This window comes from Giraffa tippelskirchi, chromosome 7, assembly GCF_054371585.1.
Source record: "Giraffa tippelskirchi isolate mGirTip1 chromosome 7, T2T-mGirTip1v1.2.pri, whole genome shotgun sequence".
NCBI classification, from domain to species: domain Eukaryota; kingdom Metazoa; phylum Chordata; class Mammalia; order Artiodactyla; family Giraffidae; genus Giraffa; species Giraffa tippelskirchi.
Window position 1 is genome coordinate 142,276,445 of NC_137281.1, and position 140,894 is coordinate 142,417,338.

General features: G+C 40.7%; 3 protein-coding genes, 2 long non-coding RNA genes and 1 pseudogene across 30 annotated transcripts; 1 reads left to right on the top strand and 5 right to left on the bottom strand.

Annotated features, from left to right (window-relative positions):
* Positions 1-6,272: 6,272 nt before the first annotated feature.
* Positions 6,273-8,790, bottom strand: LOC145513227 (disintegrin and metalloproteinase domain-containing protein 20-like). Its single transcript, XM_081508859.1, has 2 exons — positions 8,149-8,790; positions 6,273-6,507 (listed from the first exon to the last, which is right to left on the bottom strand). The coding sequence occupies exons 1-2, from the start codon at positions 8,663-8,665 to the stop codon at positions 6,449-6,451; spliced, it is 576 nt and encodes a 191-aa protein (XP_081364985.1). The 5' UTR covers positions 8,666-8,790; the 3' UTR covers positions 6,273-6,448.
* A 6,325-nt stretch (positions 8,791-15,115) lies between these two features.
* LOC145513228 (mediator of RNA polymerase II transcription subunit 6) lies at positions 15,116-106,008 on the bottom strand. Of its 24 annotated transcripts, XR_014059217.1 has the most exons (12): positions 105,981-106,008; positions 98,872-99,031; positions 97,706-97,797; positions 95,647-95,729; positions 95,241-95,349; positions 93,387-93,502; positions 85,826-85,853; positions 85,245-85,371; positions 84,635-84,710; positions 83,431-83,586; positions 82,899-82,998; positions 62,371-64,709 (listed from the first exon to the last, which is right to left on the bottom strand). XR_014059217.1 is itself a non-coding variant. In XM_081508868.1 (10 exons), exons 1-10 carry the CDS (start codon positions 106,000-106,002, stop codon positions 15,544-15,546), a joined length of 903 nt encoding a protein of 300 aa, XP_081364994.1. In that variant the 5' UTR covers positions 106,003-106,008; the 3' UTR covers positions 15,116-15,543. The 24 variants fall into 24 exon arrangements, 17 of the variants coding, with proteins under 17 accessions (XP_081364994.1, XP_081364998.1, XP_081364997.1 ...); XR_014059223.1 differs by lacking the exon at positions 85,826-85,853 and having other exon boundaries at positions 93,369-93,502; XM_081508868.1 differs by lacking the exons at positions 62,371-64,709; positions 82,899-82,998; positions 83,431-83,586; positions 84,635-84,710 and adding exons at positions 15,116-15,653; positions 35,829-35,884.
* On the bottom strand, positions 20,098-30,490 carry LOC145512455 (disintegrin and metalloproteinase domain-containing protein 21-like; annotated as a pseudogene). Its single transcript, XR_014058509.1, has 3 exons — positions 30,383-30,490; positions 26,853-27,578; positions 20,098-20,885 (listed from the first exon to the last, which is right to left on the bottom strand). The product of XR_014058509.1 is annotated as a disintegrin and metalloproteinase domain-containing protein 21-like (transcript).
* On the top strand, positions 33,284-45,497 carry LOC145513229 (disintegrin and metalloproteinase domain-containing protein 21-like). Of its 2 annotated transcripts, XM_081508880.1 has the most exons (3): positions 33,284-33,422; positions 35,099-35,157; positions 42,982-45,497. In XM_081508880.1, exon 3 carries the CDS (start codon positions 43,113-43,115, stop codon positions 45,267-45,269), a length of 2,157 nt encoding a protein of 718 aa, XP_081365006.1. In that variant the 5' UTR covers positions 33,284-33,422; positions 35,099-35,157; positions 42,982-43,112; the 3' UTR covers positions 45,270-45,497. The 2 variants fall into 2 exon arrangements, with proteins under 2 accessions (XP_081365006.1, XP_081365005.1); XM_081508879.1 differs by lacking the exon at positions 35,099-35,157.
* Positions 40,817-47,208, bottom strand: LOC145513230 (uncharacterized). The gene is made up of 3 exons (XR_014059224.1): positions 47,007-47,208; positions 44,911-45,019; positions 40,817-43,301 (listed from the first exon to the last, which is right to left on the bottom strand). It is a non-coding gene; the product is annotated as an uncharacterized LOC145513230 (long non-coding RNA).
* On the bottom strand, positions 67,642-74,187 carry LOC145513231 (uncharacterized). The gene is made up of 2 exons (XR_014059225.1): positions 71,137-74,187; positions 67,642-69,287 (listed from the first exon to the last, which is right to left on the bottom strand). It is a non-coding gene; the product is annotated as an uncharacterized LOC145513231 (long non-coding RNA).
* Positions 106,009-140,894: the final 34,886 nt, after the last annotated feature.

Here is a 140,894-nt window from a genome sequence, read left to right on the forward strand (position 1 = left end):
CCAGAAACTATAAAACTCTTAGAGGAAAGCATAGGCAGAACACTCAATGATGTAAATCAAAGCAAGATCTTCTATAACCCACCTCATAGAGTAATGGTAATAAAAACAAAAATAAAGAAGCGGGACCTAATTAAACTTAAAAGCTTTTGCACAGCAAAGGAAACTACAAACAAGATGAAAAGACAACCCTCAGAATGGGAGAAAATAATAGCAAATGAAACAACTGACAAAGAATTAATTTCTAAAATATAGAAGCAGATCATACAGCTTGACACCAGAAAAACAGATAGCCCAGTCAAAAGTGAGAAAAAGACCTAAAAAGACATTTCTCCAGAGAAGACATACAGATGGCTAACAAACACATGAAAAGATGCTCAACATCATTCATTATTAGAGAAATGCCAATCAAAACTACAGCGAGATTCCACCTCACACCAGTCAGAATGGCCATCATCAAAAAGTCTATTAAAAAAAAAAAAGTCTACAAACAATAAATGCCAGAGAGGGTGTGGAGAAAAGGGAACTCTCTTGCATTGCTGGTGGGAATGTAAACTGATACAGCCACTGTGGAGATTCCTTTAAAAGCTAGGAATAAAACCACCATATGACCCAGCAATCCCACTCCTAGACATATACCCTGAAGAAACCAAAATTGAAAAAGACCCATGTACTCCAATGTTCATCACAGTACTATTGACAACAGCTAGAACATGGAAGCAACCTAGATGTCCATTGACAGATAATGGATAAAGAATCTGTGATAAATACATTCAATGTAATACTACTTAGCCATAAGAGGAAGGCATTTGAGTCAGTTCAAATGAGGTGGATGAACCTATAGCCTATTATACAGAGTTAAGTAAGTCAGAAAGAGAAATGTAAATATCGTATACTGATACATACATATATACATATATATATATATATATATATATAATCTAAAAAGATGACACTGATGAATTTATTTTCAGGGCAGCAATGGAGAAATAGACATAGAGAACAGACCAATGGACACGGCGGGAGGGGAAGAGGGAGAGGACGAGAGGTATGGAAAGACTTAACATGGACATTTACAATACCATATGTAAAACAGAGAGCCAGTGGGAATTCACTGTATGACGCAGGGAACTCAAACAGGGGCTCTGTGACAATCTAGAAGGGTAGGATGGGGAGGCAGATGGGAGGGAGGTTCGGGAGGTAGGGGACATTGGTGTATCTATGGCTGGTTCTTGTTGATGCATGACAGAAATCCACAAAACTGTGTAAAACAATTATCCTTCAATTTAAAAAGTTAAATTAAAAAAACAGAACCGGTCAAAAACTCCTATTTTTTTTTTTTTTGGTGTGGAGGTAAGTCCTCCTCCTGTTCTCATTTTTTTGCTTGTTTCTTTTTTTGGTGTGTTTGTTTATAATTTGGAGTTGGGGGGCTGTAAATCTCTTGAAGGTCAACCTTTTGTCACATGGAGTTCAGTATTTTTCTTTTGCTTTCTGAAGATCTTTGGACAAGCAGAAAATTAGGCATCTTTCCTAAGGTAGATCAGTTCAGTTCAGTTGCTCAGTCGTGTCCGATTCTTTGTGACCCCATGAACCGCAGCACGCCAGGCCTCCCTGTCCATCACCAACTCCCAGAGTCCACCCAAACCCATGTCCATCAAGCCAATGATGCCATCCCACCATCTCATCCTCTGTCGTCCCCTTCTCCTCCTGCCCTCAATCTTTCCCAGCATCAGGATCTTTTCAAATGAGTCAGCTCTTCACATGAGGTGGCCAAAGTATTGGAGTTTCAGCTTCAACATCAGTCCTTCCAATGAACACCCAGGACTGATCTCCTTTAGGATGGACTGGTTGGATCTCCTTGCAGTCCAAGGGACTCTCAAGAATCTTCTCCAACAGTTCAAAAGCATCAATTTTTTGGCGCTCAGCTTTCTTTATAGTCCAACTCTCACATCCGTACATGACCACTGGAAAAACCATAGCCTTGACTAGACGGACCTTTGTTGGCAAAGTAATATCTCTGTTTTTTAATGTGCTGTCTAGGTTGGTCATAACTTTCCCTCCAAGGAGTAAACGTCTGTTAATTTCATGGCTGGAGTCACCATCTGCAGTGATTTTGGAGCCCAGATGTGCCTCCTTTTACTTCAGACTCTTTTTCCAGAGAAATTCCTATTTTATTCAAACTGTTGGTCAGATTTACTCTAGATATATGATCTGCCAGAAAGACCCTTAGTCTGTTAATTTCTTCTCAAAGTAGTATAGTCTCATTGAGTAAGATCTGGAATTGTAGTGGCCCTCTCTGGCTTCTTGGGGATGTCAGAGTTGTGAGTGTGGCCCCTTAAGAAGAAAGGGCATTAGAATAGCCATCACACCATGGGCAGTCTACCTCAGTTTGAGGTAGGAGATCGATGGGCCCCTGGTATGGATAGCTGCTGCTGCTGCTGCTGCTAAGTCGCTTCAGTCGTGTCTGACTCTGTGCGACCCCATAGATGGCAGCTCACCAGGCTCCGCCGTCCCTAGGATTCTCCAGGCAAGAATACTGGAGTGGGTTGCCATTTCCTTCTCCAGTGCATGAAAGGGAAAAGTGAAAGTGAAGTCTCTCAGTCGTGTCCGACTCAGCGACCCCATGGACTGTAGCCTACCAGGCTCCTCCGTCCATGGGATTTTCCAGGCAAGATTACTGGAGTGGGGTGCCATTGCCTTCTCCGATGGATAGCTGGTATTTGTCAAATGGAGAAAAACCGAAGCTTTGTTTTCCCCCAGCCAACCCAAGGACAAAGCTAGTGGCAGAAGCTGAGTTCTGCTGAAGTAAAGAGAAAGGGGGACCACTCTTGAAGTCAAGGAAAACCTCCCTGTCTGCACATGTGCAGGAAGGCTCCTTAGGGGTCAAAAAGGGTGGAGGCATCACCCCCTAATAAGTGTGGACATACCCCCACAGGCCTCAGGAGTGGGATCCATCTTTGCAAAAACCTGCACAGGCATGCCGGGGAGGGTCTTAGGGCAGGTCAGGTGTGAAAAAAGATAACTGCCCAAAGGTAAACAAGGACCCAGAAGGATGTCCCACTTAAGTGATTTAAATCACCTCTTACTGCAGGCTTCCTCCTTAGAACAACCTCACGCTTTCTCTCTTTTCTCTCCCGGTGTATATTTCTGCTTTGTTTCTGTCTTAAATAAACAAACTGTTTCTCTGTGTGCTCTCCCACTTATGCTGTGTTTCTAAGAATAAACTTTGTGCCTGTTTTTGTGTTCTTGAAACATTCTTGCTTTCAAATGGGGGCTAGAGCCAGGGGGTCATTTCTTACAGCCTCTAGTCACTGGTGTTCTAGTGGTGAGGATTTCTGGTTTTTCACTCAGGCTACCTAGGTTCAGTTCCTGGGCAGGGAACTAAGATCTCTTAAGACCACTCCTTGCTATCTCTCCAAAATCAAGCTGGTGAAAAGAAGCCAAGAAAAGAAAGATTTTGAGTTGATTCTAATATTCTGTGGCCTCTATTATATAACTTTCACCTTGCTGCTGCTTCTGCTTTTTCTGTAGAAAAAGACCTTGTCTTTCTATGTCTTCGTATGTTTGTGTGTCTCACAACCCCACTCTTTTCTCAGCTTTCTCCTATCCTTACCTCTGTTTTCCTTTCTGCCCCCTTGATTCTCTTCTTTATTTTGTGGCGTTCCCTCTTACTTTTGTTCTGTAACTCCACCCTTTCTTGATATGCCACAGCCCTAGCAATAGGAAAAAAAAAATCTTCTAGTGCTCTGTCCAAGTGTTTCTGCCCTTGTTTGCCTGGGAATAATCCAACTGTGTTAACTTGGCTGTAATGATTTGATCTGACATGTCTGACACCAATTAGAAACTGCTTTTAAGGAATACTCATGTTGGGCCTTAACATAGGACAGCCACCATTTAAAAGTATGGCCTAAACCTAAAATATCTAATGCTGTTCAGAAACATAAAATAGAGTGGAGATCACACCCGTCCTCAATGTAAAACACTTTTGGTCTACATTTTTTAAGATAGCATGGTAACCAAAGAAAAAACCATATACCATCGAGTGTATGGTACTACAAATTAAACACCTTGAGAGAAGCAAAATGTCTTTCACCAGTACAAAAACTCACTAAGGTTATGAGTAGATATCAGAAAAACAGAAATAAAGAGAGGAAAAAACTGACAAGGAGCACAGCTATCACGTTTTGGCAAATGGACTGCTAATTAGAAACAAAATCACAGCACCACCCCCAGCCCACCTGTTTTCATCAAGTGTCTTTGGATCAACAAGAAATTACCATGTTAGTAAATCGTTATCCAACTCAATTTTAATAGATACTTGTGCAAAGAGCAAATGCAAACACATGTTTGACAAGGGTATAGTAAACTGATTCTCAGATCTGTCATGGATGAAAATCCAGATTTCTCTACCAGATGAACCCCATGGACGAGAAGTGCTGCCTAAGAAAACTCTGTAAAAGTTGGGCAAATTATGATTAAACAACAATGTCCTATGTATAGCATACAGAACTATATTCAGTATCCTATGACAAGTCCTAATGGAAAAAATATTTTAAAAGAATATATATATAAATAACTGAATCACTTTGCTGTGTAGCAGTAATTAACACAGCATTGTAAATCAGCTATACTTCAATTAAATGGAAAGAAGTGGATAAATGAAAATGTCACAGGGTGGCTATCCCATTGATTCTCTACTGCTACATCCATCCTTCCTCTTCCCTTAGGTAGCTACATCATCTGGATGCCATATTTTCAGAAAGGAATTTGATACAAGATCTGAGATATATAAATAGCATGAATGTAACACATCTCACTTATGAGACCTGCTTCTAACAGTCTCTTATGAAGCAATTGGTTCCTATTTCCTTTTATGTAAATTTTTGTTTCTGTATATGCATCAGGCACTCAGTTCTACCTGTACTTTTTAGACAAGTCATGCTTAGCCAAATCCTATGATTTAATGTGAAATGCTATGACATTAATAACTAGAGGCTGCAAGAAGTAATATAGCAGTGATCAATGGCTTCTTGGTTGATGGTTTTACAAAAAGAGATATCAAATGCCAAAGTCATTATACTTGAAACACCTCTGTTTTAGCACAACCCAAGAGAACAATGCGGAGAAGGCAATGGCAACCCACTCCAGTACTCTTGCCTGGAAAATCCCATGGACGGAGGAGCCTGGTGGGCTGCAGTCCATGGGGTCGCTAGGAGTTGGACATGACTGAGCGACTTCCCTTTCACTTTTCACTTTCATGCACTGGAGAAGGAAATGGCAACCCACTCCAGTGTTCTTGCCTGGAGAATCCCAGGGACGGAGGAGCCTGGTGGGCTGCTGTCTATGGGGTCGCACAGAGTCGAACACGACTGAAGCGACTTAGCAGCAGCACCAGCAGCAAGAGAACAATGAAAATGATAGTGTCAGCATTTTTAAAGTGCCTAACATATTCCAGGCCCCACTTAGGTCCTTTCTTTGGACCATCACAAAACTCCAGAAAAGTACATTTCATCTCTCAGTGTAAAATGTCAGATATAACCTTGATCCTCTGAAAGTCTATGACTTTGGGCAAGATCACATATTTAGGGCTTCCATGGTGGCTCAGTAGTAAAGAATCTGCATGTCAATGCAGGAGACCCGGGTTCCATCCCTAATCTAGGAGGATTCCACATGACATGGAGCATCTAAGCCCTTGCACTTAAACTTTTGAGCCTGTGCTCTAATAGAGCCCTGAAACTGCTGCTGCTGACCCCACGCACTCTGTGCTCCCCAAGAGAAGCCACTGGAATGAGAAGTCTGTGCACCACAACTAGAGTGTAGCCCCCACTCTCTGCACCTAGAGAAAAGCCCGTGAAGCAACGAAGACCCAGCACAGACAAATATAAATAAATAAAATTATCTACTTAGCAGGCTGTTGAACTGCTGTTGATATTCATATGCCAATGACACAGAATTTTTGATCTTCCCACTGCATCAGTCAGTGTGTCTTTTATTGCTATCATTTATGTTTGGCTTGTTTAAACTATCAAAAACACGAACCAGTAACAAAAATTTGTACGTAATCAACCAAGGAAAAGTCTAATAGACTACTAAACAAGTGCATACCAGTTCAAACAAGATGTGCTACAGGCACATCCATGAAACATTAGTAACCACAACATAAATAAATACAGGACCTCTTGTTGGTGAATCTAACAGTTCCCACTATCATTGACAGGGGTAGTAAGACTATGACCAGATATAAAATATTAAATGCATGTAACCACACAGACCCCTTTTAAATGGCCAAGTCATTTTATTTTAAAATAATAACTTCAGAAGAGTTACAGGATTATGTGACTATCAGAGTGATTATCAAGCATTTCTTCCAGTAAGTGCCAATGTGATTTTCTCCATTTTGTGTGCTCTAGCTTGTATTTACTTGGGTTCAAGGGATTATTTTTCCAACAGTTTATTCTTCAGTTTCTCCTTTCGAAATATTTTTTACATAGTAGAGGGCACCTATAACTGCTGTAAGCAAAAAAAGAAACATGCGTAAAAGCAGTAGAACTACTATTAAGTTTAGAGTCTGTAGTTCTAAGGCTTGAATACCTATTTCTGTGTCAGGTGGAGGACCGCTATCTACACTGCCACCCGGTCCTCTCTCAGTACAAGTTGGTGGTTTCCAACCACGCTGACAGTGACAATTTTTCTTGCTGTTGCACACCCCTCTGTAATTGCATTTCTTGACATCACAGTCAAAACCCAGGTCTTGAAAAAAAGTACAGTTTTGGTCCTTACAGTATGCTCCTGGGCCACATGTTGCACCATCCACTACAAGCCCCATTTGTGGCACGTCTGTCCCAAAGTGGGCATCATATCCAAAGCAGGTTTGTGGTGTAACATCATGTACTATTATTTGATGAAACGTAGTGTGCTCCCCACCACCAGGAATTTCCTTCACATTACCACAGTGCAGCATTCCACACAGAACGTCATCTTGTTCACATTTGACAGGTCTTCCTCCTCCTCGAGTCACCCTCACACCACAGTTTCCAAATCGGTCACCCCTGATATTCAGTACGCCATAGCATGATGGCGCAGCATCTTTTATGTTATAGCCAAAGAGGGCTTGACACTGTAAATCACGGTCACTACAGTTTCCCCTCACACAAACAGCTGATGGTGAACACGGGGTTCCATCCTGGATATAAGTGTCAGCTGGACAATCATGTGTCTTCCCGTTACAGTATTCTGGGAGATCACAAATACCAAGAGTATCTCTGCACGTATATCCAGGTTGAGCATGTTTACACTTCATGCAGCAACCTCCATGATCACAATCACTGCCAAGGCTGAGGATACAGCTGGTTTCACAACATGAAACCTTACTACAGTCTTTTAAGGTGCCACAGTCACATTCTTCAAAATTATCTATTATCTTGTTACCACACCGTCTAGCTACGTAAGGAACATTATTATATGCTATATTTGGTGAGCTCAAACAAGGATACCACACATGCAACCGTTGATGAATAGCCTCAAAAGTACAATTGCTCATCATATCTAGAAGACCAGGGTTAGGAGCCATGACACACTGATATCTTCGAAAACACCGACAACCTGGAACATCGTGAAATGCACCCATAACATGACCTATCGCATGTGCTCCAACAGTTGCAGCTAAAAATATGTGATATCTTACAACATATACATATGATGCACCCCAATTGGGGTTGCATATTCCATTATGGCTGCTATAATAGGAGGTCCCAGCAATTTTATGTCCTGTTAAAAGCAACAAAGTATCATGTGGTACATTTGCATAAAAATTCTGAGATTTCCATAAACCAAACTGAGCCGTTGCTTCTCCAGCGCTTCTAAACCTTTGGAGATTCATCTGATCTCTCTGACTCCATATGCACAAAGCACATATGAAAACCTGAAGTTGGCCCTGGTAATAAATGGTGTGCAATATGTTGTTTATAATCACTACATTCTCTATTATACGTGTCTGATTAGTGTTCTGAACAACTAATGAGTTAGAAACCGTGTAGTGAAGTTTTAAGTATTTCCTGTGTGGCCACCACAAATACACAGGGGCTGCTCTAGGCATTTCAGGAATCATTGCCTCCTCATACTCTTGATCTGTATCTTTCTCTTCAATCTCACATTTCTCGTCCTCTGCTGCTGTTTTCTGTGTCACAAGCTGAGAAATCAGATGCTCAAATTTAGAAGAAGCCTCCAGTGGTTTGATTTCGAAAGTGAAGTCATCCAGCTGCAGCATGCCACGCAGACCCCCATAGCAGGTGTCCAGTGTGCCCATGGACCCAGGAACCCCTTCCAGGTAGCCGAAGTAGTAACAGTCTCGGGGGATATAAGGGTAGTTCTCCTGCATGGCACCTTGGTCATTATCGGTGATAACAGGAAAATGTCTGGGCAGCAAGTTCTTCTTGACTCTCAAGTGAACCACATGTCTTTGGCCGCTGAAGCGAATCTTGTAGGAGAGCTGGCCTTGTCTCTCAATTCCACTCACTCTGTGGGACACCTTCCTGGGAATCACAATTTCAGAGGAAGTGAAGCGCCATCCTGGTGGGTCATGGGAACAGCAGGTTGGAAACAGGAATAGCCAGAGCAGAGGCAGCCAGAGATCACCTCTCAGGTGGGCCTGGGTCCAGGCACGCCCCATGAGTGAGCAAGTCTGTGACCAAAGAAAATGCACTCCGGTGGGAGGCAGGCAAGACTATCCCTGCAGCAGCCACTTTTAGACAGCAGGGTAGTCCTGAGGAGAGCAGAGAGGGACTGGAGGCTGGGCAACCCCAGAGAGGTGGGGGAGGGAGGGGAAACTCTTACATAACAATGTGTCCTCATGAAGGGGAGGGGCTGTGCTGAGTGGTCCTAGGGATCCTAACACAGGGGTGTTAGGGAAAACAAAACATGGCAGAAACTAGGAAAACCAGAGTGCATATCTGGGCTGAGTGGTACCATGGCCCTCTGGAAAAGTCACGGGGGAAGAATCAGGGGGTTTGGTGCCATTTTGAGACAGTGATTGACTTTTTGCCCTCAAATCAAAATGAGACAAGGCTTCAATCTGGAATGAAAATACAAAATGGAGGAGAGAGTGGAAGCTTCTTTTAGTCAGACTTTCGAGGAGAGAATCAAATTCTTTCATGCTTTACAAACATGGAATGTGTTGGGGGTGATGAGTGGAGCAAAGCAATAGTGTCAGGAGTACATATGTTAGGGTGGATAATAATAGTTCCTTATAAAGTTAAAATTACGCCTGCCCTGTGTCTTGGTGATTCTAGCCATAGGAAGTTATCACAATGATTCTACATACATATTCATCACAGCATTATGCTTGAATTTATTCCACAGACTGGAAACAAGCAAACAGTATTGAACAGATGAATGACAGACAAACTGGCATATTCGTTCAGTGGGAAAATCCTCAGTAAATCTGAACAAGTTTCTGATGTGTGTACGATCATGGATGCATCTCAGAGATAACATGATAATAGAAAGAAATCAGACCAAAGAAGCTTTACATAGGACTTCCTTTGTATGACGTTTTGGAATAGTCCAAAATAATGTACGGGGGATAGAATTTTAATCAGTGCTTTCCTGATGTGAGGGAATGGCGGGATGGAGGGAACTTTCTGGAGTGATGGGAAACTTCTGAATCTTGACTGGGGTGTGTTCAAGATGAACGTTTCCCTCCAGAGTCCACATGCTGAAATCCTACCCCCTGCCCCAGGTGATGGTATTAGCAGTTGGAGTCTTTGGGAGGTGAATGGTGCTTTTACAAAGAGGCCCCCAGAGAGACCCTTCAACCCTTCTGCCCTGTGTGGTTACAGTGAGAAGGTGTCATCTATGGATCAGGAAAGGGTTCTCCAGACACTAAATTTGCTGGCGTCTTGATCTTGGTCTCACTAGCCTTCAGAACTATGAGAAATATTTTTATTTATTAACCACCCAGCCTAAGGTATTTTATTATAGTATTCTCAACATACTAAGACAGGATGGTCCTTACAAGTCAAACCTCAACAAGCTGCATCATTAAATCTGAGTATTTTATTGTATATGCTGAGTATACCTCAAAAAGTTGATTTACTTAAAAAGTTCTGACTTGAGCTTTTTTTAGTTCCTTACAGAATAATGAATCATTATCTGATCATCACTGTCTCATACATCTTTTTGCTTTCAAAAATCATTTCTGCATTGAATTGCCTGTAAATGAACTCAACTCAAAATAAGGAAATTACCATGAGCAATTTATCTCGCCTGATTCCTCTTTTTGTGGATCATATCTTTAAGTTGGAACCAGTAATAAAGACATTAGCATTTAGAAAAGAAGAATGTCCTATTGCATAAATGTGTTGTATGTAACACTGAAGGATTTTTTAAAAATTAGTGCACTCAGGAATATTCAAAAAGATACAAGTATGCTTGAACTCAGCTTGAAGTCAATTCACCATGAAAAGAAAAGGTAATTTCCTATTTTTTAACTGAACTGTAATTGATTTATTATATTGTTTTCAGGTGTACAACATAGTGATTCAATATTTTTGTGGATTATGTTCTTTGGAAGTTGTTATCCTGTAAATATACGATGCCAGATGCCACTCCCTTCTGCCTCCAAAGTTTCCACAGAAAAGTCAGCTGATGGCCTTTTGAATCAGTGTTTTCCTTTTCTTCTTCTGTATACCCAGGCGTGGAGTTGCTGGATCGTGTGGTGAGTTTACTTTTAGTTTTTTGATAATCCTCCATACTGTTTTCCATAGTGTACCAATTTACATTCCTAACGACAGTGCACAAAGGTTCCCTTTTCTCTATATCCTCACTAACACTTGTTGTTCCTTGTCTTTTTGCTGATAGCTCTTCTGAGAGGTTCATGAAGTCATATCTCATTGTAGTTTTGATTTAAATTTCCTTAATGATTAGTGATGTTCAACAGCTTTTCATATGCATATTGGCCATTTGTGTGTCTTTCTTGGAGAAATGTCTCTTCAGGTCTTCTGCCCATTTTCTAATTGGGTCATTTGGTTTTCTATTTGATATTGAGTTGTTATATATTTTGCATAGTAATCCCTTATCCATCATTGCATCTCCAAATAATTTTTCCCATTCAGCAGATTGTCTTTTAGTTTTGTGAATAGTTTACTGTGCTCTGCAAAAGCTTTTAAGTTTAATTAGGCCCAATTGATATATTTGTGCTTTTGTTTCTTTTGCCTTAGGAGACAGATCCAAAAGAACACTGCTGTGATATTTTTCAAGGAGTGTTATGCCCATGTTCTTTTCTAAGTGTTTTATGGTTTCTGGTCTTACGTGTAGGTCTTTAATCCATTTTGAGTTTATTTTTGTATATGGGGTGAGGAAATGCTCTTGTTGGTGTACAGACAGTAAAGTCGCTCGTGTCTGACTCTTTGCGACCCTGTGGACTATATAGTCCATGGAATTCTCCAGGCAAGAATACTGGAGTGGGTAGCTTTTCTCTTCTCCAGGGGATCTTCCCAACCCAGGGATCGAACCCAGGTCTCCCGCATTGCAGGTGGATTCTTTATCAACTGAGCTGTCAGGGAAGCCCATTGCCAAAGCCCTTGACAAAAGTTTTGCTCTACATTACTCCTGGAGGCCTCAATCCTCAGGAAAGGGAGAAAGACCCAATCAATCCCTCAAAGGGAGAGGGCGAGGGCGGGATGATATGGGAGAATGGCATGGAAGCATGTAAATTATCATATGTGAAACGAATCGCCAGTCCAGGTTCAATGCATGATACAGGGTGCTCGGGGCTGGTGCACCAGGAAGACCTGGAGGGGTGGGATGGGGAGGGAGGTGGAAGGGGGGTTCTGGAGGGGGAAAGCATGTATACCCATGGTGGATTCATGTCAATGTATGGCAAAACAAACACAATATTGTGAAGTTCAAAAATTAATTAATTAAAAAAAAAAAACTAATCCAGGAAACTTCACAAGTTTCGGTAACCCTGTTACCTATTGCCCTCCTTAGCAGTAGAATAACTCCAAAGGATCCCCTTGGATTGAGTCCATACAGATTCTTTCTAACATCAGACCTCCTTATGGACAGGGAAGCCCTAGGGCTACAGTATTACATAACCAAACTCTCAGTGTTCTAACAGGCCATTAGAGAATTTCGCCCAGAGACCAACCCTCCTAGCCCTCATTCAGCCATACTATACCAACTTGGGGATAGGGTCCTTAACGGAACTTGGAAGGACAGGTCTCCCAAGTCCCAGCTGGTTCCTATTTGAAAGGGACTTCTTCCAGTCTTCCTTTCCTCACCTACAGCCATCAAGATTTTAGGAATCTCCAGCTGGATTCACCACTTCAGGGGGGAGCCTTGGAAACTGCCCTCTGAAGACTCAGGCGCTCCAACATCCTACACCTGTGAACCACTTGGAAGACCTTAAATTTCTCTTCAAAAGGACCAAAGATAAGTAACAATCTAACTCGTTAAATAAATACATGATCAACTGCCCATGTTGTGCTCCTGATATCTTGATTGTCCTTTCTTTCTTCTGGGCTTGTTCCCTTCTGTGGATAATCCTATCTCACACCTGTGGTACCTAACCTTGGTTGTCCGGTCTTTCTGAGGCCTACACCAGGCATCATTCTTGACTAAATGCCACTCAGACTTGCTCTTGGGCTCCAAAATCACTGAGGACGGTGAGTGCAGCCATGAAATTAAAAGACGCTTGCTCACTGGAAGAAAAGCTATGATAAACCCAGACAGCATATTAAAAAGTAGAGACATCACTTTGCCAACAAAAGTTTGTATAGTCAAAGCTATGGTTATTCCAGTCGTCACATACAGATGTGAGAGTTGAAACATAAAGAAGGCTGAGTGCCAAACAACTGATGCTTCTGAACTGTGGTGCTGGAGAAGACTCTTGAGAGTCCCTTGATCAAACCAGTCAGTTCTAAAGGAAATCATCCCTGAACATTCATTGGAAGGATGCTGAAGCTGAAGCTCCAGTACTTTGGCCACCTGACATGAAGAGCCTACTCATTGGAAAAGACCCTGATACTGGGGAAGATTGAGGGTAGGAGGAGAAAGGGGCGACAGAGGATGAGATGGCTGGATGGCACCATTGACTCAATAGACGTGAGATGAGTTTGAGCAAACTCTGGGAGATAGTGAAGGACAGGGAAGCCTGGTGTGCTGCAGTCCATGGGGTCCCAAAGAGTTGGACACTACTGAGTGACTAAACAACAACAAACTCACTCTCACTCTCACCTTACCCTTCCTCTGTTCCATCATACAATCTAAACCCTCCCAACATTCCTTAGACCCAGAGGAGTATTTATAGACCCTAGCTACTGCCCACAACCTATCCTTCTACTGGCTATGCATCTCTGGAACTAGCCTTCAGACAATATTACTCTTGCCAATAGAAACTCAGTCCAATGTCTCAGCTTACCCAGATGCATAATTTGATCCTAGGACCACAAGCTTTAAGTTAGATCATGTAGAGTCTATCTTTCTTCAAGTCCTATGAGAATACCTAAGTTTCATTCCTGTCATTCTATCAACCCCACAACCCAAAAGCATCCTAATGAACCTAACTGAGGCTCTCATATACCCCCTCTCCTTTCAGGGCCACCACCCATGGGGGTATTCTGTCGGTAACATACTTTCATGCAACCATACTTTCATCTTGACTTTTCCCCCAGTGAGTGAACAACATTGGAACACAACCAACCAAACTATCCAAGCAGCAGTTAAACACAAAGAAACTAGCCCTCCGAAATATCTCAGCTTTTCGGTTTTCAAAATACAGGTGCCAAAGAAACCCCTCTTTAATCATAGATACCAACAGTACTTTCATTTCTACAGGATGGGTCTCACTAAACATCTCTGGTCACCCCTCACTTCTTGCACAATTACTGGTCTGTGGACCAAAAAAAACCCCACTTTTTAAAATTCTATGCTGTTTCCAGCATCCACAGGGGCAAACTGGGACCCTCTGATCCATGTGGAGGTTGGCTGGGAGTCCCAGTAGCCAGTAGCACCAAACCCCAATTACACTCCACTCCGACTCATATGGAGCCAGCTTACCCCCATCTCAAGGCCTCTTTTTCATGTGTGTGAGCTCAGCATACAGGCACCTGCCCCCACAATGGAAAGGAAAATGTTCCCTGGGTTACATGCATGAAAATCTTTCCCTGAAAATGTCTAATTATCTGAAGGCCTGTTAAGCCAGTTTTTTTTTTTTCCAGAGCACACTGCTTTATTTCTGATTTCCGCTTTGATCTCCTTTCAAGAGGTGCTGAAGGTTAGCAACTTCAGTGGCTATGATTTAATTTTTTTAGAGGCAGACAGCACATGCCAGATTCCAGTTGGCAGGGCCCCTTCATGGCCAAAAATCTGACCATGGTTGGGGGCATTTTATGACCATTTTGTCCTATGGTGCTAGGAATGCTCATTTGCTGATTTGGCAAAGATTCAGCTGATAGGCAACTCAGTGTGCTGATACTGGATTAGGCCATGAAAGTAGCAAAAGTTCTGGACCATATCTGTCTTACTAGTCATCTATTATGGTCCAGGAAAATATTCCCTCTGTTGCTTCTTCCCATGTCTACAATCACATTATTACAATCAGTGATCTCATATTTGTTGTTTAATCCCTGTGTTGTGCCCAACTCTTTTGTGACCCTATAGACTGTAGCCCACCAGAGGCTCCTCTGTCTATGGCATTTCCCAGGTAGGAATACTGGAATGGACTGACATTTCCTCCTCGAGGAACTTCTCAACCAGGAATTGAACCCTTGTCTCTTGCATTGGCAGGCAGATTCTTTACCACTGAGCCACCAGGGAAGCTATTGATTTCATATGGAACTATATATATATATATGTATCTCATCATTTTATCAGAGGCTCAGTCACACACTTGGTAATGTAAACAACAATTTTGTAAAACAGGCAATAAAAAGGAATGAGCTATTTAAGAATTTTATTAGGTATAGTCCAGTATACCCTTGATCATCTGACTCAGTCTGTTAAGGAACTATAGCCTGATGTTAATCTCCTGGTTGTAAATCATGGAACATCTGCTTTTGCCCAAAGGTTGATGATGAAGTTAGACTTTAGGAAACAAAAAACAAAAAACCACGACTTAGAGTATCCCTTTAATAATTCAGTTAAATCTTGTTAACAGTATAACATAACAGCAAAGGATTACCTGGGAAGTGAGTCTTAGTAAGCACAGACCTTAATTAATAAAACTAGAATTTAATATTTAGTGAAACATAATTTTTTTCTAAAATTATACCTTTTGATTAAACATAGCTGACTAGTTTGTTCTTAAAATAAGTTTGGTCCACTGACCATATAGGCTTTTTTTGTATTGACTCTGGCATAATTTTTCATGAGTCTCAGACTAAATTCCCAAAGGCCTCTCAACGCCAAGAAGGTCATGCCAAAGGCCTGCCATCAGATTTTTCTCTTTTATAGGTCCCCCAAATATTTTGAGATATTTGTATTTTTTAGGAGACAGTCTTTTTATTTATTTGATAAGGTTGTTCAGAACCCAAGTGTCTCCAGTTTCTAGAGGGACAAGGCAGAGAGTAAAGGAAAATGTTTTAATTTTACCCACAGCTGTAAAATGCCAAATTGTTTTAAACCATAAGTAACTTGAGGATAGAGCTTCTTTATATCTGAAAAAAAAAAAACAACAACAAAGATTAGAAGCCAGTAATATGTCAGACAAAAAGTCATGAAAGTTGCAACCATATTTAGCAGTTCATTTAATCCCCTGTAATTAATCTTTGTTCTGTTGCCCTTGTCTGACAATTGAGGATGATAGTTTGAGGAAGTTTGTAAAGTTTTTGTTAAGGCTTGTATGATTTGTCCAGAGAAGTAGGTGCCTTGCTCACTGGAGATTATAGAAAGCATATCCCAAGTGGAAGACACATTTTTAACCATTCTTTCTGCATCGTGAGGGCATTAACCCTGTGCAGTCAAATAAAAAAAACAATGAGTTTCATCAGGGAAAAGCCAAGCTACTGTCTTAGATTTCCCATAGCCCTAATTGTTTGATTTACCCATTTTAAATTTCCTGACTTAGGAGTAGACTGTTGCCATGTTTTAAAGACATCAATACAGCAAAAGTCTTAATTTCTGTAGAAGAAGAATGAACTTTATCCACATGTGCCATAGTCTTCATAGACCATTGAGAAATAATGCTTATTTACTTTACCAAAGTAACAAAAGATTTTAAAAACAAATATAAATCACTTAAAGGTAAGGAAATTCACATGGTCTGTTATCAAAAGCCACATTCCAAGAAAACTTTGTTCTCTTAAGAGAGAAAAAAACAAATTCCAGTCTGATACCAGGTTATATTCCCTGTGATACAGTAGTTATTCACTTAGTCAAAGTAACGAAAGATTTCAAAGGCAGTCAACATCTTAAGAAAACTTTACCATGCACCCTACTTTTCTTAAGCAACCATGAACTGTTCTTTATATTAGCACTCTGTAGGTTGGTAAACATAAATCACCCAGAGCTCTTCATTTTATTTTCATTTTCTTTCCTTAAAAGTTTCTTCACATAAAGTGACTTTCCCTGTTGACAAATTTGCAATAGATGTAACAAGAATGTAATACCTATTGTTGATGATTCTTAAGACTTGTCCATATTAATTAGACTAACAAACATTAATACCAGGTATTAATTTAATATTGATATTTCCCACTTCATGTGAACCTAAAATTCATTTAGTTTAATTTCTTTGTATTTAGAATTGTTTGATTTGCAAGCACTTTTCTTTAGGCCCATTAAATTAGAACTCATTTACAAAATAACCTCAGCAATAGGATTCAAAGACAAAGACACACACTGAGACACATTATTACTCCACACAGAGAGAGATCTCAGAGTTTTCCACCTGAGATTTAAAATGTCTCTTTGCCCTTGTATTTTCTTCCTTGGCTTGAAGTTCTACTAATTTGTCCAAGGCTGAAGTCTCACGCAGTGTGGGCCGTGTATCTCAAGGATGTGATAACAGTTAACTTCAGGTTTTTTCCTAGGCATGTTTCTCAAGGTCAGAAGTCTGAAAGAAGTATTTTAACAAGCTAGTTTTCTCTAATTGCACATGCAAAAAGAACCAGTTTTGTAATTTCAAAAAGGTTTCATTTTGACCAATTTTCTCCAGAGTCTGAAGAATATTATGACCAGTCTTTTTCTTTCTGCGTCATAGCCTCATAGCCAAATTTAAATCATAAAGTGCTCAAATTGGTTCGGATGACCGGTGCAGACTGACTGATAAGATGTTGTCCCCAGACGGACAACCCCTCTGGGGAGGTGGGGTCTTAGTTTGATAAGAAGAATCTGAAGGAGTAAGAAAACTTGCAGGAGTTGGGGAAGCTTGGTTTCCCTCCCTTCCTCACCACATGCCCTGAGAGGTAGGAGAAGTTAGAAAGAGATTTTTTTTAGAATGTTCAGAGAGTTTTTTCAGGCTTCTGATTACAGACATAGTTGGGGGTGGGGAGATAAGGCAGTAACAGAAAGAGACATACAACATGAGTCTTTCAGATTTGGATTCTGACTTCCCTCCATAAAGGAGTTTAGTGTGCCATTAAGAGGCCATTTTTCTTTGGCCCCTCAATTCGTATTGGGGCTAGGAAAAGAAAATGAGCCTTTTCTTTTTGAGGTTTTCAGCATCAAATTTTTTTCCAGTTCCCTAGAAAGTAGCTGAGAGGTGAGTCTGAGGGTCTCCCAAAACATACCAAAACCCATTCTTAGCCTATATGCCATAGAATGGGGGTGCTGAGAGTCACCAGCCATAGAAAAGAATCCCTTTTGTCTCAGGCAGCCCTCTCTGAAACTGAGACACCATGTGACTAACGGCACAAATGGCCGATTATCCCAACAATCGTGTCAGACAGTGAGAGGTAGCTCCTGAGCATGCAGCTAAGACACAACTGTGAGACAAGATACCATGCAACTCAGGCAGGAAAAGATAAGAGAGAAAGAGGTTACTGGAACCAACTTGTTGACTCACCCTTTGGCAATTCTCTGAAACATGGAGGCACTTTTTAGAATGACTCAGAGGCAACTCCCAGACTCCATTGTATCAATCCAGACCAAGGGAGGAAAAGTGAAAGTAACAGGGAAGACAGGCTGAGGAATCTGCTTTGTGGCTCTGCCAGGAAGGCAGCAGTCAGGGGTGAGTGGGCTCAGTGTTTCCCTTGAACCCATATGTGCCTGACATTGCACAGAAACTGTCTTGGTGGGGGCAGATGTCCTAGTAGCCTTGTCCATTCTATGACCCCCTTATCCTGTCATGGGAGTATTCAAGTGGCAGATGCACTAATGGCTTTTAAGTGCCTGATCTGTGCTTGCAATTTTAATTGGCCTGGTCCTCAGCCTAAGGGAGAATGGGGAAAGGAGGAAAGGAGGGCCCTCACCCTTTTGGGTGGCAGTTACTGGGGCATAGTGGACTTTGGGGCCTTTGGAACATGCCAGAGAGTACCCCTGGCCAGAGTTCCTCAATTGCTTCCACAGACACTGGCCTGTTCACAAGGGGTTTGAAGAAAAAGAAATGAGAGAAGAAAGGAGAGTAGGGGAAATCCCCCCTGAGAATCCCCATATGGGCCATTCAATGTTGTGGTCTGTGCCTGGGTTGGAAAAGAATTTCCAAATACAGAGTATTTCAGAAAGGAATGAATCCATTAAGAAAAAGAGCAGAGAAAATGAGGGAGCTGCAAGCACACCGGGTGACCTCCTGACGGACCAGGGAAAGTTAACGCTTTTTGTGGGTTAGTAGCCAATTGTTATAGTCTCAAGACAGAGACAGTCCCTGCCAGAAGCGTGGCATTAGATAATTGCTTAGGATGGGTATTTTTGTCTTTTATAGGGTCAGGGAGCTGGCCGGTTGACATCAGGGGAGCTCTCGCAAAGTTTGCTATGTGGCTCAGTCACGTCCTGATGACCATGGTGCAGGGCCCTACACCTGTGGAACCTAGAGGGTTCCACATACAGCAATAATTAACACAGCATGAAAAAGTTATACTTCAATAAAAATAAAAAAAGGAAAAAAATCTGGACAAATGAAAATGTCACAGGGTGGCTATCTTGTCGATTCTCTACTGCTACATCCATCCTCTTCCCTTAGGTAGTTACCCTCATCTGAACTTTATATTTATAGAAATGGATTTGCCCTGAGGACTAAGACATTTAAATACCATGAATATAACATATATCACTTATGAGACCTGCTTCTAACAATCTCTTATGAAGCAATTGCTTCCTGTCTCATTTTGTGTAAATTTTGTATCTGTACATACATTAGGCACTCAGTTACACCTGTACTTTATAAACAGGTTGTGCTTAGGCAATTCCTATGATTTTAAGTATGAGATGCTATGACATTAATAACTAGGGACCACAAGTAGTGATAGAGCAGTGATCAATGGCTCCTTGTGTGTTGGTTTTAAATTAAAGATTATTAAATTAATTAAAAATTAAATATTTTAATTAAAAATTAAAGACAGCAAATGCCAAAGTCATTATACTTTGAATACTTCTGTTTTAGCACAACCCAAGAGAACAATGAGAATGATAGACTCAGCATTTATTAAGTGCGTAACATATTCCAGGCCTCTCTTAGGTCCCTTGTTTGGACCATCGCAAGACTCCAGAAAAGTACATTTCATCTTTCAGTGTAAAATGTCAGATATAACCTTGATCCTCTGAATGCCTATGACTTTGGGCAAGATCATACTTAGCAGGGTGTTGAACTGCTGTTGATATTCACGTGCCTGTAACACGGAATTTTTGATCTTCCTACAGCATCAGTTAAGGTATCTTTTATGCTATCTTCAAGTTAGGTTTATTTAATGCTAGCAAAAACATGAACCGGTAACAAAAAGCTAGTACATAATCAACTAAGCAAAATCCTAATAAACTACTGAACAAGTGTATACCAGTTCAAACAAGATGTGCTACAGGCACATCCATGAAACATTAGTAACCACAACATAAATAAGTACAGGTCCTCTTCTTGGTTGAGATCTAACAGTTCCCATTATCACTGACAGAAGTAGGAAGACTAAGACCAGATATAAAATATTAAATGCATTTAACCACACAGATCCCTTTTAAATTGCCAAGTCGTTTTATTTGAAGATAACAACTTGGGAATTATCAGTGTGATTATTGATCATTTCTCCCAGTAAGTGCCAACGTGATTTTCTCCATTTTGTGAACTCCAGTTTTATTCACTTGGGTTCAAGGGATTATTTCTCCAACAGTTTATTGATCTCCCTCTTCAAGTATATCTTTTACATAGTAAGTGGCACCTATAAATGCTGAAAGGAAAAGAAGGCAAAGGCGAAGGAGCAGTAGAGCTAATGCTCTGTTTAGACTCAGCCTTAGACTGGCTTGAATACCTATTTCTGTGTCAGGTGGAGGACCGCTATCTACACTGCCACCCAGTCCTCTGTCGGTACAAGTTGGTGGTTTCCAACCACGCTGACAGTGACAATTTTTCTTGCTGTTGCACACCCCTCTGTAATTGCATTTCTTGACATCACAGTCAAAACCCAGGTCTTGAAAAAAAGTACAGTTTTGGTCCTTACAGTATGCTCCTGGGCCACATGTTGCACCATCCACTACAAGCCCCATTTGTGGCACGTCTGTCCCAAAGTGGGCATCATATCCAAAGCAGGTTTGTGGTGTAACATCATGTACTATTATTTGATGAAACGTAGTGTGCTCCCCACCACCAGGAATTTCCTTCACATTACCACAGTGCAGCATTCCACACAGAACGTCATCTTGTTCACATTTGACAGGTTTTCCTCCTCCTCGAGTCACCCTCACACCACAGTTTCCAAATCGGTCACCCCTGATATTCAGTACGCCATAGCATGATGGCGCAGCATCTTTTATGTTATAGCCAAAGAGGGCTTGACACTGTAAATCACGGTCACTACAGTTTCCCCTCACACAAACAGCTGATGGTGAACACGGGGTTCCATCCTGGATATAAGTGTCAGCTGGACAATCATGTGTCTTCCCGTTACAGTATTCTGGGAGATCACAAATACCAAGAGTATCTCTGCACGTATATCCAGGTTGAGCATATTTACAGTGTCTGCAGCAACCTCCATAGTCACAATCACTGCCAAGGCTGAGCAAACAATTGGAATTGCAACATGGATCCTGAGTACAGTCTTTTAAGGTGCCACAGTCACATTCTTCCTGGGGATCTTTCTTCTTGTCACCACATCGTCTTGCTTCATAAGGAAAATTAGTATACGGTACATTTGGTATACTCAAACAGGGATCCCACCCATGGAGCCGTCTGTGAATTCTTTCAAAAGTACAATTGCTCATCATATCTAGAAGACCAGGGTTAGGACTCATGAGACAGTGTCGTCTCCGAAAACATCGACAACCTGGAACATCATGTTTTGAACCCATAACATGACCTATCGCATGTGCTCCAATAGCTGCAGTTAAAAATAAGTGATATCTTAGAGCATATACATATGATGCTCCCCAATTGGGATTGCATACTCCATCATAACTGCTAGCATAGGTGCTCCCAGCGATCTTATGTCCTGTTACAAGCAATGAAGAATCATGACGAATTTCATGAAACCATCCCCAAAGTTTCCATAAACCAAAATTACTTACTGCTTCTGTCGCAGTTGTCCACTGATACAAATCCATCTTATCCCGGCCATCCCATATACATAAAACACGTATCAAAACCTGAAGTTGAGCCTGGTAAAAAATGCTATGTATTATGCTATTCAAAATCACTACATTCTCTATTATACGTGTCTGATTAGTGTTCTGAACAACTAATGAGTTAGAAACCGTGTAGTGAAGTTTTAAGTATTTCCTGTGTGGCCACCACAAATACACAGGGGCGGCTCTAGGCATTTCAGAAATCATTGCCTCCTCATACTCTTGATCTGTATCTTTCTCTTCAATCTCACATTTCTCGTCCTCTGCTGCTGTTTTCTGTGTCACAAGCTGAGAAATCAGATGCTCAAATTTAGAAGAAGCCTCCAGTGGTTTGATTTCGAAAGTGAAGTCATCCAGCTGCAGCATGCCACGCAGACCCCCATAGCAGGTGTCCAGTGTGCCCATGGACCCAGGAACCCCTTCCAGGTAGCCGAAGTAGTAACAGTCTCGGGGGATATAAGGGTAGTTCTCCTGCATGGCACCTTGGTCATTATCGGTGATAACAGGAAAATGTCTGGGCAGCAAGTTCTTCTTGACTCTCAAGTGAACCACATGTCTTTGGCCGCTGAAGCGAATCTTGTAGGAGAGCTGGCCTTGTCTCTCAATTCCACTCACTCTGTGGGACACCTTCCTGGGAATCACAATTTCAGAGGAAGTGAAGCGCCATCCTGGTGGGTCATGGGAACAGCAGGTTGGAAACAGGAATAGCCAGAGCAGAGGCAGCCAGAGATCACCTCTCAGGTGGGCCTGGGTCCAGGCACGCCCCATGAGTGAGCAAGTCTGTGACCAAAGAAAATGCACTCCGGTGGGAGGCAGGCAAGACTATCCCTGCAGCAGCCACTTTTAGACAGCAGGGTAGTCCTGAGGAGAGCAGAGAGGGACTGGAGGCTGGGCAACCCCAGAGAGGTGGGGGAGGGAGGGGAAACTCTTACATAACAATGTGTCCTCATGAAGGGGAGGGGCTGTGCTGAGTGGTCCTAGGGATCCTAACACAGGGGTGTTAGGGAAAACAAAACATGGCAGAAACTAGGAAAACCAGAGTGCATATCTGGGCTGAGTGGTACCATGGCCCTCTGGAAAAGTCACGGGGGAAGAATCAGGGGGTTTGGTGCCATTTTGAGACAGTGATTGACTTTTTGCCCTCAAATCAAAATGAGACAAGGCTTCAATCTGGAATGAAAATACAAAATGGAGGAGAGAGTGGAAGCTTCTTTTAGTCAGACTTTCGAGGAGAGAATCAAATTCTTTCATGCTTTACAAACATGGAATGTGTTGGGGGTGATGAGTGGAGCAAAGCAATAGTGTCAGGAGTACATATGTTAGGGTGGATAATAATAGTTCCTTATAAAGTTAAAATTACGCCTGCCCTGTGTCTTGGTGATTCTAGCCATAGGAAGTTATCACAATGATTCTACATACATATTCATCACAGCATTATGCTTGAATTTATTCCACAGACTGGAAACAAGCAAACAGTATTGAACAGATGAATGACAGACAAACTGGCATATTCGTTCAGTGGGAAAATCCTCAGTAAATCTGAACAAGTTTCTGATGTGTGTACGATCATGGATGCATCTCAGAGATAACATGATAATAGAAAGAAATCAGACCAAAGAAGCTTTACATAGGACTTCCTTTGTATGACGTTTTGGAATAGTCCAAAATAATGTACGGGGGATAGAATTTTAATCAGTGCTTTCCTGATGTGAGGGAATGGAGGGATGGAGGGAACTTTCTGGAGTGATGGGAAACTTCTGAATCTTGACTGGGGTGTGTTCAAGATGAACGTTTCCCACCAGAGTCCACATGCTGAAATCCTACCCCCTGCCCCAGGTGATGGTATTAGCAGTTGGAGTCTTTGGGAGGTGAACGGTGCTTTTACAAAGAGGCCCCAGAGAGATCCTTCAACCCTTCTGCCCTGTGTGGTTACAGTGAGAAGGTGTCATCTATGAACCAGGAAGGCTTCTCACCAGACTGAATGTACTGATACTTTGTTTTTGACTTACTGGCCTCCAGAGCTGAGAAATAAAGTTCTGTCTTATGTATAAGTCACTTAGTCTAAGTGACTTGACAGAGTATAGCATTAAAAAGTCCATCCCTGTTATCAAATAGCAGAGAACATGGCTGGAGTGTGTTTGTGGGATTTGTGGAATGTAGCACTTCCAATCGTAAGTTGGATATTTAGTTGGGGATATACCTCAGCAAAGTGTTGGAAAAATAGCTGAGTTATTTCCTTTTGCTATAAGCTTCTAGTAAAATGTAGGAAGAAAAAAGTGATTTAAAGATGAAATTGTTCATCAAAGAGCAGTGGAACTTAAAAGATCTGGAAAATTTCCAGGCCATTCATATAGAAAATATTGAGAAATCATGGTCTGAAAAGAACACTATGAATGTGGCCAGAATCCACTTGGTTAATTAGTCTTCTCCAAAACAGTACAAGAGCTATATACAAGACAATAGGAGAATGACCTTCTTGCCCCACAGGGTGATCCAGGGATCATAAGGTCAGTTTCAAAGGAGGGGTCTCCAGTACCTGCAGGATCTTGTCATGCCCTGTCAGAGTTGCCTCACTCCTGGGCTCCTCCACCATCCCAGCAGGAGAGACAACAGTAGCCACTCTTCTGTAAGGTACAGGCAGCTGGCTTTGGCAGTGTCCACACTGGGCAGTCTCCATCGATGTGCAAATTCCACCCAGATTTTGAAGGATGGAGATTATTGGAGCCAAGGACCCATGACCTTTGAGAAGCAGGGCTCCATAGAGAACACACAATAGGGCACTGCCCAGCAGAGCCATGAGAGCAGGCCACTTCCAAAACCCCAGACTAGTAGAACCATTGCACATTATTTCAGCCACGGGCATTCGACTGTAGTCCATGAGAAGTACAGTGTGGGTTACGCTCTGCAAAGTGATGGGTTAGGCCTCCAGGAGTCCTGGGTGTCCAACCCAGAACTGCCACCCCAGTGTGTCTGGAAGGCAAGAACCTCCACTCCAGTGGTCAGGGAGTGGGACAAAATCCCCAGTGTGCCTGGAGGGAGGAAAGAACATGGAACCATAGAGGATTAATTATTCTCTTGCTTTAAGATTTTAGACATATGTGGAAACTGTCACTCCTTTCTTCCCTCCTATTTCTCCCTTTTGGAATGGGAGTGTCTAACTTATGCCTGTCCCACCATTGTATTTTTGAAGCATGTAACTTTGATGACCTTTTACAAAAATTATTCAGGAAGTTCCCTGGTAGCCTAGTGGGTAGGATTCTAGGCTTTCACTGCTGTGACCCTGAGCAGGGAACTGAGATCCTGCAAGCCACGCAGAGTGGCCAAGAAAAAAATTATTCAGAAATATTCATATATAATTGAAAGATAAAGATTGAGCCTTTGACAGAAGGTGGTTTGAATTTATCTGGGCCATTATGTGACTGATGTCATCTTTTAATCATCTTTTCTTCCTATTTGTTCCAGTCAGGATCTCCCAGTGTCTAGTGTAGCATCTCACTTATTTTTGAGTGATATAAAGTTCTGGAGACTTAGAAGTCTGAGATAAGGATGCCATCATGTTTCGGGTTCTGGCGTGAGATGTCTTCAGGGTTGCAGGCTGCCGAATCCTCCTTGTATCTCTGCATGGCTTAAAGAGACGTGTGTGTGTGTGTCCCATAATTTATTGCACCTTCAAGATCCTACAATGTAGACTCCTCTCCCAGGGAAGCATCTTTCAGAGAGAGAACCATTATCCATATGACTTGTTCATTTCCATAAACAGCTGGAATCTTTCTCTTGGATTTCTCACTCTTGGCTTCCCATGTGTACATGTGATAAAACACGGTACATGGTGTTGTGATATGAAGGCTAGACATCGAGCGCAGTATAGCATGTTGAGGCTGCTGTTGTTAAAACACTGCAGGAAGCATGCTGCGGGAAAAGGCCACAAGGTCATAACATGACGCATCCCCATCAGATTTCCAAACTGGCAATGGACTCAGGCACATACTCACTACAGCCATGGGAAGTCACCCACAAGTTTTTTAAAATATTTTCTTTTCCACTTCCCAGGTAATCAAGGGAGAAAAAAGAGAAGTTACTATGTTATCAGAAAGTGGAAGGTATTCTGTTGAATAATATAAAGCATTTACAGTTTGGCACTGTGTCACCTTATACATGACAGGATGTTGTAATGAGACATATTGAATATTCCAATAAAACTGTTGTGATTATAGTCTCCTTCTTCTAATAGACCCCCACATTTTTTTTCAAATAAAAACTAACAGTATTTGAATATTGATATCTTTATTCCCATTTTTCCAAAAGAGAAAAAATAGAACACGAATAATCTTCCTACTGGTCAGAAAAAGTTTATAACCAAAAACAAAAACAAAAGAAAACAATAAATCTTTATTCACCAAGAGCTGTTGACTGCTAAAATCAGTTAAATTGGATATGTCAGTGGGATTTTACTAATAAGGTAATTCCTAAACTCTACAGTTAGAGAATATTAAAAACATACAAAAGTGCTGTTTTTATACACAGCGTAACTGAAATATAGTTTAACCAATGGTTTACAAGGTAGTCAAATACTACAACAGCAAATCATGGAAGGAGACGTGTATTTTCTACATGTCTGAAAAGCTTTCAGCTGGGACCAATCTTGTGTTTATCTTTGAAGGATGACTGCTGTAAAATGACCATACTCATTAGCTTGCCCTCTAAAAAGCAATAAGCTTAATTTATAGAATGAACAAATACACAAAAAAGCAATAAGCTTAATTTATAGAATGAACAAATACACAAATTTTCTGTTGTTCTTAAAGTATAATACAGTTTCTTCATTTAAGTGGAGGGTATAGGAAGTGAAAACCAATTGTGTGAATCTACCTCTTACTTCAGGGATGAGGGCACTGAGGCCCAGAGAAGGGCAGTAACTTGGCCAAGGTCAACTCAGCAAGGTCTCTGATTCCCAGTGCAGAGAGACCTGGGGCTCTGGGATGGTCCTTTCCCCTGAGTCATAACATTGTAACAGATTTGCTCTGGATGAGCATGTAGAAGTTTGGAACTTTTGGATCCTATCTATACCTCAGCTACAGTTTCTCTTCTCTTCCAGGAGATAAGGGTCACTTGTGTTGAATGGTTTCCCAGGGAGTTGATCTCTGTACAGCAACTCTGAGATGCACTCTTTGCACCTTCACCAAAAATCTCCCTGCACTGTTCATCATGGCTATTACAGCTCTTTTAATAGAAGTAGGCTATCACTACAGGGAATCCTGTCCTGCACATGGACATCTTCTAGGCACTGATGAGATCTCCCATTGCACCACTCCGGAAGGTCACATTCATTGATCTGAGGTCTACAGAGTTCCCCTGATGGCATGAACTTGCAGTCTTTGCAACAAAGCCCGAAAGCACAAGCAGCCCCAGGTCTTAGAGTGCAGTTCAACAGACAACAGGGATCTTGTTCACACTGCTTTATAGATCCACAGTCACACTTCTCTTCTTCAATCACACCGTTCCCACAGCGCTTCAGCATGAAGACTGCCCCTGGAATTGGAGGATTGTGCAGACATGATCCCTGGTTTAAAGTGGTCTTTGTAAATTCTGCATGGCTACAATTCGTGAATCTCTTTGCTGGCAACCTGACAGCATTCATGATGCAAGCACTTTGCCCACACAGAGAATTCTTCATCATGCTGCATACCCAGAGTATGACCTAACTCATGAGCTACGGTGAGGGCAAAAACAGACCAGGGGTCTCCTTTGAAATTATTAACTCCACAATTGAGAAAAGGACAACATATTCCTGCCACATATGCGAGGACACTTAAAAGTGAACCTTGAATGAAAATATGTACAGCATCATACTGTAGCTGGGAAAGACTGATTTGTTTTCTCTGTCTTTATTAGTAATTTGTGTCTTCTCTCTCTGTTTTTAGTGTGGAAAGTTTATAAGTTTTACTGATATTTTCAAGAACCAGCTTTGGTTTCATTGATTTTTCTCTATTAATTTTCAATTTCATTATTTTCTGCTTTGTTTAATTTCTTCTCTTCTGCTCACTTTGGGTTAAATTAGGTAGCAGATTAATACAGACCTTCTTTCTAATATATGCAGTGTTATAAATTTTCATAAATACTAAATACTGCTTTCACTGCACCCCATTAATTTTGAAAAGCTGTGGGATTTCCATCTTTGAAATTTGTCATGTTTCAGAATGTGTTCTACTTGGTAAATGTTACATATGAGTTTCGGAAGAATGTGTTCTGCTGTTGAATGAAATATTTTATAAATGTCAGTTATATCCAGTTGATTGATGGAGTTGAGTTTATCTATATCCTTCTTTACTAATTTTCTGCTTGCTGGGTCTGTTGTTGTTCACTCGCTCAGTCTTGTCTGACTCTTTGTGACCCCATGGACTGCAGCACACCAGGCCTCCCTGTCCCTCACTATCTCCCAAAGTTTGCCCAAGTTCATGTTCATTGCATTGGTGATACCATCCAGCCATCTCATCCTCTGACCCCCTCTTCTTCTACCCTTGATCTTTCCTAGCATCAGGGACCTTTTCAGTGGATCATCTGTTCACATCAGATGACCAAAATACTGGAGCTGCAGCTTCAGCATCAGTCCTTCCTGGTTTGATTTCTTTGCTGTCCAAGGGACTTTCAGGAGTCTTCTCCAGCATCACAGTTCAAAGCCATCAATTTTTTGGTGTTCTGCCTTCTTTATGGTCCAGCTCTCACAACCATACGTGACCACTGGCAAGACCAGAGCCTTGACTATACGGGCCTTTGTCAGAAGAGTGATGTCTCTGCTTTTCAACACACTGTCTAGGTTTGTCATCACTTTTCTGCCAAGAAGCAATTGTCTTCTGATTTCACGGATGCAGTCACTGTCCGCAGTGATTTTGGAGCCCAAGAAGAGGAAATCTGCCACTACTTCCACCTTTTCCCCTTTGATCTGCCATGCAGTAATGGGGCCAGATGCCATGATCTTCATGTTTTTTAATATTTAGTCTTAAGCCGGCTCTTTGATTCTCCTGCTTCACCCTCATCAAGAGGCTCTTTTGCTGGGTTTACCAATCACTAATAGAGAGTTGTTGACATCTCCAAATATAATAATGCATTTGTCAGTTTCTTCTTGCAGGTTTATCATTTCTTTTATCTAAGTATTTTGCTGCCCTGTTATTAGGAATATACACATTAAGGATTGTCGTGCCTTTTGGAGAACTGACCACTTTATCATTATTTTTTTTTCCACTTTATCATTATTTAGTGCTCCTTTGTATACCTGATCATTTTCCTTGCTTTGAATTCTGCTTTGTTTGAAATTAATATAGCTATTATAGCATAGTTTTGATTAGGGTTAGCATAGTATCATTATTCATCCTTTTACTCTTTATCAATGTCTTAAAGTATGTTTCTTGTAGACAACATACAGCTGGGTCTTGTATTTTATATACTCTGATAGCTTCTTTCTTTTAAAATGTATATTCACATTTTGACATATTTGGTTAATATCTACCATATTTATGTTTTCTGTTTATTGCTCTTGTTCTGTTTTTTGTCTTCTATTCTTTCCCTTTTTTTGCCTTTTGTGGTTTTAATTCTGAAAAATTTTCTCATTCAAATGAAACCTACAAAACTTAGTTCCCTTGAGCCACTTTCCATCCCCTTTACAGTATAATTGTGTTAAATATTTCTTCTCTATATATTGAAAACTACATTAGACAATATTATATTTGCCTTAGCTACTAAATATAATATATAAGATTCAAGAGGAAAAAGAAAGTCCATTGTATTTACCCATATTTTAACTCTTTCATCATCCTTCTTCCTTCCTGATATTAAAAGACTCCTTGCTTTATAATTTCTGTTCTATTTCAAGAATTTTCTTTAGCCATTATTTCAAGCAGGTCTGCTAGTGACAAATTCTCTTAATTTTCCTTCATTTGAGTATGTCTTGGTTTCCTCAGCATTCGTGATGAGTATTTTCACTGGATATAAAATTCTGTATTAATATTTTGATTCTTGTGAAATATTTTGCTATTTCCTTCTGGCCTATGTGGTTTCTAACAAGAAATCTGCTATTTTTCAAATTGTTTCCCCCTTAGAGGTAAGATTAGGCAATATAAAGTTTCTCTCAAAGTACTTTCAAGATTTTTTCTTTGTCTTTTAGTTTTTACAATATGATTATGATGTGTCCCGGGATGGATTTCCTTGGGTATATCCTGTTTGTGATTCTGAGCTTCTTAAATTTGTAGGCTATGACTTTTGGCAACTTTTAGAAATCTTCAGTCATTATTTGACTACTTGGAATCCCTGCCCTATTCTTCTCTCCTTCTGTAACTGGGATAACATGAATGTTATATCTTTTGTTATAGTCCTAGAGGTTACACATTTTTTTCCACTTTATTTTTTCTCTCTGCTTTTCGGATTTAGTAGTAATTCTTTCTCTGTGTTCAGTTTCACTACTTATTTCCTCTGTTAACTCTATTTTATTGTCCAGCCCATCCATTGACTTTCTGCCTTCAGATTTTGTATTTTTCAGCTATAAATTTCCATTATTTTCTTTTAAAAAATATCCTACACTTCTTTGATAGGACTTTATTTTCCTGAAACTCTCTACTTTTTCCAGTTGTTTTGATCATCCTTGTCATTGTTCATTGGAGCATTTTTATGTTGGCTACTTCAAAATTCTTACCAGATAATACCAACATCTGCATCGTCTCAAGAGTTGGCATCTGTTGATCGTCTTTTCTCCTTCAAGTTGAAACTTGTCTACTTCTTTATATGACAGGTGAATTTTCATTGTATTCTGAACATTTTGGCTGTTCTATTTTGAGGCTTTAGATCTTATATAAATACCAGGACCCCTCTGACAGTGCACTAGCAGAGGAAGAGAAGTATTTCATTGTTATTGCTATGATGATACATGCTCAGGTCTCCACTCTTATTTCTGTTAATGTGCTGAGGAGAAGGGGAACCTCATATTGTTCAAGTATGGAGCACATTAATTTCCCCTCTTGGTCTCTGCTGACAGCACCCTGACTGGGAAATTTAAGAATTCCTCATTACCACTGCCCAAGTGGCCTCCAAAAGCACTGTAATATGGGAGCCTCATTACTACATGGTGAGAATGAAAGTCCCAGAAGTCTATTTGACCTTCCCAATGAGGAGGTGGCTGAGGCACATCATGAGCTGGGTGAGATGGGATGTCTAATCTCCTCATCTGGCCTTTGCTTATGAGGATTCATGTGGGACTACACCTTTTCCCATGACATTTGGCTGGAGTAGGATGGTTGTTTTCTATTAATAAAAGGTTTCTGTCTTCCCAGGCTGTTCATTTCTTGTTCCTTTGGCTAGAGAGAACAAACTTTCCTTGGGACTTTTGTTTGTTTGTATCTATTGCATTTTAGTGTTACAGCTTTTTCCATACTACAATGAGGGTAAAAGAAAATACAAAGAAATCATCACCATGCTGTTCCTTAGGTTCCAGTGTCACTAGCCAGTCTATAATTTTTGCTCCAGCTTTCTGAACCTTCTTATGCTCATTTTATATGTAAAGTACAGTACTTTAACCAGTACTGAGCATAAGCAATAGGGAGACAAGTGTTTATTCTACCTTTTCTGGAACCAGAAGTCCTTAATACTATTTTAAAAAGCATTACTCCCTGTTAAAGCAAGCAAGACCAAGTCAAAACTACTTTGGGAGATCTGAATTCTTTCTCACCTCTAAATCTCCCAGGATATTTTCTATCTGAAGCAGGTGCTCTAGTCTTCTTTCTTGAGTTGAATTTTCTTGCTCTGCTTACAGGTCTTACTTGTTTGTTACTAAAACTTTTCCATGATCGACTGTCTATAGTTTCCTACTTTCCTATCTCTTGGTTATATTTTCTTCATTGTTAATTACCTCATGCATAGGAGCAGACTTAATCCACTGAGTTCAGCTGTAGACAAACTCTTTTTTTAATATGGATATCTCCAGTTCCACGTGGTTGAATGAAACCGTTTATGAAAAGAAACATCTCAAACAGATTTCTGAGGAAACCAGCATGGATAGAGAAAGAACTTTTCCTGAGAGTAAACAGAGGGGACTGTCACTAAAAATGCTTCTAATTGATAATTATTTCATAGAGCTCTGAATCCGGTTAAATTAGGAAGTGACGAGACTCATTTAGCCAATAATTCTCTTAAAATAGGATCTACCCAGATTTAGTATTTTATTGAATCAGTTTTTTCCAATGCAATATTTATAGAGTTGAAATTATTTTAGAGATTATCTATTTTGCCAAATATTATACTCTAAATTATCTACCAAATCATTTGAGCATTTTTTTTGTCAAAATATTACTGTTTAATAGGAGATGCAACTTTTAAGAAACAAAATAGCAAAGTTATAAATTATATAATACAAAAATGTGTTGAATATGGTAATTATAAGGAGAATTATAGAATATCAATGTTGTCTATATTATTTAGAAAATATGTAATATCTTGACCTACAATGTTAGTATAATTGAACCCAATAGCGAAAAGTGATTAGACAATCTGGCCAATACAATAGCATGGGTAAAACGATGAAGCAGAAATGAATCTACACAAATTGGAGGTGAAGAGGCTATCTGCTGGAGTCCAGCTCCAGCAGCCAGGGAATCGCCCTGAAGGGATGAACGGTGTCGGTGGAGAATGATGCAGCCTCTCACTCAAAGTACTGGACTGCATGTTTATTTTAAGCATCAGGTTTTCTTTTATACTTTTACAAAAGCATTAGGTCAGAGGTTTGACATCTTCAGTTTCCCCTCACCCAGATTTACTGTCTCCATAAATCATTGTTGTCCTTCAGAGTTCCCTCTTAAGTGTCCTTGTGATTACACTGTAACTCATGTTTGTCTCTGTGCTGCATATCGCATTCCTCAGTTTATTTCTTATCTTTCTAATCCTGCTATCCCCTAGTAACTTAAGCTCATTCCCTCCTAAAAAGGCTTCTAGCTATTAGTATCTCTAAAATTCCTAGTCTCTATAAGCTATAGTAAAATATGCCAACACTACAACATACCTTAAACTTTTAGCTTCTAACTATTCTTAATTATCCCTAAACCCTAAACTCAGCAAACTACTTTTGCCATAAACATTTCCCTCACAAGCAGGTCTCAATAACAATCTTTCCCGTGGCCTCAAGCTGCAGCCTATGTGCTCATCCTGGAACATTCTTTGTAAAGGTCCTTGAACAAATGTAACTTTATGGATTATTTCCTGGGCAACTGCAGAAGGCTTTGTGCTTTCTCATGCAAGAACAATAAGCACCTTAACATGCTTTCCAGCCAACTCAACCGAAGGAAGGAAAGGACAAGTCAGAATCACAAGACCTAACTCCTTCATCCCGGGACTGTGCCTGTGGGATGAGGAGAGGGGGTTGGGGCCATGCCTCCATTTTGTCAGTAATGCCTAATGCGGCTCCCAACAGCTATCTAATTCCAATTATAGTGAAGTCAGACACAAATTTGTATAGAAATGGTGGAGCCAGAGCAAGACATCCTTGACAGCCAGTTGTTTCTGGAGAAGTGAAAGATCCTTGTTGCTAAGCAGCTAAATCTAGAACTTTGTCACCTGAGAGACAAGAGGGGCAAAGCTATGTTACCCTTTGTTATGTGAGGTCTCAACTACCTATCTTGGTTCACTGATAAGTATAGTACAAATTATCTCCAAGGAAAAAAGCATGGAAGCTACTGTTACTTCTGTTGGTAAGTCATTTATCAAGTTTGCCTCTATGCATAATTTGGTAATCAGAATAGTATGTCGAATAATGTAAAGATTCTTAACTTTGGATGTTTTTCCTTTTTAAAGATGCGAGAGACTTTAGCATGAGGAGGTGGTTGCTGCTAGGGTTTGCCTAAGACTGAGGGGGTTGCTGTGATGTGGGGCTTTCAGTTTATAAACAGGATAGTACTGGGGAAAGCAAGATAAGTTGATTACCCAAACTGCTAGTAAAGAACAGGAAAATAGGAAAAAGTAGAGTTGAGAATAGGAAAAATTTATAGACTTAGTGTTTTAGTAGATAGGAGATATGATCTGGAATAGAAGATAAGGGCTACTACCTGAATCTCAGGCAGGATCACTCTTCCATTATGACTGGAATATGGAGTAGGGTAGAGAAGTGAAAGAAATGAGCACGCATTCATATAGGTTTGTAACAGTGAAAATCCTAAAAATCATTTTGTCTTTGAATTTGGCATCAGTATGAATATTTTTTTTCACTCTGTTCTGGAGTAAGAAATTCATTTTGTATTGTGACCCAGTGGCCACACACACACAAATACCCACAAAATGTGTGCATCATTTGTGTATGAGTTGCTAAGGAACTTCTAGGGATGTTCTCTGATACTTTAATCCAATTTTCTAAAAGATAAAAACTGCATGTCAAGAACCATTTAATTGACTTCATGACTCTAATGAATCAGTGACAGGCTGCATTCAAGCACAACAGAGTAAGAGAGGTGATGGGTAGGTAAAGGTTTTCAGAAATTTGAAATAGCTGTGGGAAAAAATAAAAAGTTGATAAAAATATATGGAGGAGGGCTATTGTCTACTCCAAGTTTCCAATAATTATAAAGAATACGGATTTTAATGGCACCAATTCACAGTATTAAACATTTAGAGTGATGTTCTTTTAGGAGTTTGGGTCTCTGGGGTCCTAGAAATAATGAGGACAAGGATTATGACAAAGATACTTTGAAGCATTTTCCTATTCCCTGCTCTCAAGATGAGAACAATATGACATAGGTTGTTTGTTTGGCCTCAGGGCAGCTCAATATAAAAAAAAAGAACAATAAAAAATGAGTGGAAGATCCAAATAAATACTTCTCTAAAGAAGACATACAAATGGCTAAAAAGTATATGAAAAGATGCTAAAAGTGAAAGTCACTCAGTCATGTCTGACTCTTTGCGACCCCATGGACGGAATTCTCCAGGCCAGAATACTGGAGTGGGTGGCTTTTCCCTTCTCTGGCAAATCTTTCCAACCCAGGGATCGAACCCAGGTCTCCCACACTTCAGGAGGATTCTTTACCAGCTGAGCCACAAAGGAAGCCCTGAAAAGATGCCAACCATCAATAATTATTAGAGAAATTAAACTCAAAACTACAAGGAGGTTTAATTTCACACTGGTCACAATGGTCATCATCAAAAAAATCTACAAACCGTAAATGCTGGAGACAGTGTAGAGAAAAGGGAATCCTCCTACATTGTTGGTAGAAATGTAAATTGGTACAGACACTATGGAGAACAGTACAGAGGTTCCTTAAAAACCTAAAAATAGAGCTACTGAATGATCCAGCAATCCCATTCCTGGGCATATATTTTTGGGGAAAAAAAAAAACCCTGATTTGAGAAGACACATGTACTTCAATGTTCATTGCAGCACTGTTTACAACAGCCAGGACATGGGAGCAGCCCAAGTGTTCATCGAGAGAGAAACGGGTAAGGAAGACGTAGTGTATGTATATATATACAATGGGACGTTACCTGGCCATAAAAAAGAATGAAGCAATGCCATTTGCAGCAACATAGATGGACCTAGAGATTATCATACTAAGTGAAGTAAGTCAGATAGAGAAAGACAAAAATCATATAATATCACTTATACGTGGAATCTAAAAAGTGGTTAAAATGAACTTATTTACAAAATAGAAATAGACTCACAGACTTTGAAAATGAACTTGTAGTTATCAAAGAGAAAACATGGCAGGGGTGTAAATTAGGAGTTTGGGATTAATATATTTATACACTATTATATATAAGGGCTTCCCTCATAGCTCAGTTGGTAAAGAATCCATCTGCAATGAAGGAGACCCCAATTTGATTCCTGGGTCGGAAAGATCCACTGGAGAATGGATAGGCTACCCACTCCAGTATTTTTGGGCTTCCTTTGTGGCTCAGCTGGTAAAGAATCCACCTGCAATGCGGGAGACCTAGGTTTGATCCCTGGGTTGGGAAGATCCCCTGGAGAAGGGAAAGGTTACCCGCTCCAGTATTCTGGCCTGGAGAATTCCATGGACTGTATAGTCCATGGAGTCCCAAAGAGTCGGACACAACTGAGCAACCTTCACTTTCACTTACTGTATATAAAATAGACAACTAAAAGGACCTACTGTATGGTACAGGAACTCTACTCAATCTTCTGTAATAACCTATATGGGAAAAGAATCTGAAAAAGAATGGATACATGTATATATATAAATGAATCACTTTGCTGTACATCTATAACTAACACAGTCTTGTATATCAACTATACCCTATTATAAAATAAAAATTAAATTAAGCAAAACCAAAAAGACAACCTCCTGAATAGGTGACAATATTTGCAAATGATATGACCAATAAGGGATTAATATCCAAAGTATATAAACAACTCATACAACTCAACATCAAAGAAATAAACAACCTAATTTAAAAATGGGCAGAGAACTAAACAGATATATTTCCAAAGAGGAAAGGCAGATGGCCACAGGCACATGAAAAGATGCTCAACATTGCTAACATTAGAGAAATGCAAATCAAAACCACAGTGACATCACTTCACATTAGTTTGAATGGCTATCATCAACAAAAAGACATAACTAATGTTGGTGAGCATGTGGATAAAAGGGAACCCTCATACACTGTTGGTAGGAATGTAAATTGGTGCAACCACAATGAAAACAGTATGAAGGTTTCTCAAAAACTAAAAAATAGAACTTCCGTATGACCCAGGAATGTACTCCTGGGTGTATACCTTAAAAAACCACAAGCATTAATTCGAAAAGATACATGCACTCTATTGTTAATAGTAGCACATGGAAACAACAGAAGTGTCTATTGACAGATGAATGGATAAAGATGTGCTATATGCATACAATGTAATATCACTCAAGTATAAAAAAGAATGAAATTTTGCCATTTGCAGCAACATGCATGGATTTTAAGGGCTTTATGCTATGTGAAGTCAATCAGAAAGAGAAAGATATATATTGCATGATATCACTTATAAGTGGAATCTAAGAAAACAGCAAACTAGTTACTATAAAATCAACAGACTCACAGATATAGAGAACAAATGGGTGGTTGTGAGTGTTGGATGGGAAGGAGGGATTTATAGGGATGGGGATGTGTGAAGTACAAACTATTCTGTGTAAGACAGGTTCAAGGATGCCTTGTACAACCCGGGGAATATAGCCAATATTTTGCAATAACATTAAATGAAAAGTAACCTTTTAAAATTATATAAAAAATATTAATTCAGTGACGCTTGATTCAAACATATTTGCTCAAACTCTTAAAATTTAACAAAACAGATAATTCAATGTCTAAAATAAATAAATAGCAGAGTGATAAAAAAGAACACATAAGTGATCTGGAAGATAGAAAAATGGAAATCACCCAATCAGAACAGCAGACAGAAAGAAAACAAAACAAAAGAAAAGCAATCTATGACATCATTGTTTGAAGCATCACTACCAACAAAGCTAGTGGAGATGATGGAATTACAGCTGATCTATTTCAAATCCTAAAAGATGGTGTTGTGAAAGTGCTGCACTCAGTTCAGTTCAGTTCAGTCACTCAATCGTGTCCGACTCTTTGCAACCCCATGAATCTCAGCACGCCAGGCCTCCCTGTCCATCACCAACTCCCAGAGTTTACCCAAACCCATGTCCATCGAGTTGGTGATGCCATCCAACCATCTCATCTTCTGTCATCCCCTTCTCCTCCTGCCCACAATCCTTCCCAGCATTAGGGTCTTTTCCAATGAGTCAGTTCTTCGCAAGAGGTGGCCAAAGTATTGGAATTTCAGCTTCAACATCAGTCCTTCCAATGAATACCCAGGATTGATCTCCTTTAGGATGGACTGGTTGGATCTCCTTGCAGTCCAAGGGACTCTCAAGAGTCTTCTCCAACACCACAGTTCAAAAGCATTGATTCTTCGGCACTCAGCTTTCTCAGTATGCCAGCAAATTTGGAAAACTCAGCAGTGGCCACAGGACTAGAAAAGGTCAGTTTGCATTCCAATCCCAAAGAAGGGCAATGTCAAAGAATGTTCAAACCACTGCACAATTGCACTCATCCCACATGCAAGCAAAATAATGCTCAAAATTCTCCAAGTCAGGCTTCAACAGTACATGAACCAAGAACTTCCAGATGTTCAAGCTGGATTTAGAAAAGGCAGAGGAACCAGAGATCAAATCGCCAACATCCACTGGATCATCAAAAAAGAAGAGAATTCCAGAAAAACATCTATTTCTGCTACATTGACTATGCTAAAGCCTTTGACTGTGTGGATCACAACAAACTGTGGAAAATTCTTAAAGAGCACCGGACCACTGGACCTGCCTGCTGCAAAACCTGTATGTAGGTCAAGAAGCAACAGTTAGAACTGGACATGGAACAATAGACTGCTTCCAAACTGGGAAAAGAATATCTCAATTTGTATATTGCCACCTTGCTTATTTAACTTACATGCAGAGTACATCATGCAAAATGCCAGGCTGGATGAAGCACAAGCTGGAATCAAGATTGCTGGGAGAAATATCAATAACCTCAGATATGCAGATGACACCACCCTTATGGCAGAAAGTGAAGAAGAACTAAAGAGCCTCTTGATGCAAGTGAAAGACAAGAGTGAAAAAGCTGGCTTCAAACTCAACATTCAAAAAACTAAGATCATGGCATCCAGTCCCATCACTTGATGGCAAACATATGGGAAACAATGGAAACAGTGACAGACTTTATTTTTTTGGGCTCCAAGATCACTGGGGACGGTGACTGCAGTCATGAAACTAAAAGACACTTGCTCCTTGGAAGAAAAGCTATGACCAACCTAGTTCAGTTCAGTTCAGTCACTCAGTCATGTCCAACTCTTTGAGACCCCATGGACTGCAGTGTGCCAGGTCTCCCTGTCCATCACCAACTCCCAGAGTTTACTCAAACTCATGTCCATTGAGTCAGTGATGCCATCCAACCATCTCACCTTCTGTCATCCCCTTTTCCTCCCGCCATCAATCTTTCCCAGCATCAAGGTCTTCTCCAATGAGTCAGTTCTTCACATCAGATGGCCAAAGTATTGGAGTTTCAGCTTCAATATCAGTCCTTCCAATGAATATTCAGGACTGATTTCTTTTAGGATGGACTGGTTGGATCTCCTTGCAGTCCAAGAGACTCTCAAGAGTCTCCTCCAACACCGCAGTTCAAAAGCATCAATTCTTTGGTGCTCAGTTTTCTTTATAGTCCAACTCTCACATCCATACATGACTTCTGGAAAAACCATAGCTTTGACTAGATGGACCTCATCAACAGGTTCTTTAGTTCCTCTTTGCTGTCTGCCATTAGAGTGGTATCATCTGCGTATCTGAGGTTGGTGATATTTCCCCTGGCAATCTTGATTCCAGCTTGTGATTCATTCAGCCTGGCATTTTGCATGATGTACTCTGCTGTATCTAAGTTAAATAAGCAGGGTGACAATATACAGCCTTGCAAAGTATAGAGAAATACAAATGAAAACCACAATGAAGTATCACCTCACACTGGTCAGAATGGTTATTATCAAAAAGTCTACAGATAAAAAAATGCTGGAGAGGCTGTGAAGAAAACGGAACACTCCTATACTGTTGGTGGGAATGTAAAGTGATTCAGCCACTATGGAAGACAGTATGGCTTTTCTTCAAAAAAACTAAAAATAGAACTACCATGTTATCCTGCAATCCCACTCCTAAGTATATATTCTGAAACACCAATTCAAAAAGGTACATGCACACCAATGTTCATAGCAGCAGTATTTACCATAGATAAGACATGGAAACAACCTGAGGACCCATCAACAGATGTCTGGCTTAAGAGGATGTCATATATATATACGTGTGTGTGTGTGTGTGTGTGCGTGCATGCATGTATACCCACACACAATGGAACACCAATCAAGTATAAAAAGAATGAAATATTGCCATTTGCAGCAACACAGATAAACCTAGAGAATATTATATTTAGTGAAGTAAGGCAGGCAGACAAGTATTGTATGATATTATTTGTAAGTGGAATCTAAAAAACAGTATAAATGAATCTATGTACAAAATGGAAACAGACTTACAACCAAAGGGGAATGAAAGTGGAGAAGGATAAATCAGGAATATGGGCTTAATAGATACAAACTACTATACATAAAATAGATAAGCAACAATGATCTAGTGTATAGTACAGGGAACTATATTCAATATCCACTAGTAAACTACAATGGAAAATAAGAAAATAATCTTAAATATTTATCTATTTGTATAAATCATTTTGCTGTACACCTGAAACTAACACAATGTTGTAAATCAACTCTACTTCAATTTAAAAAGCTTGACTTAAATAACAAATACAAAAACAAAAAACCACATTGAAAAACCCTCCTGGTTTTCAGATGGGTTGTCTATACGCTTGCTAGCATTAGTTATAATGAAGGTAGGGTTTTTGATGGAGAATAATTCTATCAGTCAGGTGTCAAAGTCTTTGAAGTTTGTGCAAGAATGATAGGGACTGGTTGATGGAAGAATGAGAAAGAAAGGTTAAAACTTACTGTAGTCGGAAGCAGTTGGATAAATGGTTTGGATTTGACTTGGTGGGCTGTGGGCAACAAGAACCCAGCCTACGGACCATAAAGACATATGACTTCTATGATATGGATTTCTCTAGAGTGAGCTTTAGGGCAAGCAGTAAATTGTGAGGAAGCTCAAGTTTAAGAGGTAAGTATATGTAGGGAGCTTTGTGAAGAGGTGAGGATTGATTTTGGTTGTCTCTCTCTGTCTGTCTGCCTGTCTCTTTCAATAAATGAAAACTGCAGAAGTAATAGGGGAAGTTGTATGTAGGGATGATATAGAGGAATTTGAATTAAAGTAAAAGAAGTATTGACTAGGAAAATCCAGGAGATGATTGGTACTGGGTCAGGCATCTTCATTTTCATACCGCCTATAAAAGGCTTCTTAGATTAGCTTGGCTTAGTTGCTCTTCGTAAGAAAATGAACCTACTTTGGCAGTACATTTATCACAGTCATGGATGAAATCAGATTTTTGAACCTGAAGCATCTACAAGAGGAGAGGCCACTTTAAGAAAAAGAATAGAAAATTACAATAAGGATAAAAATGAACATTTATTTAGCATGGGAAGAAATCACAATGAACAATAACTTTCAAATTTTGAAAATACCATGCTGCTGCTGCTGCTAAGTCACTTCAGTCGTGTCCGACTCTGTGCGACCCCATAGACGGCAGCCCACCAGTCTCCGCCATCCCTGGGATTCTCCAGGCAAGAATACTGGAGTGGGTTGCCATTTCCTTCTCCAGTGCATGGAAGGGAAAAGTGAAAGTGAAGTCGCTCAGTCGTGTCTGACTCTCAGCGACCCCCTGGACTGTAGCCTACCAGGCTCCTCCATCCATGGGATTTTCCAGGCAAGAGTACTGGAGTGGGGTGCCATTGCCTTCTCCGGAAAATACCATAAACACCACAAAAAAATTCAAAAACCCAATACTTGTATTTACTTCCTGACACACTTCTTTGTTTCCCTACAGTTTTATAATCACTTCCTCTTTAGCTGCCTCCCTCATGAGAATTATTTTGTTATATTTTCTCTGGAGAGAACAAAAAGTAATTGCCTGCCCCTAGTGTATTCAACCAAAATTTATTTTTTATTATTGATATTTAGAAAAATTCAGCTTTACAACTTGTTACTGGTAAAACAATAAAAATTACCTTATTGAATTTCAGGAAACATTTATCCAGTCTCTAATATATGAACCATTTTATTTCAGGGCACTTCAAATTTTCTTGTGTAGTAACTAATTTTGAACACACTTATATGGATGACTCTCATAAACTGCATTACTAAGCACCTCCTAGGGGTTTATGGAGGTCTATACAATGAGGGTCCCTGAATCATTAACTTTATTACTCAGATTAATCTGATTCAGATCTTATTATAATAATCTGATTACTTGTCTTTTTTCCACAGGCTCAGTGCTTCTTAGCCTCTTTTTTGTCACTTAACTGAGACTATGATGATCTCTATGGACACTCTCCTCAGCCATAGAAAAGGACACATAATATATAAAATATTGAATACAATGTTATAGATCCTTCTAAAGCTTATTCTTGCTCCTGCCACATATTTCTGCACTAAATTGATAATCTGCTTAATGCACTGTATTTTTATTTTATTTCCCTAGTATCTAGCACAATGTCCTACATTTTGTATGCTCCAGACATAAATTAAAGAAATTAATGAATGTTGCCAGGCAGACTGAATGCCAGGTAATACAGAAAGTCTTCACTTTCAAAAACTGTTGGTAAATACATTTTAGCAGACATTGGGAATTTTCCCCTGCAATTCTAAAATACCAGGCACTCTGATGCCTTTTCCCCAAGAAGATAGAATTCTTTTTCTCAAACTTTTAAATTTCATGAATTCTTATTATCCCTTCTGAAGTCATTTCCTCTTGTCTTTCATATTCTCCTACAGATAACTGGGGAGAACAACCTTGTTTTCTTCATTCCTTTAGAAGATGTCAGTATTTATGATTTTTTTCTCTTATAAAAATTATATTCAAATATGAATACATTTTAAGTGGCATTCATCTATAACCCAAGTACTTGACCAACCCTCCCCTTCACCACCCACCTTTTCTATTTTTCACTGTATGGAGGACTATACTAGGTATTATAGACCCTATAATATAGGGGATATTAAAATGAGTTAAAATCATAAACCTTGCACTCAATGACTCAATGAATGAAGGAGAATATCACAAGGATACAAGCAAATAACGAGGTAAATAGTCTAAAGTAAATCATAAGACTGATGCAAATTGACATAAGGATTGTGATGGTCTCTGACCTCTCCAGTTTTGACAGGAGAAAGTAACAAGAGTTATACAAGGGCAACAGGCACAAGCCAACACATTTTTGGACAAATTGAGATACAGTGTCACTGTACTCTGAGGTTTCTTTAGTTTTGGTTTAACTTTATATTGAGGAGATTTTTATACCACCTATATGTGTTTGAGATCATTGTATAATGAAAACCTAAGTGCCTAGCATCCAGTTCCAACAACTATCCGCTATCGACAGGGCCAATATTGTTTTATCTTTATCCCCTCTAACTTTACATCCCCAGTTATTGAAAGCACATCCAAAGCTTTTTGCTGCATTAATCACTCTTGACCCATTCAAATTCTTTCTCCTATTTTCCTTACCCAATCCCACCACCATTCCCCACTCTTCTTTTTATTTTCACTTTTCAGCACTGCCTGCTCTGATAGTCACACTCTGACAGGACACAGATCCTTAAAGTTCAACTCAGAGGGAAGAGCCAGGTCAGCAGTGCCTGATAAGTTCTTCTCTGGACAGATGGCTCCATAGTGGCTGCTCCATCATGGTGACTGGTGAGGCCAGAGTGTCCGTGCGAGTTGTTGGACTGCTCTGGCTTGAGGTGTCTCTGTTCTCTTCCGGTCTCTCCCAGGAAAGGCGGTCTCAAAGCCTCAACTCCCTAGATGTGGTGATTCCCTTGAAGGTTACCAACGGGGGCAGAGGTCCAAATGCTCCAGGTTGGCTCTCCTACAGCCTGCAGTTTGGGGGTCAGAGACATGTTGTCTACATAAGAGCTAAGAAGATCTTGGTTTCCAAACCCCTCCCAGTGTTCACCTACACGGACCAGCACGCCCTTCAGGAGGATCAGCCTTTTGTTCCTAATGACTGCTATTATCATGGTTACGTGGAGGGGGTCCTCGAGTCCCTTGTTGCCCTCAGTACTTGTGCTGGGGGCTTTCAAGGAATGTTACGGATAAATGACTTCACCTATGAAATCAAGCCCATCAGGCACTCTACTACATTTGAACACCTGGTTTATAAGATAAACACTAACGAGACACAGTTCTCACCTATGAGATGTGGCTTAACAAATAAAGCAGCACACCAGCAGCTGGAATTTGAAGAGCCTGAGAAATTAACTCTGAAACAAAATTCTGCTTATAACCGGTGGGCCCATTTGTGGTATCTGGAGCTGGTTGTGGTGGTAGATCACAATTTCTTCATTTATTCTCAAAGTAATTTCTCAAAGGTGCAGGAGAATGTATTTGTTGTTGTCAACATAGTGGATTCCATTTATCAGCAGTTGGGTACTTATGTGATTTTGATGGGGATTGAGATTTGGAATCATGGAAATGTTTTTCCACTGATAAGCATAGAACAGGTTCTGGAGGACTTCTCTCAGTGGAAACAAATCAGTCTTTCCCAGCTACAGTATGATGCTGCACATATTTTCATTGAAAATTCACTTATAAGTGTCCTTGGTATAGCCTATGTGGCAGGAATATGTCACCCTCCTCTCAACTGTGGAGTTAATAATTTCAAAGGAGACCCCTGGTCTGTTTTTGCCCTCACCGTAGCTCATGAGTTAGGTCATACTCTGGGTATGCAGCATGATGAAGAATTCTGTGTGTGTGGACAAAGTGCTTGCATCATGAATGCTATCAGGTTGCCAGCAGAGAGATTCACGAATTGTAGCTATGCAGAATTTACAAAGACCACTTTAAACCAGGGATCATGTCTGCACAATCCTCCAATTCCAGGGGCAGTCTTCATGCTGAAGCGCTGTGGGAACGGTGTGATTGAAGGAGAAGAGAAGTGTGACTGTGGATCTATAAAGCAGTGTGAACAAGATCCCTGTTGTCTGTTGAACTGCACTCTAAGACCTGGGGCTGCTTGTGCTTTCGGGCTTTGTTGCAAAGACTGCAAGTTCATGCCATCAGGGGAACTCTGTAGACCTCAGATCAATGAATGTGACCTTCCGGAGTGGTGCAATGGGACATCTCATCAGTGCCCAGAAGATGTCCATGTGCAGGACGGGATTCCTTGTAGTGACAGTGCCTTTTGCTATCAAAAGAGCTGTAATAGCCATGATGAACAGTGCAGGGAGATTTTTGGTGAAGGTGCAAAGAGTGCATCTCAGAGATGTTATAAAGAAATCAACTCCCAGGGAAACCGTTTTGGCCACTGTGGTGTAAATGGCACAACATACCTAAAATGCCCTATTTCAGATAGCTTTTGTGGGAGAGTTCATTGTGAGAATGTGGGAAACATCCCCCACCTGAGAGATCACTCAAATTTGCAACACACTCACATCAATGGTGTCACCTGCTGGAGTATAGACTATCACTTAGAGATGAGTATACCTGATGTTGGTGAAGTGAAAGATGGTACCATGTGTGGTCCAGGAAAGATCTGCATACACAAGAAGTGTGTCAGCCTATCTCTTCTGTCACAGGTTTGCTTCCCTGAGACCTGTAACATGAAGGGGATATGCAATAACAAGCATCACTGCCACTGCGGCTATGGGTGGTCCCCGCCCTACTGCCTACACAGAGGCACTGGAGGTAGTGTTGACAGTGGCCCAGCATCTGCCAGAAGAGTTTTCTTGCCAATAGTTGTGCCTTTTGGTTTGTTTGTTTTGCTTTTACCTTTAATTGCTGTATTTATGTATCTTAAAAAACGTTTTAGATCCAAGAAGACTAAGACTCACTCTCCCAATTAAGAATATGACTGTAACCTAACAGCCTATACATTAAGTTTTAGTCTATCGGCAGTAGAAATATTCCAACATGCCTGAAACTGAACGTATTTCTGACAGTTTGCAGAAAAATGCGGACACCTTGCCTTCTGTTAGTATCAGAGATGTTGCCATCAAGCAAAGGTAATTCCTAACATTTTCCTATCCACTGTTCATGGTTGTAAGCGGCAAATAAAATTCATTTCCCTGCAAGTGAGTCCTCTTTGTGTTTCTTGAGCACAGATATGACTCAGGAAAGGCAGGAGATAGACATCTGGGGACACAGGGATGAGTCTCGCCTCTTTTCATTTCTTCCCAAAGTAACTTCTCAAAGGTACACAGGATGTATTTGCTGTTGTCAGCCTAGTGGATTCCATTTATCAGCAGTTGGGTACTGATGTGATTTTGATTGGGACTGAGATTTGGAGTCATGGAAATGTTTTCCCATTGAAATGCACAGAACAAGCAAAGACTGCAATGCAATTCACGCCATCAGTGGAACTTTGTAGATATAAGGTCAATAAGAGTGATCCTCCAGAGTGCAGCAATGGGACACCTCATCAGTGCCCAGAAGATGTACATGTGCAGGACAGGTTTTCCCTGTAGTGACAGTGCCTACTGTTACCAAAAGTGAAATAATAAAGTCACAAAATTAATTAATTTTCTAACACTGTGATCCAAAATCTGAAAAGAAGGGTAACAATAATGCTTTCCCACCCAACCTCTAGGGGTTATTATGTAAACAAAAGAGAGAAAGGAATGGTTTCTTATTAAAGTATAAATAAACTGTTTTTAACAAAAATTCCTGACACTGTTCCTTCTGCTTTCTAGCCAAGCTTATCTGCTCTAACACTTTGCCTTAATTTGGCAGTTTGCGTATCCTCTTAGAGGATTTTCTTTGAATACCAGAATATAATCTTCATGAGGGCAGAGTTGTTTGAACTGTTTTCTCCTCACTGTTTTGTCCCAATACCTAGAACAGTGCCAGATACAAAATAAATGTTTAAATGGACTATTAATTGCATAAAATTAATTAGGAAATGCAAAAAAAATACTTTGGTCCTCTTTTAAAAACTACCATAGCTCTTCTTCAAAATTGAACTTTGAATATTTAAAATGTGTATTTATAATGCTCTTTTTGTACTTGTCCTTCACCATCTTTTAGTCCTCAGTTTATGATCTCCTCAGTCTATTCTCAGTATAGCTGAAAGTCTTGTCTCTTGAAACACATTTCTGTATCAGATACCCTCTGTATATGGTCCAGACAACTTCCAAATGCCTCTCTTTGTCAACTGAATTAACCTTTTTGATATCATTTTCCACTATCCTTTGCACATTCTGCATCATCCAGCTATTTCCTGTTTTAAATATACTTAGCTGTGTCATACCTCTGCACAACTGTACATCAATTCCCATTCCCCAAATTCTGTTTACCACCCTCTCCAACCCCCTTGCCTTGGAAAACTCCCATTTTCCTCTCAACAGAAGTTAAACAAAACATCTTTGGAAAAGCACTTCCTTGTGAAATGCTTGTTGTCACTTTGTGCTCATCCCTTTGAGGCATTCCAGGAACAGATGAGGAATAGACGGTAACAATGGATCACCCAGAAACAGAAAGAAGAAACCGATGTTTAGTGGAGCCACAGAAACAGGGAAGCAAGAATCAAGGAGACAAGCTGATCAAATTTAGTTTTAGAACATAAATCAGAGATTTACTCACACGTTTTCAGTATACATGATCATATGGAGACAAAAGGCAGCTGCTCCAATTTATTGTTTCTCTTCTGAAATTATTTTGTGTATGTTGTTGTTGTTCAGTTGCTAGGTCATATCTAACTCTTGCAACCCCAAGGAGCCCATTAGGCTCCTCGTCTATGGGATTTTCCAGGCAAAAATACTGGAGTGGGTTGCCATTTCCTTCTCCAGGGGATCTTCCCAACCAGTGATGGAACACGTGTCTCCTACATTGGCAAGTGGATTCTTTATCATTGAACCACAAGGTAAGCTCCTGTTTTTGTATAAAAATATTAAATTTGGTTACAGTCAAATTTATCAGTCTAATATTATTTTACATTCACTGCGTTTTACATTTTTCACTTGCGATAACTTTGAGATAATCCTTTTCATTTTCTGGGATTATGCTGACTTCAGTTTTCATGCTCAAATTTGGACTTTATTTTGCTATAAGAAATGAAATCTTCAATTATTTACTAAGAAAAAAACCCCTCAAATTGTCAGAGAGCAAATAGAATCATCAAGAAGTAAAATTCCTTAAATATATTAAAAAATTAAACACATATCCATTGTAGCAATGGACATGCAAAATATAATTTGCAAAATTGAGAGTTTCTTTCTATAGATCAGAATTGAAAAGTAGAAACAGTGAGAAAAAACAGAATGCTCAAATATTTTTTCCTTTAAACTCCTTTATGACTTAGCACGGCTAGATTAGGGAATTAGAAAACAAAACATATCCTTACCTAGGAGTGCCACCAGGGTTAGCAGAATCACAATGTGTTTCATTCCTTTTCTTATACAGAAATACAGGAGAATGTAAAAAATTAATATTTCTAAAATCTAAAAAGGGAAAAGATAGGAAGAGTAAAGTGTGAATTATTCTACACAAAGTCTTCAGAATGTCACACTTTTCTTTTTGATTTTGCAACGATTATCGTATGAGGGTTGAAGGTAACTAGAGTTCCCAAGAACAATTCTAAATATAAGAGAACAACATAAGGAGCCTCAGCCATCCAGACTCAGAGTTCTAACATCACCTGCAGGGTAATGACACCCAGCTCTAGATCTCCAGTTCTCCCTGCAACTCCACTCTCATTTACCCAGTTGTCTACCAGACATTCCCACATGCATGTTCAAAAGCCACATCATATGAATATGGGCAACACTTAACTCTTTTTGAGGGGGAGGGGCTGTACCATGCGGCACGTGGGATCTTGGTTCCCTGACCCAGGGATGGAACCCGTGTACCCTTCACTGGAAGTATGGAGTCTTAACCACTGGACTGCCAGAGAAGTCCCAACACTTAACTCCTTTTTCTCCCCCTCTCCTTCAACAAGGTTTAATTGTTATCGCTCATTCCAGTGATAACAAAAATAAAGAATCAATGGTACAACAACAACGACAAAAAAAGAAATGAAACAGAAACCCAACCATATGTTTTTTTCAAATGGCTATCCAGTTGTTCCAATGTTTTACTAACAAATTAAGAGTCCAAGGTAAGGAGCAATGGCTGCGCTTTGCTGGAGCAGCCGTGAAGAGATACCCCACATCCAAGGTAAGAGAAACCCAAGTAAGACAGTGAGAGAGGGCATCAGAGGGCAGACAGACTGAAACCACAATCACAGACAACTAGCCAATCTGAGCACACAGACCACAGCCTTGTCTAACTCAGTGAAACTAAGCCATGCCGTGTGGGGCCACCCAAGATGGACGGGTCATGGTGGAGAGGTCTGACAGAATGTGGTCCACTGGATAAGGGAATGGCAAACCACTTCAGTATTCTTGCCTTGAGAACCCCATGAGCAGTATGAAAAGGCAAAAAGATACGACACTGAAAGATGAACTCCCCAGGTCGGAAGGTGCCCAATATGCTACTGGAGATCAGTGGAGAGATAACTCCAGAAAGAATGAAGGGATGGAGCCAAAGCAAAAACAATACCCAGTTGTGGATGGGACTGGTGATAGAAGCAAGGTTAGATGCTGTAAAGAGCAATATTGCATAGGAACCTGGAATGTTAGGTCCAAGAACCAAGGCAAATTGAAAGTGGTCAAACAGATGACAAGAGTGAACATCGACATTCTAGGAATCAGCAAACTAAGATGGACTGGAATGGGTGAATTTAACTCAAATGACCATTATATCTACTACTGTGGACAGGAATCCCTTAGGAGAAACGGAGTAGCCATCATAGTCAACAGAAGAGTCCAAAATGCAGTACTTGGATGCAACTTCAAAAACGACAGAATGATCTCTGTTCATTTCCAAGGCAAACCATTCAATATCAAGGTAATCCAAGTCTATAACCTGACCAGTAACGCTGAAGAAGCTGAAGTTGAACAGTTCTATGAAGACCTACAAGACCTTCTAGAACTAACACCCAAAAATGATGTCCTTTTCATTATAGGGGACTGGAATGCAAAAGTAGGAAGTCAAGAAACACCTGGAGTAACAGGCAAATTTGGTCTTGGAGTACAGAATGAAGCAGAGCAAAGGATAATAGAGTTCTGCCAAGAGAATGCACTGGTCATAGCAAACACCCTCTTCCAACAAAACAAGAGAAGACTACACATGGACATCACCAGATGGTCGACACCAAAATCAGATTGATTATATTCTTTGCAGCCAAAGATGGAGAAGCTCTATACAGTCAGCAAAAACAAGACCGGAAGCTGACTGTGGCTCATATCATGAACTCCTTATTGCCAAAGTCAGACTGAAATTGAAGAAAGTGGAGAAAACCACTAGACCATTCAGGTATGACCTAAATCAAATACCTTATGACTATACAGCAGAAGTGAGAAATAGATTTAAGGGACTAGATCTGATAGACAGAGTGCCTGATGAACTATGGATGGGGGTTTGTGACATTGTACAGGAGACAGGAATCAAGACCATCCCCAAGAAAAAGAAATGCAAAAAAGCAAAATGGCTGTCTGAGGAGGCCTTACAAATAGCTGGGGAAAAAGGGAAGCAAAAAGCAAAGAAGAAAAGGAAAGATATACCCATTTGAATGCAGAGTTCCAAAGAATAGCAAGGAGAGATAAGAAAGCCTTCCTCAGCAATCAGTGCAAAGAAATAGAGGAAAACAATAGAATGGAAAAGACTAGAGATCTCTTCAAGAAAATTAGAGATACCAAAGGAATATTTCGTGCAAAGATGGGCTCAATAAAGGACAAAAATGGTATGGACCTAACAGAAGCAGAAGATATTAAGAAGAGGTGGCAAGAATACACAGAAGAACTGTACAAAAAAGATCTTCATGACCCAGATAATGACGATGGTGTGATCACTCACCTAGAGCCAGACATCCTGGAGTGTGAAGTCAAGTGGGCCTTAGGAAGCATCACTATGAACAAAGCTAGTGGAGGTGATGGAATTCCCGTTGAGCTATTTCAAATCCTGAAAGATGATGCTGTGAAAGTGCTGCACTCAATATGCCAGCAAATTTGGAAAACTCAGCAGTGGCCACAGGACTGGAAAAGGTCAGTTTTCATTCCAATCCCAAAGAAAGGCAATGCCAAAGAATGCTCAAACTACCGCACAGTTGCAGTCATCTCACACGCTAGTAAAGTAATGCTCAAAATTCTCCAAGCCAGACTTCAACAATACGTGAACCGTGAACTTCCAGATGTTCAAGCTGGTTTTAGAAAAGGCAGAGGAACCAGAGATCAAATTGCCAACATCCGCTGCATTATCAAAAAAGCAAGAGAGTTCCAGAAAAAAAATTATTTTTGCTTTATTGACTATGCCAAAGCCTTTGACTATGTGGATCACAATAAACTGTGGAAAAATTCTGAAAGAGATGGGACTACCAGACCACCTGACCTGCCTCTTGAGAAATCTATATTCAGGTCAGGAAGCAACAGTTAGAACTGGACATGGTATAACAGACTGGTTCCAAATTGGAAAAGGAGTACATCAAGGCTGTATATTGTCACCCTGCTATTTAACTTATATGCAGAGTACATCATGAGAAACACTGGGCTGGAAGAAGCACAAGCTGGAATCAAGATTGCCGGGAGAAATATCAATAACCTCAGATATGCAGATGACACCACCCTTATGGCAGAAAGTGAAAAAGAACTAAAGAGCCTCTTGATGAAAGTGAAAGAGGAGAGTGAAAAAGTTGGCTTAAAGCTCAACAATTCAGAAAACTAAGATCATGGCATCTGGTCCCATCACTTCACGGCAAATAGATGGGGAAACAGTGGAAACAGTGGCTGACTTTATTTTTCTGGGCTCCAAAATCACTGCAGATGGTGACTGCAGCCATGAAATTAAAAGATGCTTACTCCTTGGGAGGCAAGTTATGACCAATCTAGACAGCATATTAAACAGCAGAGACATTACTTTGCCAATAAAGGTCCGTCTAGTCAAGGCTATGGTTTTTCCAGTGGTCATGTATGGATGTGAGAGTTGGACTACAAAGAAAGCTGAGTGCCGAAGAATTGATGCTTTTGAACTATGGTGTTGGAGAAGACTCTTGAGAGTCCCTTGGACTGCAAGGAGATTCAACCAGTCCATCCTAAAGGAGATCAGTCTTGGGTTTTCATTGGAAGGACTGACGTTGAAGCTGAAACTCCAATACTTTGGCCACCTTATGCGAAGAGCTGACTCATTTGAAGAGACCCTGATGCTGGGAAAGATTGAGGGCAGGAGGAGAAGGGGACGACAGGGAATGAGATGGTTGGATGGCATCACTGACTCGATGGACATGGGTTTAGGTGGACTCTGGGAGTTGGTGATGGACAGGGAGGCCTGGGGTGCTGCAGTTCATGGGTCGCAAAGAGTCGGACATGACTGAGTGACTGAACTGAACTGATTATATTTTAATTTGTTAGAGTCATATTATTTTCCTTGCAAATTTTTTTCAGAAGTTGTAATGTTTGTAATATTTCTAATTTTAGGGAAAGCTGCATTGTTATTTTATGTTGGCTGAGTTAATTAGGGCTGAATCTGTCAATTATATCAAGATTAGTGGTTAAAATTAACCTCCTCATAATGAACAAAGAGTCTTAATTGGGGTTCCCTAAAAAGTATGCACTGAGATCAGAGTTTAGGTTGAGTTAATTTACATGGGAGGCACAAAATTGAGTATATTATGAGCAAATTTCCACTGTGGGCTACTGGAGCCATTCCCTGTAAACTCTCTAAGTCATGTGAAACCCACCTTAGAATATTCCTCCATGGTGTAGGAGAAAGCTGTCAGAAAAAGAAGTGAGATACAGCATTTGAAAGAGGAAACTGCCACAGGATGGAAAATTGTTACAACAGGAAACTGCCTCCTGCACAGTGAACTTAGGTGGAACAGGGAGGTGTAGGGTGGGCCATCATCTACTGTACCCAGGTTCCCTAGAAAATAGATGCTGAGTCAAGGATAACGTGCATTTGATCTTCTGTGGTATGATGACAATTCCTATACAGACTAGTGGCTTCTGACTTTACAGCAGTGTATTTGGCCCATCCATGGAGCAGGCTAGAAGCAAAAAGGAGTTAATACATCTGGAAGCAACTCTTAATCAATGAGAAAGGTTTTGCAGATAAATCTCACAGTTTCCCCAGTCCTCATGGAACAATTCTGAGGTGACTGACAGTGTCTCTCACAGAGTCCACAGTAGAACTGTGTCCTAGTTGGTCATGTGGTCACTCACTAATGTATGCTTGATTTACTTTTATCCCTTCCCTGTCTCAGTTGTAAAGTTGGGCATGGTGTGAAAGTCCCAAGACCTCTATAACAATGTTTACAGAGAATCTCAGCCTACAGACTGTGCTGAACATAATACCCAAGATTTGTCACACATCTGCAGAATTATAAAGATTTAGATCTCTGGTATGTTTCCTATGTAAAAATTAAAGGTCCTCTTAGGAGAGAAGTGTTACCTTAAGATTTTGGATGAGAATATTTGAGCGGATGCATTTGAAAACTTGAATTGTGAGATTTTCTTGAACACTCTGGGCCAGCAGAACTCATTCCTTAATGCTTGCTATAAGAGAGCAGCCTCTCATCGCCTGGAGACCAGGCTTCACCAAAGATTATGCTTACACTCCTGAAGACAGATCTTAATTTCCCCTCATAGCATCTAGACCAATAACTAGGGTCAGTCCTCAAAATGGTCCAAGTGGGGCTGTACAGTTCTTAATATGAGAGGAACTGGATCATTGTTCAAAAGAACTATGGGAAGTGGCTAATATATGATCTTAGGAGTCAGGTAGAGTGTCTGAAGAACTATAGACAGAGGTTCATAACATTGTACAAGAGGTGGTGATCAAAACTATTCCCAAGAAAAAGAAATGCAAAAGGGCAAAATGGTTATCTAAGAAGGCTTTGATGGAGAAAGATGGAGCTCCATCAAATCGATGGAGCAAGATGGTGGAGTAGAAGGATGTGTACTCATCTTCTCCTGTGAGAACTTCAAAATTGCAACTTGCTGATGAACAACCATTGACAGGAAAATGTTGGATCCCACGAAAAAAAGATACCCCACATCCAAGGGCAAAGGAGAAGCCCCAGCAAGATAGTAGGAGGGGCAAAATCACGTCTAGAATAAAACCCCACACTCACCAGAGATGCTTGGAGGGCTGAAACAAAATCTTGTGCACACTACACCCAGAGACCCCACAGAGACTGACCCAGACCAGCCTTGGCATGTTTGAGTATCTCCTGTGGAGGCATGGGTCAGCAGTGGCCTGCCGCAGGGGCAGGCGCTCTTGGTGCAGCAGACCTTGGTCACACAGCCTGTGGCATAAGCCCTCTTGGAGGAAGTCACCATTAGCCCCACCATAGAGCCACCAACCAGACAACTCACAAACTGCAGAACAATTATACCAAATAAATTCTCACACTGTTAAGAAAGTTCTAGGAACCACAACAGATTTCCCAACCTGGGCATCTGGCAAATGGACTGAGGGAATTTGATTTTGGAGGCCAGTGGGATTTGATTACAGAACTTACACAGGACCGGGGAAACAGACTCTTGGAGGGCACAAACAAAACCTTGTGCACACCAGGACCCAGGAGAAAATAGCAGTGACCCCACAAGAGCCTGACCCAGACTTGACTGTGAGTCTCCAGGAGACTCTGGCAGAGGCATGGGTCAACAGTGGCCTGCTGCAGGGTCAGGGGCACTGAATACAACAGTGCATGCACAAGACATTTTGAAAGAGGTAGCCATTATCTTCATTCATTTCAGTTCAGTCGCCCAGTCATGTCCAACTCTTTGCAACCCCATGGACTGCACCACACCGGGCTTCCCTGTCCATCACCAACTCCCGGAGCTCACTCAAATTCATGTCCATCGAGTTGGTGATGCCATCCAACCATCTCATCCTCTGTCGTCCCCTTCTCCTCATGTCTTCATTCTTTCCCAGCATCAGGGTCTTTTTAAATGAGTCAGTTCTTCACATCACGTGCCCAAAGTATTGGAGCTTCAGCATCAGTCCTTCCAACGAATATTCAGGACTGATTTCCTTTAGGACGGACTGGTTTGATCTCCTTGCAGTCCAAGGAACTCACAAGAGTCTTCTCCAACACCACAGTTCAAAAGCATCAGTTCTTCAGCGCTCAGCTTCCTTTATAGTCCAACTCTCACATCCATACATGACTACTGGAAAAACCATAGCTTTGACTAGACGGACTTTTGTTGGCAAAGTAATGTCTCTGCTTTTTAATGTGCTGTCTAGGTTGGTCATAGCTTTTCTTCCAAGGAGTAGGTGTCTTTCAATTTCATGGCTGCGGTCACCATCTGCAGTTATTTTGGAGCCCAGTGATTTTGATCCTGGGATCAGGTTCCCAGGAAAGCATCAGGTTCCCAGGAAAGAAACTAGCCTGTGAAAGTCTTTTCAACTGTAAAATCAGGATAAGGTTACAACTATCTTGATGTCTGAACAAGATACCAGATGGAACAGTAAGATTCCCAGCCCTACTGTAAGACATGAAGGTCCTCACACAGCATATGCTCACTGGCTCCTGGAAGACTTCATGTGCATAATATAAAGGTAAGTTGCCGAAGACTTACAGGAGAACTTCTGGGAAGTTTCCACTGTGCCCTGAATTCTAAACCTCAGGAATGGTGTGATCCATCAAGCTTTTCATTATGCTTGGCACCATATGTTTAATAATGTGTCCAAAGATAAAAGCAGACATGATTATAATAGTAACTATATTTAACCATATTTCCAGCTGTGGACAGTACATCTGTGATTTGAGAGTCCTTCAGTCCAATGACGTTCTGTCCATTGACCTCACAGGTGTTGTGTTCTGTGAGAAGACCATTTCTAGCTGCAGAACTATCTTTCATAATGGACGTGATTTTTCCATTTTTTAAAGACAAAGCCGACGTGTCCAGTACTATCCTTATTCAAGGTAATTGTCCTTCAAAGGGCCTGCCACAAATGGTCAGGCCTAAACTTGGTCCTCCCTGGTGGGTCTGTGGTTTGGGAAACAGGTGCTGCAGATCAAGGGGAACTGTGCGGGCTGGAGCTCAGATCAGGCACTCAGGGTGCTCAAACAGGCTTTTGGGGAGAAGATCACCATGACCATTCGTGACAGGCCCAGTATTCTTGCCTGGAAAATCCCATGGACAGAGGAGCCTGGCAGGCTACAGTCCATTGGGTCGCAAAGAGTTGGACATGACTAAAGTGACTTATCAGCAAAGGTGAAGTACAATGAGTAACCCATGAAGATGTGTACTACACTCCAAAAGAACTATTTGAGTTTTCTAATTTCTAGAAGCAGACATCAAGTGAACACGTGTGAGAACGAACACTGAGTATGTAGGCTAACAGTATAGGGATCATAAGTTTGACTGGTCTGAATTTATTGATATGGGCTCACTAAGCTGAGATTCTGCATTTAATGTTGCAAGTTGGGGTGTCAAAAAGGGCTCTGACAATTTGTTGGTTGGTTCTCTGAAACATGAACCAACAGAAGGCCTACTGTGAGCCAACTGGAAATGCCCAACCTCTTTTGGTTTAAGCATAGAAGAAGGGATTCAGAGGCTTAGGGAGACTGAAATGTTAAAAGTGAAGTCATTTAAGACCTGCTCACCCACACTGGGAGGGTCCAGAGGACATGCTGCTGCTGCTGCTAAGTCGCTTCAGTCGTGTCCGACTCTGTGCGACCCCATAAACAGCAGCCCACCAGGCTCCGCCATCCCTGGGATTCTCCAGGCAAGAACACTGGAGTGGGTTGCCATTTCCTTCTCCAATGCATGAAAGGGAAAAGTGAAAGTGAAGCCGCTCAGTCATGTCCAACTCTTAGCGACCCCATGGCCTGCAGCCTACCAGGACATACCTTTCACTTAATATTTTGAGAAATAAATTTGTGAGAGGAGCCCAACATCCTTGAAGGGCTCAATGATGGCTCTTTTGTGGAGGACAGATCTTTGAGTGGAAACCACAGCCACTCAATTGGGAAACTTAACGCAATAGGAATATGTGGATCCTAGGGTGGCAGGGGCCAAGTGAGGGCACTCAACCACAAAAGCCAAGGGAGGCATGGTTACCATAATGAACAGTAGAGTCAAAGTAGCAATCAGATAGTCAGGCTCATGTAAACCTATGGTCTTGGTGAGTTAATCATGATGTTCCTACAAGTGAAACAGAAATTCTCTCTTGAGCTAAATAAGCAGAAAAGTTCAAAGTCAAGTGAACAAAAGTCACTTGACTCAAATCAGGAAATGAGTCACAGCCACTAAATCAATTCCCAGAGTTGAGCCAGTTTATAGACCCAAGACCCCTTGAATGAATGGGAGGTTAGGTCCCCTTGAGGAAGGACCCTGGTAGACTAATGAAGATTTATACAGTAAACTTTTCTCCCAGCCTTCCCCAGAGGGACCTGTGGCCTTTTAAGAGGGTAACTGGACATTGAGGGGAAAGAAATAATCATATTTTCTGGAGACTACCAGACAGTGGCTCTGAACTGATTCCAGAAGACTCAAAACATCACTGCGGCCCTCCAGTTAGAGCAGGTGCTTACAGAGGTCAGGTAGTCAAGGGAGCTTTAGCTCAGGCCCACCTCACAGTAGGTCCAGGGCCTCTCTGTACTCACCCTGTGGTTACTTCCCTAGTTGTAGAATGTGTAATTGAAACAGACATTTTTAGCAGCTGCAATCCTCACATTGGTTCCCCACTTGTCCAGTGAGGGCTATTATAGTAGAAAAGGCCAAGTGGAAGCCATTCGTACTGTCTCTACTTAGGAAAATAATAAACCAAAACTAATACCACATCCCTGGAAGAACTGCAGATACTGCTGCCACCATCAAGGACTTGAAGGACGCAGTCCTTCACACCACATTCTCATTCAACTCTAGCTGACCTATGCAGAAGACAGTTGGATCTTGGAGAATGACAGTGGATTACTTCATTGTAAGCTTAAAGAAGTGGTGACTCCAATTGCAGCTGCTGTACCAGATATGATTTTGTTGCTTGAGCAAATTCACACATCCCCTGGTACCTGGTTTGTAGCTACTGATGTGGCAAATGCCTTTTTCTCCATTGATGTCCACGAGGCCCACCAGAAGCAGTTTGCTTTCAACTGGCAAGGCCAGCAATACACATACACTGTTCTCCTTCAGAGACCTATCAACCACCAAGCCCTATGTCATAATTTAGTTTGCAGGGATCTCAATCACCTTTCCCTTCCACAAGATATCATACCGGCCCATTATGTTGATGATACTATGTTGATTACATCTAGTGAGTGAGTTATAGTAACTACCCCAGGCTCATTGGCAAGACATTTGTATATCATTTAAATCTGACCAAAATTCATTCCTAACTTAGTGAGATTTTTAGGGAACCTGTGGTCTGGAGCATGTCAGGATATCACTTCTAAGATAAAAAGTAAGTGGTATCTGGCTCTTCTACAACCAAGAAAGAAGCTCAGTCCCCAGTGGGACTCTTTGGATTTGGGAGGCAACATATTTCTCATTTGGTGTGTTGTTCCAAACCATTTACCAAGTGACCTGAAAAGGTGCTACTTTTGAGGAGGCCCAGAAGAAGAGAAAGTTCTGCCCCAGGTCCAGCCTGCTGTGCAAACTGCTCGGCCACTTGGGCTATATGATCCAGCACGTACAGTGGTGCTTCAGAGTCTCTGCGGCAGGTAGGGACACTGTTTGGAGACTTTGTCAGGCTCCTATAGGTGAATCGCACTGTGGTCCTTTAAGATTTTGGAGCAAGGCTATGCCATCACTTTTGGATAACTACTCTCTTTGAGAAACAGCTCTTGGTATATTATAGGGCCATAGTAGATAATGAATGCTTGATGATGGGCTTACCAAGTTGCCCATCGTGAATTGGGAATTATCTGAGCCACCACACCATAAAGTGGGCCTGCATAGTAACATTCCATCATCAAATGAAAGTGATATATACAAGTCAGGCCTGAGCAGGGGAGCCTCATGGGGAGTTCCCTGTAATCAGATGAAAGGGGAATAGAAGATCCAGGCCTGGTTTACAGATGGCTCTGCATGATATGCATGGCCACCTGTACATGAAGAGCTGCAACACTATGACCTTTTGCTGGGACATTCCTGAAGCACAGTGAAGAAGGAAAATTCTCCCAGTGCACAGAACTTTGGGGAGTGCACTTCATTGTGCACATTGCTTGCAAGGAGAAATGGCCAGATCTGCGATTATGTACCAATTCATGAGCTGTGGCCAGTGGTTTAGGGACATGCGAGGAACATGATGTGAAAATTGGTGACAAAGAAATATGGGAAAGAGGTATGCAGACTGACTTCTCTGGTCAAAAAACATGAAGGAATTTGTGTCACACGTGAATGCTCACCAAAGGGTTACCTCAGCAGAGGATTCTAATAACCAAGTGGATAGGATGACTCATTCTGTGCATACCAATCAGCCTGTTTTCCTAGCTACCTATCATCACCCAATGGGCTCATTAACACAGTAGCCATGGTGGCAGGGTAGAGTTGACTGTTATACATGGGCTCAGCAACAGTGACTTCCACTCACCAAGAATGACCAGGCTATAGCCACCACTAACTGCCCAATCTTCAGTGGCAGAGACCAACACTGAGCCTCCAATATAGCAATATTTCCTGAGGTGATCAGACAGCTTCCTAGTGCGTGCATCAGAAGGTGGTTCATTACACTGGACTGCTTCCAATATACAAGGTGAAGCATTTTATTCCTACAGGAGTAGACACTCTGGATGTAATCTGCCCCCCACCCCCACCCCACACCCAGTACTTCTGCCAAAGATACCATCCATGGACTTAAAGAATGCCTTATCCATCAGCATGGTATTCCACACAGCATTACTTTTGATCAAAGAATGTACTTCACAGAAAAAGAAATGTGGCAATGGGTCCATACTTACAGAATTCACTGGTCTTACCATGTTCCCCACTATCCTGAAGCAGCTGTCTTGACAGAACAGCCTTTTGAAGACTCAGTTATAGTGCTAGCTAGGTGGTCATACCTTGCAGGACTGAAGCAAGGGCCTTCAGAAGGCTGCTTATGCCCAGAATCAATGTTGAATATATGGTGCTATTTCTCCAAACCCAGGATTCAAGGGTCCAGGAATCAACGTGGAAATGGAATTGATCACACTCATTATTAACCTTAGTGATCTATTAGCAAAATTTTTGCTTCCTATTCTCATGATTTTACACTTTGCTAGCTGAGAATTCTTAGTCCTAGAGGGAGAAATGCTTCCACCAGGAGACACAACAGTGATTCTATTAACAGAAAGTTAAGACTGACACCTGGACAATTTGGTTTCCCATGCCTCTGAATCAATGAATGGAACTATGGTGATGACTGGGGTGATGAGGGGAAATTGGACTACTATTCCACAGTAAAGGTAAAGCAGAGAAGGTCTGGAACACAGGAAATATCTTAGGGTATCTCTCAGTATTACCATGCTGTGTGATTAAGGTCAATGGCAGGTTGGACTGGCTCAGACCCTTCAGGAATAAAGGTTTGGATTACCCCCATCAGATAAAGAACCATGATTAGATGAAGTACTTGCTGAAGACAAAGGAACAAAATGGGTAGTAAAAGAAGGTCATAAATACCAGCTACAACCATATGAGCAGTTATAGAAACAAGGATTGGAATATGTTATGAGTATGTCCTCCTTATTTTGGTATATTTTTATATTAATATTTCTTGTCTTGTTATTTTCTCTTATTCTACCATGTAGCATAAGGCATATTGAATTTATATCATAATATCTCATGATTAATTTCCCATTATAGTATTAAAGTTACCAGATTTCAAGAATAAATATCACCCAAGGACTTTACTTCCTCTTTTGAAGAAAGGGTAAATATATAAATCTTTATAGCCTCTTGGTTCTGTCTCCCTGGGGAACTCTAACACAGGAACCACCCCAGGATGGACTGTACACACTAAACCAGAGACCTTTACAAAGGTCTGGGAACCAGGGGCTGGAAGTAGCAGTGGCACCAGTTACCATCACTCCCTATGACTCATTGATGTGTTTTGTACTTCCTGTCCCCTGCAACTCTGGGCTCCGCAGAGTCACCAAATGGGTCATATTTTTGCCTTGGGACAAAGCTAAAGTCCCAGTGGAAATAAAAGCTGCCACCTGGGCATTTGGGGATCCTTGTGTCCCTCTAGTAGCAAGAAGAGGTCACAGTCTTGACGAGCATAGCTGAGCCTTATCATAGGAGGTAGGGCAGGTGTGTGGAACCCAGGTGATCTCAGGTGTCTCTTCCTATCCTCTAGTTCTATTGTGACTATGAATGGATAGATTCAGCAATCCCAGCCTGAGAAAGGCAACGTGATCAGACATTCGGGGGCTTTAAAGATAAGGACCTGGGTAATAACACAGGGTGAATATCCAACCCAAACCATCAGAATGGTATCTAGAGATGAGGGAAACTAGAATGCATAGTGGAGAGAGACAGTAAGAATCAACTTCAGCTCCAAAACCAAACACAGTAGTAGGGTCCATGCTTCATCCCACTAACTTCCCTCTTCTGTGGTTCCCCACAGGCAGAGGTGCCTGCCAGAATCCCGGAGAAGCTGTTCTAAAGGACAGAAAGCAAAGCTGATCAGAGCAATGTAAAGGTGACTGTGGGATTTCCAAATCAGCCATCTGCATCCTCCTTCCAGGAAAGTCTTGCTGACCAGCTGCTGGAATGATCAGCATAGAGCCTCCAGATATTAGCTCTTTGGGGTCAGCCTCAGTTGCTGAGAGGCGCATGGTCAAGCTCTTACCCTTCTTGGGGCACCCACATCCAGTGAATGGCCAAGGGGAAAGTATGAAGACCAGGCCATTTTAGCCCAATTCAAGACTAGTCTGTTAGGTAATATTCATTCCAGAGCTTGCTGCCAGGTTGGCCAAGGCTGAAACGGCAGTATTATTTCTCATCTGTACAGCTGACTTCCTCCACCCTTTCTCTCTAAACTCTAATTCAGTGTCTGCTGCTGGAGAATTCAAACTATCACAATGAAGTAACTACTGAAAGCACCTTGCAGCCACAGGGCCAAGGGAACAAAAGAAAGAAGTTGGTTCTTTCAGGTACTGGTGATTTTAGGAGGTCCTTTGCAGAGCAGGGGCCAAGACTTCTAAAGAGGGCAAGTGACCAGCTGCTGCTGGTGCTCCAGAAACTCACAGGAGAACCACACTGCTAACCCCAGAGCTACAACTGTGATCTCTCAAAGTATCAGTGGTCAACTGGTGCTTGTACTTTTAATGAAGAATGAGGGTGGTTCTAACAGAGTCAACAAAACTGGAATCCAAAACCAAGCTTGGCTACCAAAATGACAGAGTAACTTTTGGCAAACAAGAAGGTAAAATCCCTTCTCTCTTCATCCATCATTCCAGGCTACTTTTACTGGCCCCTCTTTGGCACAGCTCCCCAGAAAAGAGCTGGCAAAACAGACATAGGGTATATAGCGGCACATCTTGGACATGACATTTTAAGAGTACAAAGGTGGGAGGATGTTTACAACTGATAGACATTAGCTTAAAAATGTGACTTTGCTGTGCCTTTGCTCAGGAAACATAAAGAGATGACTTCCAGAGGGAAAAAATGAACTTTTAATATTGCTTAACACACTGAAGAGTAAGTTAAGAACATGATAGGAATCCTTCAGTGAAATATTAATGCTTATGATCCTGCCATGAGAGATGCTTAAATTTTTCTTGAAGCAGTCAGACATGCCCTAATGCTCCTCTACTATTTAAAAGAAAAACTAGGGATTTTTTTTTTTTTGTAAATGAAGCAGGAGCCTTAGTCACCTTCTTTCTCCTCCATTCCTTCTTCCTCCGTCCCCTCTCCCTCCATCCCTTCTTCTTCTGTCCCCTCTCCCTCCATCCCTTCTTCCTTCATCATTTCCGGCTCCTTTTCCTTTTTACGGTTCTTACAAAGCACAAGGAGGCAATATACAAATAAACAAATCAAAGGAATAAGCCACAGTAACATTTGAGTTTCCTTCCCCATTTTTGTCTCTTCTGTCTCTTCTGCCTCATCTGCCCCATCTCCTTGGGGATTAACAGGTGGGCCACTACTATTACTACCTCCATTGCCTTTATTCTTGCAGTAGGGAGGTGCCCATCCAGGGTTGCAGTGGCACTGTTGCTTATTATTGCAGATCCCTTTCATGTGGCAGGTCTCAGGCTGACAGGCTTGTGGCATAGGAACCATACTGACACACTTGCTGTGAATACACATCTTTTTTTGACCACACATTGTGCCATCTTTCACCTGACCGATATCAGGTATGGACATTCCTATATGATAATCAGTGCCCCAGCAAGTGGTGTCATTGACGTGAAACTGATGCACTGTGGAATGTTCGATCAGGTTAGGAATTACTCCCACATTTTCACACTGAACTCTTCCACACAGGATATCAGGGACTGCACATTTTATGTACTCTATGTCACTGATACCACAGTGACCAAATCGATTTCCTTGGGTGTTGATTTCTTTGTAGCAACTCTGAGATGCACCTCTTGCATCTTTGCCAAAAATCTCTCTGCACTGTTCATCATGGTTAGTACAGTTCTTTTTATAGCAGTAGGCACTGTCACTACAGGGAATCCCATCCTGCACATATACGTCTTCTGGGCACTGATGCGATGTCCCATTGCACCACTCTGGAAGGTCACATTTATTGATCTGTTTTCTGCACAAAGTCCCTGCTGACCTGAACTTGCAGTTTTTGCAGCAAGACCCAAAAGCACAAGCAGCTCCAGGCTTCAGAGTGCAATCCGGCAGACAGCAGGGATCATGTATACACTGCCCTATGGTGCCACAGTCACACTCCTCTCCTTCTTCGACCACTAGGTTCCCACAATACTTTATCCTAAAGATATTCTGGGGATTTGGAGGAGAGTAAAGACATAATCCATTACTGATCAAATTGTCCCAATACTCGCCATAACTGCAGTTGCTGAATTTATCCGTTACCGATCTGGCAGGATACATTATGCAAAACTGAAGTTCACACACACAAAATTTAGTATCATGCAGCATACCTAAATTATGACCAAGTTCATGGGTAACAATAAGTGCAAGATTATACAGACTCTCATCTTCGAAAACATCAACTCCACTATTAAGAGGATGCTGGCATACTCCAGCAACATAGGCAACTCCAAGCTTCACGCCAAATGATTTCTTTATGAAAAGATGGGCTGTATCATGTGGCAGTCGGTTATCGAGGTTAAAAAACTTCCATACAGAAAAATCCTCCAAAATTTTATCTATGTTATCAGTGGCAATTTGGTTTCCTTTAGTCCAGATTTCAAGCCCAGTTAAAGTTACATCAAGTTCCAAAGGGCGATACAGGCTATTTATTATGTTGACAATATTGGCTATATCATTTTGTACTACTGACACATTGCTTCCCGAGTGAACGAATCGAAGATTGTCCACAACCACTACCAGCTCAAGAAACCGCAAGTGGGTCCACCAGCCTGTGTAAGAACTCTGCATCAGAGTGAAATTATGCAACTCCTGCAACTTCAATTGGCGTGCTATTTCCTTTTCTGTTAACCCACATCTCATAGGTGGGAACTGAGTGTCATCGATGTCTATTCTATACACCCAGTGTTCAAATGTGGCAGAAAACCTAATTGGTTCAATTTCATAAGCAAGATCATTTATCTGTAGTATTCCTCGAAAACCTCCAGAACAGGTACTGAGGGCAACCAGTGACTTGGGAACACCCTCCACATAACCATGATAGTAGCAGTCATCAGGAACAAAAGGCTGATCCTGGTGGAGCGAACGCTGGTCTGTGTAGGTGAACACTGGGAGGGGTCTGGAAACCAAGAACTTCTTGACCCTCATGTGGGCAATATGTCTTTGGCCCCCAAATCGCAGGCTATAGGAGAGCCAGCCTGGAACCTTTGCATTTCTGCCCCAGCCAGTCACCTTCAAGGGGATCACCAACTCTGGGGAAAAGAAGCGCTGGGAGGGCCTGGCCTGAGAGTGACCAGAAATGAACAGACATACCCCAAACCAGAGAAGCAGGGGAGTGACTCTGAAGTGTACCAGGGCCTCACCCACTGTCATTATGGAGCCACCTGCTCAGGGCAGAAGAGGGCAGGGCATCAGGCACTATTGGTCTGGCTCCTCCCTCTGAGCTGTTGAGGGTGCAGGGATGACCTTTATGGATCTGTGTCCTGGAAGAACTGGACCATCAAAGCTGCAATGCTGAAGTGAAAATAGAAAGAAGATCTAGGATAGGATGGTTGGGGCAGAGAGGGTAGGGGAGAGAGGGAGAGAAAGAAAGTGATTTCAATTGGATCAAGGCTTGAATCAATGAAATTCTGGAGATTGTCTCATATATATGTAAGGGCAAGGGATAAGGGAAGAGCAGGTTTACAGGGAAAGAAATGAAGGAAATTCATCATAGATGGGTAATTGTTGAATCCTGTTTTAATATAAGGACTCATTAATATACTATTCTCTAAGCATGTACACTGGCATGACATTTTTCATATTAAAAAGATTGACATCTGACTCCCAATTTCTCTTCCACCCAAAAGTCTACTGGTACTATGCTAGCTTCAGTAAGCATGTGGACAGCCCATCCAAAACTCATCATTTTTTGATTTCTTTATTCAGCCAGTTTGCTCCATCTCCCCTTCTCCTCTACAGACATCTTATCTAGCTCCTATTCTGTTTGAGGTTAGTAATCAAAGTAAGCCTCACTTAAGGGACTCATTAGTTTCGGGAGCCCCCCCACCCCCAATCAATACAAACATGTATTTTATAACACACGCTCATCTGCAGAAAACCCCTGGACATTCCAAGGTAGGCAGCTATATTGACAGAGTAATAGGAATGAGGCTGTTATTTGGGGACAAAGTCAACAACCCAGTCGGAGAAGGCAAGGGCACCCCACTCCAGTACTCTTGCCTGGAAAATCCCATGGACAGAGGAGCCTGGTAGGCTGCAGTCCATGGGGTTGCTAAGAGTTGGACACAACTGAGTGACTTCACTTTTACTTTTCACTTTCATGCACTGGAGGAGGAAATGGCAACCCACTCCAGTGTTCTTGCCTGGAGAATCCCAGGGACGGGGGAGCCTGGTGGGCTGCCGTCTATGGGGTCGCACAGAGTCAGACACGACTGAAGCAACTTAGCAGCAGCAGCAACAACCCAGTTGCTTCTAATCACAGCATGGAAGCAGCAGCCTTCTCTGCACCTAGCCCAGCTGCATCATGTTCTCAATCATAAGAGACTCACCTTGGCTGTGTGTAGACAGATTCCATTCTATATTTTACATGAACGGCGAGTTAGCTGAATTCTCTAGAGAACGTTAGATTGAAGAATTTAAATCTAGAGTCAGTTCACTAAAATATTCAGAGATCACAATTTGAATGGACTTACTTCATACCTGTTGAAAACAAATTTTAACTCAAGTAAAAGCTAATTTTGTTCATTTGTTGACTCCAGTTAAAAGTATTAATAATTTGCTTAACATTTGAAAACAAAAGATTAAAAAAATTGGAGACACATCTGAACATACACTGGTGGCCTGAATATTCTAAACACGGACACAAATGGGGTTGATAGTAGAGAGCATAAGAATACTCTCGGCATTACAATGTTAAGAACACCTGGATACTCCTAGATACTTTGCCAGAACTAATGGATAGCTACTGGAAGCCAAGAATACTAAATGAAACTTCTAAGGGAAAGCATCTCTGATATAGGTCAAATCCTAATGACCAGATTTCCTTTCAATGTCTCCCTTCATGATATCCTTGGTATCTGCTACAGATTTGGGGATATTAAGATGGAATTGTGTGAAGTAAAAGAGGACTATTAAAAACAAAGCATTATAAAGAGGAAAAAACTTATATCAAGTTATTTCATCAGAAATAGGATGTGGTAACAAGAAAAAATTTCATTGCCAAGGATCTTTAAGTCATACCAGTCTTTGTCACTATTGTACCATTAATTATGTTGAACTGGTGTCACTCCAAAGCCCTTCCTCTCTAACATTACCTGCACTTCAAGTAGTGTCAGAAATCCTCCTCGGCATCAGTAATTAACTCTTTCTTCTATTCCCAGCAGCTACTTCAAACTCCTCAAAACCTCTATCTTACCTTGCCTCCACTCACTCTTAGTCACAGCTAATTCAGGGTTTCTTACACTTAGGTCACAAACCATTCAGGGTCATGAGAAGAATGTAGTGAGCTACAACTAAATAAAACAACAGAAAATATCAGAGAGCATCACACAAATCATTTATCACCTCCTATATATTACCTGTCACCACAAAAGCTATCAGCAGAACTCTGCTGACAGATCTTACACTGATTATCAACTATTTTCTGAGTCCTAAAGCTAAAGTTTATACTTTGTCTATGGAGCTAGCGATGGGAATCTGCACATTATATTTCCCCATTTCTAGCTGGATTCCTGAAAAGTGCTGTCAAGAAAAGCCTGAGAGGGAGAATAAAAAGCAAAAGGGAAGGACAAGGGGCTCCTCCTGTTTGCCTGCTGTTACTGTCAGTGACCTTCCCCCCACGCCCAGCATGGTATCTTGCTCTGGTGGTGAGAGTCAGTTACCACATTCCCAGAACCAGCTCCATCAATCCCCACCAAAGGCAACTAGTGGACAGTGCCCCCTCCCCAGAGGGCTCAGAACCAGATGTACAGAGCCATCTTCCAGTACCGTGGGCAACCCACACCAGCCAGCCAGTATCTCTTTCTCAGATGTTTCAGGCTATACCACAAAGCTCCCTGATACTGGCTTGATATGCTCCATGAGAGGAGTAACCCTCTGTCTCTGAGATCTGTGTCAGAGTTCTGGAGGACCTTCTTCCAAGTCCCTAAGGAACCAGTACCAGCTCAACATTACCTAATAGGAAGTACAGCTATCAACTCCACACTACTTCTTTTCTGAGTTCCTGAATTACCAGCAGCACCTGGGCTGGTAATGCTCTATCTTCTATTGTCCAGGTCCAGACCTATGAGGCCCACTGTGAGAGCTTCTAGGTTATGAAAACCCCAATCTCTTCCCTTTGTTCCCACAATCTTAGGGGTGCAACTCTCTCTGCTAATTCATACTTCTGTGTACCTCCGTGTTCCCTTTTTACCTTTTCAGCCCTCTAATACCTTTTCAAGAATTCCCTATAGTAATTACTCTTGGTGGATTTTTCTTTTCTGGACTAGATCTTGACAGATACAGGACTTGGTACCAAGAGTGCTGCCAAGAGAGACAGATAAAATGGGTCTCTGGGATTCGCTTAGGTATGTCCATGGCCTTAACACACTGCTGAACTCCTGCTGAATGGGGGATGGGCTCATAATAACATCACAATTAGTTAAATTTCTACTCAGTGTTGATTGTGATGAAGTGCCCTATTGAAGCAAGTGTGTGGGGGACCAAGGGGGGGCTGTGATGATGCCTAGAAGTATGTCAAAGACTGAGGGGTAGAATGGGTGTACTAAATTCTAATGGAGATTTTGCACAATGAAGCTCAAGGCTCTAAGTTCTCAGCTCAGATTGCTGATAATAGTAGAGTTAAAAAAAAAAAAAAATCTCTCCTTTAGCCACAGAACCAACTTCAAAGAAAGCCAAAATTTAACTGTGGAGTTTCAGAATCACAGCGTTAAGTTGAATATCGATATTTGCAAAGACTGTAGTGGGAAATCTAATTGAGACAGAAAAAAAAAAACTTTGACCTTGATAATGGGAGTTCCAGGTGGACTGGATTGGTTCTGAGTACCTAGATCCTCCCAAGTACCCCTGACGCTCCTCTACCAGGGAAGGTGCCTAGAATCCTCCTATCTGAGAAGCCTAGCCACCTCTAGCTAGAGACCCTATAATTACCTCAGCTGGGGAAATTATCCTGCTAGGGCATGTCTAGTATCCTCAAAACATACTCCTACTGCCCTTTATTGGCTCTAAATGCAAATCAGAATCTAATTCAATATGCTCCAGAGGAAAAGGTTCTTTCCTCTGAATTGAGAGGAAAGAACTTCTACTCTAAAATAATGACAATAGTTTACTAATTTATATTGGCAAAAGAAAGGAAACAAACCATACTAATAGCAGAAAAGATGAAGTCATTACAGAGATAAATGTATATTTAATATGATAAAATTCAGCAGGAGTTTGTATCTACTTAACAAATAGCTTTGAAGTATATAAAGTGAACACCAACAGAACAGAAAGGAGAAATAGAAAAATTCAAAATCTACTTGTAGGTATTAACATACTTTCCTTCAGCAACAAATACATCAGACCAAAAAAAAAAAAAAGAGTTAAGTAGAAGATTTAAGCAAACTTAATCAAACTAACCTAATTGAAACAGGCTTCCCAGGTGGCCCTAGTGTTAAGAACCCACTTGCCAATGTAGAAGACATAAGAGACGTGGTTCAATCCCTGGGTCGGGAAGATCCCCTGGAGGAGGGCATGGCCACCCATTCCAGTGTTCTTGCCTGGAGAATCCCATGAACAGAGAAGACTGGCAGGCTACAGTCCATAGGGCTGCAAAGAGTCAGACATGACTGAAGCAACTTAGCATGCACGCACGCACATGATATTTACCAAAATAGACAATATCTAAGTCATAAAGGAAGTCTTAACAAATGCTAAAAATAAAAACTGCATAATGTTTCTTACTTGCAGAATTAAAATTGTATAAAGAAGAAAAAAAAACTAGAAAATAGTCATTTGCTTCAAAGTTAAAGAACAGCCATGATCCAAACATGATTTAAATGTATAACTGAAAATATTTTGGTCTGAATGAAAATATAACTCCTCATGTGAAGAGTTGACTCATTGGAAAAGACCCTGATGCTGGGAAGGATTGGGGGCAGGAGGAGAAGGGGATGACAGAGGATGAGATGGCTGGATGGTGTCACTAACTCAATGGACATGGGTTTGGGTAAACTCCGAGAGTTGGTGGTGGACAGGGAGGCCTGGCGTGCTGCGATTCATGGGGTCGCAAAGAGTCGGACACAACTGAGCAACTGAACTGAACTGAACTGATGGACACCTTATCTTTGACAAAGGAGGCAAGAATATACAATGGAGAAAGACAATGTCTTTAACAAGTGGTGCTGGGAAAACTGGTCAACCACTTGTAAAAGAATGAAACTAGAACACTTTCTAACACCATACACAAAAATAAACTCAACATGGATTAAAGATCTAAACATAAGACCAGAAACTATAAAACTCCTAGAGGAAAACATAGGCAAAACACTTTCCAAAATAAACCACAGCAGGATCCTCTATCACCCACCTCCCAGAATATTGGAAATAAAAGCAAAAATAAACAAATGGGACCTAATTAAACTTAAAAGCTTTTGCACAACAAAGGAAACTATAAGCAAGGTGAAAAGACAGCCTTCAGAATGGGAGAAAATAATAGCAAACGAAGCAATGGACAAACAATTAATCTCAAAAATATACAAGCAACTCCTGCAGCTCAATTTCAAAAAAATAAACAACTCAATCAAAAAGTGGGCTAAAGAACTAAACAGACATTTCTCCAAAGAAGACATACAGATGGCTAACAAACACATGAAAAGATGCTCAACATCACTCATTATCAGAGAAATGCAAATCAAAACCACAATGAGGTACCATTTCACGCCGTCAGAATGGCTGCTATCCAAAAGTCTACAAGCAATAAATGCTGGAGAGGGTGTGGAGAAAAGGGAACCCTCTTACACTGTTGGTGGGAATGCAAACTAGTACAGCCACTATGGAGAACAGTGTGGAGATTCCTCAAAAAACTGGAAATAGAACTGCCATATGACCCAGCAATCCCACTGCTGGGCATACACACTGAGGAAACCAGAATTGAAAGAGACATGTGTACTCCAATGTTCATCGCAGCACCGTTTATAATAGCCAGGACATCAAGCAGCCTAGATGTCCATCAGCAGACAAATGGATAAGGAAGCTGTGGTACATATACACAATGGAATATTACTCAGCCATTAAAAACAATACATTCGAATCAGTTCTAATGAGGTGGATGAAACTGGAGCCTATTATACAGAGTGAAGTAAGCCAGAAAGAAAAACACCAATACAGTATACTAACACATATATATGGTATTTAGTTAATCAGTAAAGATAACCCTGTATGTGAGACATCAAAAGAGACACAGATAAATAGAACAGTATTATGGACTCTATGGGAGAGGGCGAGGGCGGGATGATATGGGAGAATGGCACTGAAGCATGTAAATTATCATATGTGAAACGAATCGCCAGTCCAGGTTCGATGCATGATACAGGGTGCTCGGGGCTGTTGCACCGGGATGACCCAGAGGGATGGGATGGGGAGGGAGGTGGGAGGGGGGTTCTGGAAGGGGAAAACATGTACACCCATGGTGGATTCATGTCAGTGTATGGCAAAACAAATACAATATTGTAAAGTTAAAAAATATATAAATAAACTAATTAAAAAAAAGAAAAAAGAAACAGCAGCCAAATAAAACTAGAAATGAAAGAGGAGATGTTATAACTGATACCACCAAAATACAAAAGATTGTAAGACAACAATACAAACAATCATATGCTAACAAAATGGACAACGTAGGAAAAAATGGATAAATTCCTAGAAACATACAATCTACCATCTACTCTGGCTACCTGATGTGAAGAGCTAACTCACTGGAAAAGACTCTGATGATGGGAAAGATTGAGGGCAAGAGGACAAGGGGGCAATAAAGGATGAGATGGTTGGATGGCATCACCAACTCAACAGACAGGAGCCTGAGCAAACTCCAGGAGACAGCGAAAGACAGGGAAGCCTGGCGTGCTGCAGTACATGGGGTCACAAAGAGTCAGACATGACTTAGCAACTGAACAACAACCATCTACTAAAACTGAATCATGAAAAAACAGAAAAGTTGGACAGGCCAATTATTAGTAAGGAGTGTGTGTTAGTCACTCAGTCATGTCTGGCTTTGCAACCATATGGACTGTATAGCTTGCCAGGTTCTTCTGTCCATGGAATTCTCCAGGCAAGAATACTGGAGTGGGTTGCCATTCTTTTCTCCAGGGGATCTTCCCAACCCAGGGATCAAACCCGGTTCTACTGCATTGCAGGCATATTGAGTCACTAGGAAAGCCCTACTAGTAAGGAGACTGAATTAGTAATCCAAACTGAGTGAAAGTTGCTCAGTCATGTCCAACTCTCTGGGACTCCATGGACTATACAGTCCATGGGATTCTCCAGGCCAAATACTGGAGTGGGTAGCCTATCCCTTCTCCAGGGATCTTCCCAATCCAGGAATCAAACTGAGGTCTCCTGCATTGCACGCGGATTCTTTACCAGCTGAGCTACCAGGAGTAATCCAAGTAGTAATCCAAAACCTCTCAACAAAGAAAAGTCTAGAACCAGATGTCTTCACTGCTGAGTTTTACCAAACATTTAAAGAAGAATTAACACCAATTATTCTCAAACTTTTCCAAAAAATACAAGAGGAAGGAACATTTCCAAACTCATTTTACAAAGCCATCATTACCAATACCAAAAATAGACAAGGACACTGTAAGAAAACTACAAGCCAATTATTTCTAATGAATATCAATGCAAAACTACTCAATAAAACAGCAAATCAAATTCAACAATATATTAAAAAGGTCATACAATATGATCAAGTGGGATTTATTCCAGGATAAGTCAGATAAAGAGAGAGACAAATATTGTGTGATCTCACTTATATGCAGAATCTAAAACCAAACCCAGTGATACAGAGGACAGATTGTATTTGTCAGAGGCAAGGGTGGGGGGGTTGGGTACAATGGGTGAAGGGGTAAAAGATACAAACTTCCATCTATTTATAAGATAAAATAATCCTGGAGATATAACATACAGCATGGATACTATAGTTTACAATACTGTATTGTATTTGAAAGTTGTTAAGAGAATAGATCTTAAAAGTGCTCATCATAAGAAAAAACATTTGTCATTATGTGTGGTAAAGGATCTTAACTAAACTTCTTGTGGTAATCATAACTTTCTTGTGGTAATCACAAACTTTCAAGAAAAATGAACAGGAGAAAATATGACCCAACTAGTTCTTTGCAGCCAGCATTACCCTGATGTGAAAATCAGTTTACAACATTAATACAAAAATTCAGACCAATGTCCCTCGCAAACACAGATGGCAAAATCCTAAACAAAATGTTAACAACTGAATTCAACAATGTATAAAAAGGATAACATAACATGACCAAATGAAATTTATCCTATGGACACAAGGTTGGTCTGAAAAATTAATCAGTGTATATTACCATATTAACAAACTAAAAATGAATAATCATAATGAAATAGGAAGACAAGAGTATATAGCCGTCCTGGAAAAGGACCGAGGAAATAGCCTGGAGCAAACAAGACTAAAACAAGCCCACTAAAACAAAGTGCCTGAGGGCTTAGGTCTTTGCGACAACAACTAGAGATCTACAAAAGTACAAGATTATTTCTGTTCCATTGATGTATGTACAGTTTCCAAAGGACAAAAGCTGGACTGTAAATCCACCACACAGTAGAATCACAGAACTCCCAGTTCCTGAAAGATAAAGGCCTGACACACAATCCTAAGTTGTATTTGCAGGAAGCGGACCCTGACCAGATGAAAATTGCTGACTGCAAGCATGTAGACCTCAGACCAATTGAAACCAGTATGTTGATGAAGCTCAAAATTTCACTTTGATGCCAACCAATCTGAGAAATGATGTCAAGCTAATCAGGCATCCTGTGGTCCCCTCCTTCACATTGCCTTTAAAATCCTATTCCTGAATGTCCTTGGGGAACTGGGACTCTTTCACCATCTCCCTTGGGCACATGTTATCTTTCCAATAAAAACTGCTGCTTGCCTAAGAATCTTTTGGGAACAAGATTTATTTCTGTGCTATTTCTGTCCAAGAATCTAGAGCAAGGACAGTAACAATATGATCACATCAATAGATCAGAAAAATCATTTGACCAAACCCAACATCCAATCCTATTAACTCCCAGATAACTGACAATAGAGGGAACTTTTCAACATGATAAAGGGGATCTGTGGAAAAATCTACTGCTAATGGTAGCTTCCAATGGTAAAAGATTGAATATCTTCCCTCTAAGATCAGAAACAAGACAAGAACGTCTATTCTCACTACCTCTATTCAACATTGTACTAGAGGTTCTGAGCAGTGCAATCAGGCAAGAAAGAGAAATAAAAGGATTCCAGATTAGAAAGGAAGATTAAATTTGTCTTTATTTATAGATGACATTTATAGAGGTCTATATAGAAATCTGAGGGAATCTACAAAAAAACCTACTAGAACTACTGAGTTTAGCAAGCTCAAAGGATGAAAGATGCATATGCAGCAGTCAATTCTGTTTTTATTCACTAGCAATAAACAATTGGAAATTAAAATTTTTAAGGGATATTATTACAGAGCAAAACAGTTAAGTACTTAGCAATAATTCTGACAAAAGTTGTGAAAGACATGTAACTTAAAACTATAAATATGGAGAGAAATTAACACCAACCTAAATAAGTGGAGAGATCTTATTCATCAATCAAATAATTAACATTAGTTGTCAATTTTCCCCAAAAGATCAATTACAAGGTTTCTCTTGTAAAATTTGACAAACTGATTCTAAAATTCACATAGAAATGTAAAAGATCTAGAATACTCAATCCACTTTGAAAAAGAAGAAACAATTGGAGGACTACCACTTTCTGATTTCAAGACATATAAAGTTACAGTACTTAAAACAGTGGGGTATTTGTGTAACAATCAGCTCAGTTCAGTCGCTCAGTAATGTCCAACTCTTTGCGACCCCATGGACAGCAGCATGCCAGGCCTCCCTGTTCATCACCAACTCCCAGAGTCTACCCAAACTCATGTCCATTGAGTGAGTGATGCCATCCAACTATCTCATCCTCTGTCATCCCCTTCTCCTCCTACCCTCAATCTTTTCCAGCACCAGGGTCTTTTCCAATGAGTCAGCTCTTTGCATTAGGTGGCCAAAGTACTGGAGTTTCAGCTTCAACATCAGTTCTTCCAATATATATTCAGGACTGATCTCCTCTAGGATGGACTAGATGGATCTCCTTGCAGTCCAAGGGACTCTCAAGAGTCTTCTCCAACACCATAGTTCAAAAGCATCAATTCTTCGGTGCTCAGCTTTCTTTATAGTCCAACTCTCACATCCATACATGACTACTGGACTACTTGACTAGACGGACCTTTGTTGGCAAAGTAATGCCTCTGCTTTTTAATATGCTGTCTAGGTTGGTCATAACTTTCCTTCCAAGGAGTAAGCGTCTTTTAATTTCATGGCTGCAGTCAGCATCTGCAGTGATTTTGGAGCCCAAAAATTAAAGTCAGCCACTGTTTCCACTGTTTCCCCATCTATTTCCCATGAAGCGATGGGGCCGGATGCCATGATCTTAGTTTTCTGAATGTTGAGCTTTAAGCCAACTTTTTCACTCTCCTCTTTCACTTTCATCAAGAGGCTCTTTAGTTCTTCTTCACTTTCTGCCATAAGGGTGGTGTCATCTGCATATCTGAGGTTATTGATATTTCTCCCGGCAATCTTGATTCCAGCTTGTGCTTCCTCCAGCCCACAGTTTCTCATGATGTACTGTGCATATAAGTTAAACAGCAGGGTGACAATCAATATACAGCCTTGACGTACTCCTTTTCCTATTTGGAACCAGTCTGTTGTTCCATGTCCAGTTCTAACTGTTGCTTCCTGACCTGCATACAGATTTCTCAAGAGGCAGGTCAGGTAGTCTGGTATTCCCATCTCTAAGAATTTTCCACAGTTTATTGTGATGCACACAGTCAAAGGCTTTGGCATAGGCAATAAATCAGAAATAGATGTTTTTCTGGAACTCTCTTGCTTTTTCGATGATCCAACAGATGTTGGCAATTTGATCTCTGGTTCCTCTGCCTTTTCTAAATCCAGCTTGAACACCTGGAAGTTCACAGTTCACATACTGCTGAAGCCTGGCTTGGAGAATTTTGAGTATTATTTTGCTAGCGTGTGAAATGACTGCAACTGTGCAGTAGTTTGAGCATTCTTTTGCATTGCCTTTCTTTGGGATTGGAATGAAAACTGACCTTTTCCAGTCCTGTGACCACTACTGAGTTTTCCAAATTTGCTGGCATATTGAGTGCAGCATTATAACAGCATCATCTTTTAGGATTTGAAATAGCTCAACTGGAATTCCATCACTCACCTCCACTAGCTTTGTTCATAGTGATGCTTCTTAAGGCCCACTTGACTTCACACTCCAGGATGTCTGGCTCTAGGTGAGTGATCACACCATCGTCATTATCTGGGTGGTGAAGATCTTTTTTGTACAGTTCTTCTGTGTATTCTTGCCACCTCTTCTTAATATCTTCTGCTTCTGTTAGGTCCATACCATTTCTGTCCTTTATTGAGCCCATCTTTGCATGAAGTGTTCCTTTGGTATCTCTAATTTTCTTAAAGAGATCTCTAGTCTTTCCCATTCTATTGTTTTCCTCTATTTCTTTGCACTGATTGCTGAGGAAGGCTTTCTTATCTCTCCTTGCTATTCTTTGGAACTCTGCATTTAAATGGGTCTATCTTTCCTTTTCTTCTTTGCTTTTGGCTTCTTTTCTCAGCTATTTGTAAGGCCTCCTCAGACAGCCATTTTGCTTTTTTGCATTTCTTTTTCTTGGGGATGGTCTTGATTCCTGTCTCCTGTACAATGTCACAAATCTCCATCCATAGTTCACCAGGCACTCTATCAGATCTAGTCCCTTAAATCTATTTCTCACTTCCACTGTATAGTCATAAGGGATTTGATTTAGGTCATACCTGAATGGTCTAGTGGTCTTCCCCACTTTCTTCAATTTCAGTCTGACTTTGGCAATAAGGAGCTCATGATCTGAGCCACAGTCAGCTCCCGGTCTTGTTTTTGCTGACTGTATAAAGCTTCTCCATCTTTGGCTGCAAAGAATATAATCAATCTGGTTTCAGTGTTGACCATCTGGTGATGTCCATGTGTAGAGTCTTCTCTTGTGTTGTTGGAAGAAGGTGTATGCTATGACCAGTGTGTTCTCTTGGCAAAACTCTATTAGCCTTTGCCCCACTTCATTCTGTACTCCAAGGCCAAAGTTGCCCATTACTCCAGGTGTTTCTTGACTTCCTACTTTTGCATTCCAGTCCCCTATAATGAAAAGGACATCTTTTTTGGGTGTTAGTTCTAAAACTATTAACAATAGACAGATCAAAAGACCAGAACAGGACTAGAAATAGACCCACACAAATATGGCAACAGATTTTTGACAAAGGTAAATCATTGGAGAAAGGGTAGCCTTTTTATATACAGTGCTGGAACAACTGAATGGAAAACAAAAGAACTTAATTTCATATCTTGCATCACATACTAAAAATAGTGTAAAATAGACCACAGACCAACATGAAAAGCCTAAAACTATAAAACTTCTGTAAGCAAACACAGGAGAAATATTTTAAACTGAGAGCTGAAAGTTAAGCAAAAGTTTCTTAGATGTGGCAGTGAATACAAAATCCATGTAAGAACAAAGTGATAAGTTGAACTTCATCAAACCTACAAACTTCTCTTTAAAATATTTTATGAAGAGAATTAAGAGACAAGCCACAGACTGGGGTAAAAGATTTTTAAAATGCATATTTGCTAAAGGACTATTCAAAATATATTTTTTAAAAAACCTCAAAACTCAGTAAGAAACAAATCCTCAAGAAATAGGCAAGAGATCTGAACATATGCTTTACCAAAGAAGATACATGGAAGGCTAATAAGCACAGAAAAAGATGCTCAACATCACTAGTAATAGGAATATGCAAAATTAGCTACAACATATATCACTACACACTTACTAGAATGGCTAAAATTTAAAAGACTGACCATACCAACTGATGGTAAAGATGCAGAGGGATTAGAATTCTTATATATATACTGGTGATGGAAATGTAGAATGGTACAACCACTTTGGAAAACAGTCGTACAGTTTCTTAATTTAGCTAGTTATGTTACCAAAATCACAAGTCTGTGTGCCCAACACACAGTGAGGCCCATCAATACTAAACATTAGAGTTTGGAACAGAGAAAGGTTCATTACAGATTCATACAAAGAGATGGGTGGCTCATGCACTAAGAACCTCAAAGTTACTGAAAGCTTCCAGTAAGTCCATTTAAAAGCCAAAGGTGAGGGATGGGTGTGGTTAGTTATTGCAGACTTCTCAGTGTCAGATGCTTTGTTCTTGAGGTCCAGTCATGGTCAGGTAATGATGTTCCTGTAACTCTCTACCAGATGAATGTTATTCTCTGTCCTGACCAGGAAGGGCAAAGTCTCAAGGCACAACTTTCACCCTCCAAGGTCCCAGTCCTGGCTAAGAGGAGGCAGATCTCAGTTGGCAGCTCCTTCAGGGCTAGGTACCCACATCCTGCCCAGCTGTCATGCCCTGCCCACTGGCCCTCAGTCTCCTCAGACCACCCAAATGGGGAGCCCAGGTCTCACAGACTATGACCAGACAGATGGCCACTGCTATTAGGTCACAGAGACAGGGATGGGGGAAGAGGTTCACTGCTGCCTCAAGGCCTGGACCAAGGCTAGGGGAGGGCCTTAGTGAGGGCTCTGGAGCCCTGCAGGACGTAGGGCCCAGTCTGTTCCCTGCTGGCCCAAGGCTTGGGTGAGCTGGAGGGCCTCCAGGAGAAGGCCTGGTTCTGCCTCTTACCTCACTCTCCACCTGATGACCACCATACCACCCACCCTTGACTGAATCACTTTCCCCAGTGGTCCCTCACTGAGACACCAGTGGGCAGGGCCCACTGAGAACCCCGAGCAACGGCTGAGGAAGACCTGTTGCCTTAGTTACAGGGTGCAGAGTAGTGATGCACACCAATGGCTGCCTGCTAGGAGCTGTGCTCATTCTGCCCTGTTGCAGTTATACAATGTATGTGTAGTTTGCTATAGAATAAATAAACTGCAATAAAGCTGTTTTATTAAAATAAAATTTAAAGGGGTGAAAAATTATACTGTATTAAATTAGCACTCTCTGTCTCACACACACCCTATTTACTCTTTACTGCAGGAGTTAGGCAAAAATGCAGTTAACACCCTCTTAGTCTTCCTCAGGAAAACAGACTTACGGTATATCCCTTTTAGGAACAGCCAGCAGCTGGCTTTAGTAAAATTTTGTAAGCCCATGGTGGGAACAAGTTACTGAAAATTTAGTTTTGCCTATTTGTTAGGACCAATACCAAGAAGTGAAACAGGGTTGATGTCTCAATCTCCATAGCCTCTTCCAGAATGCTGACCTTCTAAGCTTCTCTCTTCTGAATTAAATTCCCATCGCCCCAGTGTACCCTTTTGCTGCTGTCTCTTCCCTACACCGCCTCACTCCTCCCCTCTAAAGGGCTTCAGTTGCCCGCTCAGTTCCCTCTTGTTGTCACTCTACTTTTTTTTCCTGTACATCTCCCTCTGGCCAGCTTCCAGACCCTGGAACCCCAGCCCCAGTTCCTTGTAACTGACCAGCACTGAGGAACTGCCCCTTTTCTCAGGGGCAGGGCAGCGGCCGCCCAACCCAGAAAGCTGAGGTCCCGCCTTGGAAGAAGGTTTGCTTCGGAAGCAAGCTTCGGAAGACTCAAGTCTTCACCCACCTTCCCAAGACCGCAGAGAGCTGCCCAGTAGCTCTCCAAAAGGCCGCATAGTGGAGAGCTGTGTGGCCGGGCGCCTGCGACTGCGCCCTCCTGTGGCTCAGGCTGCAGGTGCTCCTGACCTGCCCACAGGCTCCGCGCAAACCCGGCCCAACTGGCACCGGGGCTCGCCCAAAGTGGGGCTTGCCCAACATCCCCAGCGCATGTGGAGCCTTCAAGAGTGGCTCAGGGTCTGGTCTCCAGCTGCACGCGGGTCATTCGTCCACAGCCTAAGAAGCTCTTGGTTTCCAGACACCTACAGGGAGCAGGATGGATTCCAAGAGAATTAGCCCTTTATCCGGGTAACTGCTACTATCATGGTTACGTGAAAGGGCTCCCAATTCTCTGGTTGTCCAGCACCGGGGAGCCTTTCGAGGGATGCCACAGATAAATGACCTCACTTATGAAATTGAGCCCTGAAGCACTCTACCACATTTGAACACCAGTTGTGTTAGATAAGATAGTAACAAGGGTCAGTTTTCATGAAATGCAGCTTGGAGGAAGAAATAACTATGTCAGAAGCTGGAGTTTAAGGTAGAGAGTTTAAAACTGCCACAATGCCACAAAACTGCCATTCCCTTGGCTGGTGGACTCACTGGCCCTTTGTGGAGTGTGCTTATGGTGGTGGAAAATTACAGTTTCAATTATTCAAATGCCTCCAAGGCCACAGAAGATATATTAAGTGTGCTTAATGTAACAGATCCAATCTGTCTACGGCTATGTCTTCACCTTTCTGTAACTGGGACTGAGATTTAGAACCACGGGAATCTAATTAATGTTGACCAAGACATGAGTCAACTTCTCAACAGCTTCAAGTCAACGGAAGTGTTCATCTCTATACGTCTGCCACATGTTTCTGGGCATCTGTTTGTGTGCAAGGAGCTTTCTAATATATTTAAGTTGGCTTGAATCTCAGGGATATGCTACCATCATTTTGGGCTAGCAGTTTATAAATGCCTCAAAGGTAAATCAATTGCTTTCCTTTTGCAGTGGTCATTGCTCAATAACTAGGTCATAATCTTGGTATGTTTCATACATAGGAATTCTGTTTACTTGAGAAAAAACATTGCATCATGAATGCCTATAATACAAATACCAGTGCTTCTGGCAACTGCTGCTATGGAAGTTACTTTAACCTCATTAATCACAAGGGACTCTGTGTGATGAATACACCAGCTTCTCAAAACATTACTCATCGGAATTATGTCATAACAAGGAAGTGGAAGTTGAAAAAGTATGCTGTGACTGTGGATCAGAATGTCAGTGCAGAAAGGATCCTTGTCTATCTCTTATAAATTGAAACCTTGGGCAGGCTGCTTTTGGATCTTGCAATGTAAAATGTAAGTTTGCTTCTCTTGGAATGCTCTGTAGAGCACAAGAATGTAACCTTCCTGAGTGGTACAATGGAAGTTCAAGGTGACGCCCTGACAATTTCTATGTGCAGGATGGGATGGCTTGTGGTGACAGCGTCTACTGTTATCACAAAATGTGTAACAACCACAATAAACAAGGTCAGTACATTTTTGACCAAATAGCAAGGAGTGCCCCTGAGCTGATACGAAACAATTAATGTACAAGGAGATAGTTGAGGCCAATATGGTGTGGAAATTCAACATACAAAAGATGTCTTCCTTCAAATGTTTTGTGTGACAGGGTAAAGCGTGAATACATAAACAATTCCCAATCTAAAGTAACACAATGCCATAATTCAGATAACACTGTTAAAGGTATCAAGTATTGGGAAGCCAGCTACCACTTCAGGAAGGATACAGTTGATACTGGAGAAGTAAAAGATGGCACCCTGTGTGCTCTAGGCAAGGTATGTGTAAGAAGGAGCTGTGTCAGTTATTTGACTCTCAACTCTGTAAATTAGAGAAATGCCATTAAGAGAGGAGTATGCAATGATGAAAAACACTGCAACTATTGATTGGAGTATGCTCCCCCCCTATTGTGACTTTACAGGCTATGGAGAATATAAAATAATGAAGCTTGTAGATATGACAGAAGAGTACATTTTCATAACTGCAATGTAGAGAAAAACCTCAAACAAGACACAAAAAAGCATTAATAAAGGAGAAGACTGACAAACTAAGCTACGTTAAAATTAAGAACACTTGATAATTTTTAGGTCACCATTAAAAGGTAAGAAGGCAAGCCAGAGTGGACTTACACTCTGGCTTTAAAGACACATTTAAAAACAATACATGTAAGGACTCTTATCAGTGCATACAAAGGACTCTTCTGACTCTGGGAGACAGACAGACAAAACATACTTCACAAAAATGGACACACTTCACAAAAAAGAATATTCAAATAGTCGATTAGTCACAGGAAAGTATGCTTAATTAACATCACTAAATCACCAGGAAATACAAATTTCAGCCTCAACAAGATGCATGGGATGGGTGGTAGCAGTGCTGTTCGTTTACCTAGTCATGTTTGACTCTTTGTGACCCCATGGACTGCTGCAGTCTAGGCCTCCCTGTTCCTCACCATCTCCCGAAGTTGGCTCTTCACATCAAGTGGCCAAAGTATTAGAGCTTCACCTTCAGCATCAGTTCTTCCATTGAATATTCAGGCTTGATTTCCTTTAAGATTGCCTGGTTTGATCTCCTTGCTGTCCAAGGGACTTTCAAAAGAGTCTTCTCCAGCACCACAGTTCAAAAGCATCAATTCTTTGGCGCTTAGCCTTCTTTATGATCCAACTCTCACATACGTACACAACTACAGGAAAAACCATAGTTTTGACTATATGGACCTGTGTCAGCAAAGTGATGTCTCTGCTTTCTAATATGTTGTCTAGGTTTCTCATAGCTTTCCTTCCCAGGAGCAGTGTCTTTTAATTTCATGGTTGCAGTCACCATCTGCAGTGAGTTTTGGGGTAGCTTTTAATATATACAGAATAAACAGACAGATACGTGTGCGGATGTATGTGTATTCATTCATGTCACACACACACACACATTTCTTTTTTTTGGCCATGCCATGCAGCATGCAGGATCTTACTTCCAGAACCAGGGATCGAACCCATGCCCCCTGTAATGGTAGCACGGAGTCTTAACCACCAGGGCACCAGAGAAGTCCCAGTATATATCTATTTCTTAACTCTATCAGCTAAAAAAGCCCAGAAGCCATGGCACCCCAGTAGCAAATGAACACACCTAGCACACAGATCTTGATTTCCAAATATACTCTCTACCAAAAAGAAGGAGGGATCCTTAGAGAAACAGCTGACTCTACGGTTTTTGAGATGAACCTGGGGTATCTTATTGTGCCAAAACATAAAATACTCAAGGAATGACAGGATTATGTCAAAAGGACCACAGGAATCAGTTTGAAGTGGCTTCCATTAGCCCAATCTGGGACAATTTGAGCATCAGTATAAATGAATGATGGTGAATACAACACAATACATTGAACAAATAAGATTCCAGGCATCTATAGTGATATAAACAAATAAGTACCGGGGGAGTAGGGCCAGGTGCAGCTCTTATTTGTAACAGAAAGCCAAGTAATAAACACAGAAAGAAGAAATTAGAAAATCACCATTTGGCAACCCTAGTAGTAATAAATGATTCAGGTAAGAATGATCAATGAAAGCTGCCGGAGGATAAAAGTTTTGAGGAATAACATGGTATTTACAGAGCCTCAAACTACTCCCCCACCCCTTACCCCCACCTCATGATACTTAAAATTACAAAAAGAAAAATTCTAACTTCACAGTGGAGTACCTGACAAACACCACCATAACCAAGTACTCCAAGTTAACATCACCAGCAATGGAACAAATAGACAGCTCATGCCTCCATAAGCATCTTTTCCATGGTATTCCTAACAAAAGTACATGAGGTAAATTTAATTATGAAAACCTATCAAACAAACTCAAACTAAAGAGACATTCAACAAAATAACTGGCCCAAACTCTTTAAATATCAAGTCATGAAAAACAAGGAAGATTAAAGAACTGTTCCAGATTAAAGCAGACTAAAGAGACAGGACAACTAAATCTAATGTACAATTCAGGATATTCTTTTGCTGACATTCTTGGCACCACTAGCAAGACCTGAAAAAGACCTACAGATTAGATAATGGTATCATACTGGTTTAATGTTGATAATTGTGCCAAGACTATGTAAGAGAATGTCCTTGATCTTAGGAAATGTACACTAAAATTCTCAGGGGAAATGGGTATCATGACTGCAGCTGTCTCTCAATTCAAAATAAAAGGTGTGTATATGTATTATACATATGCATCACACTCACAGGGCTTCCCTGGTGGCTCAGTGGTAAAGAATCCACCTGCCAATGCAGCAGATGCAGGTTTCACCCCTGGGTCTGGAAGATCCTCCCGACAAGGAAACAGCAACTGAATCCAGTATTCTTGCCTGGAAAATCCCATGGATGGAGGAGGCTGGTGGGCTACAGACCATGGGATTGCAGAAGAGTTGGTCATGACTGAGCAACTAAACAATAATAATACACATTTGCACATATACAAAGAGAGAGAGAGAAACAGCAAATGACAGCAGAAGTTAGAGACAGGGAGAGAGAGACAAAGAGTAAAGAATAAACAAACACGGAAAATGTTAATATATGGGGAATTTGGGTAAAAGGTATATATGGAGGAATTATTTGTACTAGCCTGACAACTTTTCTATAAGCCTGAAATTATGTCAAAATTAAAAAACTTACACAATACAGAAAATCAGATATTTCATAAAAGCAAAAATCAAAGATAAGAAATTATTCAACCACTTAAAATAATGAAACACCATTTTTTTGCTACTTTACACTAAAAATGTACACTACAATACATAGTGTCAGCGAGATTCTGGAGAAGTTGGTATTTTCATATTTTGCTGTTACAGTAATAACAGCAAAACTTTTGAGAAAAACAACCTGGCAATATGGACTAACAGAAAAAAAAAAAAAAAAGTACAGATTCTAGTGATTCTACTGCTGGAAGTCTATACTAAGGAAATAAATACTAAATGTAATCACTGCGTGCGTGCATGCTAAGTTGTTTCAGTCGTGTCCAACTCTGTGACACCACATGAACTGCAGCCTGCCAGGCCCCTCTGTCCCTGGGATTCTCCAGGCAAGAATAGCGGAGTGGGTTGCTGTGTCCTCCTCCAGGAGACTTTCCCGACCTAAGGATAGAACCCATGTCTCTTGCGTCTAACCTGCATTGACAGATGGGTTCATTACCACTAACGCCACCTGGAAAGCCCCGAAATCACTACAGTCTTATTTAAATAATGCAAACTGGGAAAAACTTAAGTACAACACAGGGAGAGTTTAAGAAAACAGGTACAATCATTCACAGGAATTATTCAGTGAATAAACTATAAATAGTCTATAAAAACTAAGTAAGCATGGCATAGTGTATACAACAGACAAAACATGATAAAGTAAAACAGTATGAACAGAAAATTTACAAACTATGGTTTTAAAAATATCTACACACAGGGACTTTCCTGGTGGTCCAGTGGTTAAGACTCCATGCTTCCATGCCACGCAGTGAAGCCAAAAAAAAAAAGCATCTACACATAGAAAAAGAAGACAAGGAAAATTCATAACATCGCTACGGTATTTGTAGGACAGTGGTATCGGTGAATAAGGTTGTTTTCCCTTTATCTTTCACATTGTTAGTAACCTTACTATTTTAATACTGAGGAATATGCAACTAAGAATAGAAAATCAGCTTAGTTGCTAGTTTAACAAAAGTCCTTTGTGTTCGCAAAATGTACCTGGAAATATTTCAGAGAGAAAATAGGGGGGGGAAAGTCAAGATAAAGTAATTTATACAAATACCTTTATTTTGTTTTTAAACATATATAGCAGTAAACATGTGAGACAGGAAGCTGCTTAAGTCCAGAAGGGAAAAGGTTACAAAAGGTACACTAAAAATATTTAGTTTGAAAGCATGAGCATCCTTATATCCTTTCTTAAAGAATAAGCACATTCTATACAAATGATTATGACAAAGAATTTTAAAGTTCAAGAGCCTGTCACAGTAATGAGGTAAAATGTGGACAAGAGGAGTCTTGCCAGCTTCTCTCTTCTCCAATACTCACTGAAGTCTCATTCGTTTTTCAGGTGGGCCTTTAGTGCCCACTGTCTGTTGCACATTCTTTGTGGTCTCCTTCTCCTCAGATTTTACAGTCTCTGGTAGAGGTTCTGCCTCTTTCTTTGTCTGATCCACTAGACATCAAAAGCAGATATTTTTTGGAGGGGGTGGTGGGTGGAGGGATGAGACCAATTTAGACAATGGTTAATGTGAATGGTTCAGACTCTCAATTCATTTAAACTACTTATCCCAAGTTCTAGATTTAGCTGTTTCATCAGGCAGATGTTTAAGAACCGATTCATTTTACAAACCCAAAGCCTGGTAATACAAGCAAATTATGATACAACCTCAAATCACCTCAGCTTTTCCACTCATCCTCAATACCTATTCATCCCACTCCAATTCATCTTTTAAATACTACTATAATAACCACAAAAGCACCATCTTTTGGCAATTCAGCAAATCAAAACAAAGGTTAGGAGTAACAAATTACCATTAGAGAGTCTAAAAGGACAAAATGACAATTCATCTCACATGTTATAGTTGTTATTATTTCAAGTTTAATAAGAATTATCAGATGAACCATACCTGGGACAGGCTTTTCTCCAGACTTCTGCTGCAATTTTAAGAAAGTGTAGGGGAGGGAGGTGGAGGAAAAGGAGAAAGAAAACAGGGTAGGTTAGCAAAGCTTTCTTCTTCTTGACTTCATAATTTCCATTAAAATTATACCTGCATGCAAATTATATTATAAATGACTTCAGAAGAAGAACTACTATCCATATACCATAAAAAGTAAACTTATCATTTTCTACTTCTTATCCCCCAGTTCCGAAAAGACACAAATGTAAAACTAGAACAAAAGAATCAAACATTTAAAAAAAAGAAAAACCTTGAACATCAACAAAGTCCTTTGTGTCTGCACTGAGGCTACAATATTTTAAAAAAGTAGCTAAGGAGAATCCAATGATAGGGAATAATGGAGCTTTTCAAAACTCTATAGACTTACTTGCTTAGGGGAAACAAGCTGTAAGTAAGCAGAATGAAATCTGGATGACTGATTTTTAAAGTTGGCAGGTATGGGAAATAAAGAATTAGAGGTATTTTTCTCTGAATATAAGACTTCTGTTGAGTGAGTGCACTATTAGAAATCAAACTGCAGGAAAAAATGATGGGGACACTAGGAGTCAAGAACAAGGTCAGATCCTTCATTCAGCACGGCAATTCTTTTACTTGAGTGGTCCCTGTCATCTCTGGGATTTCACTACCCAAGTTAAATGCTTTAAAACACTTTCTTCCTCCCCTGCTCCTTCTTCCTCCTCAAGGCTCACAACCTACCCTTCACCATCAGCCAAGGAAGGTGTCAACATCCCAAACTCTCTCCCTTCTATCTACCTTCAAACTTATTACACTTTTACATGCAGACATACATACATGAAAAGTACTTCTCTATACTTCCCTGTCATCTCAGAATAAAAGTGTTCTAATAGAACACTTAATGCCTCTATTTGTTTTTGGAATTTCCTTCTGAATTTACATGCCCTCCCTAAGCTTTCTTTTCTATTCCTACGACTAAAGGCTTCAAAATTTTCTGTTATCATGTGCTCCAGAGTCATGCTACCCACTGCCTACCAACCCACTCCAACTACAAGTTCTGGGAACCACTACACTTAATAAGACCAAAACTGAGCTCCCCATTATTACCCAGTGTATAGAAAAGGTTAACACAGAAGGCCTGAGGCTACGATCCTTAGAAGGGCCAGCTTGCAAGGTTGGCCTTTGACTGGTATCTGGAAACTTGGATTTCAGGAGGGTTCCCACCATTTTCTAACTGATAATGGCAGTTCATTATGCCTAGACTGTTTGTATTACAATGCTGTTTTTGCTTCCTTCAAAGAGTGTGGTGGAATTTTGGTATGTGCTAGGTGCGTGGGTGCTAAGTTCCTTCAGTTGTGTCCAACTCTGTGCGACCCTATGAACTATAGCCCGCCAGGCTCCTCTGCCCATGGGATCCTCCAGGTATGAATACTGGAGTGGGTTGCCACTTCCTCTTACACTGTTGGTGGGAATGCAAACTAGTCATGTCCGACTCTTTGCGACCCCATGGACTATAAAGTCCATGGAATTCTCCAGGCCAGCATACTGGAGTGGGTGGGTAGCCTTTCCCTTCTCCAGGGGATCTTCCCAACCCAGGGATTGAACCCGCATCTCATGTCTCATGCATTCGCAGGCAGGTTCTTTACCACTAGTGTCACCCGAGAAGCCCCTATGTGTTAGGTAAAGGGCACCTGAAAAACCTCCCAAAACCTGGGCACCAAGTCTCTATAACAGACTTCCTAGGGTATAAATATCACCAACATGTTGATGCATTTTCACTGTTGAAACAAGAGTATATGCCATATGACTCTTGGGTTATGGGTTTAAAATAGTGACTGAACACTGGACTATAGAGTTAACAATAAACTCCTTTGTGGAGCATATAAAGTTCTTCTAAATATGACTTTAATCCAATTTTTAAGTCTCATATTTCACCACTCTTCCCTTCATAAAACATGTAAAAGTAATCAGAGTATTTTCTGGTTCTTTTTTTTTTTTACAAGTACATTGCAGTATAACTGATTTGCAAAAATATGGCACATATTTGATATTCACAACTTGGTGAATCTGGACATATACATACACCTGTGATACCATCATTCACCACAATCAAGGTAATAAACATATCCATCACCTCCAAAAGATTCCTTTTGCTCCTTTAGTTTGGAGTTCTGTGTGTATGTGTGTGTGCATGCTAAGAACACTCAACATGAGATCCACCCTCTAAGCAAGTTTTTCAATGCACAACACCATATTGTTAACTATAATCTCTACAACTCATTCATCTTTATAGAGCTGTAACTACATCCTTTTCACAACTCCTTATTTTCCTCTTCCTTCATCCTCTGGTAACCACTATAATGTTTTCTGCACCTGTAAGTCTGACTATTGAATATTTTGGATACCTCATGTAAGTGAAATCACACAGTATTCATCCTTTGGTGACTGACTTATCTCACTTAGCACAATATATCCCAGGTTCATCCATGATACCACAAATAGTACAATTTCCTTCTTTTTCTAAGACTGAATAATATTTAACTGTATGTCTATCCCACAGTTTCTTTATCCATTCATCTGTTGATAGACATTATGGCTGCTTCCAGATTTTGGCTATTATGAATAATGCTAAAATATTCACAATAATTATAAATGTGGGAGTACAGATAACTCAGATTTCAAACTACACTACAAAACCACAGAACCAAAACAGTATGGTACTGAAATAAAAACAGACACAGAGCAATGGAACAAAATAGACAGCCCAGAAATAAACCCATGTTTATATGGTCAATTTACACCACACAACAAAAATTAACTCAAAATGGACTGAAGACTTGAATGTAAGACCTGAAATCATAAAACTCCAGAAGCACAGACAGTAAGTTCCCTGACATCAGTCTTGCTGATGACTTTTTGGGTTTGACACCAAAAGCAAATGCACCAAAAGCAAACATAAACAAGTGGGACTATATACATCAAACCAAAGAGCTTCTGCACAGCAAAGTAAATCATTAACAAAATGAAAAGTCAGTCTACAAAATGGAAGGAAATATTTGCAAATCTCATATCTGATAAGAAGTTAATATCCAAAGTATATAAAGAACTCATACAAGTCAACAGCATAAAACAAACAATTCAGTTAAAAGCTGGGCAGAGGACCTGAATAGATATTTTTCCAAAAAAGACACACAGATGGCCAACAGATACATGAAAGGTACTCAATATCACTAATCATCCAACACAGCACTGTAAAGCAATTACAGTCCAGTTAAAAAAAAAAAAAAAAAAGACAATTGGTGAGAATGTTAAAAAATAAAAAAAAGGAGGGGAGGAACACTTGTGCACTATTGGTGGAAATCTAGTGTAGCCACTATAGAAAACTATATGGAGGTTCCCCTAAGAATTAATAACAGAACTATCATATGACCCAGCAATCCCATTTTTGGGTATATATTCAAAGGGAATGAAAACAGGATCTTGAACAGATACCTGCATTCCCATGTTCACTGAAGCATTATTCACAAAAGTTAAGATGTAGAAAACAACCTATAAATCTGTCAACAGAAAGGATAAAGATGTGACGTGTGTGTGTGTGTGAGAGAGACTTACGTGATACACATGCACACTGGAATATTATTTAGCTGTGAGAAAGGATATCCTCCCATTTTGTGAAAAAATGGATGAACTGAAAGAGCATTATACTAAGTGTTGAATAAGTCAGAGAAAGCCAAATATGATATCACTTATATGTGGAATCTAAAATATTCAAACTCATAGAGAACAGAGTGGTTCCCGCCAGTGGTTGAGAGAGTAAGGGAAATGGGGAGATGCTGGTCAAAGGTAAAAGATGAAATAAGTTCTGGGAATCTAATGTGCAACTTGGTGATTACTGCTAATATTACTGTAGTATACATTTGAAAGTTGCTAAGAGTAAGGAGATCAAACCAGTCAATCCTAAAGGAAATCAACTCTAAACATTCATTAGAAGGACGATGCTGAAGCTGAAGCTCCGATACTTTGGCCACCTGATGTGAAGAGCTGACTCATTGGAAAAGACCCTGATGCAGCGAAAGACTGAAGGCAGGAGAAGGGGACAACAGAGGATGGGATGGTTGGATGGCATCACTGATTCAATGGACATGAGTTTGAACAAACTCCAGAAGACAGTGAAAGACAGGGAAGCCTGGAGTGCTGCAGTCCATGGGGTTGCAAAGAGACATGACTGAGTGACTGAACAAGAGAGTAAAACTTAAATGAACTCATCATAAAAAAGAAATAGTAATTATGTGACACGACAGAGGTATTAGCTAATGCTATGGTGGTAATCATTTTGCAATATATAAATGTATCAAATCCACAGGTTGTACACATTAAACATACACATTGTACACCCGTTATATCTCAATAAAGCTGGTAACAAAAAGGTTACCCCTGAGTGTTTGATGCTATTTTAAATGGAACTTTCTTGCTATCTTTTACTGATAGTTTGTTGTTAGTATATAGACATGAAACTGATTTTTGTGTATTGATTTTATATCCTGAAACTTCACTGAATTCATGTATTGGTTCTAACAGTTTTTTAGTGGAGTCATTAGGGTTTGCTATGCATAAGATCATATCATCTGCAACCAGATTTTACTCCTTTCCTATTTGAATCCCTTTATTTTTTTTGCCTAATTTCTCTAGCTAGGCCTTCTAATACTGTGTTGAATAGAAGTATAGAGAATGTATGTTTTTTTTTTTTATTGTAAGAGAAAATGCTTTGTTCTTCACGATTGACTAGGATAGCTGTGGGTCTGTTACAAATGGCTTTTATTATGTTGAGGAATGTTCCTTTCATACCTTTGTTTTTATCATAACAGGGTACAGAATTTTCCCAAATGCTTTTTCTGCATCTATTGAGATGATTATGTGATTTTTATCCTTCATCCTGATAGTGTACTGTAATGATTGATTTTGGTATGTTGAACCATCTCTGCATCCCAGGGATAAATTCCACTTGATGATGATATATGATTCTCTTAATGGGCTACTGCATTTAATTTGCTAGTATTTCATTGAGAATTTTTGCACCTATTTTTACTAGGAATATTGGTCTGCAGTTTTCTTGTCTTGTAGTGTCTGTGTCTTTGGTATCAGAGCAATGCTGGCCTCATAAAATGAATCTGGAAGTGTTCCCTCCTCTTCAGTTTTTTGGAAGAGTCTGAGAATGACTGGTGTTAACTCTCTTTAAATGTTTGGTAGAATTCACCCATGAAGTCATCTCTTCCTGGACTTTTCTTTGTTGGGAGGTTTAAGATTACTGATTCAGTCTCCTTCCTCATTATTGGTCTCTTCAGATTTTCTATTTCCTAATGAGGCAGTCTTGGTGGGTCATGTATCAAGCAATTTCTTATAGGTTATCCAATTTCTTGACATATAAACTGTTTACAGTAGTCTCTTATGATCATTTTATTTCTGTGGCTTCAATAGTAATGTCTCAAATTTTGTTTGAGTCTTGTTAGTCTAGCTAAAATTTAGTCAATTTTATCTTTTGAAAACACCAGCTCTTAGTTCCTTTGCCTTTTTATTGTTTGTTTGCTTGCTTGTTTTTTAAATTGAAGTATAGTTGATTTAAAATGTTGTGTCAGTTTCTGGTGTACCATTGATTCTTTTCTATTATTTTTCTAGTCTCTATCAGTGGAAGTTAAACAACACACTCCTGAACAACCAATAGGCCAAAGAAGGAATAAAAAAGGAGAATCAGAAATTATATGGAGAGAAATGAAATTGAAAAAATAACATATCAAAATTTACGGGAGAGCAAAAGAAGTACTAAGAGGAAAGTTTACAGTAATAAAATCCTTCATTAAAAAGAAGGAAAGATCTTGAAAAATATAACTGTCCAGCTCGGGAAATTAGCAAAAGAACAAACAAGGGATTTTCTTGGTTTCTGAGTAAATTTTAATCAATAATTTTTCATGTTTCTTGTTTTGCATTTTCCATTTCTCTTTTCTAGATCAGCACTGCCCCCCAAAAAAGTGTGAGCCACAAATGCAACTATATATATAATTTTAAATTTTCTAGTAGTCACATTTTCAGAAACAGATGAACTTTATTATTTTTAACCAAATGTATTTCAAATAGTATCCTAGACATATAACCAATATTTTTAAACTAGATATTTTATATGTATTTTTATGTACTAAGTCCTTGAACCCAGTATGTCTTCCACACATATCACAACTCAATATGGACTAGGTGTGTTTCAAATGCACAACAGTCACATGTGCTGAGGGTCTACTGTACTGTGTAGGTCTAGATATTCTGACTCCAGCATTCCTACTATATACTATGTACTCACTGAATGAATGGTCAACCACACCTAATCTCTTACACCCTGTAGTCACTACTCACTATCTTACATACAGCTGTAGTTCACTTATTTATTTATTCAACAGACATTGTTTCATCTTCAAGTGCAATTCATCAGATTCCTCTAAACTGACTTTTCTGTTCTGAGTTCCAACTGGGCCTCTGCTCCCTTCAGTACCGTATCACCATTCCAACAGCACATCTCATCCAGCAGAGTCAGAGAAGGGGGAAGGGGAGGTCTGTTCTAAAGTCATCTCAAGGTGTGAAAAATCTCAATCAGAAACTACCCTTGAAAATCTCTTAAATAGGCCCTCAACAAGAAAAACAGTATTTATGACCTCAAGTCTAAGGCTAAGTATCTAAGTTGTATCTGACTCTTGTGACCCCATGGACTGTAGCCCACCCTGTCCATGGGATTCTTCAGGCAAGAATACTGGAGTGGGCTGCCATTTCCTTCACCAGGGGATCTTCCTGACCTGGGATCAAACTCAGGTCTCCTGCACTGCAGGCCAATTCTTTACCAACTGAGCTACGAGGGAAGCCCATCTATGACCTTGTGTGTACACAATCCTGTAAAGACAAATAAGAGCTGAGACAAATCATGAGAATAACGTTCACATATTCCATTGCACACCTACCTCTCTGCCAAAGCTCATTTAGTAGACCTGCTATTGCTGTTGGAATACCCAAAATAACATAATAGAATTCGTATTAATTTCAACACCAGTACGATACAAGCCTATTTATTTTTACTCCTGCCTCCTCCATTTGTCATGCCAAACTCTCCACATCAAATGTGCTACTCTGTTACAAAAGTTTAAACTATTCTATCATTTAACGACTTAAATATCCACTATATTCAGGCTAGAATGTAGCATACAGAGGGAGAGCATGAGTTCCAGATTCTAGTTTTGTTACCAACATTTTCAGCGACCTTCTGAATATATTATCTATAAGCAGGCCTCACAGTCTGTGAGGATTCCATGAGGAATTAAACTTAAGACCACGGAATAGTATTAATTCGATTCCCTTTACCCATTTCTCCCGTTAAGTCCTTGAAAAACTTTCTTTTGATTCAGAGATTTTAACTAATGAGGAAACCAATATGTTCAGATCACATCCGAAACAGTTCTTACTTAAAAATAAATATGTCAGGAAAAAGTGTTAAATCAAAATTAACCACATGTATTCTCATTACCTGCACAAATTTGGGTGGAAATTTTTGTCTAAGATCTAGGAGTAAAGCATCCACACGCTGTCTCTGGAAAATAGAGCTTGGTTCTTCTTTCCTTTTGACTTTAGGTTTGACTTTATCTATTAAAATATGAACTCCAAATCAAAACACTAATTACTTTGGTGCCTTGTATTTTACAAATCTTTGTCTGCCACAAATATATTCAAATTTCATTTTTTTTAATGGCTGCTATTCCAAAGGCAATCCTCCCAAATACATTAAATATAGCATAAGGACAGAAGCATTCAAACTCCCTCTCTGAAATGAGGTTAAAATTCTAACATTTAGAATAAGAGACACAGATGCATAGAACAGTCTTATGGACTCTGAGGGAGAAGGTGAGGGTAGAACGTTCTGGGAAAATAGCACTGAAACATGTATATTATCATATGTGAAACAAAACACCATTCCATGTTTGATGCATGAGACAAATGCTCAGGGCTGGGGCAATGGGATAACCCAGAGGGATGGGATGGGGAAGTGGGAGGGGGGTCCAGGATGGGGAACACATGTAAACCCATGGCTGATTCATGTCAATGTATGGCAAAAACTACTACAATATTGTAAAGTAAAAATAAATAAATAAATAAATAAATAAATAAAAACAAAACAAAACAAAATTCTAACATTTAAAAAGCTGACATATCTTTTAAAGATATTTCAGTTTTAGCATGGATAGACATTGTTCTTACGTTTTCATAATTATTTAATTATGAAAAACTTTAAGATTACATTTTCCATAATTATCTAACACATTCTGATTACGTCTGAAATTATCTTATGTTTACTTTAAGTGTATTAATTTGTTTTTCCCACAAAACCTAATAGGCATAAATGGAAAATGTAATTTTCATAAACTTAAGTTACTATACTCAATTATGAAGACTATAATCCATTAAAAATCAGGACAAACCAGTCAACAGAAGATCATGAAGAGAGAAAAGACTTACAAGAGAAATTCTGAAACTAATCATGTGTGGGATTTTCCCTGGGAGGGGAATGTGCTCGTGGATTGTTTCTAAAGGAAGGGTTCCAGTTAAGTTTTATTTCAAATACTTCATTAGGGGAAAGAACTCTTGGGAGAAGTTTATTCAACTCATGCAAACTTTCCTAAGTCAAATGTTGTCACCAGCACCTACTATCAAGAATAAATACAACTACATCTCAAAGACCCTTTATTCCACAGGTCTGAATTTTATTGCAAGGCTACCTTTTCCATGGTAATTCATCCTAAATTGCTATTTCTCTAAAGAGAAATGCAGAATATAGGTATACTGCCGTAGATGTTTCTACAAGTATTTTTATTGGCAAAATATGGTGCAGAACAAGTAGTGGATTAACAGCTATGGAAACTAGACACCCGGCATCACAACAGGTAGTAATATGGAAAAATCAGAAACAGACTGGTGATCATCTGGAGATATGGCTTTAAGAGCATCTCCCCTAGTTCAAAGACTCAGAGTTAGGTTCCAGGCTTCAAGATGATTCAAGAGTTAGGTAAGGAAATATCATCATTACTCTTTCCTCATCATTGATTTCCCTTATGTTTTCTAAATATTTTAAAACCTTGAATCAACTTATCAAAGACGTCACTTACCAAAGAGTTTAAAATTTATACCTGTTGCTCCTATGGGAATGCTATGACTACCACATCTAGTTACAGGAAACCTAGCTCTGACAATGTTATCATCCTGTGAAATCTTCCTTTAAGAGGTAAAACACACCAAGAAATCATTGATAGCCATTTTTCGAAAGAAAAACAGCTTCACCCTCCAAGTAATAAAAAGTGTTTTAGGAGGGTCCAGGTGTCCCACCTACCTTGCTCTTCGTGATCTTTGAAGTGCCACCAATACCCTTTGGAAGGGTGATATCGACAGTATGACATAGCTTCATCAAAAGCTGACTGAATGCCATGCACTGCAGTAAGCTGATAAAGGGAAAAGCAATTTTGAATTTTTCATCAGTCATCCACAATTTACAAAGTAACTACAAAGTATTACATGTGCAAAGACAGTAATTCTTCTGTTTTTCAGAACCTGAATCACTATGTATCTGGGGCTGTGGTATATACTTTGAACTCAGAGCTGGCCACAGGAAGCAATGCTTAAGACTTTCTAATGGTCAACACTTTATCCTAAGGGAGAGGAGTTCTGTTTAATTCTTAGAAGCAAGGTAGTTCAGCTAGAAGTTTTTTGTAATGTTTAAAGAATGTAAAGACACTTACCACTCTAGAGTTTATAACTGACCCCAAGTCTGGTGCCTGATAGATCACTCCAGCAATAATATAGTAATCAGCCAGTGGAATAACTAAAGCAGTGGGAGAAACAAATGTTTATTAATACAGCTATGCACACAAACTGCTAAATACACTTCCTTAAGAACAACTAAAGTTTGACATTTTCCCATATTAAAGCTTAAGGTGGGATTTGCCAATTCCTGTTTTTGTAAATAAAGTTATATAGAAAAATCACCACATCCCTTCATTTGCGTCATTATCTAAGGTTGCTACAGCACTAGTAGAGTAGTCTCAGAGACCATGAGGCCCACAAAGCCTAAATACTCAGTCTTTGTGATGTGGACCATCACAGAAGAAGTGTGCTAACTTTTGCCCTAGGAGCAATGCTTCTTAAACTTACTGATTATCTGAATCATCTGAGTATCTTGTTAAAATTAGACTCTGAGTAGTAAGAACAATGCATTTCTAACAAATTCCTAAGTGATCCAATGCTGCTGTCAGTCAACCACACTTTGGGGAATAAGACCTTAGAGCACGAGAGATTTAGGGTCCAGGATGAAGGCATCAGACGCACTGAACTTGGCTCTGCACTCCAGTCCAAGGTTCTAAGGAATAAAACAACTTTGGCCACCTGATGCGAAGAGTTGACTCATTGGAAAAGACCCTAATGCTGGGAAGGATTGGGGGCAGGAGGAGAAGGGGACGACAGAGGATGAAATGGTTGGATGGCATGCATCACCGACTCAATGGACATGGGTTTGGGTAGACTCCGGGACGGACAGGGAGGCCTGGCGTGCTGCGATTCATGGGGTCGCAAAGAGTCGGACACGATTGAGCGACTGAACTGAACTGAGTGAGGCTGGTATCATCATGGGTCACTTTTGTACCTGGAATCCTTCCATCATGGAAATCGTGTCCCTGGGTAGGGACTCTAATCTTTGGTTTTGAAAGTTAGTTTGGATTCTTGACTCTGGAACGACAACTTCATTAGCAAAGTCATTCTCTGGAATCAATACCAGGGTGAAGGCTGTTCTCAAAATTCTTGAAGACAGTATATAATTTAGGAGACATAGCTGATCATCTCTGGAATGAGTGACTAGCTCTTTGATTCAAAATCAAGTCTGAATTCTACACTCTTCATATGATTTCTAAAGCAAATTTTTAATTGGTTCAGTTCAGTTCAGTCGCTCAGTCGTGGCCGACTCTTTGCGACCCCATGAACCGCAGCACGCCAGGCCTCCCTGTCCATCACCAACTCCCGGAGTCCACCCAAACCCATGTCCATCGAGTTGGTGATGCCATCCAGCCATCTCATCCTCTGTCGTCCCCTTCTCCTCCTGACCTCAATCTTTCCCAATATCAGGGTCTTTTCAAATGAGTCAGCTCTTCATATCAGGTGGCCAAAGTATTGGAGTTTCAGCTTCAACATCAGTCCTTCCAATGAACACCCAGGACTGAGCTCCTTTAGGATGGACTGGTTGGATCTCCTTGCAGTCCAAGGGACTCTCAAGAGTCTTCTCCAACACCACAGTTCAAAAGCATCAATTCTTCGGCGCTCAGCTTTCTTTATAGTCCAACTCTCACATCTATACATGACCACTGGAAAAACCATAGCCTTGATTTAATTGGTAATATAACCCAAATAAGACTTTTGGTTCAATGTGTCTATAAGGATTTTCAATTGATCTTTTATGAATATGGTGCAACTGCATCTACCAGGCATTAAACATGATTTCCTTCTGAGAGACTAGAATTTGACAGGCAGAGGATGTCTACATGATCAGCCCTCAGTAAAAATCCTGGACTCAAGCATCTCCAAGTGTCTTCCCTGAGCAACATCTTATGCACATGGGAGTGCATTTCACTACTGGAGGGAGGGTGCACTTGGTGTGGCCCCTCACAGAAGGGAACGCATGGGAAGCCTACACATGGATTCCTACAGATCCCTAAAACAGAGGCCAATCCAAAAACATAAGAACATACAGCTCAGCAGTCAATATACCATGGTATTTTAAGAAGAAAATAATACCTGAAGTTTACATTTTACCTTGAGTAGGGGACTGCCGCTGTTGCTTCCGAATGATAAAAAGAATGGGCTCTTGAGCATGTAAAAGGATGTATTCCACTCCAACCATCTGACTGAAAACAGGAGACAAAAATTCAGAGATCTATGAATGCCCTACAAACAATTCTGCAGAACATTCAAGTTATTATATAAAAGCAGAGAAACACTGTAAATTAGATAAAACTGCCTATGCGTGATATTAAATAATTGGCTGTTCAATAAAACTAGCTGTTTTTCCCAGGCAGGTGGAGCACAGATAAAGTAACATTTGGCTTTTAAACAACAATAAAATTTCTCTATAAAAATTCATGATGAATTTACATTAGAGTATTTTCAGTCATGAAAGTACACTGAACCTACATTTCAGAAAAGGCAACTAAAATACCCATGATGCTTCCTGACCAAGGAGATCTACAAATATATATAAAGTATAAAAATATACATTAATACTATATGTCTTAATTATACATCTCTACTATATATTCTAACCAACCAGAAAACATCAAACCTTATCCTCACCTCCAACAAATTTTCTCCTGACATACTATATTTAAAAGCAACATCAAGATGCTTCAGTAAACGTAAATATTTACCTCACAACGAAAGCTATTTAAAATACCAGAAATTTAATTACCTGGAATCGACGCTCCCCATGTTTAGCTAACAGATGAAAAACTTTATTACACAATTGTTTCAGAAACTTTTGCATCAGTAATAAATTCTTAATTATTTAGCATCTGAAGTCTGAAGAGTCTTGCTTTGCATTTGTATGGCTACAATTTCACTTATCATACAAAAAAAATTTCTATAAACTGCACTGTGGTTTAAGAGATTAAATTAGATGTAAAGGAGATAATAAATACAGTTACCTGGTTAAGGACAACAGAGCTGCATTGCTAAAATCGATGATATCTACATCTAAACTTCATACTGCATTTTAAATGGACTATAATATAGGAAGTTATAAAGAAAAGACTTCCTAGGTTACAAGTGAATACTAATAATTCCTTTGCATGTCAAACATGTACAAACAAAACTCCGCTTCTTCCAAAACTCCTACTCTGTACTTCATGATCCACAGCTGGAAAGAAATATTCATTACAAAATCTGTAGCTGACAAAGATGCTACCTTCTTACTAATAACTTACTTTAAGTGTTCTAAAGTTAGCCTCTGCATTTTGACCACTTCGTTATTACATGTCCTGTCATAAAAAGGATTACTTCTTTCTGAAAAATAATCCAGGACACTTCCACTGTTCAAAATAGGGATCCAGGAACTGTCAACCCAAGAGATTCCCAGCAGATTATCTTCAAAAAAGAAACAAAATGATAAAGGATGAGAAAAGAGAAAAAAATCCAATCCAACAAGCATTTATTAAGCATATAACATAGGAGGCACTATGAATATAAGAATGTCATGGATACTAAACTATATACCCTCACAGTCTAACAGAAGTGGTAAGTATGCAAGAAAACAATGACAACACAACATTAAGAACTATAATAAAGGTGTGAATAAATACGTTATGGGAGCACAGTGGGGCGAACAGAATACCTCACCTGAGGGAACAGAAATGATTTTTCATGGGGTGAGGAGAACGTGGGTTTTAGCAGGTGAGTTTTAACACAATATGTTAAAGAATAAATAGAGGCTCACTATGGAGAAAAGAGAAGCAAAGCAATTCCAAGCAGAGAGAATGTAAATACAAAGGTAGTGAAATATAAAAATATATGATTAAAGGTTTAGGTGAAGAAGTTATAGGACTTGAAGTCTAGAGAAGTCTTTATTGGAAATCCTGAGGTGTTATAATGTTGGCAACTAATTCAAAATTTTTCAAATACTCATGCCAAAGAAAACACATCCGCTGCCATTAGTCTGAGATCTTCCAATTACAGACAAAAATAAGTTAGGAAGCTATTATTATAGATGAGATAATAATGATGTAAAGGGGGCAAATGAAAAGTTGAATGCCCTTAATTACAGCCATATAATTTCATTTTAAAGAATTAAACCTTAAATTTTTCAAAATGGAAAAAGAAAAAGACAGACATGGAAAGTAGGGCTAGACAGCTTTAATTGAGCTTTTATTGGGTAACAGCTGCAATGTTTCATAACACTGACAATACCAAATCCCACTAGGTGTTAAGTCATGGATGTCAAACTGCCTATATAATACTGGTTGAAGGAGGTAGAACTGAAAACTTCAATCTCTTCTAAACTGTAATTATTTCTGGCATCTATAAAAAAGTCAGACCTAATTCAAGGTGACAAGCAATTTAGAGGAAAATGAATCAAATTGAAAAAGCAATTACACAAAGGTAAAACATGCTGTGTACATTACAAAATAAAGGAGGAAAAATAGATGAACCATGTTAACAACCAAATAATCAGTAGAGACCATTGAGATGGCCCATCATAAATGGATCACGCCATAAACAAATATTTAACAGGCCAGGAAAAAACATTTTCCGAAAAAGAAAGGTTTTCCAATGAAAAACAACTAAAGATAATCATTATTTTCAGCTTTAAATACTACAGTCCAGTTACTAAAGTTGTTTTCCTTAAAGCAACTTTCTCACACTTTTCTATTTCCTTAGGAACAATTATATAAAAGCATTTGCAGAACAATTTGAGGTTGGTTTCTCCTCTATATAGTAACTATGTCTATATGGTGTTATAAGTTATTGACAAACCAGTATAGTATCACAGATCATTTCAGCATAGGCAGAAGAATAATCTGCAGAAGCAAATAAATGTATAATTATAGATTCTTCCTATCCATAATTATGGAGCGTTAATAGATATGGGCATGAGGTGATGAGGACCTAGTGGAAGGCAACGGAAATACACAGCAAGATAAAAAGAAAAGAAACATTTTTAGGGGGGAAAAGAGACAATTTTCTGAATGACCAATTATAAAGTCAGCGAGCTTAGGAACCAGTAAATGATTTATGAAGGTGTAATGAATTTGGCTTGAATACACTGAGTTTACATATGGAATCAGACTCTCAGAATTAGGAAAAATTACAAATGTCATCTGATCCAAGTGACTGTCCAGTAAATTCTCTCTACAGTTTTCTTCATCTAGCCGTTTCTTGATCAGCAATTTTATGTCGTATTTTCCTCATTTAGTAAACTAGTCAAAGATAAAAAGTAAGGTGAGTATGACCTGGAAATAAATACAGAGAACAGTACTTACCACTTTTGAACACTAACAGTACAGACACTAACTACTTTACCCAATAACTAAAGCTTGGTACTATTATTAATATTAGTTTACAAGAGAAAAATCTGAAATACATCAAGGTTAACTCGTCAAGGTCACAGAATCACTAAATGGTAGAGTTGAGCTTTGAATCCAGGCAGCTCAGCTCCAGAGCCCATACACCTCTACACTCGGCTGCCTCAAAATCAAAATACTGAGTAAGGAGAATTTCTGAGAGAAGTCAGGGCTTACATTCAGTTCAGTTCAGTCACTCAGTCGTGTCCGACTCTTTGCGACCCCATGAATTACAGCATGCCAGGCCTCCCTGTCCATCACCAACTCCTGGAGCTTACCAAAACCCATGTCCATTGAGTCGGTGATGCCATCCAACCATCTCATCCTCTGTCGTCCCCTTCTCCTCCTGCCCCCAATCCTCCCCAGCATCAGGGTCTTTTCCAATGAGTCAACTCTTCGCATGAGGTGGCCAAAGTATTGGAGTTTCAGCTTCAACATCAGTCCTTCCAATGAACACCCAGGATTGATCTCCTTTAGGATGGACTGGTTGGATCTTCTTGCAGTCCAAGGGACTCTCAAGAGTCTTCTCCAGCACCACAGTTCAAAAGCATCAATTCTTCGGCGCTCAGCTTTCTTCACCATCCAACACTCACATCCATACATGACCACTGGAAAAACCATAGCCTTGACTAGACGGACCTTTGTTGGCAGAGTAATGTCTCTGTTTTTAAATATGCTATCTAGGTTGGTCATAACCTTCCTTCCAAGGAGTAAGCGTCTTTTAATTTCATGGCTGCAATCACCATCTGCAGTGATTTTGGAGCCCAAAAAAATAAAGTCTGACACTGTTTCCACTGTTTCCCCATCTACTTCCCATGAAGTGATGGGACCAGATGCCATGATCTTAGTTTTCTGAATTGTTGAGCTTTAAGTCAACTTCTTCACTCTCCTCTTTCACTTTCATCAAGAGGCTCTTTAGTTCTTCTTCACTTTCTGTCATAAGGGTGGTGTCATCTGCATATCTGAGGTTATTGATATTTCTCCAGGCAATCTTGATTCCAGCTTGTGCTTCTTCCAGCCCAGCATTTCTCATGATGTACTCTGCATATAAGTTAAATAATCAGGGGGACAATATACAGCCTTGACGTACTCCTTTTCCTATTTGGAACCAGTCTGTTGTGCCATGTCCAGTTCTAACTGTTGCTTCCTGACCTGCATACAGGTTTCTCAGGAGACATGTCAGATGGTCTGGTATTCCCATCTCTTTCAGAATTTTCCACAGTTTATTGTGATCCACACAGTCAAAGGCTTTGGCATAGTCAATAAAGCAGAAATAGATGTTTTTCTGGAACTCTCTTGCTTTTTCGATGATCCAGCAGATGTTGGCTATTTGATCTCTGGTTCCTCTGCCTTTTCTAAAACCAGCCTGAACATCTGGAAGCTCACGGTTCATGTATTGCTGAAGCCCGGCTTGGAGAATTTTGAGCATTACTTTATTAGCGTGTGAGATGAGTGCAATTGTGCGGTAGTTTGAGCATTCTTTGGCATTGCCTTTCTGTGGGATTGGAATGAAAACTGACCTTTTCCAGTCCTGTGGCCACTGCTGAGTTTTCCTGATTTGCTGGCATATCGAGTGCAACACTTTCACAGCATCATCTTACACTAGGGCTTACACTAGGCTGCCTCAAAATCAAAATACTGAGTAAGAAGAATTTCTGAGAGAAGTCAGGGCTGATACGACAGATTTGGAGACCACTAGTAGAACAACGAGTGCTGTCTTGTAGTCTAATCAAATTCATTTCCTCTTCTCCATTACTTTTGCCAGTATCACATCTAATCTTCTTCCAAGTGTCACTTGGACAGCAGCCTCCTTACGGGGCTTCCTGTCTCCAGATCTTCTCTCAGTACTATTCAGCCTTAAAAATGTCACTTATACGTTAAAAAAAAAAAAAATTAATTGATTGATTTTATTATTTTTGGCTCTGCTGGGTCTTTGTTGCTGCGAGCGGGCTTTTTCTCTCTAATTGCCTAGAGCAGGGGCTACGCTTCGCTGCGGTGCACAGGCTTCACACTACAGTGGCTTCTTTGTTGCAAAGCACACCAGCTCACTAGCTGTGGCGCATGGGCTTAGTTAGTTGCCCCATGGCATGTGGAATTTTCCTGGACCAGGGATCAAATCTGTATCCCCTGGATTGGCAGGCAGATTATTAACCACTCGACCACTAGTGAAGTGAAGTAAAGTCGCTCAGTCGTGTCCGATTCTTTGCGACCCCATGGACTGTATGTAAGCTACCGCGCTCCTCCATCCATGGGATTTTCCAGGCAAGGGTACTGGAGTGGGTTGCCATCTCCTTCTCCGGAGGATCTTCCCAATCCAGGGGTCGAACATAGGTCTCCCGCATTGTAGGCAGACACTTTACCATCTGAGCCACCAGGGAAGTCCTCACTCGACTACTGGGGAAGCCCAACTTGTACATTTTTGAGTGAGAGCTGCATAATACGTCATGATATTCTATGCAAAATTTAATTATGTCACTTCTTACTTGAAGAACAGCAGTGCATCTACAGTCTAAAAGAACAAGGTCCAAATTCTTTAACATGGCATTTCACAATCTAGCTCCACTATTCCCACTTCACTGCCCACAATTCACCATCACACAGCAGAATGGCACAAGGAAAAGTATTGACAACTATAAAACTTCAGGTGAGTTAACCTCCCCATGCCTTACTTTTCTCATCTATAAAACAGGGATTATAATAGTATCTCCATGCTAGATTATATATGTAAAAGGTTTAGTACATTGTAAAAATCCAGTGTCAATTATGATGATGATGGTGGTAGTGCTGGTAGTCAATTTCATTTAAGATTAATATGACTGACCTTATTTCTGGCTTAACCAAGGCTGTCCTAGTTTGGGCCTCTTTTTTCTTTTTTTCTATTTTATACACTTTTTTGGAAAAAATAGAAACCTCTTTCATTCTCAAAAGGGTATAGGTTTACCAGAAAATTTAAAGGGTCATGCTAGATTAAACTCATTTCAAATGTTACTAATCTTTGCAAAGTCCTTCTCCAGTTTTCAAGGTAGAAATAATGGCTTCTTTCTCTATGTTCTCATAGCAGTTTCTATATACTTCAACTATTAATTATTAATAACCCACAAATACAAATGTGTTCCTATTAAATGCTGACTTTTTAAGAAACTGGGGCTGTGGGTTACTAATCAAAACTAGCACAGGACCTGACTAGTAAGAGTTAGAAAAAGTTTATTAATTCATGATTAAGGGCTAAGGGTAAGTTATTCTACTGGTCGTAAATTTACACATAACTCCAGTATCCAAAGATGTTCATTTACAAAATAGTTAACTGGGTGGTGTGTGGCTGTGAAATAGAACACCTTAGCTCTCCCACACAGAAACTACCTAAGACCACAGCCCAATAAAGAGAATACACTACCAAAACAAGCAGACTCCAACTACTTCTTACCATCTCCACTGTTACCACCCTTGCCTGAACTATCTCCAACTCCCCATGCATTACAAAAATGGCCTTCTAACTAGCCTTCCTAATTTCACCGTTGCCCTCCTACACTGTTCTCAGCAGCCAAGGTGATCGTAAAAAAAAGTAAGTTACATTATGTTCATCCTCTCTGGTCAGAACCCTCCAGTGGTTCTCCGTTTTTACTCAGAGGAAAAGCCAAAGACCTTACAACAGCCTACAAGTCCTATATGACCACGCCACCAATTCTCACTGACCTCCTCTACTTTCGGCCTCCTCACTCACTCAGCTTCAGCCATGCTGGTATCCTTGCTGTTCTGACACACCAGGCACATTCCCACCGTAGAGTCTTTGCAATGGCCTTAACAAATCTAAATAAAAAGTGAAAGTCGCTCAGTCGTGTCCGACTCTTTGCGACCCCATGGACTATACAGTCCACGGAATTCTCCAGGCCACAATACTGGAGTGGGTGGGTAGCCTTTCCCTTCTCCAGGGGATCTTCCCAACCCAGGGATCGAACCCAGTTCTCTCGCTTTGCAGGTGGATTCTTAACCAGCTGAGCCACCAGGGAAGTCTAAAGTTATGAAAACTAAACAGTCTGATAGACTTTTTATCTTTCATTCAATAGCAAGCGAAAGCGTGTTGACGTGGCCCTAACAAAGCTCTCGGACAACAAGCAAGTTATGAAATTAGGTACTTGATATTCTCACTTATAATGAAAGAAAAGCATTATTCAGAAATGCTGAAGATCACTAGACATTTTGACAATTTATAAATGACAATATATTTGCAATGCACGTGCTACATTCCACGGAGAAGGCAATGGCACCCCACTCCAGTACTCTTGCCTGGAAAATCCCATCGACGGAGGAGCCCGGTAGGCTGCAGTCCATGGGGTCGCTAAGAGTTGGATGCAACTGAGCGACTTCACTTTCACTTTTCTCTTTCATGCACTGGAGAAGGAAATGGCAACCCACTCCAGTATTCTTGCCTGGAGAAACCCAAAGACGGGGGAGCCTGGTGGGCTGCCGTCTGTGGGGTCGCACAGAGTCGGACACGACTGAAGCGACTTAGCAGCAGCAGCAGCAGCTACATTCCAATTTGCTCAATAAATAAAAAGGAATCTCAAACGTCAGGATTAAGGTGGCCCCCAGGCCAAGTCCCAAGAAGGAACCAAACCCTGTCGGCGGCTTATTACTCCAACCCCTTCTCTACACAAAGGCCGTTACTTCACCCGAACAGACAGCCCCAACCAATACTGTTGAAGAGATACGTATGTAGAACAACACCGCAGGTATCAGGGCTCAAAACCCGGGGCTTCTTCCAACCCCCTTCGTTTTAACGTTTCTAAGAGACTCCTGAAGAACTGAGAAAATCTAGGCAGATTTTCGCCAGATTAGAGCTTCGAGTCGTTCAGAAAAAAACAATCAAAAGAGCTTGGCAGACATCACAAAGGAACCAGAATTTTGTCCTCAAGAGCTATAAATCCCTAAACCAGGCCCCAGACAATCAGAAAACAAAGGATGATAACACAGGTTACCTCGGATATCCACCGCCGCCATAGCTCCAAAAGCGTTTTCAGGTCCTTCTTCCGGCGCAGAGAAAACGTCACAACTCAGAGACGAAAGAGGCGGGTTGCAGAGCGGAAGAATGTCGAGGATGAACCAAAAGAGGGAGAGGCGACGGGGAGAGGGTGGGACTGAGGCCGAGTGGGCGGGGCTAGGAGGCGGAGCGGGGAGGGGAGGAGGGGAGAGGATTGGAGAGCCTTGCTGGAAAGAGAGAGCAGCTTCAAAGAAAGGAGAGGTGGAAGCAGGAATTGCTATCGGGTTAAAAATTTGCAGACTGAAGAAAAAGGGACTGAGCAGAGGCCTGCCCAACGCCCATCACTGAGGGATTCGAAAATTCCACCTTGATCTGTGATTGTGTTAAAAAAACAAATTCTGATTGTGCAGAATTGGGGGTGGTAACATTTTTTATTTTAAAAACTCTTTCAGGTGTATTCAGTGAACTGCTCAGTTTAGGAGCCACTGTACTGTTCTTAGTCGCTCAGTCGTGTCCGTTTCTTTGCAACCCCATGGACTGTAGCTTGCCAGGATCCTCTGTCCATGGGGATTCTCCAGGCAAGAATACTGGAGTGGGTTGCCATGCCCTTCTCCAGGGGATCTTCCCCACCCAGGGATTGAACCTGAGTCTCCCTGCATTGCAGGCAGATTCTTCACTGTCTGAGCCACCAGGGAAGCCTCCCTACTCTTTCGCATTTTGCTATTCTGCTTTTAACATATTGAACACAACAACCAAAATTAGGACTAGTATGAAAAGATGATTATGATTTTTTCCTAGAAGAGAAAAAACAATGGGCACTTTGACTAGGGGAAGAGCTAGCACAAAGCCACAGAAGTGGACAGGATTTTGTTCAAAAGAGAGCAAGTATGTTGTGCATTGAGTGAACGATATGATAATGCTGGAAGATGATGATGAAAGATAAGATCCTTGGGGCCCATTTGTTTCAGACCTTATTTGCTTAAGAGTTTTGACTTTATCCTAAAGGCATTGGCTAATCAATGGAGGTTGTTATTTGATCATGGGAACTCATATGTCACTGTGGAGGCTGAATTAGATGGAACCTGAGTGATACTTCCTAACAGTCCAGACAAAAGCTGATGATGGACAAAACTAAGGCAGGAGCTACCAAAGTAATGGAGATACAGACTTGGATGGGTCAAAGAAATTTGCTTTCCTCTTCCCCCAAGCCCATAGGTACAAGTACTTCAACTGGCTATTGAATGTGTGCAAAAATGGGAATAGTCATCAAAAAAGTGCTGAGTTTTTCCACACAACAATATTTCCTGCTGTGGGCTCTTCTTTACCAATCCAGATGGGAAATTATTACTTGTAGACGTCAGAGGAAAAGGTAATTACAAAATTCATTAGGCTTCCTGAGTGAAGAAGTGCAATGTCTTCCAAGAAAATAATTAAACCACCCTGGGCCAAGAGCCTCATCTGTATAATTTAAAGCTATGCAGTGGGTCATTGTTTATGTCTCAAATCTAGTCTACATGTAGCTAATTCATAATCATGCTTCATCTGGCCAAAATAGATTACATTATTCTGTAGTCCAAGCAAAAATATTTTAAAAAGAGGTTTCAGTATCTTATCCAATGTAGTCTAATGTGCATCTAGACTATCCATTCTCCTTTTCTCAGAATATTTGAATCTTGTTAGAGTGAAAAGAAAAAAATAGAATATATGGCATGTATAAGACAAAGCTCTTGTTTCAAGAGCCCAGAGTCCTTAATAGAACAAAGTTAGGATGGAACATTCTTGTATCTATTTAAAGAGCCGGGGACAGGGAAAACAGGCAGATGTGTGCCAAGCTGCCAGGTGTTGAGGTGTTCAATTAGGATTACAAGCTAAGATGAAAGTAACAATCAAATCTCTTTATTCATTTCCTGCAATAGTGCAAGTGAGAGGTGAAAGAGAAAGCCTGGCTCACTAGCGTTCCACTTCCCCCCATGGAATGGCCCCAGGCAGGGATCAATGGAAGCACAGATGGGAGATACAATCTCACTGTCAAGGAGCCCTGAACAAAAAGCTCCTGCTTTTTAATGGATCTATGTGGCTGCAGGAAAAAAGGAAAGAGCTGAATGTGGAAAGTACTGAGTCAAAGTGAGAAAAATGGGCTCAACCAAGGGTCCCAGGTCTTGGTAGAGGGCCTAGGAAAACATCTCAGCCAAGGTGGTTTAGTGGTTTAGATATTAAGTTGTGTCCGACTCTGTGTGACCCTATAGGTTATAGTTGGCCAGGTTCCTCTGTCCATGGGATTCTCCAGGCAAGAATACTGGAGGGGGCTGCCATTTCCTTCTCCAGGGGATCTTCCCAACCCAGGAACTGAACCCAGATCTCCTGCATTGCAGGCAGATTCTTTACCAACTGAGCTACAAGGGAAAACTACTATCTCAGCCAAAGCCCTGGATAGAGACTTGGTCTGAATGGAGGTACCAGGCTGGGGATGCAGATATGAGTATGGCAGCCCAACGAGGCTTGAATTCATTGACTGCAACTCCCTCCAGAAAACTACAAAGCACTGGCTGTGCACCAAGTATGGTGTGGGGAGGGCAGCTTCTCCCATGAGGCCTGCCAGGCAAAGCCTTGTAATTGCCTGCATGGTCAGACCTGACCACACACAGGATTCTGTCTTAGAGCCACACCACTCAGTGTGAATCCAGGAGAAACCAGATCTGATAATAAGTTGAAATAGATTTATGTGTCCAGCGTGCCAATCTGCCAAAAGCCATAAATTGAAAATAGAGAGCATGAAGAAAATTTTTTGGCCTAATGTTATACAACTACTTTAGGTTGCCGTCTTGATTTTGTGCTTTTTATCTGAGAAGCCCAAGTACAGAGTTTAGGCCCAGGGCTTGGGTAGTGAAAGGAGAAACGGATTTTCCCTCCTGTTTCCCAACTTTTCATATTTCTCAGCAATCTGTACATTAGACTTTGAGAAGAGAAGGGAGGAGAAAAGGAGTGGTGCTTTGAAAATATTTGACCTTCTCCATCTGGTGAGCACTCACTGAGTTAGCCCTCACCACCTGGGAAGTAGACATCAGCACATACAGCATAATTTCAGAGCAGTGGCAGAAGGCTCTTCATCTGGCCTGATGCAACTTGTTTCACTAACATCTCTTCAATTTGTTCCCTAATTTCCATTCTCACTGCCTCTCACTTAAGTTATTATAATAGACTTTGGATTACAGTCTCTGCATCTGGTTTATTTTCCCAATTGGACCATTTGATAAGCCTTAAAAGACATAGAACCAGAGCTTCTTTGGAAGTTAGTTATGTAGAGTTGGTAACTGAAGCTCACGGGAATGAGTAAGCTTTCCTAGACAGTGATGTAGTATTAAAAAACAACAATAACCAAACTCTTCCACTAACGAACCAGGGAAAGAAGACACATCCATGTTTTCCACTTACTCAATAGATAATTATTATGAATATTTATTGTTATACCATTACCACACTAAAGATTAAGAAATTCTATCCAGGAAATAAGGAGGACAATAAGGTGGAGTTTTCAGCAAAGGCTTTGTATGACATTTGAACTGACATGAAAGATGAAAAAGGTTTCTTTCCAGATAGGGTAGGAAGGGAAGGAAAGAGAGGAGTAGGAAGGAGGAAGGAAGGGAAACAGAAATATTTATTCATGAAGCATCCTAGAATATTCAAAGTTACGCAAATTTTCTCTATGGCTGTATAAGGTAGATTTTGAGTCAGATGAGTGAGCATAAGATACAATAGGAGGCAAATCGAAACCCCATAACTGAAGGGCTTATAGCCCATGATGAGTAATTTGGGTTTTATCCAGTAGGCATTTGAGGAACCATTGGAGAATTTTTTACCTAGAGTAATAATAAGGTCAGATTTTTATTTTAGAAAGCCCGTCTGGCAACTGTATGAAAGATAAGTTGAAGGATATAAGTGACTAGAGAGATTACTGCCAGTAAGTATAAGTGAAAAAGAATATGGGCCTGAGTAGGGAAAATAGCAATGGAATGAGGAGGAAGGAATGGATGTGATGGGCATCAATCAAGTAGAATTTAAAGAACTTAATGATTGAATGGATGTGGAAGTGGGAAAAGTCCAGGGTGATTCCCCAGTTATTTGGCTCGGGTGAATGGATAGATATCATTTGCTGAGAAAGGGAATAAAAGAGGAAAGGGGGACTTTTTAACATATTAAGCTTGAGATTGCTATAGAACATACAAAATAGTGTGGTCCAGATGGCAATTGGAATAAGAGCTAGAGGTCAGAGGAAAGATGTGGACTAGAGTCCTACGTACCTGGGTAATGCTTAAAGCAAAGAGATCTCATATTTCCTCTCTGTAGCTAGGCCTGTGACTTTGTTCATGACCTCATCATCTCTCATAGCCTCCTCATTGATCTTCAGTCTCTACCCTTTCCAGTTCATTCTTCATGTTCCCATCAGAGTTGTATTTCTAAAACACAATTATATACTCTGCCATTTAAAACTTCTCATGGCTCCCTACAAGTCTGCAATGGAAAAATCCATACTTCTTGCTTTGGCTTTTAGAGAATAGAGCAGCCTCACTAAAGACATTTATTTTTACATCATCCATTGTAAGGTTCTAACACTTTACAGTTATTCACAGGATATCTTGGAAAAGTGGTTCCCAAACATATGTATGTTGATTACCCTCTGAAAATACAAAGTCAGATGGCCAAGATATTCTTCACAGTTGTCTTCTTAAGATCTCAGACACATTAAGAAAATAATTGCTCTTCATTACCAACTACGGCTTTGAATCCAAACCCTAATGCATTATCCTGGAGAACTTGAATTGCCACCCAGAATGGGCAATTCTCAAAACTCCTGGTGAAACACAGGTGGAAGGGCTTCCTTGGCCCCTTGCCCTAAGACCTATTCCCTAATCATTACCCTCAAATATTTGTCATCTTAGTGATAACAAAAAGCAACTAAATAAATGACCTAAAGGAACAGAAATTTCTCCCTGCCCTCTAAATGTCTTAGAGATTTCACACCTGTAGCTGCTACAGCAAATTCTACTTAAAAGCAGCTTTTGTTAGCTAACACAGTGAGGCCCCACAAAATATTCTTCGTAAAATCTTTATCCCTTCCCTTCCATCAAAACATGAAAAATGAACTTGCAGAAGGGGTGCTGGTGCTCTTTACATTTTAACATCCCACAATCACCTGGAGTTAAAATAATATTCCTCTTAAGATGGGATATTCGTCTTCCAGTCCATCACCTCTGACCCAGTTCCCTCGTGGGGGTTAGGCCAGTGCTTCTCAGTCATTAATATACCTGCAAATCATCTGGGGAATCTCATTAAAATTCAGTTTCTGACTTGACAGGTCTGGGGTGTAGTCCGAGATTTACTCCAGGTAATTCTGCTGCCACAGTCCAGAAACCACACTTTGGGTAACAAGGAATTAAGCATGTATCATAGTAGTTAAGGAGCTTCTCTGGTAGCTTACCTGGTAAAGAATCCACCTGCAATGCAGGAGATCCCATTTCAATTCCTGGGTTGGGAAGATCCGCTGGAGAAGGGGTAGGCTACCCACTTCAGTAATTTTGGGCTTCACTAGTGGCTCAGACAGTAAAGAATCCACCTGCAGTGTGGGAGACCTGGGTTCGATCTCTGGGAAGATCTCCTGGAGGAGGACATGGCAACCCACTGCAGTATACTTTCCTGGAGAATCCCCCTGGACAGAGGAGCCTGGCAGGCTACAGTTCATGGGGTCACAAAGAGTCAGACTTGACTGAGCAACTAAGCACAGCATGTAGTAGTTAAGTGCTTCTCTGTGGAGTCAACAGTCTGATTTTGGATTCTAGTTCAACCACTTACTATTATAGTTGAACCTCTTGGGAAATTTTTCTACATTATCTGTGTCTCAGCTTCCTCATTTACAAAATAATAGTTCTTAAAGAATTCCGGAAAAGATTGAGTCATTGTATGTGACATTGTCAAAAGGATGCCTGGCACATAATAAGAAATCAATGAGTGTTAACTATTATTATTCATTACTGAAGTTAGAGTAGGTCACTCGCTTGCTTAAAATGATGGACTGATTTTCCATTGTCTTCAAAATGAAGTCCAAACTCCTTGGCATGGACTACAATCCCCTTTATGACCTCTATTTTCCTCTCCAACTTCTCTCTCTAACTTTTATCCCTAGCAATGCACTCTCATCTTGATCCCTCTTTGCATGGAGTTCTCTCTACCTAGAATATCCTTCTTTTTCTCTACCCTGCCAACTCCTAGAAGTCCTTGAAAACTTAGTTGAGGCAACTCAAGTTAGTTGAGTTGGAATTCTTCCCAGAGCATCCCCCACACCACTGTGAGTTAGGTAGCTCTCTTTAACATTCCCATAGCATCCATAGCACATCTCTCTCCATAAAGCTTATCATGTTACGTTATTTTAGTCCAATTGTCTGTGTCTTCTTTGGGGAAACGGTTGTGGGCATAAGCTTTCAATTTGTCCAGTGCAGAATTAATAAATGACCAAGTATGTTTCTTGATGCTACTGTAGATCTCTATTGGCCCAAATCCTTTGATTAGACCTCTTCTTTTATGACCTGTGGATCTCTGACCTTTAGGGATCCAGACAAGCTATAGCCCATTCCTTCATCCCAGGATGCACCCATATTCACCACTGCCATGATCCTGCCAAGTAACTGGTATCATAGCAGCCCTGTGGGCAAACAATGCACATGACATTGCACAAGTTCTTACATTTCCGGATTCAAGAAGATGGCTCATGGTGGTATGGATGTGGAACTCAATCATCAGGTAAATGACTACCCAGCACAGTAATTTTAAGGGATTTCCGGGTGACTCAGTGGTAAAGAATCTGCCTGCCAATGCAGGAGATGCAGGTTTGGTCCCTAAGTCAGGAAGCTCCCCTGGAGGAGGAAATGACAACCCATCCCAGTATTCTTGCTGAGGAAAATCCCATGGACAGAGGAGCCTGGTAGACCTACAGTCCAAGGGGTCGCAAAGAATTGGACATGATGACTGAGCACACGTGCTCAGTAATTTGAAACCTAGATTTAGCAACTTCAATTCTAATTCATGCTAAGTGCTTTCTGTAAGCCATATTCATTTAACCTTTTAAATTCATTTTCATGACTTGTGAAGCTGTTTATGATCTACCTTTGGTTCACCTCTCCAACCAAGTTTCACTACAATTTCTACGGTCCCACCACATTGGCCTGTTTTGGTTCCTGAAATAGCCAGCTGACCTCTGCAGGCTCTTCCCATCAGCTGGTTCCTTGGCCTGAGATACAGCTCCATCCCACACACCACTCCCACACCCTCAGAGACTGTAGACCATCTCTGCCCCCTTTTCACTTCCAGAATGCAAGCTCCTTGAGGCCAGGTCTTTGTTTTTTTCTCCACTGCTCTAACACCAAGAGTAGTGCCTGGCCCACTGGAAGAGCTCAATAGTTACTTGTTGACTGCTGAGTGAATTAAGACCTCCTATCAGGTCTCTGACTGTATCCTTCATGTTTGCCCCATGTTAAGGGCAGCCTCCCTCCCCTTTTAATTCCTATGAGCTCTTACTGGATTTGTTTTATTTTGTGGCATCTATCATGGCTGCTGAATATTTCTGTTTGTTTGTTCGTGTCTGTCCCCCGCCCCTGCCCCAAGCTGTGTTCTCTCCAACAGATTCTAAGTTCCTTGTGGGAAGAAATGGTATTAGTTTTGTTCAGTGTCTGGCACATTGAACAAAGTAATTAGTTGATAAATTTTTTTCTTGAATAGTTCAGTGAAAATTAATTAACCAAAGAAAAATAGCACTATTTTTCCAGTTTATTTATCTGATGTAAAAAATCCTACAAAAGTTTAAGTTCCATCTGTAGCTTTAAGATAGAAGCAATTAGTATTAACCACAGAAAGCTGAAATAAGAAATCCCTTAAATGAGTCTTAGATGTCATGAGACCCATTTTCCTAACTTTGTAAATGAGTAAATTAGGGCATAGGAAGGAGAAGTGACTTGCACAGCTAATAAGTAACAGGATTGGAAGTAAAACCCAGGCTTTCTAATCCTACACAATTCATCCCCCGAGTTAAAAAACGTATTAAGTACCTACCCTGTTGAGTGATTTTGATTTATGTGCTTTATCACCCTGGTGGCAACTCCAGGTGTCCATTCAAAGGCTGCTAAGTCGCTTCAGTCATGTCCGACTCTGTGTGACCCCATAGACGGCAGCCCACCAGGCTCCGCCGTCCCTGGGATTCTCCAGGCAAGAATACTGGAGTGGGTTGCCAGTTCCTTCTCCAGTGCATGAAAGGGAAAAGTGAAAGTGAAGTCGCTCAGTCGTGTCCGACTCTTAGCGACCCCATGGACTGTAGCCTACCAGGCTCCTCCGTCCCTGGGATTTTCCAGGCAAGAGTACTGGAGTTGGGTGCCATTGCCTTCTCCCATTCAAAGGCAGATGCAAGTAAAAGATGGAGTCCAGATCACTACTTCTAAGGATAAGGTTTTTCCATTTATAAAGGCATATTTGGCCTTAGTCAGAAAAAGTGCACCCACTTCTATTTAAGCTAATGAAGAGTTCACTTGTAGCCAATTTCTGGGGGTGGTGGTTGTATCATTTTGATAATCATGTATTGTCAACAAATGACTCATAGTTTTGATATCTGCAGTTGGTTAGGAAAAAAGTAAGTGTCACACTGGATCATACACTCTCAATGTGGGCAATGAAAACTGGTTCTTGGGGGAGTATTAAAAAAACCTCTCCTTATGTATAAAGCACAGATATATATGCAGTGCGTAAATAAATATATAGTATATCTGTCCTAAGACCACATATTATATAATTCCTTTCCTATGAAATTCAGAAAGGCGGATCTATGAAAATAGAGAGTGGGAATGAAGGTAGGGACCTGGGGTGATAATTAATGGGTACAGGGTTTATTTGGGGGTTGATGAAAATGTTCTTAAATTATTGTGGTAATAATTGTACAACTGTGAATATACTAAAAGTCATTGATTTGTACACCTTAAACAGGCAAATTTTATGGTATGTAAATTACATCCCGATGAAATTGTTTAAAAAACAAAACAAAACTTCCCTCAAAATGGGGAGGGAGGGAGGGAGGGTGGCAATTAGGAGAAAGCCTCTAAAAAGGCTCTTTGATGAGTCAACAATGAAAAAAAATAGAGAAACACTGCCTTGGACCAAAAAAATGAATTGCATTTTAAATCTCTGTATTCCCAATTCAAACATCCATGATGACACAGTTCACTTAGCCCGAACAGTTCCTGGGTTAATCCTCACCCAGCCAGCAATGTCCTCTGGGCCTCATCTCCACCAGTAGGTGGAGTCTGGAATTAGTTTTGCTGCCCAGCACCTGGTCTGTAAGAGTGGTGGGGCTGAGAAAAGGACTTGAGGAAGACACACATTATGGGGCTCAGCTGCCCTGCCGGAGTCATATTAGAAACTGTCTCCTAAAAACTAGGTTGCAAAAAAAAAACCCACAAACTAGATTGCTTAGGTTGCTTGCCACCGCTAGAGGGTCCTTGAGCACTTAACTGTCTAACTCAAAGTCAGAGGGTAAGTTCTCAGGCAGACAGACTCTGAGGTGGTTAATAAGCATGGCTTTTCTTAGGGAATACTCTGGGGATCAACTTCCATGGAAAAGAGCAGGAATCAGCTGGCGAAAAGTTGAGCTGTGATGCAGGCCTGACAATGGCTTTAACCAGCCTCAAGAGAAGTGTTACCACTGGGATAGCCGTTCAGAGTTGTCCCAACAACTGAGCATACGACCTTCACTTCTGAAGGGGTATCTGGGTGGTGCATCACAGAATTCGTCCCTCTCAGCATCTCACAAGGGTCAGAAGAGAAGTGTTAAAGAACACTAACAGAAGCTCATTGAGTATCTTGGTTGCAGTAACTAAAGTCAATGGCAGGAAGTGACCTCCCAGATGAATTCGACCTTTCAGTCACAGAACCATACAGGATGAATTTGTATAGCATCACAAGGAATATGCAACTAACATTAGCTAATATCACAAATTTATATTGATATTATGACAAAATAGATGACCCAGCCATCAAGGAAGCCACATCCATCAATGTACAAATAGTTCATAAACACTACCAATAATGTACATTTTAATACCATGGATCTATGTTCATGTGTTGTGTTATCTGGCATGCAATATGTTGGGTATGATACACCCTAAGACATATTGCCACATGATAATATAAAAAGCTATACAAATATGTTCAGTTTTTTCATATATATTTCAGAGTGTTGCAGCAACATGGATGGATGTGGAGGGCATTCAGTCAGTTCAGTTCAGTCGCTCAGTCGTGTCTGACTCTTTGCGACCCCATGAACCACAGCACGCCAGGCCTCCCTCTCTATCATCAACTCCCAGAGTCGATGTCCCATGTCCATAGAGTCAATGATGCCATCCAGCCATCTCATCCTCTGGTGTCCCCTTCTCCTCCTGCCCTCAATCTTTCCCAGCAGCAGGGTCTTTTCCAATGAGTCAGCTCTTCGCATCAGGTGGCCAAAGTATTGGAGTTTCAGCTTCAAAATCAGTCCTTCCAATGAACACCCAGGACTGATCTCCTTTAGGATGGACTGGTTGAATCTCCTTGCAGTCCAAGGGACTCTCAAGAGTCTTCTCCAACACCACAGTTCAAAAGCATCAATTCTTCGGTGCTCAGCTTTCCTTATAGTCCAGCTCTCACATCCATACATGACCACTGGAAAAACCATAGCCTTGACTAGATGGACCTTTGTTGGCAAAGTAATGTCTCTGCTTTTTAATATACTGTCTAGGTTGGTCATAACTTTCCTTCCAAGGAGTAAGCATCTTTTAATTTCATGGCTGCAGTCACCATCTGCAGTGATTTTGGAGCCCAGAAAAATAAAGTCAGCCGCTGTTTCTACTGTTTGCCCATCTATCTGCCATGAAGTGATGGGACCAGATGCCATGATCTTAGTTTTCTGAATGTTGAGTTTTAAGCCAACTTTTTCACCCCCCTCTTTCACTTTCATCAAGAGGCTCTTTAGTTCTTCTTCACTTTCTGCCATAAGGGTGGTGTCATCTGCATCTCTGAGGTTATTGATATTTCTCCTGGCAATCTTGATTCCAGCTTGTGCTTCCTCCAGCCCAGCGTTTCTCATGATGTACCCTGCATATAAGTTAAATAAGCAGGGTGACAATATACAGCCTTGATGTACTCCTTTTCCTATTTGGAACCATTATGCTAAGTGAAATAAGTCAGACAGAGAAAAACATATACTGTATGACATCACTTACATGTGGAATGCAAAAAATTAAACAAACCAGTGAATATAACAAAAAAAAGCAGACTCATAGAGAGCAAGTTAGTGATTACTAGTGGGGAAAGCAAAGGGGAAAGAAGCAATAAAGAGGTAATGGATTAAGAAGTCAAACTGTTAGGTATAAAATAAGATGCAAAGATATATTGTATAACATGGGGGATATTGTTGTTGTTCCGTCACTAAGTTGTGTCTGGACTGGAGCACGCCAGGCTTCCCTGTCCTTTACTATCTCCCAGGGTTTACTCAAACTCATGTCCATTGAGTCAATGATGTTGTCTAACCACCTCATCCTCTGCCACCCCCTCTCTTCTTGCCCTATTTCCCAGCATCAGGGTCTTTTCCAATGAGCTGGCTCTTCGCATCAGATGGCCAAAGCATTGGAGCTGCAGCTTCAGCATCAGTCATTCCAGTGAATATTCAGGGTTGATGTCCTTTAGGATTGACTGGTTTGATATCCTTGCAGTCCAAGAGACTCTCAAAAGAGTCTTCTCCAGCACTACAGTTCGAAAGCATGAGTTCTTCAGCGCTCAACCTTCTTCATGGTCCAACTCTCACATATGTACATGACTACTGGAAAAACCATAGCTTTGACTATACGGACCTTTGTCGGCAAAGTGATGTCTCTCCTTTTTAATACTCTGGCTAGGATTGTCATAGCTTTTCTACAGCCAATATTTTCAATAACCACAAATGGAATATAACCTTTAAAAACTGTGAATCACTGTATCATATACCTGTAACATATAATATTGTACAACAAATATACTTCACTTTTTTTTTAAAGAATGTAGTAAGATTTCCCATGTTCTGTCAAACACAGTTCTGGGAAACCTTGCTTTTACCCAAAGCCACTCCCATCCATAAGCCTTCCATGCTGTGCGTCTACTACGTCTTCCTGGCCCCTTATTACTCTCTCTGTTGAAAACTCTCTATTTAGAAGACATAAAGAACCCAGAGAATTTACAGAAGGGCTTCTAGAACACTATGAACTCTGTAGAATTGAATGCAAAATTTGTTCTTTGTCACCTATGTACTTTTTTCGAGGACAAGAGTCCATAACTTCATCAGATTCTCAAGTGGGTCCATTCTTTGGAGTTTATTAATCATTTCATCTTCCATAATGTTCTTTCTCCTGTTTTCTTATATTCACTTTGTATTTTGTTTTCCATCACGTTATGAACTAGAATAACTCCCTCATCTCTTTAGAGTGTCCACCAAGGACCATCTTATAACACACTCTGAGTTCCCCTGAAAAAATATTTCTCTTAAACAGATACCACTTGGCTGAAGATATTTGCTAATATTCACTGCCTAACAGTAGACATATTCCAACTGGATCCATCTCTAATATATTCAAGAAGCTCCCTAGAGTTGTTGACATGACTGTCCAAGATGACAGTGTCTTCATTTACATACATTCCAGGTCTGGCTCTAGAAAGAAATCCACTGGGCCTGGTAAATTATATAACCAAAGCAAAAAAAAAAAGGCATTGTATTTTGGTTTTTTATGTATAGATGCCATGTATCAGCACTTCACCAAATACTACATAAATAATCTCATTTCACTGACATAACAAGCCTATGAGATGAGTATTTTCTGAAACTAATTCAGCAGAGCTCACAGAAGAAATCGGGGGGTGGGGAAGCAGGGGGAAAGATCAGTAAACAGAAATTTCCTAGAAAGATAATGCCTATCAGTTTAGTTGTGCTACACAGGAAAACTTGTCCCAGACACAGGAAGAATTTTCCACTTTTCAGGTTATAAAAAACCAAATCTACACAGTGACCAAAATATACAAGTCTAACAAAGTCTTTCCCACAGATGTTATTTTATGATTAGTAATGAAGGGTTTAAGAGGTTTGGTTTGTCAGAAGATTAACTAAGTCACAAGAATGAAAGCTCCTCAAAGGATTTTTGTCTGATGTTCAGAATAGGGTCCAGCATGTAGTAGATGCTCAATGAATATTTGTGGGTTGTACAATGCAAGCATAGTGTGTCAAATGTCATTTCTAACTATTTCAATGAGAAGCCAAATAAATTTATAGATTCTTGAATCTGTAAGGGACTGAAACTTGACATCTCAAGCCATTGCCATAGCATTTCAGTGCTCCTGCATCAAGCAACTGGCTCACTCTTTGCTTCTTCAGCTATTTGCTCTGGACTGAGCGTGTGATGAGAAGACAAGCCTCAGTGGTAGACTTGTCGGAGATGCAGCTCAAGAGAGAAGTTCAAGATCATTCAATTTCTGGTTACATGTGGATATCTCTAAGTGTGGCTGATTTTACCTTGGAGAGCTGTAATACTTTAAAAATGTTTTTGTGTTATTATTCATAATTTATTCAAAAAATAGTTATTTGTAACCTCTTGTGCCAACCACTATGCCGGTGACAGAGAAATACAGTGAATAAGATAGACATGATCTCAACATTTCAGGCTGCGGAGAGATATGGACAAAAAATAAGAATTAAATTCCATTGTAATTGGAGCTATGATGGAGGAAGCAGAGCAATCAGAGAGCATAAAAAGAGGGTGCAAAACAAAGGAGGGAGATGAGGAAGACTGCCTGAAGGAAAGGATGTCTAAGCAGAGATGAAAGAAGACTGGGAATTCACCAGCTGAACAGGAGAGGTAGGAAACTGCAAGGCAGGGAATTCCCTGGGAGTTCCGGTGGTTAAGACTCCACGCTTTCCCTGCCAAGGGCCTGGGTTCAATCCTTGCTTGGGGAACTAAGATCTCACAAGCCACTTGGTGTGTCCAAAAGAGAAAATGCACGATAGAAGGAGGAGCATGAACTAAAGCTAAGAGGCAGGAGAGAACAAGAAAGTGAATGTTCAGAATGACTGGAGCATAGAACATGTGAAGATCGGGAGGGACAAGGCTAGAACAGAAATCAGGTACAAGATTACTGTAAACTACATCAAGGAACTGAGAGCAGTAGGGTAATAAAGGAATATTTTAAGGAAGTGAGTGACGAGGTCAGGCTTGAATTAGGAAGTCTGTTACTATAAACTAAGCCTGAAAAGACGATGACCTCCGCTAAAGAAGTAACAGTAAGAAATGAACTAAAAGGATAGATGTTTAAGAGGTAGAATTTAATTGGTGAAGATCCCAGGGGGAGGTGAGGAAGAATTCAAGATCTAGCTTCGCAGCTGGGTGAATGATTTACTGAAATAGGAAACAAATGGAAGAGTAGACCCTCCTTGAGGAAGGAAGTAGAATAGGTGGGTTTTGTTTTACTTGTATTTCAAGTACTGCTGAATTATCCAAGTGAATACGTCTACTGGGCAGTTAAAGCCAAGTAAAATCCATGAATCTCATATGTAAATTTAGGAGCCCTGGTAACCACTGAGTATAAATTAGAACACTGTAGCTGTATCAAAAATATTAAAGGAAACAGGTACGATGGATACTTTTTATTGTTCCATCATGAGCTTGAGTTGATTTAATGTTCTATTCTGGCTTCCTGCCCTTACTTGCTGTATAAAGACCTCTCCAAAACTTGGTGTTTATTCTGAAGCAGATCCTATCTCCTAAACTCTTCTACATCCTTTTCATTCCGGGCAGTTACCAGGGCTACATGTGAGAAAAGTGAGGGTGGCACTGAAGGTCACATTGTTTGCTAGAAACAACACAAACAACAACTAATGTTTTAAGTGTTTGGAACAGGGTAATGCCTAAACACCTCTTACCGCTGCCACAGACAGTCTCATAACTCCCTCTTCTGATCCTAACTCATCCTTGTGAAAACTTTCAGGTGTTCTTCTAGGGAAGAGCCCAGCCTTAACTAGAATGATGATATTCTTTGTCTGAACATAAGTTAAGTTGACCTCTATTGTTTAGAAAACATATTAGACCTTTGAATTCAAACTTCAGTTAAGCTTCTTTCAACTCCAAACTCCTCCGCTGCATGGGCATACTGAGTTGTGTCCAACTCTTTGCAACCCTATGGGCTGTAACCCGCCAGGCTCCTCTGTCCATGAAATTTTCCCTGCAAGAATACTGGAGTGGGTTGCCGTTTTCTCCTCTAGGGGATCTTTCTGACCCAGGGGTTGAATCTGCATCTCCTGTGTCTCCTGCATGGCAGGTGTATTCTTTACCACTGACCCTCCAGGGAAGCTCCAAACTCCTCTGCATCCGCCCTCTCCTGCATTTTTAGAAAGCACTAAAATGGTTTTCTAGTTTGACACCAAACCTCTCTATATTTCAGTTTATATCTCAGTATCTCAGTTACTCAGATATTGAGGTAAGTACAGACAATATATTTTTTTCATCTAAGCCTCACAATGATCCTAGAAAGGATATTGGGGTTTTAAGAGGTTAAATAGCTTTCCCAAGCTCATGGAGCCCACATTCTTAAGCTATACTGGCTCCCATTTTCTATTATCTTAATCTTAATGGTGACAATAATTACCACAAAAATAATTAACATGTTGCTGCTGCATAGTCGCTTCAGTCATGTCCAACTCTGTGTGACACTGTGGACTGCAGCCCGCCAGGCTCCTCTGTCCATGGAATTCTCCAGGCAAGAATACTGGAGTGGGTTGCCATGCCCTCCTCCAATGCATCTTCCCGGCCCAGGGATCGAACGCATGTCTCCTGCATTGCAGGCAGATCCTTTACCGCTGAGCCACCAGGGAAGCCCAAATAATATATACCAAGCATTTATTATGCCCTAAAAACTCAATGAAACACTTGACATAAATTTTGGCATTTAATCCTCTCAACAATTTTATGAAGTGTTGGACTGGCCAAAAAGTTGATCTTATGGAAATGTCTGAATAAACTTTCTGGCTAACTCAATACTATAGTCTCCAATCTTAAGACGAGGATTCTGAAGCCTATAAAAGTTGTCACTTTTTGACTGCACACAGGTGATGTGGCAAAGCCAGGATTTGAACACAAAAGCCTGGCTTCAGAGTCCTCACTGTAATCACTACACTTTGGTCAGAGTAACCTCTGATGTCCTGCTCCCACTACCTAACCCTGGCTGCCACCTATTCAATGATTCAGTGATTTGTTCCTATACCATGGAGCCTTATCACATTTTATTTCACACAAGTTACATCATTAAAATTATAGGTTTTGAATGGTTGTGTCGAGTTCATCTGGTTTAACAAGTTTTGTCTAGCTTAAGCTCCAGAAGTAGCTAAGAAAGAAGAAGCAGGTAGTGCCAGTCACAGGGTGGCCCAGGACAAAGGTGACGCCAAGAGATTTATTTTTCAACCCTGAAGGTGCATGAAAAGAGCTTTCCCTCCACAGCTTGGAGAGCCTAGTACCTTCCCAAATAGCACCTTTACCATCAGGAGTCTCTGCTTCACAAAGCAATATTCTCCTTGGCTCTATTTTTGGCTCCAGAAACACGAAGCTGGCTGGCTTACCTTCGCAGTGCTCAGGAGGAACTCTAAAGCTCAGATTTACCAGGAAAACAAAATAAAATAACATTTCATCTTTTTCTGGCTTTTTAAAGATTTTTTCAAAGATATCCTGAGCATGAAAAGTGAAAATGAGGGTCGCTCAGTCGTGTCTGACTCTTTGCGACCCCATGGACTACACAGTCATGGGATTCTCCAGGCCAGAATACTGGAGTGGGGAGCCTTTCCCTTCTCCAGGGGATCTTCCCAACCCAGGGATCAAACCCAGGTCTCCCACATTGCAGGCAGATTCTTTACCAGCTGAGCCACAACGGAAGCCCAAGAATATTGGAGTGGGTAGCCTATCCCTTCTCCAGGGGATCTTCCCAACCCAGGGATTGAACCAGCATCTCCTGCATTGCAGGTGGATTCTTTACCAACTGAGCTATCAGGAACCCCATCCTGAGCATAGTGCTACCCAAAGTCTTCAAGCTAATGCACAAGACTTGGAAATGAACACTTGGCTTGCTTTTTTGTATCTGCCCCTTAGCTGTCTGGTAGTCCTCACCACATACTATGATAGCCCTCATAGTACCTATCTATTGCCCTTCAAGCCCTTCATTCGGGTCTATTCATTCTGAAGATTCTGAACTCTTCTCTAGACCTCCTCTCCCACATGCCAAGGTGTCCCTGATAATGCTAGAATTTTTGAGGATTAAATAACAGGCAACTCAAAACAATATAGTACCTTACCTTCCCAGCATAGAAAAATATTTGATGAATATGGAATAATGGACCAACTACAGTACAACTTGGTTGCCGGAAAATAAAAGTAAAGAAAGACTGGGAAGATGAAAAAAGAAAGAGGTAAAGAAAAAAAGAGAAGTTGTTAATAAGCTTTCTCTATATGGTGTAATATATGCTTTCACAGGTTTCTCTCTTAATAGTAGCCTTAGGCAGCCTCTTTAAACCCCACCAGTGAGCATGAACTTTGATTTATTGAGAAAGTTCAGAGAGCCTTGGATTTCTGGTGTTAATACGTCAGGTATTTTACAATCCCTGTATAAGATTATCTGATATACATAAGAGAAAGAAGTATAAATGAAGCTTTATGTTCATCCTAATTCTTTTTCTCTACTAAAGCCCTACCAACTTTTATGTCCAAATATGTCTCTCCAAGACCCACAGCTCAGCCCTGAATTTACTGACAAAGCCTCTGCAGCCTGTGAGTGGGAAGGCTGAGGCAAAGTGTAAGGAGAGGAAATAAATAATGAATGATAAGCTTGGCTGGTGACAGATTGTTGCCACAGCAGCAGAATCTGCAGAAGCTTAGATGCAATTCTGCATATCTGAAGAGATCTTGAGAACAAGAGTAGAAAAAGAAAATGTGTCTATCTTCAGCAGCTCCTTAATGAGTTCACTCTTTACATGTGGTTGTCACAAGGCAACAGACAGTCCCATGCAGTCCAAACATTGGTGGTGGTCAGCAGTGTGATTGGAGTTGCGTGAGAGCAGCTGCCTGCTCATGAAAAGTTCTCTTACTGGGCCTGAAATGTTCTAGTTATTCATCAAACCTTGATGATTTCCCAGTTTCAACCTCATAATATCATGGCAACCATATTATACCAGTTAGGTGCTCACATTTGAGTGATTCAAATAGGAAAGGGATTGATTACAGGCTAAGAGTTGGACTATAAAGAAAGCCGAGCACCGAAGAATTGATGCTTTTAAACTGTGGTGTTGGAGAAGACTCTTGAGAGTCCCTTGGACTGCAAGGAGATCCAACCAGTCCATCCTAAAGGAAATCAGTCCTGAATATTCATTGGAAGGACTGATGCTGAAGCTGAAACTCCAATACTTTGACCACCTGATACAAAGAACTGACTCATTTGAAAAGACCCTGAGGCTGGGAAAGATTGAGGGCAGGAGGAGAAGGGGTCAACAGAGGATGAGATGGTTGGATGGCATCACAGACTCAACGGACATGAGTTTGAGTAAACTCTGGGAGTTGGTGATAGACAGGGAAGCCTGGCATGCTGCAGTCCATGGGGTTGCAAAGAGTCGGACACAACTGAGAGACTGAACTGAACTGAGCTGAAAGGCTAAGGGGAGAAGAGAGTGATGTCAGCAAGATGTTAGACTAAGAAGCTTCAGGTCCTCCTTCCACACAGAGACACCAAGTTAACAATACATGGACCAGAATACCTCTGTAAGAACTCTAGGGACCAGTCAAGAAGCCACAGCACCCAGGTCACTGTGAAGCAAGAAGAGCTTCCAACAACAGGGGTAGGTAAATTTACAGCGTTTGGCATACCCATCCCTGTCCTTCCACTGTGTGGCATAGTGCTGAGCAACTGGGAGGAAATCTCTCAGACCAAGGCACCCTTTTAATATGGAATCAAAAGAGTGGACCATATGTCTAGCATTCTAGCTTGTCTGGAGGGTCACCTGAGGGACTGGTTTCTATCCTGCCTGATTTGTACCACTGAAGGCACTTGTACCAGAGTTTGGAAACTGCTGAAAACAGAGGCAAACAGTATGTTAGAGTTGCAGAACCACAGGTAGGTACTAGGGAGAGAAATAGATCAGAAAAGGTTTGAGGTGTCCTACAACTTTCAGAGGTTAAAGCGTCTGCCTGCAATGTGGGAGATCCAGGTTCGATCCCTGGGTCGGGAAGATCCCCTGGAGAAGGAAATGGCAACCCACTCCAGTACTCTTGCCTGGAGAATCCCATAGACAGAGGAGCCTGGTGGGCTACAGTCCATGGGGTCGCAAAGAGTTGGACACGACAATGACTTCACTTTCACTTTTCTTTTACAACTTGTAGTGGAGCTGACTGGTGAGCACACAAAGACTAGGAGAGGTGGTTATTCTTTTTAAATCCTAGCAAAATATTATAAGGCACACAAAGAGCACTGGAAACGTGGGCCAGTTCCCTAATCAAAATAAAACTCCAGAAGCCGACTCTGAAGAAACACAGAATTATGAGCTGTCTGGCAAGAAATATAACAGGCACAAAGACGCTCTCAATGAGGTAAAAGAGAACACAAGCAGAAAACTAAATGAAATCAGGAAATGATGCCTAAACAATATGAGAATATCAACAAAGAGAAACTATAAAAAGAAGAACCAAACAAAAATTCTGGAGTTCAAAAATGCAAAAGTACTGAAAAATTCATTCAGTTCAGTTCAGTTGCTCAGTCATGTCTGACTCTGTGACCCCATGGACTGCAGCACGCCAGGCCTCCCTGTCCATCACCAATTCCTGGAGTTTACCCAAACTCATGTCCGTTGAGTCGGTGATGCCATCCAACCATCTTATCCTCTGTCATCCCCTTCTCCTCCTGCCTTCAATCTTTCCCAGTATCAGGGTCTTTTCCAATGAGTCAATTCTTCACATCAGGCGGCCAAAGTATTTGTCTAAAAATTCAATAGTGGAGTTCAATATCAGGTTTGACAGGCAGAAGAAAGAACCAATGAACTTGAAGATAAATCATTTGAAACCATTGATTCAGAAGAGTAAAAATAAAAAAAAATGAAGAAAACCAAAGAGAATATAAAGTACTTATTGTACACTATCTGGAGGAGTAATACATGTATTAGGAATCCACGGAATAAGAGAAAGAAGTTGGCTGAAAGCTTACTTGAATAAATAATGGCAAAACTTCCCAAATCTGAGGAAATAAGTGAACATACAGATTCAAGAAGCTGAAAGTAATCAGTCAGGATAAATCTAACGAAAACCACATTGAGCTTCATTGCAATCAAACTGTCTAAAGTCAAAGATAAAGAGAGAATCTTGAAAGTGGCAACAAAAAACAGTTTGTAAAACGCAAGAGAGCTTTCATAAGATTATCAGCAGATTTCTCAGCAGCTACTTGGCAGGCCAGAACAGAGTGGCATCATATACTCAAAGTGCTGAAAGTAAAAAAAAAAAAATCTATCAACCAAGAGTACCACATTCACTAAAACTATCCCGCAAAAATTAAGGAAAAATTAAGACTCCCCCAGATAAACTAAAACTAAAGAAGTTTATTGCTACTAGACTTGCTCCACAAGAATTATCAAAGAGTCCTTCAAGTTGAAACAAAAGGAGAACAGAGAGCAACACAAGGATGTTTGAAAACATAAGATTCTCCAGTAAAGGTAAATACATGGACAAATGTATTAACAGTAACCTGTACTATTGTAATTTAGGTACACAGAATTTAAACGACAAAAACATTTTAAAGATAACTATAAATCAGTATTAAAAGGTATATAATGTCTAAAAATATAGTTTGTGATATCAATAACATAAAGTTGAGTGGTGAAGCTGTAAAACTGGAATTTTTGTGTGCAATTAAGGTTGTCACTATCAGTTTCAAATAGAATGCTATCACTTTAAGATGTTTTTGTAATTGTAGTGATAACTACAGGAAATGTTATGTGAGGTACCTAGTCAAATACACAAAAAACAAAAATAGAATGGTGATTACCAGGGGCTGGAAAAGGGGGAGGAGAGTTGTTTAATGGGTATAGAATTTCAGATTTACACGATGAGCAGAGTCTGGCGATCTGCATTAGAACCACATGAATATACTTAAACACATCTGAACAACACAAGTAAAAATGATTAAGATGGTAAATTTTATCCTTTTACCACAATAGGAAAAAGGCTATACATATGAAGGGAAAGTTCATGTTTAATGAGTATAGAGATTCAGTTTTGTGAGATGAAAAGAATTTGGGAGATGGATGGCAGTGATGGTTGCATAACAATTTGCATGAATGTAATGCCATCGAACTGTGCACATAAAAATGGATAAGATGGCATGACAAAAAATCCACACATGCACAAACTCACATGCCAACATCAGAGCAGGTCTCAGCACTTGACTGAATCGGCTACTGCCAAGCAGATAGAATTTGAGAGTAAAAAGGTTGTGAATAGCTCCAAATAGCTTGCCCTATTAACAAGACTTCCGTCATAGCTCAGATGGTAAAGAAGGAAACGGCAACCCATTCCAGTATTCTTGCCTGGAGAATCCCATGGATAGAGGAGCCTAGCAGGCTACAGTTCATGGGGTTGCAAGAGTCGGACATGGCTTAGAGACTAAACCACCACGATTACCAAGAAATTTTACCATTAAAGACTTAACATCTTAAAACAACATTTACAATAGGGTCATGACGGAATGAGCTTCTCTGGTGGCTCAGATGGTAAACAATCTCCCTGCAATGTGGGAGATCTGGGTTTGATCCCTGGGTTGGGAAGATGCCCTGGAGAAGGGAACAGCAACCCATTCCAGTATTCTTACCTGGACAATTCCATGGACATAGGAGTCTGGCTACAGTCCACGCAGTTACAAAGAGTAGGACATGACTGATAGAATAACACACACACATACACACATGACCAAATACAGAATCTAACTCTAATGGTTCATCTGAGAAGATTTTTAATACAGAGACTACTTTCAAAAGTATGGGCATGATTATTAGAACCAAGAAAGAATGTTGAAGCTACTACAGATCATCAAGAGAAGGAAGATATTGGAGCAAAAGGCAGAAATTGTATTTGCTGTCATTTTTCAGTCACTAAGTTGGGTCCAACTCTGTGCGACCTCGTAGAATACAGCAGGCCAGGCTCCTCTGTCCCTCACTGTCTCTGTAGTTTGCTCAAATTCATGTCCATTGAGTCGGTGATACTATCTAACCATCTCATTCTTTGCTACCTCCTTCTCTTCTTGCCTTCAATCTTTCCCAGCATCAGGATCTTTTCTAGTGAGTTGGCCCTTCACATCAGATGGCAAAAGTATTGGAGCTTCAGCTTCAGCATCAGTCCTTTCAATGAATATTCAGGATTGATGTCCTTTAAGATTGACTAATTTGATCTCCTTGCAGTTCAAGGCACTCTCAAGAGTCTTCTGCAGTACAATTCAAGAGCATCATTTCTTTGGTGCACAGGCTTCTTTATGGTCCAACTCTCACATCCATACATGACTACTGGAAAAACCATAGCTTTGACTATAAAGACTTTTATTGGAAAAGTGATGTCTCTGCTTTTTAATACACTGTCTAGGCTTCTCATAGCTTTCCTTCCAAAGAGCAAGTGTCTTTTAATTTCATGGCTGCAGTCACTGTCTGCAGTGATTTTGGATCCTAAGAAAAGAAAATTCATCACTGCTTCCACTTTTCCCCATTCTATTCGCCATGAAGTGATGGGACCAGATGCCATGATCTTAGTTTTTTGAATGTTGAGTTTTAAGCCAGCTTTTTCACTCTCCTCTGCCAGAGTCCATTGACAGGTAGACCCAAGGAGAAGGGGCCACAGAATCATAACTGCTATATTGTCAGGACACAGCCACCCCCCAAAACCATGGTGCCTCAGGGAGGGATAAAGTGGGAAAGAAATGTATTCCTTTCTCTTTCCTCATCCTCCAGTCTCATGTTGGGGCTTTCCTCTGTGCAAAACTGACCAGAAGCAAGAGGGCAAAGGGGCCCAGTCAGTGCAGGGGTCAATCTCCTAGAGCAAAGCTAGACAGAAAAGCACAGCAAATGGAAGGTGAGGCGTGGCACAGTATTAGAGAATTTCTGGATTCTTAAAGAATCTTTAAGGTCATCTAAGTCAGTCCACCAGGAAGTCTGTATAAATCCTCCTTTTCTAACTGATGTACCAAAACCTCCAAAGGCAGCAAACAGCTTGGCCTCTGGAGTCAGGCAGGCCTGTTGCCCAATTCCAACTTGTGTGACCTTGGGCAAATTACCTAACTTCTGAAAACAGGTTTCTTCCTTGTTATGCTTCCTTCCAAGCATCATAATAACAACCTCATGAGGTTGTGGTGAAATTAAAAAATTAATACAGAGATGAGGAGACGGGGCCCCTCCCTGACAGGGAGCTGTTGACCTAGTTAAGCATGGAAAATTTGGTCACCAGATTCACAGTGCTACCTGACTTCCCAATTAGTTGAGTGGTTCATCAAACCATCTTTGTTTCTACTTAAACACCCATCAGCTGATGCCTGGTAAAAAACATTCTGATACATCTGTACAAACAAATACTGTATAAGTATATTTTAAAATGTGGTGGTTCTATATGTACTGAAATACAATGATTTCCAGATAATATTTATAATTTAAGAAAGATAGGAAAATAGGTAGGTAGGTGGATAGGTTGATAGATTATCTCTGGAGCAATTCACAAGGACAAATAACACTGGATACCATTGGGAAGGATTTGGGAAGACTGAGTTCAGGGGTAAAAGGAAATTTTAATTTTTATTATATAATCTTGATACCAAAAGTCTTTTGAGTTGGTATGTTATATTCTTCTGTTTATTCTGTTTTCCCACAACCATTACAAAATGCCTACTAGGTGCACAACAAGGAGATCAAACCAGTCAATCCTAAAGGAAATCAACCCTGAATATTCATTGGAAGGATTGATGCTGAAGCTGAAGCTACAGTACTTTAGCCACCTGATGTGAAGAACCAACTCATTGGAAAAGATCCCGATACTGGGAAAGATTAAGGGCAAGAGGAGAAGAGGGTGACAGAGGATGAGGTGGTTAGATGGTATCATTGACTGAAGGGACATGAGTTTGAGCAAATTCCAGGAGATAGTGAAGAACAGGGAAGCCTGGCGTGCTGCAGTCAGTGAGTCGGACATCACTGAGTTACTGAACAACAACAACAATACTAGGTGCTGGGACTACCAAAAAAAAAAAGACACTATCCCTACATTCAAGCAGCTCTAGCCTAGGTGAAAAAAAGCACGTAGAAAACCATTATGCAATGTAATGTATGGCCTATCTGATTTTCCTTATTCAAAACTTGAAGATACACACACACTCACCAATCGCCCCTTAAACTCCTTTTTCATTGAACGTATCACACTCTAACATCCTATATATTTATTTATTTATGATATTTCTTGTCAGTTTTCCCCCATTCCATGAAGGTGAAAATTTTTGCCTGTCTTGTTCCCTGATAGATCTCCGATGCCTGAAACGGCAAAATTTTTCAGTGGATGTTTGTTGAACTAGTGTTGAATGAATAAATGTTATGTAATATAAAAGTATGAAAAAGAAGCTATCAGAACACAGCAGAGGAACACCAAATGTATACATGGAGGTCAGTAAGGCTTCATAGAAGAAGTGACATTTGTCCTAAGCCTTGAAGCAAATTTGAGTGACATTGGCTGAAAGACCTAATGTTCAAAGAGCAAGTAAATGAGAAATATAGGGAGATGAAACACACAGGGAACTGGAATTCCAAAGGTATAAAGATATGAAGGAACGGCAGTAGAGAAAACTGAACGTATGGCAACAAGTATGTGCTCCTGTTAACTGTTTATGTTGGTGAGGCAATGGTTTCTTGAAGGCTTGTTATAGTGTTCTTTCTTCTATGTATGTTTAATTTTTTTTCATAATACAAAGCTAAGAATAAATGAATAAGGGGCTTCTCTGGTGGTCCAGGCGTTAAGACTCCATGCTCCTGGTCCCTGGTTGGGGAAGTCAGATCCTGCAAAGATCCTGCCTGCCACACGTTGCAGTCAAAATAAACAAACAAACAAAAAGGTTTTAAAAAATAAAACTTTGTAAAAGAAAAAAAGAATAAATTAACGAACAAACCACTTTTGGAAAGTGTAAAAATGTTTTCTAGGGACTTTTGAGAAGTGTAAAAATGCTTTTCTAGGCAAGGGAACATGACTATGGTTACCAGCCACAAGTAAAAGCAACCAAACTGGGGTGGTAGCAAGTGGCAGGTGAAAAAGGTAAATACCTTAGAAGGAACACATTAAGTCCATAGTTTTTCAATTGCAAATGACAACTCAAGATTGAGTGTGAAAGGGAATTTTTACTGGTTCACACACTAGGAAGTCCAGGGAAGTATCTGGGCATTAAAACCTGCTGTATCTATAGCACAGGGAACTCTCCTCAATGCTCTGTGCTGACCTAAATGGGAAAGAAATCTACAAACAAGTGGATATATGTATACGTATGCCTGATTCACTTCGCTGTTCAGCAAGAAACTAAGCAACATTTTAAAGTAACTATACTCCAGTAAAAATTTTTGAAATGAAAACAAACAAAAAAAACCCCCTGCTATATCTAAGAACTTCATGGATAACACTAGAGCTTTCTCTCTCCCTTAAATCCTTTTTGCTTCTGTTGCCATTCAGTTTTCAGATAGGATTTCCCTAGATGGTAAAAAAAGATGGCTGTCAATTGCCCCCACCTCAAATCCTCCCAATTTAAAGAGACACTGTCTCCCAATGTCTCTATATAACTCTCAGGGAAAATTCTCTAAGTCTCTGCTTGGGTCATGTGCTCCTCCCTAACCAATCACTATGGGGTAGAGAGATAGAATAATACCACCGGCCAAGCAAGGAATAGGCACTAGCTGGAGAGGACGGAGGCTCAGACACTTTTTGGTGTACTCAGCACCCAATTCCAGTATGAGGGAAGGGGAGTTCCCCCTACACCAACAAGCAATTCTTGAGACACCAGCTGGGTGTCTACAACTAAGCCCCATTCTGACACCCAGAGATAGCATCTCTCTACCCAGAGATAGCATCAGATTCTACGGGTCCTACAAGACTGCCACACACCCCCTCCTATATCAGATACCACTCACAATTCCAGGTAGTTATCTGTGCTGCTGACTAACTGGCTGTAAATCAAAGGTTGCCGTGATCCCCCTCCCCACCTTCCCCTCCTGTTTGATTAGTTTGCCAGAGAGGTTCACAGAACTCAGAAAATCCACTTACTCTTTGGATTACTGTTTTATTATGAAAGGACACAACTCAGGAACAGCCAAATGGTAGAGATGCATACAGCAACATGTGTGGGAAGGAGCATGGAGCTTCCATACTCTCTTCAGGCATCCCATTCTCCCCAAATCTCCATATGTTCAGCAACCCAGAAGCTCTCTGAACCCTGTCCTTTTGGTTTTTTTTATGGAGGCCTCATTACCCGGAAATGATGAACTAAATAATTAACATCAGTGCTTGGACTCCAGCTCCAACTCCTCTCCCTTTCCCCAGAGGTTGGAAGTATGAGGACTGAAAATTCCAACCCCCTAATCACATGGTTGATATTTCTCCTGGCAATCTTGATTCCAGTTTATGCTTCACCCAGCCCGGCATTTTGCATGATGTACTCTACATATAAGTTAAATAAGCAAGGTGACAATATACAGCCTTGATGTACTCCTTTCCCAATTTGGACCCAGTCTGTTGTTCCATGTCCGGTTCTGACTCTTGCTTCTTGACCTTCATACAGATTTCTCAGGAGACAATTGCCAGGAGAAATATCAATTACCTCAGATATGAAGATGACACCACCCTATGGCAGAAAGTGAAAAAGAACTAAAGAGCATTTTGATGAAAGTGAAAGAAGGGAGTAAAAAAGTTGCTTAAAGCTCAACATTCAGAAAACTAAGATCATGGCATCCGGTCCCAACACTTCATGGCAAATAGATAGGGAAACAGTAGAAACAGTGGCTGACTTTATTTTTTTGGGCTCCAAAATCACTGCAGATGGTGATTGCAGCCATCAAATTAAAAGACACTTACTCCTTGGAAGGAAAGTTATGACCAACCTAGACAGCATATTAAAAAGCAGAGACATTACTTCGCCAACAAAGGTCCATCTAGTCAAGGCTATGGTTTTTTCAGTGGTCATGTATGGATGTGAGAGTTGGACTATAAAGAAAGCTGAGTGCTGAAGAATTGATGCTTTTGAACTGTGGTGCTGGAGAGGACTCTTGAGAGTCCCTTGGACTGCAAGGAGATCCAACCAGTCCATCCTAAAGGAGATCAGTCCTGGGTGTTCATTGGAAGGACTGATGTTGAAGCTGAAATTCCAATACTTTGGCCACCTCATGTGAAGAGCTGACTCATTTGAAAAGACCTCAATTCTGGGAAAGATTGAGGGCAGGAGGAGAAGGGTACAACAGAGGATGAGATGGTTGTATGGCATCACCAACTCAATGGACATGGGTTTGGGTAGGCTCCAGCAGTTGGTGATGGACAGGGAGGCCTGGCATGCTGCAGTTCATGGGGTCACAAAGAGTTGGACATGACTGAGCGACTGAACTGAACTGAGACAGCATATTAAAAAGCAGAGACATTACCTTGCTGACAAAGTCCATCTAGTCAAAGTTATGGTGTTTCCAGTAGTCATGTATGGGTGTGAGAGTTGGACTACAAAGAAAGCTGAGCACCAAAGAATTGATGTTTTTGAACTGTGGTGTTGGAGAAGACTCTTGAGAGTCCCTTGGACTGCAAGGAGATTCAATCAATCCATCCTAAAGGAAATCAGTCCTGAATATCCTTTGGAAGGCCTGATGCTGAAGCTGAAACTCCAATCCTTTGGGCACTTGATGCAAAGAACTGACTCGTTTGAAAAGACCCTGAGCGATTTAAGTAAGCACAGAGGCTGGTTGCTAGTGGAGCCAACCATGTGATTCAGTTCAGTTCAGTTGCTCAGTCGTGTCCAACTCTTTGCGACCCCATGGACTGCAGCACACCAGGCTTCCTGTCCATCACCAACTCCCGGAGCTTGCTCAAACTCACGTCCATTGAGTCAGTGATGCCATCCAATCATCTCATCCTCTGTCATCCCCTTCTCCTGCCTTCAATCTTTCCCAGCATCAGGGTCTTTTCAAATGAGTCAGTTCTTCACATCAGGTGGCCAAAGTATTGGAGTTTCAGCTTCAGCATCAGTCCTTCTAATGAATATTCAGGACTGGTTTCCTTTAGGATGGACTGGTTGGATCTCCTTGCAGTCCAAGGGACTCTCAAAAGTCCTCTCCAACACCACAGTTCAAAAGCATCAATTCTTCTGTGCTTAAGCGAGTTCCAAAAGTCATCTCATTAACCAAAAGAAAGACACCTTCATTGCTCTCTTTATTCAGGAAATTCCAAGGATATTAGGAACTCTGTGTCAGAAACAGAGATAAAGATCAACTGTATATTTCATATTATACATCATAATATCACAGACACTGTGATTGACAGCTCTACCAGGACCACATGGAATAAGGGAAGGAAGAATCCCCCAAGGAAGACATGCTGACATATCCAAATAACTGATATCACAGCCCCTGTGGAGGGTTACAATTGATAGTGGAGATGGTAAGACTGAGGGATGCAGAATGGATTGAGTAGTACGAGAGGGCAAGGATAGGCAGAAAGGGTTTCTTTTTCTAAATAAGACCAGACTGAACTAGACTATGATAGAGAAATTTCTTGTCGGGGTGGCAGTGGGGGATGAAAAGATGAAACTCACATTGGCCTCATATTGTTAATGCTACATTTGGGCGTGAAATAGTTAAAAACCTCCCACTTTCCCATAGAGGGATTTTTGAAGGTTGAATATGGATTAAAAACCAGTGATGAAAATGTAATTTTCTCAGGTAAATTGTGAAATTGAATGCAATTAGAAAAACATCCCCCAAAATAGCATTGGTTTTGTTGGCATGGGACCAAACCCTGAACAGCTTAGATTAGTATAAAGAAGATTCAAATATATGTCTTTCACATATGCTTAAGAAACTGAGCTGAAGGAAGAGAAAAAAGCAGCACATGCCATCTGTTTAGGAGGTATGAAAGCTCCAGAGAGAGTTTGGAAAGAAAGGGAAGCTTCAGTCTTCTAAGACCAGGAGGCAGTGAGAAAGGCAGAGATGCAAAGAAATAGAAACAAGGTCAGGACCAAGGGCAGATACAGAGCCTGAGGCCTATAAAGTCAGCAGGAGCACTGTGCCTTCTGCTGTGGATCACACCAAATTCTTCCCATCAAAATAATCCATGAACATCTCTAAGAAATCTTGCAATGCGTCTCAGCAGTAATGAGCTGTTACATTAGTGATAAGATCACTAAGGATTCACTGTCCTATGTCCAGTGCTGGCCTGTTAGGAATGAAAGGAGAGGTTTTGATGACATTGGGCCAAAGGACCAATGAACCCAACTGTGTAGTAGAAACACAGTGTGGCTCAGTTATCATTCTCCCCTGTGAGGTCCATGAGCAAGCAATACATTCAAGGACCACCTACAGATGAACAGTCAAAATATTATTTTCACCTGAATAGGTGCTCAATTTCTTAGTAAAGAGTTCTCTTGCAAAACAAGATTGGAGCAAAGTAAAAACCAATAGTAAAGGCCTAGATGAGCCTTGCCCTCTCCATCACATACCCAAATCTTCTCGCTCTCTGTCCTGCCATCAGTTCAGTTCAGTTCAGTCGCTCAGTCGTGTCTGACTCTTTGTGACCCCATGGATTGCAGCACACCAGGCCTCCCTGCCCATCACCAACTCACAGAGTTTACTCAAACTCATGTCCATCGAGTAGGTGATGCCATCCAACTATCTCATCCTCTGTTGTCCCTTTCTCCTCCCACCTTCAATCTTTCCCACAATCAGGGTCTTTTTCAACGAGTCAGTTCTTTGCGTCAGGTGGCCAAAGTATTGGAGTTTCAGCTTCAGCATCAGTCCTTCCAATGAATATTCAGGACTGATTTCCTTTAGGATGGACTGGTTGGATCTCCTTGCAGTCCAAGGGACTCTCAAGAGTCCTCTCCAACACCACAGTTCAAATGCATCAATTCTTTGGCGCTCAGCTTTCTTTATAGTCCAACTCGCACATCCATACATGACCACTGGAAAAACCATAGCTTTGAATAGACGGACTTTTGTCGGCAAGGTAATATCTCTGCTTTTTAATAAGCTGTCTAGGTTGATCATAGCTTTTCTTCCAAGGAGTAAGTGTCTTTTAATTTCATGGCTGCAGTCACCATCTGCAGTGATTTTGGAGCCCCCCAAAATAAAGTCTGTCACTGTTTTCATTGTTTCCCCATCTATTTGCCATGACATGATGGGACCAGATGCCATGATCTTAGTTTTCTGAATGTTGAGCTTTAAGCCAACTTTTTCAGCCTCCTCTTTCACTTTCATCAAGAGGCTCTTAAGTTCTTCTTCGCTTTCTGCCATAAGGGTGATGTCATCTGCATATCTGAGGTTATTGGTATTTCTCCCAGCAATCTTGATTCCAGCTTGTGCTTCATCCAGCCCAGCATTTCTCATGATGTACTCTGCATATAAGTCAAATAAGCAGGGTGACAATATACAGCCTTGACATACTCCTTTCCAGATTTGGAACCAGTCTGTTGTTCCATGTCCAGTTCTAACTGTTGCTTCTTGACCTGCATACAGATTTCTCAGGAGGCAGGTCAGGTGGTCTGGTATTCCCATCTCTTGAAGAATTTTCCACAGTTTGTTGTGATCCACACAGTCAAAGGCTTTGGCATAAAGCAGAAGTAGATGTTTTTCTGGAACTCTCTTACCCTGCCATACTGGGCCAGAAATGGAAGCAATAAAAAGTATGCTTGGCTATGCATCTGAGGAAGAGAAAACAAGTTGGCCCGACCCGCAAGACGAGGCTCTGACTCAGCTTACCCATTCCCATCGCATGAAGTAGAAGAGAAAACTGCATGGAGGTTCAGAATCCTGCCCTTGTGAAGTGTGGACTAATTTATTTTCTGGAATCTGCCCAATCTAGTGAATATGTCTTCTCTGGAAGAAAGCAAAGGCCAGGAGAGAAGGGGAGAGATGGAACGTCCTTTCTTTTAAATACTTGCTCCCCAAAATGTGGGCCACAGACCAGCAGTATCATCTTCCCCAGGTGGTTTGTTAGAAATATACTCTTGGGTCCCACCGTAAACAGTAGAATCAGGGAATTGCTTTTTAAAAAGATCTCCTGTGGAGTCACACGCATGTTAAAGTTTGAGAAGCACTGAGTTTGTGAATCCTAAATCCATGCCCAAATTGTCTGTCATTTGGATCTTCACTCACTTCCTAAGACAGTGCTCTGTGTATAGTCAATAATTAATGAAAAGGGTGTTTGAGAAATTCTCTTTGGCACCTATTTAATTCCATTTGAAGGGAGGAGGCCATTTCTGAGAAACCAGCACACACTTACCAGGGAGTAGTTTAGACAGAGACAAAAGCATACTAAATACAAGCAAACAAAACAGTTCTAGACATACACACACAACTCTGCAGAGTGGGACAGATGGACATAGCAAGTTTCCTCTCACACCACCCCCCACCCATAATATTCTCTCCCTTCCTCACTCATGCTGTCCTTCATCCAATCTAGTCTGAAGCTCTTATGTTGAGCTGTTTCCTGCACAGCATAGTTACCATGTGTATTACATGTCTCTTGCAGCTCTGTCCTCAAACCCAGCATTGAAGAATGAGACATTCGACCATTAATCAAGGACACAGTAAAAACAGACAACAGTTGGGCACATCAATACTTCTCACATTTAAATATTGTGACTATCATGATCAAATTCACACCTTATTACTGATAGTAACCAAACCCCAGGCCTGGATCTCCATCTAATATTTGCCTTCAGTAGCTCTTCCTACCTAAGTAGGAAGTTTAAATGTATGTAGCACATGGAACTTAGTCAATATCCTGTGATAAACCATCATGGGAAAGAATACAAAAAAAGAATGCATATATGTGTATAGTCACTCTGCTATATAGCAGAGATTGGCACAACACTGTAAATCAACTGTACTTCAATTTAAAAGGGGCTTCTCTGGTAGCTCAGTTGATAAATAATATGCCTGCAGTGCAGGAGCCCCAGGTTCAATCCCTAGGTTGGGAAGATATCCTGGAAAAGGGAATAGCAATCCCCCCCAGTATTCTTGCCTGGAGAATCCCATGGATTCTCCTGGTGGGCTACAGTCCATGGGGTCACAAAGAGTTGGACAAAGAGTTGCACAAAGAGTTGGACCCGACTGAGTGACTAACACTTTCACTTATTCAATTTTAAAAAATTTAAAAAACACAACTCAGCACACAACTCCCAATTTCTTCTCTTTGCTCTACCTGGCACAATACCATAAAGTGAAAACGGCCAGGGGTCAGCAAATATGGACTGAGTCTGCCATAACATTTATTATGGAATCTAATCATGATGGAATTTAATGAGTCATAATTAAAGTTATAATCTGTTGAGTACTTACAATGTACTTCACCACAATCCTATGAAGTAAACAGAACCCCTATTTAATGAATAAGGATATTTGAAGTTTTCAGAAGTTGAATAACTTGCCCAGGAAGCAGCAAAGATAGAATTCCAACCTATACCTGTCTAAGTCCAAAGCCTCTTAACCACTAAACCAGTATGATCTCTCAATGATCAGAAACTACTCCAAACTCATCGTGTAAGTAGAGAATCATTTTCCTTCTCTGGGGCTACAAGGAGGATTAGATAAGATTAAAGATATTCAAGCACTTAGAAAAGTAAGGTGCTGTAACATATAAGGTATAATTTATAATTAAGGCTGTGTCCAGATAAAAACCCTCAGTGCTATAGAAATGGCAACTAACGTGAAAAATGTTCACCCTTGAAATTAGCAACATCCCAGTTAATTCAATACACAGCTCTTATGTATCAAATTAGAAAATATTTTTTAAAGTTTAATCCTTCATGTTGGCAAGGATGTTGGGAAACTAGTATGTTGCTGATGAGAGGTCAAGTACTACAATCTTTCTAAAAAGCAAATTGAAAGTATGTTTCAAGACATTTTTAGATATTAACATAATATCTTGTGAAGAAAAACAAATTAGGACAAAAATTAAGTATGAATAGAGTTAGTTAAGACCGTAGATACTAAAGCCAGATTGCTTGGATTTAAATGCCAGCTCAACTTCTTTTTTTTAAATTTTTATTTATTTATTTGGCTGTGCTGGGTCTTAGTTGCAGCGTGGGGGATCTAGTTCCCTGACCAGGGACCCAACCCCAGCCTCTCACTTTGGAAGCAAGGAGTCTTAGCCACTGGACCACCAGGGAAGTCCCCCAGTTCTATTTATCAGCAAGGTGACCTTGGGCAAGTTTCTGTGACGTGGTGTCTAAAATGGGGATAATAATGACATCTATTTCACTAGATTATTGTAAGTGGTATCAGTTATTTTTATTATCTCAGTGTTCTTTATAATAGCAAACACTTGGAATCTATCTGACCACAGAAAAATGATTAAATACACTATGCTACAAACACAAAAGGAATATTATGAAACTGTTAAAAACAAGACTTTTTTTTAAACAAGACTTTAAAAAGCTATTTACATATAATGCAAAGTAAAAAGAGCAGGAAACTGTATATATCATCCCATACCACTCACGTTTGTTGAAAGAGCACTTTGTACAAATATAGATGCTTAGAAAAAAACAGAGAGGAATTATATCGAAATATTAACAAAGAATATACCTGAGTGACAGTATAGAGTGGGGTGTTTCTTTGTAGGTTTCTGTACTTTGCAAATCCTCCAAAGCAGGGCTTTTCACACTCTTCATAAGCATATGAATCATCTGGTGATCTTGAGAATAGATCTGGGTCAGCAGATCTGGGATTTTGCAGATTCTTCATCTCCAACGGGCTCCAAAGTGATGCGGATGCTACTGGCCCAAGGCCTCCACTTTGAGTAGTCAGGTTTTGGAGCCGGAGTCTTCAAACTTGACTGTGTATTTGAATCAAGGTGGGAGTCAAGGGGTTAAAGTACAGGTTGCCGGATCCCAGGCCTAGAGTTTCTGATTTTAGTAGGTCTGGAGTGGGACCCTAGAAACGGCATCTCTGTTTTCCAGGTGACACTGATGCTGCAGGTCTGGAAATCGTGTTTCAAAAACCAATGATGTAAAATACATACATCTTTTTCTCAGCATCATGAAGGAGGCAGGAGCACTAAAAAAACAGGCCACCCTTCTCCTCTGTTTACAAAATCAGATGCAACCCCTTCAAATGCTTCCATAACCTAACCCAATCATTTTCAGTTACTTCTGTCTCAAACCACGAATGCCCTAAACATCCCTAAGATTCCGAACATCAGGACCTCTGCTGTTTCCTCGCTCTGGTTGAGATGTCATTTTCTCGTATTTCCTCAGGATCAGCTCTTACCCATCCTTCAAGGCCTCAAATGTTTCCTGCACAAAGCTTTCCTTCCTTGGGGCTCCACAGGACTCTCTTTTCCTTCTGGCGACATTTACCAATTTCTACCTGGCAGAGTGAGTATATGGGTGGGTGGTTTATCTCCTGCAGTAGACTGGGAGTTAGAGAGAAGGACAGTCCCTTCCTGGACTGTCTTTGCCCCTTGACCTCAGCAAATCCCCAGCAGACAGCCAGGGCAGTCTGAAAGAATGAATGAAGTAAGGGATGGAACCTTCTGAGGCGGGGCAGAACTGTCCTGTA

What these genes read in the sequence shown, in the direction of transcription:
- LOC145513227 (XM_081508859.1), bottom strand. Translation starts at nt 8,665, where the DNA reads ATGGGGCGTGCCTGGACCCAGGCCCACCTGAGAGGTGATCTCTGGCTG. An exon ending in AGCAGCAGAGGACGAGAAAT is followed by an intron (nt 6,508 to 8,148) that starts GTGAGATTGAAG and finishes TTTTGCTTACAG; the next exon opens with CAGTTATAGGTGCCCTCTAC.
- LOC145513229 (XM_081508880.1), top strand. Translation starts at nt 43,113, where the DNA reads ATGGTGACTGGTGAGGCCAGAGTGTCCGTGCGAGTTGTTGGACTGCTC.
- LOC145513228 (XM_081508866.1), bottom strand. Translation starts at nt 64,544, where the DNA reads ATGACAGTGGGTGAGGCCCTGGTACACTTCAGAGTCACTCCCCTGCTT.